This window comes from Arachis stenosperma, chromosome 6 (genome assembly GCF_014773155.1).
Source record: "Arachis stenosperma cultivar V10309 chromosome 6, arast.V10309.gnm1.PFL2, whole genome shotgun sequence".
Lineage (NCBI taxonomy): Eukaryota > Viridiplantae > Streptophyta > Magnoliopsida > Fabales > Fabaceae > Arachis > Arachis stenosperma.
In genome coordinates this window covers 1,140,349-1,279,656 of record NC_080382.1, presented here as the reverse complement: position 1 = coordinate 1,279,656, position 139,308 = coordinate 1,140,349, and the positions used below count along the sequence as shown (strand labels likewise).

At 31.8% G+C, this 139,308-nt stretch overlaps 17 protein-coding genes and 2 long non-coding RNA genes across 30 annotated transcripts in view; 10 read left to right on the top strand and 9 right to left on the bottom strand.

Annotated features, from left to right (window-relative positions):
- Positions 1–3,510, bottom strand: part of LOC130935030 (mediator of RNA polymerase II transcription subunit 7a-like) — a 5,181-nt gene extending 1,671 nt beyond the window's left edge. Inside the window, exons 1-4 of the mRNA XM_057864572.1 lie at positions 3,280–3,510; positions 1,967–2,103; positions 1,097–1,166; positions 1–75 (exon numbers count right to left, since the gene is read on the bottom strand). The exon at positions 1–75 is cut by the window's left edge and continues 92 nt beyond it. Of these exons, the coding sequence (XP_057720555.1) occupies positions 1–75; positions 1,097–1,166; positions 1,967–2,101 (280 nt within the window). The 5' untranslated portion in view covers positions 2,102–2,103; positions 3,280–3,510. The remainder of the gene's footprint in view (positions 76–1,096; positions 1,167–1,966; positions 2,104–3,279) is intronic.
- A 1,544-nt stretch (positions 3,511–5,054) lies between these two features.
- LOC130935149 (dolichyl-diphosphooligosaccharide--protein glycosyltransferase subunit 2-like) lies at positions 5,055–12,811 on the bottom strand. The gene is made up of 20 exons (XM_057864729.1): positions 12,657–12,811; positions 12,371–12,518; positions 11,856–12,045; positions 11,649–11,738; positions 11,269–11,331; positions 11,026–11,092; positions 10,804–10,868; positions 10,324–10,378; positions 9,383–9,510; positions 9,187–9,302; positions 8,962–9,031; positions 8,232–8,336; positions 8,055–8,144; positions 7,804–7,952; positions 7,432–7,543; positions 7,266–7,349; positions 6,762–6,842; positions 6,452–6,679; positions 5,667–5,789; positions 5,055–5,521 (listed from the first exon to the last, which is right to left on the bottom strand). The coding sequence occupies exons 1-20, from the start codon at positions 12,670–12,672 to the stop codon at positions 5,405–5,407; spliced, it is 2,097 nt and encodes a 698-aa protein (XP_057720712.1). The 5' UTR covers positions 12,673–12,811; the 3' UTR covers positions 5,055–5,404.
- A 1,484-nt stretch (positions 12,812–14,295) lies between these two features.
- Positions 14,296–15,989, bottom strand: LOC130936364 (H/ACA ribonucleoprotein complex subunit 3-like protein). Its single transcript, XM_057866428.1, has 3 exons — positions 15,776–15,989; positions 15,652–15,694; positions 14,296–14,539 (listed from the first exon to the last, which is right to left on the bottom strand). The coding sequence occupies exons 1-3, from the start codon at positions 15,827–15,829 to the stop codon at positions 14,442–14,444; spliced, it is 195 nt and encodes a 64-aa protein (XP_057722411.1). The 5' UTR covers positions 15,830–15,989; the 3' UTR covers positions 14,296–14,441.
- Positions 15,990–19,950: 3,961 nt separating this feature from the next.
- On the top strand, positions 19,951–24,848 carry LOC130936366 (uncharacterized). Its single transcript, XM_057866430.1, has 14 exons — positions 19,951–20,114; positions 20,208–20,519; positions 21,063–21,237; positions 21,363–21,446; positions 21,535–21,776; positions 22,087–22,300; positions 22,618–22,697; positions 23,020–23,104; positions 23,249–23,380; positions 23,473–23,586; positions 23,688–23,738; positions 23,853–23,937; positions 24,169–24,225; positions 24,349–24,848. The coding sequence occupies exons 2-14, from the start codon at positions 20,299–20,301 to the stop codon at positions 24,435–24,437; spliced, it is 1,629 nt and encodes a 542-aa protein (XP_057722413.1). The 5' UTR covers positions 19,951–20,114; positions 20,208–20,298; the 3' UTR covers positions 24,438–24,848.
- A 7,531-nt stretch (positions 24,849–32,379) lies between these two features.
- On the top strand, positions 32,380–37,776 carry LOC130936320 (casein kinase 1-like protein 9). Its single transcript, XM_057866371.1, has 14 exons — positions 32,380–33,108; positions 33,199–33,239; positions 33,836–33,905; positions 34,217–34,365; positions 34,452–34,547; positions 34,741–34,811; positions 35,266–35,327; positions 35,446–35,509; positions 35,621–35,705; positions 35,894–36,020; positions 36,143–36,219; positions 36,300–36,384; positions 36,640–36,764; positions 36,992–37,776. Exons 1-14 carry the CDS (start codon positions 33,033–33,035, stop codon positions 37,259–37,261), a joined length of 1,398 nt encoding a protein of 465 aa, XP_057722354.1. The 5' UTR covers positions 32,380–33,032; the 3' UTR covers positions 37,262–37,776.
- An 88-nt stretch (positions 37,777–37,864) lies between these two features.
- Positions 37,865–41,188, bottom strand: LOC130936321 (vacuolar protein sorting-associated protein 2 homolog 3). Its single transcript, XM_057866372.1, has 11 exons — positions 40,979–41,188; positions 40,842–40,886; positions 40,615–40,649; positions 40,474–40,524; positions 40,144–40,248; positions 39,970–40,041; positions 39,346–39,417; positions 39,156–39,236; positions 38,507–38,542; positions 38,373–38,428; positions 37,865–38,228 (listed from the first exon to the last, which is right to left on the bottom strand). The coding sequence occupies exons 1-11, from the start codon at positions 41,010–41,012 to the stop codon at positions 38,177–38,179; spliced, it is 639 nt and encodes a 212-aa protein (XP_057722355.1). The 5' UTR covers positions 41,013–41,188; the 3' UTR covers positions 37,865–38,176.
- A 3,470-nt stretch (positions 41,189–44,658) lies between these two features.
- LOC130936813 (piriformospora indica-insensitive protein 2) lies at positions 44,659–46,062 on the top strand. Its single transcript, XM_057866968.1, has one exon. It carries the CDS (start codon positions 44,659–44,661, stop codon positions 46,060–46,062), a length of 1,404 nt encoding a protein of 467 aa, XP_057722951.1.
- A 248-nt stretch (positions 46,063–46,310) lies between these two features.
- On the bottom strand, positions 46,311–49,028 carry LOC130936812 (CRIB domain-containing protein RIC10-like). The gene is made up of 4 exons (XM_057866967.1): positions 48,965–49,028; positions 48,767–48,870; positions 47,162–47,255; positions 46,311–46,771 (listed from the first exon to the last, which is right to left on the bottom strand). Exons 1-4 carry the CDS (start codon positions 49,026–49,028, stop codon positions 46,311–46,313), a joined length of 723 nt encoding a protein of 240 aa, XP_057722950.1.
- A 2,301-nt stretch (positions 49,029–51,329) lies between these two features.
- On the bottom strand, positions 51,330–55,680 carry LOC130936806 (glycolipid transfer protein 1-like). Its single transcript, XM_057866960.1, has 6 exons — positions 55,560–55,680; positions 54,605–54,660; positions 54,380–54,510; positions 51,817–51,952; positions 51,601–51,732; positions 51,330–51,362 (listed from the first exon to the last, which is right to left on the bottom strand). Exons 1-6 carry the CDS (start codon positions 55,678–55,680, stop codon positions 51,330–51,332), a joined length of 609 nt encoding a protein of 202 aa, XP_057722943.1.
- A 3,262-nt stretch (positions 55,681–58,942) lies between these two features.
- LOC130933008 (glutathione gamma-glutamylcysteinyltransferase 1-like) lies at positions 58,943–62,663 on the top strand. Of its 2 annotated transcripts, none has more exons than XM_057862494.1 (8): positions 58,943–59,078; positions 59,175–59,331; positions 59,413–59,651; positions 59,760–59,923; positions 60,063–60,114; positions 60,867–61,094; positions 61,174–61,674; positions 62,202–62,663. In XM_057862494.1, the coding sequence occupies exons 2-8, from the start codon at positions 59,208–59,210 to the stop codon at positions 62,286–62,288; spliced, it is 1,395 nt and encodes a 464-aa protein (XP_057718477.1). In that variant the 5' UTR covers positions 58,943–59,078; positions 59,175–59,207; the 3' UTR covers positions 62,289–62,663. The 2 variants fall into 2 exon arrangements, with proteins under 2 accessions (XP_057718477.1, XP_057718476.1); XM_057862493.1 differs by having other exon boundaries at positions 58,947–59,083.
- Positions 62,664–65,928: 3,265 nt separating this feature from the next.
- LOC130932659 (glutathione gamma-glutamylcysteinyltransferase 3-like) lies at positions 65,929–69,859 on the top strand. Of its 3 annotated transcripts, none has more exons than XM_057862038.1 (8): positions 65,929–66,173; positions 66,254–66,410; positions 66,556–66,794; positions 67,027–67,190; positions 67,405–67,456; positions 67,903–68,130; positions 68,241–68,753; positions 69,624–69,859. In XM_057862038.1, the coding sequence occupies exons 1-8, from the start codon at positions 66,099–66,101 to the stop codon at positions 69,687–69,689; spliced, it is 1,494 nt and encodes a 497-aa protein (XP_057718021.1). In that variant the 5' UTR covers positions 65,929–66,098; the 3' UTR covers positions 69,690–69,859. The 3 variants fall into 3 exon arrangements, with proteins under 3 accessions (XP_057718021.1, XP_057718020.1, XP_057718022.1); XM_057862037.1 differs by lacking the exon at positions 67,405–67,456 and adding an exon at positions 67,295–67,320 and having other exon boundaries at positions 67,868–68,130; XM_057862039.1 differs by lacking the exon at positions 67,405–67,456 and adding an exon at positions 67,295–67,320 and having other exon boundaries at positions 65,961–66,168; positions 67,868–68,130.
- A 7,782-nt stretch (positions 69,860–77,641) lies between these two features.
- LOC130935201 (uncharacterized) lies at positions 77,642–83,960 on the bottom strand. 2 transcript variants are annotated; one of them, XR_009067834.1, is made up of 7 exons: positions 83,374–83,960; positions 83,221–83,289; positions 80,074–82,393; positions 79,714–79,990; positions 79,082–79,210; positions 78,896–78,968; positions 77,642–77,860 (listed from the first exon to the last, which is right to left on the bottom strand). It is a non-coding gene; the product is annotated as an uncharacterized LOC130935201 (long non-coding RNA). The 2 variants fall into 2 exon arrangements; XR_009067833.1 differs by lacking the exon at positions 77,642–77,860 and having other exon boundaries at positions 77,991–78,968.
- A 5,314-nt stretch (positions 83,961–89,274) lies between these two features.
- LOC130935100 (long-chain-alcohol oxidase FAO2-like) lies at positions 89,275–92,160 on the top strand. Its single transcript, XM_057864669.1, has 3 exons — positions 89,275–89,602; positions 89,802–90,074; positions 90,255–92,160. The coding sequence occupies exons 1-3, from the start codon at positions 89,393–89,395 to the stop codon at positions 91,998–92,000; spliced, it is 2,229 nt and encodes a 742-aa protein (XP_057720652.1). The 5' UTR covers positions 89,275–89,392; the 3' UTR covers positions 92,001–92,160.
- Positions 92,161–100,628: 8,468 nt separating this feature from the next.
- Positions 100,629–105,950, top strand: LOC130936508 (protein NPGR2-like). Of its 3 annotated transcripts, XM_057866587.1 has the most exons (8): positions 100,629–100,706; positions 100,854–101,027; positions 101,126–101,159; positions 101,452–101,780; positions 102,275–102,527; positions 103,139–104,355; positions 104,743–104,896; positions 105,188–105,950. In XM_057866587.1, exons 4-8 carry the CDS (start codon positions 101,502–101,504, stop codon positions 105,496–105,498), a joined length of 2,214 nt encoding a protein of 737 aa, XP_057722570.1. In that variant the 5' UTR covers positions 100,629–100,706; positions 100,854–101,027; positions 101,126–101,159; positions 101,452–101,501; the 3' UTR covers positions 105,499–105,950. The 3 variants fall into 3 exon arrangements, with proteins under 3 accessions (XP_057722570.1, XP_057722569.1, XP_057722568.1); XM_057866586.1 differs by lacking the exon at positions 101,126–101,159 and having other exon boundaries at positions 100,630–100,706; XM_057866585.1 differs by lacking the exons at positions 100,629–100,706; positions 101,126–101,159 and having other exon boundaries at positions 100,757–101,027.
- A 147-nt stretch (positions 105,951–106,097) lies between these two features.
- LOC130936510 (rho GDP-dissociation inhibitor 1-like) lies at positions 106,098–109,403 on the top strand. 2 transcript variants are annotated; one of them, XM_057866591.1, is made up of 6 exons: positions 106,098–106,841; positions 107,249–107,312; positions 107,389–107,610; positions 107,785–107,909; positions 109,148–109,221; positions 109,317–109,403. In XM_057866591.1, the coding sequence occupies exons 1-5, from the start codon at positions 106,593–106,595 to the stop codon at positions 109,214–109,216; spliced, it is 729 nt and encodes a 242-aa protein (XP_057722574.1). In that variant the 5' UTR covers positions 106,098–106,592; the 3' UTR covers positions 109,217–109,221; positions 109,317–109,403. The 2 variants fall into 2 exon arrangements, with proteins under 2 accessions (XP_057722574.1, XP_057722573.1); XM_057866590.1 differs by having other exon boundaries at positions 106,099–106,841; positions 109,148–109,403.
- Positions 109,404–109,943: 540 nt separating this feature from the next.
- LOC130936509 (phospholipid--sterol O-acyltransferase) lies at positions 109,944–118,137 on the bottom strand. 3 transcript variants are annotated; one of them, XM_057866588.1, is made up of 16 exons: positions 117,788–118,137; positions 117,216–117,351; positions 116,951–117,095; positions 115,944–116,113; positions 115,751–115,827; positions 115,109–115,322; positions 114,846–115,020; positions 114,406–114,505; positions 113,274–113,368; positions 112,830–112,881; positions 112,603–112,674; positions 111,779–111,947; positions 110,856–110,960; positions 110,698–110,782; positions 110,315–110,404; positions 109,944–110,172 (listed from the first exon to the last, which is right to left on the bottom strand). In XM_057866588.1, the coding sequence occupies exons 1-15, from the start codon at positions 118,019–118,021 to the stop codon at positions 110,323–110,325; spliced, it is 1,911 nt and encodes a 636-aa protein (XP_057722571.1). In that variant the 5' UTR covers positions 118,022–118,137; the 3' UTR covers positions 109,944–110,172; positions 110,315–110,322. The 3 variants fall into 3 exon arrangements, 2 of the variants coding, with proteins under 2 accessions (XP_057722571.1, XP_057722572.1); XM_057866589.1 differs by having other exon boundaries at positions 109,966–110,190; XR_009068121.1 differs by lacking the exon at positions 109,944–110,172 and having other exon boundaries at positions 110,386–110,404; positions 110,856–110,950.
- LOC130936512 (uncharacterized) lies at positions 110,123–111,066 on the top strand. Its single transcript, XR_009068122.1, has 3 exons — positions 110,123–110,310; positions 110,722–110,797; positions 110,886–111,066. It is a non-coding gene; the product is annotated as an uncharacterized LOC130936512 (long non-coding RNA).
- A 5,586-nt stretch (positions 118,138–123,723) lies between the features above and the next one.
- On the top strand, positions 123,724–129,101 carry LOC130935442 (BRCA1-associated RING domain protein 1). Its single transcript, XM_057865191.1, has 13 exons — positions 123,724–123,908; positions 124,081–124,134; positions 124,233–124,303; positions 124,419–124,514; positions 124,641–124,963; positions 125,286–125,555; positions 125,713–125,813; positions 126,099–126,285; positions 126,393–126,499; positions 127,136–127,226; positions 127,424–127,589; positions 128,116–128,234; positions 128,422–129,101. The coding sequence occupies exons 1-13, from the start codon at positions 123,793–123,795 to the stop codon at positions 128,767–128,769; spliced, it is 2,049 nt and encodes a 682-aa protein (XP_057721174.1). The 5' UTR covers positions 123,724–123,792; the 3' UTR covers positions 128,770–129,101.
- A 143-nt stretch (positions 129,102–129,244) lies between these two features.
- Positions 129,245–132,877, bottom strand: LOC130935443 (protein NRT1/ PTR FAMILY 5.2-like). 3 transcript variants are annotated; one of them, XM_057865194.1, is made up of 5 exons: positions 132,515–132,877; positions 132,149–132,366; positions 131,179–131,507; positions 130,939–131,109; positions 129,247–130,251 (listed from the first exon to the last, which is right to left on the bottom strand). In XM_057865194.1, the coding sequence occupies exons 1-5, from the start codon at positions 132,651–132,653 to the stop codon at positions 129,351–129,353; spliced, it is 1,758 nt and encodes a 585-aa protein (XP_057721177.1). In that variant the 5' UTR covers positions 132,654–132,877; the 3' UTR covers positions 129,247–129,350. The 3 variants fall into 3 exon arrangements, with proteins under 3 accessions (XP_057721176.1, XP_057721177.1, XP_057721175.1); XM_057865193.1 differs by having other exon boundaries at positions 129,245–130,251; positions 130,939–131,507; positions 132,149–132,357; XM_057865192.1 differs by having other exon boundaries at positions 130,939–131,507.
- Between the last annotated feature and the right edge of the window lie 6,431 nt (positions 132,878–139,308).

Below are 139,308 nucleotides of genomic sequence, written 5' to 3'. Positions count from 1 at the left end.
CAATAAGAATATCTGCAAGCTCCAAAATGTGTAGCTGCAATTCTCCATTCAGTGATCTCAGCTCCTTCTTGAAATCTATACAAGATCATAATCTTTTAATATGATATGGAATACAAGATGATTTAAAGAATCTTATCATTGATTATGCTGGGGCAACTTATAATGGAAGAGAAAATGCAGCATGAACCGTTTCTCGTCTTAAAATTACTCACTGTACAATGTGGATGCATGTAGTAGCTTTAAAAATTTGCATGATGATTATGTTATATATGATGAAAATTCAATCAACTTAATAAATAAGATCAAAGCAGTAGACCTGGTGACATGCATACCGCTAACTAGAGGACTCATTACCCTCGTTTAACCAGGTGCATGTATAAACTGCAAAATTGTAATTGATCTTGTCTCTAATGTTAGTGGCTCAGTGATTAATTACTCTTTCTTACAGTAAATTTCCATGCAATTGATGTAAATCTGATTTCTATTTAGTAAGAGAACAACAATCATATATCCAACATCGGGCTCCCAAAGAAATTGATCAACAAGCTTAACATCTAAATTACTAAGCATGAATCAGCAAAAGCAATAATGCACAAGTCCAAAACAATACAAGCCTTCATGATTCATGAAGCAATCACAAAATTACATCATTGTTGAAGTTTCATTCTCACATTGGTCTGTAGATCGCCTTAACAAGTGTTTTGGAAACTCTCCTCCAATGAGCTAAATTTTGCAGTGGAGTTGGGCCTGCTTAATTATTGGGTTGTCTGCAGATGACTAGTTAAAAACTTTACAAAACGTAACGTCTAGTCTTGATTGTGAGGGGAGTATGTTATAGTTTCCCAGTGCCTAAATAGTATTTTGAATTGCCCTACTACCACTATAAGTTGGCTTCTTAGTAAAGTTAACCAACATTGTCTGGTTCAATAAAAGATTTATCATCATTTCCGGTATGTGCCACGTAGTTCCTTTTGTGACCAATCAAGTACTTTCCCATGCAAACACAGTCAATGTAATCAGACTAATAACAGTCGAAAGATCAGCCCCTAAGCTAAAACAAAGCAACATGAACATAGCATAGTAAAAAGTAGCCTACCGACATTAGCCCCCTTTGGATAGAGTTGGCGCACCCCTTGTTCTTCCAAGCTTGGCAAAACATCACTAGTCTACGAGGGGAGAAAAAAAAAGTATAAGGTCAATAAATGTAGGATAAGTTGTTCATATGCCAAGGAGATCAAAGCATAAAAATTTTGTGCACCAAACTCCTCCCAGCTCTCATTATATATATTATAAATAGTATATAGCATATATATGTATATATAATAATGTTGATTTCTATTTATATTTATTATCTATAAAACATAATATTATATTATTTGTTAGTTTACTTTATGTATAGATTATGGTATTAAAATTTATTTATTTAAATTTCAAAGATATTTTTATAGATACCTGACTAACGGTGGATATTTGAGGATACCCAGTTACCTACGGGTCACTACCTCCCCCCCAACACATTGACATTACCCTAAGAAAATATTTCAAAAATAAAATAAAATGAAATTCAGTATACCCATGTAATAAGAAAAGACTGCCAAACAGAAAAACAAAAATTCAGTAACAAAGTGGCTAGATATATAATATATCTCTAACTCAGACCTGTATAAGGTCAATGTAACAGCTTTCAAAGCCTACAAAAGCTCCTTGGGACTTCTTTTCATAAACAAAACAAGAAGATGAAAACTAGCAACTTATTTGAGGGTTCTTCTCATAAAGCATTTTACAGATAGAATAACTAACCTTAACAGATAGTTAAAATTTAAATATTCTAGTATAATCACCTCCCTATTAAGTACCTAGTCAAAGCCACTTACGCCTATTTTACGCTCCAATCATTACATAGCTTATTCCAACAAGGCCATATTAAGCTATCAAATCACAGGGAAAAGAGGCCAAAAGCACTTACAGTGTAGGTGCCCCCAAAACAAATGTAGGTCCCTTCTATGGGAGGAGGAGGCTCTGGAGCAGACTTAGGGTCCTCCAAGTAATCTTTGTAGAGCCTATAATATGGTGGGGGCGGCGGGTATGTTGCATTTGCCATAACTAAAATAAAATCAATCCTAAAGTATCAAACTTGCATGTCAACTTCAAATTTGCATCACATAATTCACAGAAATAAATAAACAAAATGATAATTTAAAATTTATTTGAAATTGACGAATAGAAACTGGAACTGTGCAGCCATGAAACAATTGAAAGTTGGAAACCTAGTTTGGTGTTCAGGGTGGCATTGAGGAAGACATGTAGACAATTTTCAACCCAACAATCATGAAATAAAGAGAAAAGTTAAACACCATTTTCCTGACATGTGCAGTGTGCACTTGCTTCATCAAGAGAGAGAAAATGTCACTGCTTCAAAGCAAAGCATGCAGAAAACGATTCTCAACTCTGTTAATTAACCTCCCATTATTTTCTTGCACATCTTTGGTTCACTTGGTTTTGCATTGAACCATTGTTTGTCCAGAATTATTGTATATGTCACTGATATGTAATGCTTGGCACAAAAACAATTTGGAATTTCTCGGACTCGGATAAACTGCTTATGGATTTAGTTAGTGTATCCCATCGTAAAAAGTAGTTAAATGTTTTACTTCCTCATAGCTATACTTCTATGATTCCAATTAAGTGAAAACTCAGGTGCAGTCAACTTCACGTGAAGTTGATAACTGAGAGCCGTTAAATGAAAATTTAGTCAAATCAGTCAAATCATTTAACGGCTCTCAACTATTAACTTCACGTGAAGTTAACTGCACCTGAATTTTCAGCTTCCAATTATTCCATGAATTTAGTTTATACTAGTGTCTCAATAGCATGCTACACTTAAAATTCATAGAAACATGAATATCATCGAAACATAAATTAAAATAAAACAAGAGTCACACAAAAATAATCTGAATCTCATTCTCATTTATCATTATGGGCAACGCTATTAGTTTGTGTCTCTTCACTTGACCTATTTGCCATTTGAAATCATCTTAAAGCATCTAAAGTGTCACCAAAAAAAATGTTATAGAACATGTTAAAAAAATCAACTCCAAACAACAATTAATCTATCAAAAAATCTAAAGTCTAAAGTTTCCAAAACACATATTTTAGCCGCAAGGTATATGCAACAATAAACGTTCAAAAATTTCCAGAGTTCATACATATCATCAGATTTACAGATTTATATTTTTGAATTTTATCCAACAATAAATATTTAAAATAACAGAAGCTCACCGAGACAGAGGAGACGGCGGAGACTGGCAGATGCGGCTTCGACGGAGACGGCGCCGATGGAGGCTGGGGATCTGGAGTCTGAACGACGTCGTGGAGGCGTGGAGCCGATGAAGAGGAGGCTAAAGTTCTGGCCACGAAGGAGGCGAGGCTGAGTGAGGAGTCGCAGATAGAGGAGGTGGTGAAGCCGGCGAATCGTGACTGGCGAAGCCCCCGGAGGTAGTGAGGAGACGGCAAAGGGGATGAGAAGCAGTCTGGCAGGCAGCGGACAAGACTGAAAGCGGGAGGCAGGCTAGTGGTTGGAGGGACTAAGGCTGCGTTTGTTTCTTGAAGGAGGACAAGATATTGAGACCAAAATTTTGTGTATTTATATTTTATTTGGTGATAAATTAGAATAAATTACAAAAATTTAATTTAATTTTATTTTTTATTTAAAAATTTTGAGATAAAAAAATATAATAATAAAAAATTAAAGAGAATAATAAAAAAAAAAATAAATTGTGTTTTTTATAAGTGTTTTTGTGTCTTTTTTATTAGGATTGATACAAAATATACTAATTCAGTGTCTCTGAACACATTGTCTCTAACTATGTCTCTCTTATTAAATACGATTTTATATCTCTGTCTCTGTTTTAGTGTCTTGTCTCTATAACCAAATGTAGCCTAATAGTCTAATACAGTAATACTTTGATACCTAGCAGATTAATTAGATAATATGAAGATTTATTCTATTATATAAAAATTAAATTTTTGTATTAAATGACAAAATTGATGTGGTATATTTTTTGTGAGTGTTCTTTTATTTACTTTTTAATTCGTTAAATTTAATTAAATATTTAAATATTACACAATTTATCATAATTCCTATCAATTAATTAATTTTAATTCAGATTGAGTGATTATTTTGTTAGGAAACTATTGTTATTTATAGGCAATATATATTAATTCAGTTGGGCTATACATTCATATAATTTTCCATCCAATTTTATCCAAGCTGGCCCAATATTAAAAAATCTAATCCCATTAAATAAGCGTGATTCACGAGCCCAAACCTCCGAAACGTTTATCATTCATTCGCGCCTCTATTATGAAACAACGTTCCTTCTTCAACCTCGAAATTGGAGAAATTCAAATCTCTCTCAAAATATCTCAAACCCCCATCGTGCTTTCTGCAAAAATTGCTCTTACTCCAAAATCACATCAAGCTTTCGAAAGGAAGAAGAAAAAATAAACAAAAACAAAAACAGAGACTCCACAAGATATGACAAAAACTGTCATTATTATAATTGGTTTTGTTTGGTTCGAATAATCTTGACAAAAATACCGAATCGTAATTTTAAGATAATTTTTTTTAAATAACCGAATCAAACTGCACTGCAAACACCTGATACCGTGCACTTTCAAGTTGGATTTGGACAAAGTATAGCTAGTCTGACCTAATGTGTGATATTATTATTATAGTCTGACCAAGAGAATTCCTATTCTTTAGCTTTCAGTGTTCGAGTTTACATGAACTTTGTGTAGGATGTTTGAGAATATAATAGTTAAAACTTATTAGATAACAATTTAGTCAAACACATCAAATTATCTAACAGTTTTCAACTATCAATTTCATATAAATACAATATAATTTCCACCACGAGTTTATAATCACCGGAGCAAAGACAAATTTGGGTTCATTTGCAGTCTTTTCAGGGAAAAAGATTTTTGGTCTATGAATCTGTTGCCACAAATGACCAAAACATATGTAACAAGATTGAGATAGGTTTCGGTACATCTATAGAAAGAATTATCTTAGCACAGTTATATGACGGCAACCCCTGATTAATATTTCTTCCCCCTCCTTTTTTTGAAGTATACTGTCATTGGGGTAAATGGACATAAAATTCAACATACCGCGGCAAATCACTACATTTTTCATAGAACTTGTAATTATAAACCCTATGTAGAACTATGCCTAAGATTACGAGCCGTAGAATGTTTTTAATATGCTTTTCTATTTTGATATAATTGAGCTCTCTAAAATTCACGTAAGATTATGCAACATAGTTCCTACAAAAATGATTAGTACAATCTTTACAAGTGAAAACTCATATTTTTCATTCTCTTTATAAATACACAATGTTCCTTATGCAGATTTCAGCTTGGCTGATGTGGTAGCAAGATGCGAAAGGATTCTGTGTCCCACAAACAACAGAAAAACTCCAAGAAGTGCTGTTGTTTTAAGTGTGGTGAACAAGTCCAGCTGCATAATGAACATCAAATGTCAATTCGTGGTCTCGTATAGAAAATGTTGGAATGTAATAGTCGGTGAACATTGAAATTTAACATTGTTTTGCTTGGAATAAGCTGACAGAAACTTGTTCAATAGCATTGAGGAGTGAACATACCTTCAACCAGAAAAGTACATAGAGAATCAGAACCGTGGCAATGCCAAGATGGAACAGGATGGCATATGTAGCAGGTGCTGCTGAAGAAGGAAAGTTCCTCAAGTTTACCCCCAAGCGCAATAGCTGTAAATGATACCACAATGAGTGTGATAAATGCTAACTATACAAGTAGATAGATTAATCTCTGCAGAAGCCCAATAGGCCAATATCACGCTGAATCTTTTCATTTATTATCCATCAATGATATGACTTTGGCCAATAGTGCTCTTAACAGTTGCAATAACCTTTTATTCTAAGCAGAGAAGAGACTTCCCTTCATGCTTGTTATAAACCATCTCAATTTCCCAATCGGAAGTTATATCTTTTCACTGTGGGAGTATGCTCCCAAGGTTAAAAGTAATCAAATACAAAGAGTTTTTAGTTTTTCGTGACCATAAGGGGATTTTTGTGTTCTTTTCTTTTTATAGGAGCGTAAAAAGATAACCTTCTACTGATAAAGAAAACAAGAAGGCCTTTCAGGCTTCAGTTTTTATCCCATATATTTCTTTTTTAAGTTTTTATCCTAAAAATAAATGCCCTTTATATAATTCAAATTATTGGAAACTGAAATATTAGCATTAAGGTAACAGAAGAAACAACTAACATTTCTAGTTTCTAGCTAATTTTATTGCGTTTTCCTTTTCCACCTCCCATATTTTTTTTTCAATTATCATCACCATATTAATATTGAAAGGGATAAAGATACATGTGTACCACTCTCTACTCAAGATAAACATAAGACTTACCCCAACCAAAAAGCCAATTAAGGGCAGAAGGGTCAAACTCAAGAAAATAAGAGAGAGTTGTGTTGGTGGTCGTTTTTCAGGAGTCCTGAATAAGTGGGTTATCTCTGCTTTGGGCCCATATCTCGTGTATGGATCAACAGCTAGTGGAGGAAGACGGGGTGCCTTGCTAGTAGGTGCTTCTGGAAGATCTAATTCAAGATGGCCAAGTGGCCGTAAGAAAGAGTTCTCCTGAAACAATACATATTTTTTTCTCAGATTGCCAATATAATTGGGAAAGGGGAAATTAAGCTGAGCAAACACTTCAAGATACCATGACAGCATCACCAACAGTCAGCTCAATGTCATATCTGCCAGAGAGATAGTAAAATTTCTCCACCAAGCCAAGAAAATCCTAAAAAGCCAAAATTACAAACATCAGTAGAACATTAAACATGATGTACTGTTAAACGAGAATGAAATTACTCCTGCAGCCTTCACCAAAACATAAGTGTAACAATTAAATATCTCACATCAAGAGCAGTCAGGACATCCAATTTATATTATAATTACACATAGTTTGTACTTAATAGATAAATGAGCCAGCTCGACTGGAAGAAATTGGAGGTGCATTATATAAAAACCAGCACATAACTTTTCTGCTCAATGATGCAATTGGGTTTTTATAATTTAAAGTGATGGGCACAAGAACAAATAATCGAAATTCAACATCTGTTAATATCTATCTAATATGAATTATAACAAATTCAATGAGTACTGAAGAAGAGACATCTGAAGCTAGGTAATGAAATGCAATATGTAATAAGAGATACTTAACAAGAACAATCTCGAATTTCTTGCCAGCATTTCCAACAACAAAGATGTGCTCATACTTTGTCTCATGTTTCAACTTGAGAAATGCCTGAAAAACAATAAATCCTCAATGAACAAAGCATTTAAGTAAAACTAAATAGGGTCTAACTGTCTAAGTCAACAACTCAAACCTGATGAGGCTTAAATGCATGACCACGAGGGGTTGTCAATTGGAAAGAAAAACGGAATTTTTGCAGGTGGTTAGCTGAGAGCGAAACAATGTCATTTCCAGCCAAATCTAGCCTGGATAGCAAAGTGGGAGTATAAAATGAAGCAACAAAAAGTTTATGCAAAAGAATTATAAATCAAATTTCAAAACTCAGATTAAATTCAGATGTATTAAGTTTAGACTTAACATCACAAAAAGAAAAGGAAGTTTATATTAAACACAATACAACATGACAAGCATATTAAAATTAGACATACCAACCAACCATCAGCATACTCATACATCCTAAATGTAACAGCATAAATCTTTTTAAAAATCCAAAATAGAAACCTACGTCTTCTGGGTTTCAATACTTCCAAGATCATTGTCCAGAACTGCACTTTCTGCATTGCTAACTTTAACAATGCCAGTGACATATATTGGCACATGAATTTGGCCTCCGGTAGCATAGACTTTTTCTCCATCGGCATCATGAAGCACCATCTATAAGATAGGCTCAAATTAATTTAATTGTGAGGCAGAATAGAAATACACATTGATCCAACTGAAAGGAAAACTAAACTGTAAACAAACAAACAGCATTACCTCAAAAACAAACACATAAATACCCACATCCACTTCATCTGGTAAAACGTCCAATACATGATGTCCGCTATTCTGGTCATATTTGAGGTCCTGTATCATGCAAATTTAGCAAAATCCAAAGTTTCAGACAATGCGAAGTCAAACGCAGAGAAAACAAATCATTGACTCATCACTCACCTTGTTCTGAATAACAGCCGAATCTTTAGCAACAGTGCTGAAAGCCCGGACAAGCTTAACTGTTAAAGGAGGTGCAGCTGAACCAAGCACTGTATTCACCCTAACCTGATTAAGTTCAAAGTACAATAGAAAGTTGTCATTTTTTCCAACAGTAAATGAGAAGTAGAAACACCATACAATCATGAAGTTGATAAATAATTTAACATAACCGAGTCATAAGTTGAAAATGTTGTACAGCATGCATATAAACCAACAAGCAACAAATAGGAGAAAACGGCAGAAGGAGGAGGTTCCAAGCTCCATATCAGAAAAACGGGCAATGACACAGAGGAAAGCATAGCCTAAATAATATAAGGAACTCATCGGAGATGAAACCACTGAAAAGTAGTAGTAGTAGCCTACGTATGGATTTGACACATCAACAACAGAATCGTGGCAGAAGATGGCTTACAGGATGTTCACGGCCCAAAATGCATATACACCAAAGGGTTACAGGCTATTTTCTCCTTTATACAACAACAATAACAACAACAACAACAAAGCCTTATCCCACTAGATGGGGTCGGCTATATGAATCAAACGATCCCATTGTGCCCTATCATGTATCATGTCTAAGCATTAGAAAAGAAACCCAATGAAAGCCAGAAACAAAAGTTGTTCGTGCCAATTTCAAATAGCTACTGGATACGATACTTCCCGAAAAGGGACTTTGAACAGTTCAACTTTATACCTTGAGTTGATCTTTATTAGATAATGAATAAACACTTGCAGGAAGTGACAATATCAACGGAATGGAAATCCTGCACCACAAGAAGAAAGCTAAGAAATATACATTTTTTATAGAATATTGACGAGGTCAGTGTATCAGCAAAGAACCAAAACAGAAGAAATAAGGAGAGATGTCTCTGTAAAGCTGCACTTTACAACAATATGTTGCTCTTGGAAAACAACTTGCCTGTTGCTCTCTAGAAGAGCTAATGATTCTATTTGATTGAATAAGTCCTTCGCATCTCCTGGGATTCCAATGCCCAGGAAAAATTTTGCTAAGCCCAATATTTTATCCCCTGGAAGCTGGAAGTGCAAAGCCAAAACGTTAGTAGAAAATTCTAACAGACTAAAAATTAGAGAGTAGTCCTTTACAATCCACATACATTTATTTTTCCAGAAGTTACAGCAGCAAATGCGAAAACCCCACGAACAACTGAAGAAGTTGTGGAAATAGAACCTTGATGCTCATGTCCACCAACCAGTTTCTCATCAAAATAAAAAGTTCCATCATCTGAAGTGTTAATGCATTCATCAAAAACTATTGTGGCGAAGAATGTAATAGAAAGTAGAGCCATTTAACATACAAAGTCTTTGGACAGAAGAATTATTAGGGAGGATGGGCATAACATAACAGTGTGCAAGTGGCACAAGAGTTTTCAAGCCAATTATATCATTTGAGGTCAAATGGTATTCCACAGTTCTGCAGTGCACCAAGACAAACATGAAACAATTTTATCCATTCTCTACCCTATGAGAGATATACAACTTGACTGCCACAACAAACGGGACTCGAGAATCAAGTATTCTGGAGAGGTAAATAATCTGTCTGTGTGTAAAACTCTTCATAGAAGTAGGACATTAAGTTGATCAACAGTGATCATTAATAACAAGTTCCCGTCGCATGTAACAGGTAAAAAAAAGGGTAACCTAAATGAAACCATTAAGAAAATATGTAAAGTATCAAATACAGGTTTACAGTCAATATTGTTAAGAATTAAAAGCATAAAAATCTTACCGTGTATAGGACATAAAAATTAAAGAATGAGGATAATAAATCCCAAATCCCAATGTAGTCAACATTTACGCTGAACGCGGGGGGGGGGGATGGGCAGCAGAGAACCAAAAATGAAACAAAATGTAATGAAACCAAAACGAAAATCACTGATATGGAAGATAATATAAATCTAGCATTTACAAAAGAATAAACTCTACTAAAGGGCACAATTGCTGCTACATCCAGGGTAGGGAATTCTAAAATTATAGAAGAGCATTAATTACCTCCAAAATCTAAACAAGATTAAGGGAAAAGCAAACTTATACATACCATATTTTTCAATGCTGTCAAAAAGCTTCAGTATATCATTTTTCACTAAATTGACCTGACAATATGGAGCTAATATAAGATATTGATACAGGTTCAAGGATGCCGAGGCAATATACGTTTGCAAGATAAATAATAAAAGCAAAAGCAAAACAGATAAATTCTCATAACATTACAACACTGGCGAGTTTAGTATTAGATTAAAGTACATTGCAATTTCCAAAATGGAGTACTTCAGTTGGAGTTTTCACTTTGCCCTACCACTTGAATTCATTTTTATTTGACAGTCCCTTGCTGGTGCTTTATCATTAGGTTGTAATTAAAATGAAAAAATTTCTAGAGAGAAATCTTACATAACATTATAATAACAGAAATAATTACATCTACATGAATTTCTACTCAATGTAGGAAATACTTTCAATTTAACAAGCTTTAAAGTTTGTGAAGCAAGCCAAGCAACCAATTTCAGATCAAAAACTTTACCCTAGACTGATCAATCTCAGAAGACGCTAATGTGATCACTCCAGCTAGTGCTTCTAGAGCCAATCCTGTGTAAACACGAATAGCTTACATTATCACTGACTAACAATAGGTAAACAGCAATGTTTTATGGAATTAAAATTCTAGTTACAAACCTGAAACTACTATGCATATAAAGAAACAATAAAATAAAACATATTCCAACATAAGAGCATAAGGCATTACCTGCAGCATAAGTACTAGATTCCGGTTTATCAGTATAGCGCCATTTTCCATCACTTTGGCTTAGCGCCTGCAAGTAATGCAGGATACGAAACCATTGTACATGTGACATTGCAGCAGCAACAATTGATACAACTCATGGTAAAACAAATATATTAATTCTCGGATCAAAACATCCAAAGAGACCACCATAAAGATGCAAAATCTTGCTACAAGCATATTCTACCAAAGGTTATAGAAACATACCTTGATTGAGTGGAAGGTCCCATCAGCATCGGCAAGAAGCACATCAACATCAGAAGCCTGGTCCTGTATGCAAAAAAGGGGTGACTAGCAGGAGAGAACAATAATGAAACACAATATCACATTGCAAATGAGACATGCATCCAGTATTTAGAAATAAAAGAAGAAACTTTGGGCATATTTGGATAACATTTGAAGGTTCAGAATAATTTCTGCATACATCAGCTACAGCATATATACAGGATGTACAGGAAATAAAGCCCAATTCACAAGTACAGAGAAGAAAAAATTTCCAGCAATACACCAGTATCCCAAGAGAAATGTAATAGAAACTCACGTAACATAGCTCACCAAACATAGTTAGGTTGAGTCCAGATAGTTACCTTTATAAGAAGCAAACTTCCTATTGAGTAATACAGGTCAACCAAAGTCTTTGCATCCTTGACAGTAGCTTTAAGTCTCGAAGCAATATCCTTTATAAAATAAACAAATTCTACCATCAAATTTTCAGACATGCTAGAAAACATGTGAACGGAAATTTCATTGCAAAAGCAATGATAACCAGAACTAAATCAAGACAATAATAATACCTTGAAAATGTCCCCATTAACCTTGCATTTTAATATGCCATTAACTTTTAAGGCATAGAACAAATCCTTCAGAGGGGTGGATGAGACAAGATTTTCCAACACTTTCGGACAAGTTGTTGCCCTCACATCAGGCTTCTCCCTAACCGCAAGAATCTCAAAGATTCTAAGGGCCTCATAGGATTCTTCTAAACTGATATTATCAAACCATAAGATACTAATCAGTTGCCTTGTACACAGTCATCTATAATTTCAACAAACGCATATGAGCTAATGCCTAGTATTTGTCTTATGATGTGTCAAGCATGTTCCCAGACCAAAATGTTGGATTTCAGTTTTTCAGAAACAATTACAAGAGGAATAAATATAACAAACTAAAAAATAAAATTACATTAAATTAAACAACTCCGAAACATATGGATGGAAATTAGAAATAATCCAAGGCCAAGCATATAGCAATCCAAACAGAGTGGCTTCCTAAGCTACAAAAGAAAAGGAGAAACGAGGGACTAATTGACCTTGCAAATGAACCATGCTGAGGGGCGAAGAGCTCCAAAGCAGCGGAACGGTGACGATCGGAGATAGGGCCGGGAAGCGCGACCGCATCGCAGATCGAAAATGCGAAAAGCAGAAGCAGCAACGATCGTGCTAGGTTTGAAGACATTCCTGCAGCAACAAACCAATCAATGCAACAAGAAATCTAAACAATTAAGCAAATAAAAAGGATTAACGGTTATGGTTTGCAATTTGGTGAGTTTGATGTTAGGAATCGGAGATCAAGAACGATGAGGTTAGGGATCTTACGCGGAAGCAGCAACATGAGAGCGTTGCTTAGTTACTCTTCGCAGCGATGACTTTCTTTGAGTCGGAAGAGAGTGAGAGCGCAGTGCAGCTGAGCTTGGAGCCTTGGATTTTACTAGAAAGACTTGGGTCAATGGCGTGAAATTCGATTTGACTGAAATGTCCCTTGATTTATGTTATATTGCCTATTCTCTCCCCAGTAGTACTATATATTCATACAAGTATTGCATGCTATATTGTAGGATGTAGGAGATTGATTGTTCTAATAAGAAGGTAAGAAGACCAAAACTTCAGATTGTAATAACAAGAAGTTGGATAATGTTGGTTTGTCAAATATATAGTGCTAATCTTATGAAAGTTTGATAAAATTATTTAATAAATTACTCGTTTTGATTTTATCTATAAAACTATTTTATTGATATTTTTTAGAAAAGTATTTACTGAGTATAAAATGTTATTTTTATCCTCAATGTTTAAATGTTATTTCAATTTTATTATTAATGTTTGATTTTAATTTTATCCCTTACATTTTAATATGTTTTAGTTATACTCTTTAAGTCTTAAGTGAGGTAATATATGATGTGCAATTCTACACTAACATATAATTAACACATGGCAACCATATGTTAATATATAGAGTATAATTGAATCATAGTTAAAATGTCAAAAAGTTATATTACAACAAATTAAATATTAATTTTTTTTTTTATTTTTTAAAAAATATTAGAGAAAAAATATATTCTATCTTTTATTAATTTTCAAACATACCAAATTTTAGCACGGCCTAGGCGTTGATCAACATTTTTAAACACGAGTTAAGCTCACCTGAACAAGTTTAGTTTGGTAAATAATGTGGTTGTGAAGGCAAATTTCCAAGCACTCGGGTTGGCAAATATTTACTAGAGTAGGATTTATTTTCTTAAAGACGGATTTCGTCCTGTATTGATCAACGACAGACTTTTAAATGAAATTTAAATTTACATCAAATTAATTCTTGACGAGATATCATGAAAAACAAAAGGATAAATGTTTCATTTTTAAAATTAAAAAATATATTCTAAAAAATAATATTTCTATCATTGTAATAAGAAAATTTGTTTGCTTACTACTCTAACTTATTAGAAATTGTTTTTAATATTCATAAGAATAAATTATATATATTTGTTTTATTATATAATTTCAAATTTTCAAAAATATTCCTAATATTAATAAAATAAAAATCTCTTAGAAAAAAATAGAATAATTGAAAGATATAGTAATTTTATATGGTATTCTATATTTCTTTCACACGAGAATATCAAATACCCACTTTTTAAAATAGAAATAAAAATTTCAAATTTTAACAATATCTTTTTCATGTGAATAAATTATTCATAGAAATTAAACTTTAAAACCCACAAACAAGCACGAGTAGACAATTCTTCATAACTAAAAAAATTCTTGAAACAAATACCACTAACCTTTTTTTTGCTCGGGTTGTTTTCTAGTACGTCTTTCCTTTCTGTTTTAGGATGCTATAATTTAGTGTTTTATTGGAAAATTCTACCTTTGGTTTTAAAGTCCTACCTTTTCTCTTGTCAATAATTTAATTAGTTTCAATCAATGACAATTATCTGATTTAAAAAAAAGAGCATAGCAAGAAATCAAACAGCATATTGTATTTCAAAATTCATCATTTCACTTTAACATTTCACTATAACATCAGCATATATAAGAAAACACCACTAATAAAGAGAAAATTAAATTAAAATACAATAATACAGCAAGAGCATGTTAGACAAATCACTCTCAATACTTTGGAGGTGGTTGCTGGGTTGGTAACAATCCAAAACGCTTCTTCAGAAGCACCCTCTGCCTTGAATATTTGTCATCCGGTGAAAACCGAGCTGCAATTCAAGTAAAAAACCAAATAAAGATCATCAAAATACAAATAGTGACTCATAATTAAACTTCCACACAACCAGATGTATATACTAAGTTCTAATGGTGCTACTTTTGTTCCTCCAATAACTTTTTCCAAGGATGAAAGTTAGTTTGTTAAAATACAAAACGACAGAGCAAATCAAGAACCAAGCATACAGAATGATCCAGGTAGAGTGGTAGATTCAGCAAGGGAATAAAAATATAAAATAAAGGAAATAGATCCTCTCAAACTCTGCAGTGGTATTGTAAAGTGTGATTTTCTTATGGGACACTCTAGTAGTGTACAGGTGTGAGTGGTATAGAGAGAGAATATAATTCCTTTTATAGTTATTTATTATTATTTTATTATTATTTAAAATGTGAGTCCTACTTTTATTAATCTCTCTTTCATTCTATTAAAAGAAAAATCTGTAAACTTACATCTTTACCATATAATTCACCTTTTCTTATAATACAATATCTTCTCTGTATGTTTCTTTTGGCATAATTTAAAGAGTATACAATGAACAACCATGCTAAGTGTCTACCAAAATCAACTACTAGTACAAAATACATATTAAAATATAAAATACACATTGAAAATAAATTAAATAACACTGGTAGCTGATTTTGTGTATACGTAACATTTTTGTACAACAAAATATCACACTAGACAATATCAATTGAAAGAAAAAATTAAAAGGATTCATTCCCCTAACTAAACCTCTTCATTTGTATAAAGCATACACTCGCCTTAATCTAGGGCACTCTACCTCAGCCAACAGAGATACGCAAATCAACAAGCATCGTGTGTAATATCACTTATTCAAAAGGATTCTCGGTCTAATTAGTAAGTAGTTAATTGGAGATTTTACATAAATTCGAAGGTCTAAACTAAAATAATAAACCATGAAATCATAAAATATAACTTATTCAAAATCGTAATTTCTAACTAATTGATATTTACCATAACATGAACCCTAAAACCAGAATAACCAATAACCGCAATGTAAGAGTGACAACATATATAGGAAAACTATCCACGCCACGATTTAGAAATTAAAACATGCATAAACATAATTTAAGAGGAAAATACCAGGGTGAGCAGATTGTGTAGCTAAGCCAAGCGGTGTTTCTTTCTGCATCGAGAGATGATAAATAAATAACGTAGAAGCATTACTTAAAATTGAATAAGCAGTTGAAAACATTATTTCAGTTACCTTAGTGGTGTAGACCTTGTCACCATTGTCGTTTATGTAAAACTGAAGATACATCGTGGCAGATGGCTTAGATCCCTGCCAAATTGAGGCAACAAATATTGTTTGAATAATACAGATATTGCAGAAACGTCTAGAAGCAACACGAACAGGAACGAAGAAGAAGAAGAAGACGCCACCAAGAGTGAGGAACGAAGGGTTTAAGCAAGGAGGAGTGGAGGACTAGGTGTGTCATTGGCCATGTGGGCTTTTCTCCTTCTCACCTGTGGCCCACTTCCAATACATCATAGGCCCATCATGGCTGAATTTATTTCGAGACATTACACATAATATGATAATAAGTTCAATAAAATGTGTTTTTAACTTTAAGAATATGGAAGAAAAAAGAAAAATCTCAGGAGTAAATATTTTTTTGATTATTCATCAAAAATAAAAATGCTGACATTTTTATCTATAAAATATGAAAATTGAAACTATATTCATAAAAGATCGATTTTGTACATAAAACTATCTAAATTCTAAAAAAAACTTATATATATATAGACACAAGAATGTACTATGTTAGCATGTTTGACACCAATATAAATATTATATAAATACTAATTCTGTATGATTCACAATTATATTATAATTATTGATAATTAGTATAATTAGATGATTGGCAATTAGTATAATATTTATTAAATGCTAATTTTCATATAATTATAAAGGAGATATTTTTCTAGAATAATAGAAGTAGTCATATTAGCATTAGAATACACCACGTCATTATTCTTAGTGTCAAAGTGAACGTGTTATAGAACAAACACATCATTGAGTTGTAAATGACTCGAAAATTTTTGATAAATGACACGCAAATTTTTTGTGAATGATACTGAAATTTTTGTGGATGACACAAAAAGATTTAAAAGACCATTGGTTTAAAACCGACTCATTTAACTAATAAAATATATTTAAATGTATTTTAAATTCAAAAGACACATCAAATTATTACAAAAACACAAAAAAGATTAAATTTTTTATATACTTATATGTGTCTAGTACCACACAATTAATTCAATGATAACAAAACACATTATTTAATTAGAAATAACACATGAATTTTTGGTAAATGACATAAGAAATCTCTAAAGAATCACAAGTTCAAAATTTAACTCACTCAACCAACCAAATATATTTAAATATATTTTAGAACAAAAAGATATATGAAACCGCTAAGCCTCTTATATATGAATTCAATACCACTCAACTAGTTTAATGATAAGAAAAGTACACTATTTAGTTACGGGTAAAGTATATTTTTTGTCCCTAAAGTTTGGAAAAAATTTTAAAAATACTCCTAAGTTTTCGATTTGCATCAAATATACTATTAACGGCAAAATTTTCAAAAAATTTAAGACCAATCTATTAATAATGTATAAAAATTATGGTTGATTTGCTTGTGTCGAGGGTTGTTCTTATGAAATTGTTGTTGAATTGGTTTTAATTTTTTTGAAAAATTAGCCGTCATGAGTATATTTGATGCAAATAAAAAATTTATAAAATAAAATTGAAAGAAAATAAAACTTAGGGGTATTTTTGAAACTTTTGTCAAATTTCAAAGATAAAAAATATACTTTACCCTTTAGCTACAAATGATACAGTTAAAAAATTTCAATGTCAAAATTAAAATTTTTTATGTCATAGTAAAAAAATTTTGGTGCTATTTTCTCTAATAAATTCTGTACAATTTAAAATTCTCATCGTTATCATCATCATTTTCTTTTTCTTTTTTTTTTACATTTTTATATTTCTTGCTTTATCCTCTTAACAAAAACTTATCTCACGGTTAAAAAATTTTGGTGTCAAAATTAAAAAACTTCTTGCATAATGGTTAAAAACTTTCAGTGCTATATTTTTAATAAGTTTTGCATAATTCAAAATGTATCATTCTCTTTTTTTATCATCATCATTTTCTTTTCTTTTTTTTCATTTTTTCCTTCTTGTTTTATATTCTTATTTTATTCTCTTGATAAGAATAAAAAAAATATAAAAAATATATATAATATCGTAAAATTAGTAGAAAAAGGAGAAAAAATAGCATTGAATAGGAATAACAAAAGAACGATAATATCACGATGATGACAAAAAAAAGAAAATACATGATTTATAAATTTATTGTGTGAGTTGTTTTTATCGAATTTGATAGTTAAACCCCAAAATGGTCCCTGAGATTGGCGTTTTGCACTGAAATCGTCCCTGAGATTCCAATTGCACCAATTACGTCCCTGAGATTGAAAAAAATGCACCATAGTAGTCCCTGACCCATTTTCCATTAACGACGTGATGACATGGCATGATGACGTGGACTGTAAGTGACACGTGTCACTTTATGATTTGGCCACGTGTAATGGTAGGATGATGTGGTGGCCAGTGACACGTGGCATGCTGACGTGGATAGTTGTGCCACGTGTCACAATGTTATTTGGCCACGTGTCCAGTTGTGCCACGTGTCGCAATAGTATTCGTCCACGTGTCATCCATTATGCCATCGTTGTATATGCACTAAATTAGTCCCTCACTTTGCATTAAGTAACTCATTTTAGTCCCTGAAATTGAATGTCGTGCACCAAACTAGTCCCTTCACCAATTTTTTCTCATTTTTTTTAAATTTAAAATTTTAATATCTTGGATACACTAATTTCAATTCTATTTTTTTATATATCGTTTAAATACAAGTGCTTTTATAAAAAGATTTAAGATTTTAGTTTTAATTATATAATTTTTTAATAATTTAATATTGGTAAATTTTGTAATATATAAGTATGTTATTATAAAAAAATAATTATATGATTGATTAGACACATTTTTTTCATAAAAAAACATGTGTTTTTAACAAGAAATTAATAATTAAAATAAATATTTTTTCTTATGAAATACACGTTTTCGTTATGTATAAATGAGCTAGATTGAAGGCACTTCAACCACCCTCACGACCACTTTTGATCTCTGCAGTCTAGACGAAAGAGGTCGGAGATGATAATGAGGGAAGCTTGAAATGCCTTCACGTCAACTCCAAGACGGCGGCTATTAGAGGTATCCGCAAGAAAAAAAATATTTTATAAAAGTACTGAAAGAGGTTGGAGATGGTAGTGAAGGTGCTTGAAAAGCCTTCACGTTAACTCCAAGTCGGCGAATAAGGTATTCGCAAGAGAAAAAATATTTTATAAAAACACTTTTATTTGAAGAACGTGTGAAAAAATAGAATTGAAATTAATGCATTAAAAAATATTGAGAATTTTGAATTTATAGAAAAAATGAGAAAAAATTGATGAAGGGACTAGTTTGGTGCACGACATTCAATTTCAGGGACTAAAATGAGTTACTTAATGCAAAGTGAGGGACTAATTTGGTGCATATACAACGATGGCATAATGGATGACACGTGGACGAATACTATTGCGACACGTGGCACAATTGGACACGTGGCCAAATAACATTGTGACACGTGGCACAACTATCCACGTCAGCATGCCACGTGTCACTGGCCACCACATCATCCTACCATTACACGTGGCCAAATCATAAAGTGACACGTGTCACTTACAGTCCACGTCATCATGCCATGTCATCACGTCGTTAATGGAAAATGGGTCAGGGACTACTATGGTGCATTTTTTTCAATCTCAGGGACGTAATTGGTGCAATTGGAATCTCAGGGACGATTTCAGTGCAAAACGCCAATCTCAGGGACCATTTTGGGGTTTAACTCCTTGATTAAACTTAGTTAATAAAAATATTTAGTTGATAAAAATATTTAAATGTGTAGTGAAATCGTTAATTAAATATTTAAATTCATGTTATTATATATGAGATATTTAGATTTTAGACATGATATCTCTTTTTCCTAGTGAATTTAATACGACAAAATTGATAAAGTCAAAAGAAACCACATAATGGAGGGAAAACTCATATTAGATAACACAAGGCAGAACATATAAGAAATCAAGAATGTATATGATAAATTATAAGAATTTCTCATAGTCATATGCTATACTTTTCCATTATAAATGTCCCCTTTAATTTTCAATTTAATTAATTAATTAATAAAAAAAAAGAGAGAGAAAATAAGGGGTTGGAAAACATATATAAATTCGGAGTTGTATCTCCTTCGTTCTTCCCTTCACTCCCAACTATTAATTACATGGCATTCCGAATTCTCTGCTTATTCCTACAAAAATCAAACGCATTATTTCTTCCCTCATTCATATTCATACAAATCATCTTTTTCTTTCAATCCAATTCTCTTTTGCGGTTTTTGGCTTCTCGTATGCTCTGAAACCACGATTTTGACGTAGAACATGTAAATATCCCTCATTGTTTATATACGAATTGATGATTGATACAATGTTCAATACAGAAAATCATTTGCATGATCTGTGCTCGTATTTTGTAGATTGATTGCAATTTTGGTTGAAAACGATGAATTCTTGTTGATTGCAATTGAGGCGCTGTTGGAGGTTGTGGAAAACAAATAGAAAGAAGCAATGGATTCTGCAAGAAGTTGGCTTCACAAATTTCAGCCACGAGAGAAAGGGAAGAGCGCTAGCAGAAGGAAAGAAGGTGATGGAGAAGAGGATAATAATGGTGCTCCCATGGATGAAGCAGCTCTTTCAAATGTCACAAAGCAGAAGGTTGCAGCAGCCAAACAGTATATTGAGAATCATTACAAAGAGCAAATGAAGAGCCTTCAGGAAAGGAAGGAGCGGTATATATTTATATATATATATATATATATATGCTTTTCTTTTTCAATCTTATCCATGTTTTAATTAATATCATGTGTGTTTGGATGTGGGACTCTTTGTTCTATAAGGATTGTGGAAAGTTGGAAGATTTTAATTCCTAAGAATTTTAAAACTAGTACCTCAATGACTCTAGTAGGAACCAAAGTAGTTAGAATTTAGTGAGTTCTAGCTTCTAGGTACTAATTAGCTCTTAAGCTTGAATACTCCTAAATGGTTGCTGTGACTCTTGTTGTTAACTTACTAAAGTTTTGGCATTTATTAGGCAAAGGTAGTGATATAATTAGAATCAAGTATCAATGAATTTTTGAGTTACTGTTAGGAGTTTATATTGTAATTTTCCTTTGAGGTACAATCCAATATCACCTTGGTGATAATTACTATTTCCCCTCCTTGCTTGGCTAAAGCATGTAGAAATTATTATTATATGTACATGATGTTGATTTTCATTATCCTAGTTGTATTGGAAACTTTTTTAAAATTTTATAATACTTCATTGGTGACAGTCGAACCATCTTGGAAAAGAAGTTAGCTGATGCTGATGTGTCTGAGGAGGATCAAAACAACCTACTTAAATTTCTAGAGAAAAAAGAAACTGAATATATGCGCCTTCAGAGGCATAAGATGGGAGTTGATGATTTCGAGTTATTGACCATGATTGGCAAAGGTGCATTTGGAGAGGTATCTATGAGCTTATTATAAGTAATTGACATGCTCAACTATCCCATCTTCTTCCTATTCATATTATATACATGCCCCTGCCCTCCAACAATTATGATTTCTTCTGAAGTTTGAAAATGTTGCAGGTTAGGGTATGTAGAGAAAAGACAACAGGTCATGTATATGCAATGAAAAAATTAAAGAAAGCAGAGATGCTTCGTAGAGGCCAGGTTTTCAGATATTTTCTTCTACAAAAGAATAGCTTTTATGCATTCGAAGTTGTCATTATTTTTCCATAATGTATCTCAATCTTTGTAGGTAGAACATGTTAGAGCCGAGAGAAATCTCCTTGCTGAGGTTGACAGCAATTGCATAGTCAAACTTTATTGTTCTTTTCAAGATGAGGATCATCTGTATCTTATTATGGAGTACCTACCTGGTGGGGATATGATGACTCTACTTATGAGAAAGGACATATTGACTGAAGATGAAACCCGTTTTTATATAGGAGAAACCGTTCTGGCTATTGAGTCTATACATAAACACAATTACATACATAGGTATCTACAGAACTGTCCATTTACTTGATATTAGCATAGTATACTCTGTTATGCTAAATAAAACTATTCTATATAGGCTTAGAGTTGAATGAAAAGTAGTATGAAAAAATAGATTAATTATGAAATTCATTGGTAGAGATAAGTCATTTAATGATTGCATTCCATATAGTTTTGAGTATAATCCATGAATAAAAGTTGTTTGATGTATGCAAAAAGGGGATTTGCTTACATTTGTAACCATAGTTTTTTAGTAGTTGTTTGAAACCAAAACAAACTTGATCAATATAAATTTTCAAACTTTATGTTGCAGGGATATTAAGCCTGATAACTTATTGCTCGATAGATTCGGACATGTGAGGCTGTCAGATTTTGGACTTTGTAAACCATTAGACTGTAGTACACTTGAAGAAGCAGATCTTTCTGTAGGTCAAAATCTTCAGGGATCTGCACAAAATGATGGCACAACTCCAAAACGCACACAACAAGAACAGTTGGAACACTGGCAGCAAAACAGAAGGACTCTTGTAAGTTCATTAGTATATTGTGTTTCTTTGTCATTTAGTATGACAGTGTGTACAATTGAGCAATGTTATACATCTTGCCTTTATAATGCAAGAGAAGGAGCCATGAATATTTGGTAGTAGTTGGATAAAGATTATGGGTGGTTGAAATATTAAAATTCTTTGTATCATCTTTTTCCACTTAAATCTAGCAATCAGTTTCTAGCGAACTTTTTAGTTTAGAAGTATTTTTCTGGTGCAAATTATAATTCTAACTATGGTATTTTCTTTTTCATCTGACGAAAACATGAAATACTTTTTGTGCCTTTATCCCTATACAGGCCTATTCTACTGTTGGTACACCTGATTATATTGCTCCAGAAGTCTTATTGAAAAAGGGTTATGGGATGGAATGTGATTGGTGAGTTTAATAATGTGAATTTCCATTAAAATTGGTTTTATTTTTCTTTTGCTTCATCAGTCGTAGGTGAATACTTTGTTACTTCTTTTTTTTCCCTTGTGTCTTTAATTTAAGTATTAAGAAAGTGAACCTTGGAACAATAGTAAGATTGCTACCTAGTAATCTGAAGGCTATTAATTTCACAAACTCCAAAATAACGTGCTGCCTTTCCATTAAAATACTTTGCAAGCGTAATGATTTTCGTTCATTTATAGAAAATACTTGTAAGTTAAATACTTCTAAGTTGCATATCCTGATATGATGATTGTTATCAAATTCCCAGGTGGTCACTTGGAGCCATTATGTATGAAATGTTGGTGGGATATCCACCTTTTTATTCTGATGATCCAATGTCAACATGTAGGAAGGTAATATTTATTATCAAAATTTTTACTGATTGTATATTTTCGAATATTATTTCGATTTGCTCTAATTTTTTTAAACATGGATCCATTAGTTGATTGTAAACATAGGAGTTCATAGGTTTAACCATAGTTTACTATTTTATGCAGATAGTAAACTGGAAATCTCACTTGAAATTTCCAGAAGAAGCAAGACTATCTCCAGAGGCTAAAGATCTTATTAGTAAGCTTTTGTGTAACGTCCCTCAGAGGCTAGGATCAAATGGCGCAGATGAAATAAAGGTGTTGTATGGTGTGTCCTTTTCTATATTCTGAGATTCATTATATAGAAATTTGAATATAGAGGTCACCATTTTCATGTTTTCCTTCTATAGGCTCATCCATTTTTTAATGGTGTTGTTTGGGACAAGTTGTATCAAATGGAAGCTGCATTTATTCCTGAAGTCAATGATGAGTTAGATACTCAAAATTTTGAAAAGTTTGAAGAGGTATTTGAGTCTTTTAGTTTCATGTATATTTTATGTAGCTACATATCCAAGGTCATTTCATCTATGATATATTTCCTCATTTTACTATTTGGCATTAACAGTCAGATAACCATGTTCTGAAATCAGCATCAAGATCTGGTCCATGGAGAAAGGTAACCTTATATGTTTATTTATTAATGAGAATTATCTTTATTAAGTTCTCTTCACAATCGTGATATACTGATATTGCTTATAAATGTGCAATAATTAATAATATTATGTCACAGATGCTTTCATCTAAGGACATGAATTTTGTGGGATATACATACAAGAACTTTGAAATTGTCAATGACTATCAAGTTCCTGGAATGGGTACATTTCTTTTTTCTCCTCTTATGTTCAAAATTTGATCTATCACTTTTTTCTCCTTTCATATATCATTAGATAATATTACCTATCATTGTCATGTATGCATACAACTTTGTATCCAATTGTAAAAATTCAAAGGATGTAACGAAAAAATAATCATAACAAATAAAAATGAACCCGTGAAGTAATAAATATTGTTCCTCTCAGTTAATTTTGCTTTTGGCTTTCTTATAGCTGAATTGAAGAAGAAAAGTTCCAGATCAAAGAAGCCATCCATCAAGTCACTCTTCGGTATGCTATACTTCTTTCTTTGCATTGCTTTATCTCCAAACACGTAGTTTATATTGTCCATTATACAACATATAATTTTGCTTCTTGTTTATAACACTAACTCTTTCCACTTCATCTTCATAGATGTTGATCCTGAGGGATCAGAGTTGTCTGAGGCTGTAGATGCATCTGCAACCAACCAATCAGAGGAATCCCATGACAAGAATGAATGAATATGATGATCTGCTTACCATGCCCATGTGTTAGTATTATATATCATTCTTAGCTAAATTGATTACTTGCATTGGTGGCTTGAGGAGAGGCATGGAGAAATTGTTGTCAAGTTGGTTTGGACAATTCTTGAAAAGCTTTGTTAGTCACACCACTCACCATATTGGATTATTTTAGGTTTAATTACTTTATTGGTCTCTATAGTTTTATCAAATTTTTAATTAGGTCCTATATTTTTTTACCTTTCAATTGGATCTATACACTGCTTTTAATTTTGTAATTATGTCCTTTTTATGTTAAAATTAACATAATATTTTTACCAAAATACATACATTCCAAGATATAATTACGTTTTTAATTATAAATACCTTCAATTTGCGAAGAAATATTTAGTTAACTCTAATATTTTTTTACACTAGGAATGACTTAATTACAAAATTAAAGCAGTGTAGAAACTCAATTGAAAGGAAAAAAGGTATAGGGACCTAATTAAAAATTTGGTGAAACTATAGGAACTAACAGAATAATTAAACCATTATTTTTCTCTCTATTTTGTTGTCAAATATTCATGCTACCCTTTATATAATATAAGTAGATAGAAATAACATGTGTTGTATATTTGGTGTTGTTTTTTTTTATTCATTTATTTATTTATTTTAAGTTATAGCAAAGCATTTGTTCACTTTTTAATTTAGATATGGAAGGAGGAATGGTGTAGGACAGAGTTATGGAGTGTATGGGTGTTTTACGCAGTTGTGGTGTCAAGAGCAAATCGGACCGTCCGATTTGTGTTTAAAAAATTAAAAAAAATTGCATTACACAAATCAGACCGTCCGATTTGTATTTTAAACAATTAAAAAAATTTTAATATTGAAATCGGACCATCCGATTTTTGTTTTCAAAATAAAAAAAAATTAAAAGTACAAATCGGACCATCCGATTTTTCTTCCCTCACAAATCGGACCATCCGATTTGTGTTCAAAATTTTTTTAACAAAGAAATCGCACAGTCCGATTTCTTCACTTTATAGTTCAAAAAAATTATCCCACATTCATGTCTAGCACCACCCACCTCCATACCTATGCACAACACACACAGAATCTGCATATCCAAAAAAATTAGCTGCATTTGTTGGCTTGGTGGATAACTTTGTAGATGTGGAAGTTAGCTTTATCTATAATGAAGGGCTAGTTTTGTTTTTTATTTTTGGACTGGATAATGAAAGGCTAGTTTACATTTACCAAATTTGAGCTATGTAAATTAAAATTAATGAACCAACGCAAGTTGGCACAGATAGATGAGGGTCTGTGTCCCTTAACCATCTCTTCCGGGTTTGATATGGGAGGGTCGCCCACTTTGTGTGCCTCTGCAGTACTCGAGGGATTAGTCATTGGGCTTCCGGCCTGATGGATACCCTGGTGCAAACCAAAAAAAAAAATTAAAATTAATGAATATAGATAGTTTATGATTGATGATAATTTTTTGTCTTATTTATTGTTGCATGTATACCCAACAAAAAAAACGTTGAGAACCATCGAATTTACCATCAAAAAACGAATAAAATTTGACGATAATTTAATTACTGTCGAATTTACCGTCGAAAATAAACAGACAGTATAAATCTTACCGGTAAATATTTACCATCAGAATATTTTTGGATGTTGCAATAGATTATCGGCTCGGAAAACCAATTAATTACCGGTAGATTCTTCCGACGGTATTGTTGGTGCCAAAAATGTTATTTTGCGCACTATTACTGTCCGATTATTCCTACGGTGAATCTGACTATAATGTCATTTTTTTTAATTTGAAATAAATAGTCAATTTTAACTTTAAATTTAATTTTTTTCACACAATTAGTGGTTCATTCATAAATAATGAAAAACTTTTATCTAAAATAAATAATATAATGTTCAAATAAATTAAAAGTCAAGTGCATCAATAAATACAATGAAACAATAAAATGAAAAACTAATAACTACAAATCTAGGTAGTCGTCGTCGTCGTCGGTCCCGTGGTCTTGAGTCGGCAGCGCAGAAGGCAGTAATGTCCGTATGCCACCAGCAGCGGTGCTGCCACCAGCAAGGTCGATGCCAGCAATGTGCATCTAGGCTTGGTACACCTCCATTTGAGCCTCAATACGCTGCATCTGCTCCAGCGACTCTCGCTACTCCAACCTGAGCTCATCCGTAGATGTCACGCGGTTGATGATCTTCTAATACCTCTCCTAATAATCGTTAAGCTCCTAAGCCTGTTGTTGAAGGTTGCGTTAGAGCTCCTGCATCTACAGCCTCGTTCCTCGGGCTCGACGACTGGTGGAGCCTAATGATAGCCTCAACATGGATGTGCGGAGGCTACTAGCAAAGATCGACCCCATCCTATATAAGTGATTCTTGTACGGTGCTGAGGCGGTCTCACGCCAAACCGCATCGGGATCGACAACTGCATCTCCAATCGGCGGCGTCCTCCCCACCTTGCTGAGACTGCTGAGTCGCGACCTCTAGTATCTATTTATAGGACTCATGTGTAATTAATACAAGTTATTGTGATTAGTACGCCGATAGATATACAGTTACTCTCCAATAATTTTATAGCAGAAGATAATCAAATGTATGTTTATTCACATAATGGTCTTGAGACCGCTGATCATCAAATGTCTCTTTTTTCTCCTTCAACATGTGGGTGTACTTGAATGTCTCCGCTAATGTCGCTTAGCGATCCAGTGACTTCGGTTGCACATGTTGCATTGAAACAATATGATTAGGATGCCTAGTATTGATATGCAAAATAATATAACTAAGTTATTAATAAAATTAAAGTCACTTTACATTCCAACCTGACCTTCATCTTCATGAAGGTCATTGAGCTACCAGTATATTTGGACGACCTGACCGAGGCTCTGTTAGCTTTGTTGGTGAGACATCAATGTCGGAATCCCTCATCGATCTCCCAATAAACAAACAAAGCATTCTTTATGTCCGGTCGAAGCCACTGCCTCCGATGGTCCCGTCCCTGACGAACATCATCCAACATCTGTTGGAACTGCCGACCCATTCTATTGTCGAATATCTTTCTGATGGTAACGTCATGCTCAACATCCCACCTAAAGTGCAAATGCAACAAAGAAACTTTAAAATTAGTTAAACAGTATAGAAGATATAAACTAACTAAAAAGGTTTGAACATAAAAAAAATTAATTACCACCCATTTCTGAAACCATCGCTCCCTGGTCTCAGCGGGGATCTTCGTGTAGCTGGGCTAAGGATAGTTGTACATCAGCTTGATGACATTAGTCATCTCCTAAGTACACGCGTTATTGTTTGGCGCAAACCTAATAACCCACAAACAAGAATCAACCTAAGTCCACTAGACAGGAATTAATTAGCAGGAACTTTTATCAGTAAAGTTAATCATAATCATTAAAACCTAAAAACACAAGCCAACCAACCAAATCAACCTAAATCTACTAAAAAAATATCTATTTTCAGGAACTTCCAGCAACAATCATAATTATTTAAACATGAAACACTAAATAGGCAACCAAATCAACCTAAATCCACTAGACAGGAATCAATTATCAGAAACTTTCAACAACAAAGTTAACCATAATAATTGAAACTTAAAAATAATAACTAGCATTCAAACCTAAATCCGCTAAACTAGAATAAATTTTCAGGCACTTTCAGCGATAACCATAAACAGAAAATATATGAGACTCAACTTGATACTTATATCGTGCCGCCATTTGGTCAAATCTTCAACCGTACAATGGGAGGTGACAGTGGGGCATCTGCTACTGGCTCACTGTCGTGGCTAGATTCCGGGGCCACGGCATCTGTCGCTGGAGGCGGCGTTGATGTGGATGCGGGCTGCTAAGCAGTAGTAAGTGACGTCGTCACTATAAGCAGAGGCACGTAGTTGGAGTTAGGGACCATGATGACGGATGGTCCGCTAAACTTGCAACCTGTGGCGTCACCGGGGTGGTCAGAGTAGAGGGAGAGGAGCCAGAAGTTCCAGGGCTACCGGAAGAAACCTTCCCTCTACCCGACCACGGCTACGACCATGACCAGTAGCCTGATTCATAATACCTCTACCTATTGATATGTTTGTAAATATCAAATTATCAAACAATCTCAACAATGATTTCTCAGTAAAACAATCATTAACGCAGCAATTAATACAATTAGACAATCCTAAATATTTCAACAATTCAAAACCTAATGTGTAGTGAATCTAACCTAACTTAATCAACCTAAATCCCCTAAGATTAGAAAACTAAACTAAACTATCTTTGAAATTGATTGAAAATTAAAATTGAAATTCTAATCAAACTTAAACTAAATTAAACTAAAATTAAACAAATCAAATTCCATAGGGTAAAGTATATCAAACTTGCAATATTAGGTAAGAAATCTCAAACATTCAAAATTAAAAAACGTTAGTCAATGAAAAAACAAATCAAATTCCATCAATGCAAATAGTCAAATCAAGAGGAGAACAAGCAATGATTTCAAGAGATTGACCAAACTTTTCAATAAAAAGTATCTTGAGACATATTTACAAACATTTGGTATCAAAAGTCATAAACAACATAACTTAGCATTAACAAGTAATCTATACAACATCAATTCACAAAATTCAACATTAATGACACAAAAAAGTCAGCAGTGTTGATCATAAATTCATAATTCATTAGACAACAATCTAGTTAATTCAAAAGAGCAAAATAACAAAATAATATTTAACACAATGAATGAACACAATCAAACAATTAACTAAATAAATTCAGCAACAATTTCTCCATTAATTGAATCGGCAAACTCAGAATAATTCCAGACACTTTTAGCAATAATTCAGAACCTATAAATCTAAACTAAACTATCCTAACCACCAAAATCTACTAAAACAGAAAATTGAACTAACTAAACTAATTAAACCAATCTAATGAACTAAAACTAACTACCAGGATTTGAAAAAAAAAATCCAAAAAAAGAACCTTGAATGTAGTGTGCAGAAAGCAACGAAGAAAGATGGAAGAAGGCGACGGCACCAGGTTGTTGTTGGCGCTAGAGGTGGTGATCGTGAGCCGCCGGAGCAGGGAGCTGCAAGCTGTGGGCTAAGAAAGGCGAAAGGAAAAGGAAGAAAGGACCGCGGCGGCGCTGAGAGGGAGTGGAAGAAGGAGAAGAAGGAGGCGTCGGCGGCGGCGGTTGATGGTGACAGAGAGGGGGTGGCGATGACGGTGGTCTCGGCGGCGGCAGCGGCTGGAACGCAAGAGAGAGAGGGATGGTGGTGGTGGTGGTGAAGGTTCAAATGAGGAAGAGGGGGTTTGTGATTTGAATTTACGCCACATTCTGACGATAAATTATTGTGGATCACCAAAATGTATTGTTTTACTAATAAATTGAGTTATCGTCAGATTAAAATCGATGATAAAGGACGCGCCAATTTAATTTATTTTTTCTTCAAAAATTACTGGCAAATTTATCGTCAAAAAACAGAATTCACCAATAATTAAATTTTTTTTATGAATTCGACGTGGTTATTACTAGTAAATCCAATAATAAATCTACCATTATTCTACAATAATAAATTTAATACTACTCAATATTTTTTTTGTAGTGATGCAAAGCATTTTAACACTTCTTCCCTTATTAATTTTTAATATAATCATTTAGTCATTGATGATTATTTAGAGTAGGAGATCTTAATACTTGCTTGACTATTTAATTCATGAAAAAACTTGGAAATCCTAATATATCTTCTTAATTATTTTCTTAATTTTTAAATAAAAAAGTCTTAAATTTTTTTAAAATAACGTATATAGTTAAACTTTTACTCATTTGAATATTAAAAAAAATGAAGAAAAGCTCTTAACGAATATTCTTAATTCATATATATATAGGGACAGATCTAAAGAGGCCTCGAACCTCCAATTTTTTTAAATAAAGTTAATAATTATAAAGATATAGAGTTATTATATATTATATAATTTTATTTAAAAAATAGAGTAAATAATTATTTTAGATAAATAATTAAATTATTAAACTAAAAAATAGGTAATAATTCTTAAATTGAAAAAAATATTATTTTCAATCCTTTTTCGATTAAATAAATTTCTAATTCTTTAAACATTTAATTTTTTTTCTCTTAATTTTCCACCTATCATATAAAAATATTTTAATATTTATAATAATTAAAATTTTTTTATGTATTATAGTACATAATAAAAATAAATTATTTTAAAATTTATTTATTTTTTTCATGATATTATATTAATAACATACATATTAAGTAAATTTATTAAAATAATTATATTTTATATATTTTATTCATGAATATATTTTAAATGCATATAATAAAGTTATTAGAATAACTTATTTATATTATTTTATAGTATATTTTTTTATGATATAAATAATAAAAATATAACTTATTGTCACAAAAATACTCAACAAAGTATGTTAAAAAATAGATAATTTTTATATTTATCGAATCTAAAATAAAAAAAAAAGTTATAAAAACTAAGATAAATTTTTATATAACAAACACTTATTAGTATTTTTTAATAAAAAATACTAATTATAATTATATATTAATAAATATATAATATTATATTTAATTATATAATATTTTAATTTTTGATTTTTTTATTAAATTTTTAAATCCGTCCCAATGTATATATTTGCTATTTTTATTGTCAATACAAATTTAATACGCTTTTATTCTTCGTTTTACATGTTATCACTTTAGTAATATATCTACCTTAATTAAATTTGCATAAAAATTAAGTGTTTGCTACGGTACAATAATAAATTTATACGTATCGATATAATAAAAATATGAACAAATTAAAATAAGACATGTAAACTATATTTTTCACGTCAATAATTAATTTTTCTTTTTTCAAATATAAATTATATCAATGTTTTTACTAAATCACTCTTATACTGTAATAAAAATAAAAAATAAATTTTATTTACTTTTAATGGAAAGACTTAAATATCCTTTACTTTTTTATTGGACAAAAATCATCTTAATCTTTTTAATTTAATCAAAATTTAATTAATTTTAGTTTATAATTTTATATCTGAATCAATTTAAAAATTAAAACCAAAATACATTTCATTATTCATATACACTACAAAATTGCTTTATTTCTGATGAACCATAATCTAATAATATACTTTTAAAAAATTACAAAATAATATATACTGAATAAAAAATCACTAAATTCTAAAAATAATAATATCTCATTTTTTTAATTATGTTTGTAAAAAATTGCATCAAAATTCAATTTCTAATATATTTTTTTGAGAAATACATATTTAATGTTAGATAATCTTGCAAAAAATTAACATTAAATATGTATTTCTCAAAAAATACATTAGAAATTGAATTTTGATACAATTATTTGCAAACATGATTAAAAAAATGAAATATTATTATTCTTAAAATTTGGTAATTTTTCGTTGAGTATATATTTTTTTGTAATTTTGTTGTTAACAACTAATAAAATTAAAAAAAATACAAAAAATATATACTAAGAAAAAAATTACCGAATTCTAAGAATAATAATATCTCATTTTTTTAGTTATATTTGTAAAATGTCACGTCAAAATTCAATTTTTAAAGTATTTTTGAAAATATATATTTATTGTTGGGTATTGTTGTTGTGTTTTTAAATTATTTAAAAGTATTTTTGTCGATAGTAAAATTCAAGTGCATTTTTGTCACCATTTGAATAATTTGAAAGTGTTTTTGGTGATTAACCTAAAAACTATTTTTTTATTTAATATAAAAGTTCAATTCAATTAAAAAACTTTTAAAAAAATTAATTAAAAAGTTTTGCAAAAACTAAAAGATGCCAAAAAGTAACTAATGCAGAAAAGAATTACAACCAAAACACAGCAAGTAAGTATAATACATTCTCTCTCACATGCTTTCTACTTCTCATCTTTCTCTTTCTCTCTCTCCTCTCTCTCCAAAACCTTTTTGATTTGGTGGAATTTCACCTTTTACTTTTGTTCCTACCTGATTGATCCTCATTCCTCAATCTCCTCCTGTTGCTCTTTCGTTATCATCTTTAGTTTTCTCAAAACTTTCAATTTTTAGTGTTGTTTCCGATACTCATTTCCTTAAATTTTATGAGGTCAATGCGGTCCTCTTCTTCGCTGGAAATTAGGGCTTCAATTTTTGGTTTGGGCTGATTTTTTTTTTGCTTTTTGGCGCAAAAGGAATGTAGTTGGAGAGGGTGGTGTTGTAAGGAGATTTCATCTTCATTTTTGGGGGTGATGTCGCAATTTTCCTTGTAAATTTTGCTCCTTTTGATCTTTACCCTTTTCCCGGATTCGCACCACACATTGATTTTGGGGCTGATTGGAGGCATAGAGTGGGAAATCTCTTTGGATTCGAGTGGATTAGTGAATCAAGTTTGGGACTTTAACCCCTTAATCAGGTGAATCCGTGGAACAATAAGCAGGAGTTTGGTTCTATTTGAGGTTTTGTGCAGAAAATAGGTGCTGAACTGAGCACAAATCTGAGAGTAGAAAGGTTTGTTATAGTTGGTCGGAGAGGGTGTATTGAGGGCAATTTTCACGATGGATCATGTCATTGCTGGGAAGTTCAAACTTGGGAGGAAAATTGGGAGTGGTTCTTTTGGGGAGCTTTATATAGGTATCTTTATCTTTATGTTTCCTCTTTTTGTTATTTGTTCACTGCACTTTTATTTTATTGACTAACAAGTTCCTTGTTTTTCTGTGGCAGCTGTTAATGTACAAACTGGGGAGGAGGTTGCAGTCAAGCTGGTATGTTAGGTTCTCTGTAAGGATATAATCCTTGTTATGCCCCTGGATGAGCAAAAAAATGATTAATCATTCAATTATGTTATGATATATCTGGTGATCGGTTAATGGCTGGTGTTTATGATTGCATTTGTAGTATCTCAAAGGTGTATGAAGGCTTTGATCAACTAAAATGCTTTGATTCACACTTTGGAGCTTGTTTTCTGTAGGGGTTTAGATGTAATTTTCCCATTATATAGAAGTACTTTATATCGATACTATGGGAGTTAGTTCTAGTCACGATTCATGACTTTTGAGATATTTTATTGCTAAACAGCTAAAGAACTTAACATTAAAAAAGGGGAAATTTCAGCTGTCTTCTGTTTACAATTACTTTAGGACAATAGTTGGAGCAGTACTTATTAAGGTTGCGTAGAATTGATAGGATCTCTGAGGTATGAAGTGGCATATTAAATGAAATGACACATTATAGCTTTATGCATGCATGCTTATTTTTTCTTCAATTTTTACATGCCATTTTGTTCATCGTACTTTGTGTTTTGATTCTTTATAGTAGTGTAATTCTTGGCGATAACTTTCTACCCCCCAAAATTTTCCAGGAATCTGTGAAGACAAAGCATCCACAGCTTCATTATGAATCAAAATTATATATGCTTCTTCAAGGAGGGAGTAAGTATATATATATATATATATATATATATATATATATATATATATGTCTATTTCTTTTCAGCATTCTCTGTGCTAAAAGACTTAGGTACTACCTAATAGAAAATTTTCACTTGAAAAATGGTTTCTGCTTTCTCGAGTTTGAAATTTTAAAATGATTGTTGTCCAGAATCTTCTGGTCTTAATGTAGTCAAAAGTATGAGATTGAAATCATGCATTTATATTAAAATCAAATAATTAGGACTTCAAGTTTATCAGAAAACAATCAAGATGTATTCCTTTGAGTAATCCAATTTGGTTCCTTATTGAAGCTGGGATTCCCCACCTAAAATGGTTTGGAGTTGAAGGAGACTACAACATTATGGCTATTGACCTTCTTGGACCAAGTTTGGAAGATTTATTCAATTATTGCAACAGGAAGTTTACACTGAAGACAGTGTTAATGCTTGCTGATCAATTAGTAAGTCTACATGTCAACTATTATAATCAAATAATGCACATCAAACACCGATTCTAATATTTTATTTGCTTCATATTATTTTTCAGCTTAATAGGGTTGAATATATGCATTCAAGGGGCTTCCTTCACCGTGACATAAAGCCAGACAATTTTCTAATGGGTCTGGGACGTAAAGCAAACCAGGTATGTTATCTTGTTGAAGATGCTCTCTTCCAAAAAAAAAAAAAACTTATGCTTCTCTTTCTTATATCCCTTTAATCATTTTGGAGGGTTTTGGTTGATATTTTTATTGTTGTTCATATGAATGATTGCTACTTGTTGTTTTTTGTTTGGTTGTTATTCTCACCTATGTGTCATGCTGGGTATCTCATGTCAGGTATATATCATTGACTATGGCCTTGCAAAAAAATACAGGGATCTCCAGACTCATAGGCACATACCATACAGGTAAACTTTGTCATCTTTATTCCAAGATATTAAGGTGGACTTTTTATTTTCTTAACTCATTTTGTAGGATGCAACACTTTCGGAGCAACCCAACTTCATCCTGCCTTATTGTTTGCACTACTTTTCGTTGGATTTAGGCATTTCTTTTAGATATTATTCCATTTTTAGTGGACCATCTACCCATAAATGTAATTATAGTATTATATTCATAAAGATGATGATAATAATTTCATCACTCTAAATACCATAAATACCATACATGAGAAAAATGGTTTTGACCAATCATATATAACTTGACTTTAAGATCTCAATTGCCTTGTATCCATTTTGTCATGATGATACTGAATACTTCCAAAGATGTTTGTTTCAGTTCCATCTTCGTTATAATTCTATTTCTTTGTATGGTTTACAAGTTGCATTCTTTCTTCTGAAAATCTTTGTTCTTCTTGATTAGGGAGAACAAGAACCTCACAGGTACAGCTCGATATGCTAGTGTCAACACTCATCTCGGAATTGGTGAGTAAAGTTATGGTAGTCTTTTCCTTTTTTGTTGATAACCAAAATCGAAAGGTAAATACTAAGTAATTACATGTGAATATGTTCTCCTCTTAATTGTACTTAATTTTTCTGGCAGAGCAAAGCAGAAGAGATGATCTGGAATCTCTTGGTTATGTACTCATGTACTTCTTGAGAGGAAGGTTAGTCGGATGATTCTCAAAACACATCTACTTTACCTCCTACTGGATTCAGGTATCTTTATGCTAATATATTATTTTGTTTTTTTTTTTTTTTGTTATACTACTTTTCAGTCTTCCTTGGCAAGGTCTGAAGGCTGGCACCAAAAAACAAAAATATGATAAAATCAGTGAGAAGAAGATATCAACTTCCATAGAGGTATTGTGACTAGCTGGATCTGTGAGGCCTCTGAAGAAATTTGATATTTCCTCTGGATCTTGAGTTTGATGCTTTGAATTTGGTTCAAAGTTTGCATAACTTGCAGTTATTCACTCTTCTGTTTTCTGTTCTTATCTGTTCCCAATTTTGCTGATCATTTTTTCGTTGCTAACTTTGTGCTATAACAGTCACTCTGCAAAAACTACCCCTCAGAGTTTGTATCGTATTTCCACTACTGCCGAGCACTGCGATTTGAGGATAAGCCAGACTATTCGTACTTAAAGAGGCTTTTTAGAGATTTATTTATTAGAGAAGGTATGTGACCCATCATCTCTTGCACTGACATTTTTCGGAAATTAAGTGTGCTCAATTATTGCATCTTGGTCTAAATGCATGGGCATTCTTTGATCTTTATGATTTGGATATTGTTACTGCAGGCTATCAATTCGACTATGTTTTTGACTGGACCATATTGAAATATCCACAAATTGGTGGCAGCTCTAGAGGAGGGCGGGTTAGTACTATCATATCTGTGTATTTGGATTTTGTTTCGGATGGTGACTGGTTGCATACTGAGGTTGTTTCTCATAACAGCATGGCAATGTCACTGCCACCAATGCCAATGGCAAGGCTGCGATGAATGTGGGACCATCTGTTCAAAAGCCAGAAAAGATCTCAGGTCTGCACTTTTTCAGTCAAATAAGAATGAAATTTTTTGTCCTTCTAATTCTTCATAAGTCCAATCATGTGGTCAGGATTAAGGAAGTTTGAAGTATATGGTGTGACCTTTGTCAATTGAGTATCCGAAAATTATGGTTTAAAACATTTGACTATAATTATCATTTTCATTGCTTGCATCGATGCTGGTGAAGGTACCTACTTTCTCCAAAATTTCTTTTTAGTTAATATTTGGCCGTGCAATTGCTTCTTTCAGCTGGGAAAGAGGTTCGCGAGAGATTCACTGGTGGTGTTGAAGGTTTCTCCCGGAGGAACCCTAGTCCTCGCGCTGAGCACAGTAAACATAGGACTTATGAAGACACAGGAGTACAAAAGGAGTTGGTAAGTGGTTTTTCTTCCAATATTTGGAGCCTATGAGTGTTATTCATTTGGAGATTTCTATTTAAGAGCATTATGTTAAGCAACATCTGGATGTTGATCTGAAGTTTACTGGCTCTATTTTTCTATTTTGTTAGTATATATGAGATTGATTAGAGTCTCCTGTGTTCATATTTGCTTATCTTTTCGGCACAACTGTTAGTTTATTTTTTCTTTTTGTGTGTTACCAGCATCATGATCAAGAGAAGGGACGCAGTTCCTCTCGATATGGCAGTACTTCAAGAAAAGCCATTATCTCATCAACCCGGCCAAGTTCCTCAGGTGACCATACTGACGTTCGTACTGGCCGGCTGACCTCAGTGGCTAGCCGTCCATCTACTACACAGAGAGCTCAGCCTGTGTTTGAGAACAAACAAGCAACTTTCACACGCACCGGATCTACACGAGGTACACGTGACGATCCTCTGCGAAGCTTTGAGCTTCTCACTATCAGGAAGTAACCAAGCATATGCTGTTTAGTCTTGTCAAAAAAACATTGTCCAGATTCTAACACCCGAAGTGTTAAATCGGCTTTTATGCAAAAGAGCATTCTCCAGCATTTGGGAATCATGTCCATGTATATTTTCTGAATTACCTTGAGGTTCATAAACGACACATCCTGTTATCATTTTCTGGATCAAGGTAGACTTTTTGCTGCCGCCCCAGATTGTCCTTCCAATGCTGTAACATGTTCCTAAACCTTCTCCCAAGAACTCAACAGGGGTTCTTTCCTTTTGCTCATTTTAACTATTATTAGAAAAAAATGTTAAATAGTTTATGATACACTATCATTTCTTTACAATGAGACTCAACACTGTTTCTGTTACTGTTGACACTTGCCCCCCATGTTGAGAGTATTTAATGACAAGCTATAATCTGCGTAAACTATCATGAGAAGATTGAAATGAAAATGAGAGAATGATGGCTCATACTGATTTACTTGATACTTCACTTAAGGACAAGTTATGTGTTGCTAGTACATTAATACATTAAGAAATTATTTTGGTTACTTTTTGTTGGTCAAGTAGCACTAGTCATTAGACACTTGCAGATCATGTCACATATATCTTCCAAATTCTTTATTGTTCTTTATTAAACAATGTTTAAACGAACAATTGATTATATCATTACATATAATCCCTGATAAGCTACGTGTATATGAAAAAAAATGTTAAATTTCCACAAGAATACAAGATTACCCTCAATAGCCTAAGGCATGAGTAAATTTGACAGGATCTTGCGTAACATAATACTAATTTCAAGGAGTTATGTACACACTAAATATATTATAGCTCTATATAACAGCTCAGGAAAGAATTCTAGTTCAGAACTTGGGAGTTCGGAGTATTCGAGCATCAAACAATCCAAGCAAAAAATTATGGGTTTCTAAGAGCTGCCAAACGCTTCTCAAGGTCATCAATGCCCGAGCTGCAATGACATCAAACCTCTTAGGTCAAACAAATTGGAAAAGAAAGAAACAACAAAGGAAATTGTGATTTATTCAAAAAAAAAAAAATCACATGATTCGTCCAGAATAACATGCTCTCCTTATCTGAAATTTAATTTAGATACCTGCTGACATTTTCTGTGTTCTTTGTTCGGACTCTCCCTTTGGGAGCTGCTGATAACTGTCAAAAGGTTACAAATTCAACAAAAGTTAACCAAAAACATTAGGAGTACATAGATTAATAACAGCTGATTCGTACCTGTGATGCAACATCCACTCCAATTTCGTCAAGGACCTGCAGAAACAGTTTAAATGAAGCAGTTTCTTTATGAAATTTCAAAAGCTAAATCAATCCTAAAATTATAAGTTGGTTCTTGCCCATCTAGACACGTGAATCAAAAACTGTTCCTTCTAAAATTCTTAAACAAACACACAAGGAATCACACAACAAGAAAGGCTTTTTCTAGTAGTTGATCTATAAATATTGGAAATAGTTTCAAGTCATGAGAAGGTAACATGAGAGCTAATAAGCTATGCCCTCTGCTTGATTTTTATCTTTTACTTTTTAAAAAAAGTGATGCGGGGCTATGAGGGAATCTTAAGCTTCCACTGATTAGTTCCCTAGTTATATCTCAACCAGATTAGGGATTACTTAAGTGTGCTATTGTGAGGCTGAAGTTTGTGTCCAACTCTGGATCTATGATTTTTAAGCACAGTTAATCCTTACGAATTGTGACACAAGATATATACATATACCTCCAAATAAATTGGCTTATGTGGAAACAAATTGACCACGTTAAATATAACAGAGGTCCTCATTTATTTCAGAGATCAGGAAAAAAAAAATCTCTTCAAACAGCAAGGGAAAAAGTCATAGAAATAAGCAATACAAGCTAATTGAAGGGTACCTGGTTTGTCAACTCTTCAGTCTCCTCTTCGGCTTCATCATTATCCAATGCATCATCTATGGTATCAGACATCATCTCAGTCTGCACACAAATTATATATCATTGAAGTAAAAACGGTGTGCAAACAAAAACAATGGTTCTCTGTTTTTCCCCACTTGGGAAGCAAACTAAGAGCAAAACATCATCTTACAGTCATATCCATCTGCGCTGATTGTCTCTGGAAGTCTTGTATAACTTTGGCTTGCTTGGCTGGTGCCATTTGCTGCAAAAGTATCTTATAACTTAGCACAGGGTTAAAAGATTAAAAAGACCATAGAAATTTGTTTATGGACACCGCATTCACCAGTAATGTTATTACTGTTATTGCTTGTTGCTTTTCTTATGCTGCATTTTGAAATAGCCAAATTCTTAACCATTCTTTTTGCAAAAGTTCCATTTCTTTTGTGTGTGCATGTGCAATGAGGGGAGGAAAGGAGGATCCACAATTTTCAGCCAAAAAAAATCTCATATTCATGACTATCATTAAACCTTCACTACTCATGAACCACACTGCACTCAGCCTTGTAAAAACTTGTTCTTTATTCCTTGAATAATAAATATACATCTAGCTAAGGCAAATTTATGCACACAATAACAATCTCAAAAGTTATGAGGACTTTGTCCTAAGATCATCCTTTACTCTGAGTAAAACCAAACAGAATGCTGATATCAATATCATGGACCAATCCAGAAAAGAAAAAGAAAAAGAAAAAGGAACAAATATATGTTATATAAGGATAAGAAACACTTAAAAATATAAAATTGAAGGTGCTACCTTATTCATAGCTGCCATTGCCTTACTAGCTCCTTGCATACCAGCAGCAACAGAAGAATGGGCATGCAGAGCCTGAATCAAAATCCCGACCACACCAAAGAGCATTAAACTGATAAACATCTCTACCTGCATAAACAACCATCCGAAAAAGAAACAAAGACATCAACAATCTACCTGTGTGTGAGTTGCTATGCCTCTCATCTGAGCTCGACTACCTTGAAGGTTAGCAATCTGCTGCCTAAGCCTTACTAACTGTCGAGCAAGAACTTTAGTTGCGGCCTGAATATTGCACAGGAAAAGAAGAATATATTAGCATGTTTGGCACAACAGATTATCTAGAGAGAAATAACAGTTTTTAATACTTTCAAAACTTTTGACAGAAGGCTCTTTCAATATATAAGTTGTTTCGAACCAAAAGTAAGCCAATTCGAACACATTCAGATCAACGTGACAGCTTCTCAAGTAATTATGCATAAGAAACCTATGAGAAAACGTGGATCATACCTCGTTTCCCGTCTTAGCAGTTCTCTTTATCTCAGCAAGAAGCTTCTTTTCCTAAAAACAGTAAGAAAGAAAAACATTAGAGATAATCCCAAAGTTCAGCAAGAAAATAATCAGTAATCAATGAATAATTGCTTCACATACTTCCAATTGTAATGCTCCAATTTCCCTCTCTATACCTGAAAAACATCACCAAAAATCAATCAATAAATAAATTCTAGGTAGCAGTGATATCACACCTCTCTGAATCAAATTCACACGAAATTCGAAGAGATATTTATATTTAGCATAATTGAGCAGCTTTTTTTTTCTCTATAGCATAAAAAATAGTTAGTTAATTAATTAATTAATTAATATACACACATATGTACCTCTGGTAGCAGTTGTCATTTCGCGTTTACTCTCGCGAAGAGCCTCTGCAAAAGAAGAAAAATACAATGAATGAAAGATGAAAACTGAGTGATAAGAAAAAAGAAGATGAGGAGGGTAAAATCAGGTAGCTCAGAACCTTTAGCAGTGGGTTTCTTGGAGAAGATGTTCATGGCGAAAGGGTAGGGATGTAAATTACCAAAGAAAACCGTAATGAATTCTAGTTAGGTCAAAGGAAATTGCAGAAGAGAAGGATCGAGGTAACTGCTGAGTTGATCGAACCTTAGATCGCTGTTTCTTTATATACTTTTCACGTCAACAGAAACCGCGTTGGCGCGTTTACTAGCAGAGGCTGCAGAGCTTAAACAGCCTCTTTAGTTAATTTTAATTTATAATGAATTAAAATTTTAATAATAATATATTTCAATAATTATATTTTTTAACCCTAACATATATATATATTTAGCTACATTTTAAAATTAAAAAATATTTTTTATATAACTTCGTTTAGTTTAAAGCGTTTTTTCTTATGGCCCCTTTTTTAATCGGACATGTTTTAAACTGGGAGTAGATTCTATCTAATAGAAAAAAAAAATTGTATGGTGTTAATTGTTTAATTTTATTTTTTTATTTTTTTATATTTATTTTTTATCTTATTTATAAAATTAAAACTGAACACGTTGATACGTGATAGTATTTAGATATGTCTAAGTATGTCTCAAATTTTTTTTTTATTTTTTATTAAAACACAGTTGAATACAGAAGACACACATATCAAACAAGTGTCGTACCCAAAATATATCTGACATGTGGATACAACAAATCAGAAAAATATTTGTGTTTCATAGATAAACATAATCTTTTATTAATGATATAAAAATATGATAAAAATAACAAAAAGTATTATATTTCTTTATAAGTAGTAAACTATTTTTATATCTAATAAATAATTTTACATTTAATCTAAATTTTTGTTACAATATTTAAATAACTATTTAAAAATATATAAACAAATGAGCGAAATTCAATCCGTAAAATTTTTATTTTTTAAAAAACTTGGTCATTTATAATAATTTTTTTAAAAATATTTGTAAAAATTATATTAAAATTTTATTTTTAATTCTTTCAAAAATATATATTTAATATTTAGTTTTTTTATCACATTTTTTTTTAGAGTTTATTTGTTGTTTCTATTTTTTAAAATTGTTTTTATTAACAACGTAAACTTTTAAATGCTATTTTGATAGTTTAGCTGCTTTAAAAAAAAAAAAAAAAACAAATAAGAAGGAGCTTGTAAGTTGGTACAGGATATAGAGAAAGAGAGTTAGTTTGACCAGGTTAGATGAGATGAAAATGACATTTTATATATTTATAGGATAAAGAAAAGGCAAAATCATGAACCAAAAAAAAGGTAAATTAAGTAGGTATATTTTAAAAAATATTATACACGGTAATATTATGAGTATTGTAAAAAATGTGTTTGTTTAGTAATTTAAATAGTTGTTAATTGTTTTTTCATATTTCTAACGTTAAATTATTAAATATGTTTATTCATTATATATATTTTTGGAAATAAATTTTTTACTTTTAAAATACTCCCAATATCAATAAAAGGAAAATCTCTTTAATAAAAAAAAAATAATTTATATGTTAATCCTTATACTTTTAACATGAAAATACCAAATGCCTATTTTCTGGGATGAGAATTAAAAACTTTAAATTTTGACAATAAATTTTTTTGGAATAAGTTATTTTTAAGAATTATATTTTAAAATTTCAAGCAAATGTGAAAATAATATATTTTTATGAATAATTTTTGAAAAAGTAATTAAAATCGATTGAACCAAACACATACTAACAGATACTACTCAAAGTTGATTAGTTAAACGTAATTAGAACACACATTAGTATTTTCCCTAATTAAAAAAAACTGATTAGAAATTTAGAATTTAGATTATCTGCTACCAATTAATCATAGGAAACTTATCTAAGGACAAATGTTGATCTTGGATTATAAAAAGAAACGAATTTTGGAACCATGTACTGTCCAGTGTGCAGTGTCCACAAAGCTTGAAATGGAATAACCTAAAAGCTCAAGGCAACAATGTTATATGTATCAGAATTGAATAAGTTGAACGATAATTGTTTGTAGAAACTGACACGTTAATGTACAATTCTGACCCTTGTCTCATTGGGATGGAAATCAGAGTCAATTCCCTCTTACAAAGTTACCAACCTCCTGCCCCTGCAGCACTATTTCCCCTTTCTTACTTAACAATATTACATCTTAAAATGTTAATTATTTTTCAGGTGACTTTTTTCATTTTTATTGATATGTATTTAGTTAATTAAATCTGAGGCAGCTGGTTTTGGAATCTGTTAGTGACACTTACTGTGTTCCTTTCTCTTCCCTTAAATTGCAATTGCCTTCTGGTTCTGTTACGAATATTTGAAACTGTACTAGCATGCTAATTACTATATTACCCACCTATTCTGTTCTAGTTTACTTTTTACTTTCCTTGTTGTACCTACCTAACGATTCTGTTTCGTACGTTGGTATGCTTTGATTGATGGTTTAGGAGGATGTAAAATGATAAATGAATGAATATAATCATGTTAGCATCACATAATGATGATGAGAGAATAAGGACAAAAGAGAGGAGAGAGTAGTAGGTAATAGGGAGTAGGTGGGGCTATGTATTTTCATGCGGAACCCTAATAAAAAAGCCTAAGACTGAGGAAACGGATTTATAGAGATACTGATACAGATACAGTATCTCACAGTGACACAATATTTGGAGAAAGATGTAATTAAGTTAAAAAAAAAAAGTAATGGAAAGGTTTTCTTTTCTGTTCATTTTTTTAGATATGAGAAATATATGTGTTGTTCATTGTTGTGGAAAATGTAAATGTTAGATATAGATGTGGGATAGTTTTTTTTTGAAATAAGAGATGAATTTTTTGTAAAAAAATTAAGCCTATTAATCGGATAATCTTAATGTGAAAGATAAAATTTAAATTTTGGCGAAAGTAATCGGATTCTCTGATTTGTGCACCCAAAAATCGGATGTTTTTAATTATACACTTCATAACTACGTCCTACATCATTTTTCTTCAACTAAAAAATTTTGATATGAAAGCAAAATGAGTGATATACTTTAACATGGTAATTTTTGGTATTTTTTAAAATTATGGGAATACACAAATCAGACCCTCTGATTTATGTTTAAAAAGTTGAAAAAAATTCAAAGTACAAAAATTGGAGGGTCCGATTTGTGTTAAAATATTGAAAAAACTTAGAGTACACAACTCGAATCATGTGAATTCTTTGACGATGAAATTTTCTTCACAAATCGCATGGTCCTATTTGCAGTTGATGAAATTTGAAATCTGAAACGTGGAATTCGGACCCTCAGTTTTTCTTATTCTGATATTTTTTTTTTTTACATTTTGAGGGACACAACTCACAGAGTCCGAATTCTGCTTCCTCTAATCCCACAACGAGATGAAACACCCCTCCTCCCATACGCAAGTCCAACACTTCCTTTACTTCCATATTCAAATTAAATTTCCTTTTTCTTACCACATCTAAATTAAAAAGTGTTTCTTTTCCCCTAGGCACCACCCAACCACTAGCCGTATAGTTTTGTCTACTTTTCTTTTTCTTGTGCATGCTGCTGGTTGCTCTTTTTCACCCTTGTAGCGCAACATTCTCTGCTCCTTCCCCTCCTCTCTCTTCTCAACATACTCCCTATTTATTACCCTTTCAAATCACAACAACATCACATCACATTTTTCTCTTCTTTCCAAATTCCCAAAATGCCCTTTTCTTCCCAACTCTTCTTAACATTCTTCTTCTCCATCCTTCTCCTCTCTCACCAACAACCTCCATTGAACCCACATGAACAAGAATCTCTCTACAAAGTCCTTCACTCCATCAACCCCACCATTCCATGGCGCACTCTCTTCCCTTCTCACGACTTCTGCATTTCCCCACCACACGGCATTCTCTGCGACTACGACGACTCTCAAAACGACACCGTTTCGTTTTCGCACCTCCTTCAGCTCAGCTTCGGCTACGTCTCCGATGAATCTTCAAACCCACCTTGTTCCGATAACGCCACCCTCAACTCTCTTCTCTTCACTTCATTTCCATTCCTTCAAAAACTCTTCTTTTACAACTGCTTCAACGCTTCATCACTCATCGTTTCCACTCCACAAACGCTTCCTTTCTCTTTCGCTTTCTCTTCAACTCTTCAAGAGCTCGTTTTCATCGATAACCCTTCTCTTGTTATGCCTATCGCCGATATTATTTTCCAAAACTTCACCAGCCTCAGAAGGCTTGTTCTGGTTAACAATGGCTTCCACGGTGATCTTCCAGAAACGGTTGGCTCTTTTGTTAACTTGGAAGAGGTTACTTTATCGGGTAACAACCTAAGCGGCGAGGTTCCAACAAGCTTGGGAACGCTGGAGAAGCTCAAGGTTCTTGATCTCAGCCACAACGACTTCCATGGTTGCGTACCCGAGAGTTTCGGTGATGGAAAATTCATGGAGATGGTGAAACTTGACCTGAGCCATAATGGATTTGGTTGTAGGGTCCCAGAGAGTCTTGGGCACTTGCAAAGTTTGGAGCTTTTGGACCTAAGCTTCAACAAATTCGGAAACTTTGGGGTCCCTTTGTTTTTGGGAAAGGTTCCAACTTTGAAGGAGGTGTACCTGAGTGGGAATAATCTTGGAGGGGTGATTCCGGAAATATGGGAAAATCTTGGGGGTATTAGAGGAATTGGGTTTTCTATGATGGGGCTTGTTGGGGAGATACCTGCTTCAATGGGGGTTTATCTGAAGAATCTGACATACCTAGGGCTTGATAACAACATGCTTGTGGGGCCCGTACCTGAGGAGTTTGGGCTTTTGGATTGTGCAGATGAGATCAACTTGGAGAACAACAACTTGAGTGGTAAGGTTCCAGCTTCAATTAGAGTTGTTGGGGAGAAGCTTAAGCTGAAAGGGAACACACAACTTTGTGTTGATGATAGGTTGATGAGGTGTGATAATGGTGAAAGGTGTGGCTTGTTGAGTCAAATGAAGCTATGCAACAAAGCTGATAATGATATTCTTGATGCTGCTGCTTTCCTTTTGAGTAGTGCTTGTGGGGTTTCTTCTTTTGATCCTCTTGTCTTGTTGTTTTCTCTATTGGGGTTTGTTTTTTGTTTGTATTTGTAGGAATGTGACACTTCATCATCATGGTTATACATACTGAGAATAGGCCTAACTTGTAACTTCAAAATTTCTTTTTGGACGTTAAAAATCAGAAAGCAAAAGTTGCATGGAGAAAGAAGAAGAGGAAAAGCATGCATTTACATTATTAGTAGTTGTAATTAGCACATTAATCAGTATCATTAACTTATATTACAATTTTGAAGATACACTCTATAGTAGCTAAAGACTTTGTAGTAGAAAGAATTGTTACACTAATTTGTCCAGAGGATTTTGTCAGATCCATCTTGGTCTTGGTCTTGTTCTGATTCTGATTGATCTTCTTCAAAATGTCTATGTTTCTTTCTAGCTTTGTGGCCTGATCTAGAAGAGATTTCTTTGTTCAAATTTCTTTGTGCTCTTGATGATGATCTTGACTTGGTTGAGGTAGAACCAGCGTTGGAAGAAGCATCTTTAACTTTAAGTTTAGGAACATCTGGTAATAGGTTGTTCCTAGGTGGCTGCAAATTTAAGTCACTACTACAACCTTGGATTTGTTGTTGGATAGAGTCCATGTCATTTGATGGTTGGGTGGATTCATTATTATTGCATGATGATGATTCCTTTGATTTGGATGACCTAGTTTTTGGATTCTTTGGCCTGTCTGATTTTTCCTTTGCATGAGATTCTCTCATGTTTCCCATTGATTGCCTCCTTGAACCTCTTTTTATTGAATCTGTCTCAAACCCAATTCTTTTTATATTATCATCAACATTTATGATACATATCAAGTAAAAAGTGCGTGGCAAAAAATATTACATGAAGCGAAATTAATATGTTAGTTCATATTTAATTTATGAGTCCCGCTAACATTTCATCTCATAAAACTATTCATCGATAAACTAAACTTTTCAGATTTAGAACTCTAATATCATGTCATGATACCACTCATTCTAAAGGCTTACGCTGATGAAAAAGAATAACACTAATGGTTATATCTCTAATACTACCTAAATCTTCATTATACGCATTGTACATATATTTCATTGGCTCCACGTACTTTTCCTTAATTTATTATTAAATAATAGTAAAATAAAAAAAAGCGAAGGTGAATAGTAAAAGATACCGTCGGAATATTCATCTCCTTGGCTATGAATGTCTCCATGAAGACTTAGAGGTGCTGATGCTGAAAGTCCATGAACAGATTTAAACTCGTTCATCTGAAACAAACCCAAATCAATTTAATATTAAAGATACATTTTCTAGAAAATTCAAATTACAAAAATCAGTACTATATCATACTAATACTAAGGTCCAGTTTGGGTAATCAACTTAATTAAGTTTCTTTTGATAAAATAACTTAAACAATAAATGACTATGTTAAAAATAACTTATAGATAAGTTATTTTGTGTTTGAATTTTTAACTCTAAAAGTGTTTATTTTATAGAAATGTGATGAAAAGTAGAAATATTATGAGAGAAGTCATTTTTTTTAACTTCTCTATAAACTCCTAAATAACTTCTTAGAAAGTTGTAATTTTGTTTTGAAAATTGTACCAGACATTAATACTACTACTTTTCATAAGTCAAAAGTTAAAAAAAGTTACTTCTAAAGTTTTCCAAACGGGCCCTAAATATGTTTAACACTTTTAAAAAAAAATGTGCATTTAATATCTAGAATAGATACGTGTTAAGTTTATTAATTGAAATTCATTTTATAAAAGATATATATAAAATTTATGTTCTCAATATATTTATTAAAATAAATATTTAAAATTTTTTACGAATAATAATTTTAACATGTATATATAAATTTTTTGTTTTTATTTATTTATTTATTAAATTATTAAGCATGTTATTAGTCATATGTTAGTATTAAGTCTACTTAAGATACAGCCAAATTAAGCATTAAGTAATTGAATAATCTTAAAACAAAGCTTTGTTTTATTTCCTACTAACAAACGATTTTTTTTAAAAGTTGAATTATTTAGAGTGAATTTATAAAAAATGACCTATATTATGTTTTATACGATGTTGTGTGCCTTTGTAAAATGTCAATGACATTTTGTCTTTTCATAATTCTAAAAAGAAAACATAGAGATAGACAATAAAAATACTAAATAATGTGAACAATTGATATATAGAATGTTCAATTTATTAGATTCACGGATGGTTATCCTAATATTAAGATTTAAGTGAGTAATTTAAAGATATAGTGTATTTTTATTTTATTGAACCAATTTTAGAATCTATTATTTACAATAGCCATTGTCTATCTAATAAAGTATTTTTAAATAATATTTTTTTTATAAAATATCAATAACGTTTTATTTTTTATATTTAAAAAAATAATTTTATTACAAAAAGATGAATGATATTTTATCTTTTTGATAATTAAAAAAACATTTTTATTATAAAATGATAATAATATTTTGTGCTACTATCACAACATTATAAAATATTAAAATAATTAAATATTATCGTATTTTATGTTGAAATTAATAATATGTAAATAAATTAATCCTAAAATTTGTTATGAATTGAAGTTCTATTTAAAAAATCATTGTTTACTAATAAATTATAATATAGACAAGATAAAATTTTAACTGAACGAATAAATTAACTACTCAATTAATCAAAGTGAGTCCTTTTTTTTTTTTTTTTGTGTAACTAAAGTGAGTCTTTTAAAAGCAAGGTTTGAATATGATTTACAAAGAAAATAGAGAAGTACCCAGCTAGGATTATTTTCAGCCGAAGGACCCTGCCACCCGATGTGGGCCACATGCTTCACATCTGTGGGATGACCAATCTCAATTTCTTGTTCTTTATCACTCTCTGCAAATTATATACTTTAAATTATGAAAAATTCAAAAGGCAATTAGATATAAATAATCAATTTACATGAAGGTCACATTCATAATTAACTTACCAAATATCTGAGAAATGAATCTAATCCCTCTTAGAATGCCCTTCACCTTGCAATTGTTGGACATGTTCAACAAAATCTTAAGCTTTGGAAATTAATTCTAATTTACACAAGTTGGTTGTAAATAATATGTACTTAGTGAAATGGAAGATAAGAATGCAACACTGAATGAGACCCACAAAGACACAATCATGAATTTCAAGTAATGTTTTTTTTTTTTTTTTTTGCCCTTCCTTCTCAGTACTTGCAAGTTTCAAGTTATTGTTGTCCTATGATTCTCCTGACATTTGAAGAAATAGAAGAATTGTTTAAAAAAATATTTAAGGCACTCTCTCTCTCTCTCTTTTAAACGAATAGTGTCTATTAGGATGATGAGAAAAGGGTTCAAGTCCTAGTATCTTGGACACCAAATTTTCTGTTTAAAAAGCATACCCAATTTTAGTTTCATGAAATGTAGGGTAGTGGTTTGTTTGTTGATTCTATCCTTCAATTGAAACCTGAAGCTTGCCGAAATTTTAGGTGTGAAAGTGAGAGTGACTGAATTTAGGAAGGTCCTAATAATCCTAATATGTTTTGTCTATAGAACGAAATTAATTAATTAATGGATTATTAGTGAGTGCGTATCAATGAGTTTTTAAGAAGGAAAAAAAAAAAGAACCAAAAGGTTCCACTTTTGTAAAAAATAATGAAAAATCGTATGCTAAGTTTATTATTAAGATTATTCAAGTTTTTTTTTTTTTGGAAAGATAATTCAAGAACGTTAATGGAATCATTACCATTATTGTCGATGATATATAGATACTTCCTTAAAAAAGTATTTAACAAAAAAAAATTGAACTCCTTTATTTAAAAAATAATCTTTATTAAATACTAGAAGATCATCGAATGATGTTGTTTTTAAAAAATATAGAAATCTAAATATAATTATCACCATATAACAAATATAGGAGTAAATTTTATCTAGCAATAAACACGATTTTTATAAGAATAAAGTTCTATATTCAAGTTATAATCTTAACCAAATTCAATCAAGTATTATATATTTATGTGTGCAGGTTTTTTTGATTTGGTGTGTTGTGTCTTTTTCTTTTTTTTCTTTTTCATTATCTTTCTTTTTTTGTTATCGTCATCACCAATAACATCAATATTTTGTTAACATCTTTATTGGTTCTGATTTTTTCTGGTGTCATCAATAAAATTATTATATCACTTTTCATTTCATTACATTCAATTTATCTTAAAAGTCATCCCAACTTTTGGGATTGGACTACAAATGAACGGGAATATCATTATAACAATACAATTGTGTAATAACAAATAAATAAAAAATTGTGTATTCTATAAACTCAAAAACTAGTCCTATAATTTTCGATGCATTTCTAAGTTAATTGTGTCGTAATCACTATATAAGGTGTATGTGGTCTCATTATCCTACATAATTCAAAATTTTTCTTCCTCCTCCTTATCATCTTTGTCGTTTTCTTCTTTTTCCTTTTTTTATCTTATTTTATTTTATTTTTTTAATTTTTTCTTAATTTACTCTTTTGAGAAGAATAAAACTAACAAAAAAATATTAAATAAAAAAATAAATAACTGTAATAACATGAAAAAGAAGAAAAAAAAAAAGCAAAACCAAAATGCATCAACAACATCATAATAGAAGAAGGAGGAAGCACACGAAGAATAAATATAAAGTAAAGTGAAATTTTATTTACATTAATGAAATACGTATGTACATATTACGTATAATGAAAATAGTTTTTGTTAAATTTAAGTCAATTTAATTAAATTTAATTATCAAAAATACTTAAATATATAATACCTCTCTTTCTATAAATAGACTCACCAATATAATTAATTAAAGCTATTTGTAATTAATTCATGATTTTAGGCGTTCAAATGTAGAATCATGGCAGGATAAAAGCTTGAAGGTCTATTTGTAGCATTTATATCGATAATATTGAAAGACAATAAAAATCAGTTAAAATCATTTAAATTTATCTTATTTTGTAACTAATAAATATTAAATTATTTTTTATTTTTTTAACATTATCATATATATGTCATTGTTTTGATATGTATAAATAATTAAAGAAAAATAATTAAAAATCTTAATTGAATTTTCTAATTATTCTTTTAAATTTTAAACAAAAAAATTTAAGTATTTTATTTCATTAATATTTTAAAAATAATATATATTTAACTTTGTATTCATTTAAATATTATAAGATAAAAAAATAAACTAAAATTTCAGGCTCCGGATCATTACTCATAATATATATCAAATTACACTAATAAAGATGATCATCAATCTAAATAATTTGTAGTAAAAAATTGGAATCAAGCTAGAACTGCTTCACTTTGTGCATTAAGCTTTCAAATTATCCATTCCAATACTAGCCTGCATCAAAATAAGAAGAACAACTTAAACCAATAAAAACAATATATATAAAAATATTATATGAAATAATCTAATTTATGCATGTATTAACAATTCCAAAACCAGGTTCACATTCTACTATAAAAATTCATCAGCATTATGCTAATAGGAATAAAAATAAACTTGGTCAGCTTAACACAATCTTCTGGATTATTGCAATATACAATTAGTATAGTAATTAAGTAATTAAAATTTGTACCAGAAATTTATGATTCTCCTCCAGCACTGAAGAGAAATCGGTACAAAATTTTTTCATTTCAGGTCCAAATTCCCCTCCACCACAAAGCGCTTGCATAAATTTTTCTCTATCTGGAAGAAGCTTCATTGCAACCTGCAATAGAACTATTTTCTTATTTTCTCTCTTATTTCTTTTGCCATAATGAATTAAAAAGAAGAAAGAATTATAATAACTTACATGGAAAGTTTTAATAGCTAACCAGCCATGCCATCTTTTGAGTGTCTTGTTGTATGAATCATTGCAAGCTTCTTGCATGCTCCAATTCTTATGTTCCTCTAAGTTGCTGAACATTTTTACACTGTAATCCATTCCCCTAACAAAATTGCCATGCCATTGTGTTTTAATGTTTCTTTGGATTGACATTTTTTTGGTTTGGAAAAAGTATATTTAAAAAAAAATTAAAACATTCCTCTTAAATTTTAATCATATTTAGATATATTTTTTTTTTGAAAAAATATTAAATAATATATTTACTTTTACTATTAGTGCATAACACTTTGTTTTAAAAAAATAAGAAAATAATTATTTTCTTTATAAAAATATCATTTATCATAATTAATAATTATTATAATTTATATCCTTAACTATATTTTTTATGTTTAAAATTATTATTAATTAATAAAATTAGATTAATTTGTTAGAAATTTTGTTTTATCAATTTGAATAATATAAATTTAATTTATCATGTGTAACAAAATTACTATGACTTTAAAACCTTGTTTGATAAAATTTTTCAATAACTTTTTTTTCTTCGCGCATAAATTTAATGTAATAATGAAAAAAAAAAGTTTAATTATCCTGTTGATCTCTATAGTTTTACCAAATTTTTAATTAAATTTTTATATTTTTTTCTTTTTAATTGAGTCCCTACACTGTTTTTAATTTTGTAATTACGTCCTTTTTATATTAAAAATAACATAATATTTTTATCAAAATACATGCAGCTAAAGACTTTATTAAGTTTTTAATTATAAATACCTTCAATTTGTAAAAAAATATTCACTTAATTCTAATATTTTTTACACTAAAAAAGACTTAATTACAAAATTAAAGCAGTGTAGAGACCCAATTTGTTATTGAAAGTTTGAGTGTCTTTGTTTGATATGGAGTTATTTTTTTAAAAATTGATATTAAATAAATCAGACGGATATGATTTGTTTGAAGAAGGAAAACAAACTACAAATCGAAGTACTTTTAATTTTTTATTTTTGAAAACAAAGATCAGAGAGTCAAATGTCAATGTTAATTTTTTTTTATAATTTTTAAAAGGATCTCGTCTGAGAGATAATGGACTATTTGTACAATAGACTATTTAGTTACAAAATGAACATCTTTCATACTTTTGACCTCTCGGATCTAGAACTCTAATACAATGTCATGATACCACTCATCCCAAAAACTTCAGCTGATGAAAAATAGTAACACTAATGGTCATATCTCTAATACTCCCTAAACTTTCATTGTACACATTGTACAAATATTCCATTGACTCCTTATACTTTTACTTTTTAAAAACATAAATCGATCCGTCCGTTCTGTGATTCATTAAAAAAAAAGTTAAATAACACAAATGGATAGATTCGAGTTTTAAAAATAAAAAAGATCACTATGTAACAAAACAAAAAATTGAAGACACCGATTTCTTTCATCATATAGTATTGAAAAACACATCTCATGACTCATTCTTTGTGTTACACACAGGGACGGATTCAAAGGGGGGCAAGTAGTGGCCTTGGCCCCCCCAACAAATTTTAAAAGCTCATATACTATTATAATAGATATTTTGTATAGAATAAAATTTAATAATATAGTGATAGTAAAAAGAGTTATTATTCTTATTAATGAGCTATAGTTTAAATGGCATAGTCTCTTCATACTCAATTAAGAGCTCGTAAGTTCAAGTCTCTTTATTTTTGGTAAAAAAAAAGAGTTATTATTCTTTATGTAATAGGGTTTAAATTTTTCTACATATATTTATATTATTTGTATTTTTTATTTAATTCGAATTTTTTTTACATTTTTTCTTAACACATTTATAATCATATAAAAATACTTTAATATTATTATAATAATATTATTTTTTTTAATTTTATTTAGTTTTTATTCTTTTTTAATTAATTTTTACCCTATTATTATATAAAAACACTTTAATATATTTTAAATTCACGTAACAAAATTGTTAGTGTAATTAACTTATATTATTTTATGTTATATTTCTTAATGATATAAAACATAAAAATATAACTTACTGTCACATAAATATTTAATATAGTAAATTAATTAACAAAATATTTAAAAATATATAATTTTATATTTTAATTTATTAGATATAAAACTATAAAAAATTATGAAAAAATTATAAAAACTGAGATAATTTTTTTATTTGACAAGTATTTATTAATTTTTTAAATTAAAAAATTAATTATGATTATATCTATTATTAAATATATAGCTTTATATTTGATTATATAATATTTTAATTTTCGGCCCCTCCACTCTTAAATTTCTGGATCCGTCCCTGGTTACACACTATCATGCAGCATAGAAAAAAAATAATAAATGCCTTTAACTTGGTTTTAAAGCATAACTTCAAAATTATTTTCATATTAAAATTTTTTGGCCAGAAAATAGTACTTTAACTTTTTTTTTAAGGTCAATTATGAATATGACGCAGAATTTTTTCAAGAATTGAAATAATACAAGTTTTATTTAAAAAAATTATGAGTAATAGTGCACAAACCTTGTCAACCATAGTAGGGCATTAGTGCAGCTAGATGAAGACTTGTGTGTTTTATCTTCAATTTCTTTCTCCACTACTCTGTATAGAAGTTTGTATTCACAAGGGTTGGACTCATACCTAGACTCCAATCTCTGTACATATAAGTTTGAAGACATATATATGAAGGTAATTAAACTGAAAAAATGACATAAATTAAGGTTATCAATCTAAGAGTGTCTTCCTTACCAATATGTTACCACCAACATCAGATTTTACAAATGAAAATGCTCCCCCTAACATGTCTGAAATTAATCACATAAACATCAGAGGTGTAAATCTTGATAAATCATACTCATTTCAAAATTTATCTATCATGTGTCTTAAAAACACATGTTAAGATTACAAATTAATTTTTTTTTATCGAAAATATAAAAAATTTGAGTTTTTAATATATTTATTTTATATTTATTAAATAAAAAAATTAAAATCTTTTACTAATAATAAACTCATCATATATGTCCTTGTTAGCTAAATCCCTTAATTTATATTCTTGATATATAAAAAAAATAAAAAAATTTAAATATAATGAATGTTATTCTTAAAAAACATAAAAATACAAAAATTTAAAGTTTTTTCTTTTTAAAAGTTGGGGATAAATAAGGGACGTTTAATTAATTTTCATATAAAAATACACCTAAAATACCAACTATAAAATTCGAGCCCACTTGAAAAAGAATAATGTCATATATTATGATCGAATTTGTATCATTATAAGGATATACTATTGAATATAATTTTAATTTTTATCAATTGTGAAATCATCTAATAATAATAATATTAAATTCAAAGACATATATAAAAAATAGTCTAATGCACAAGTATATTGCATCTAATATAATATAGATAATTTAATCTGATAATTATATTAAATAGACAAAAATATAAATAAAAAATTTACAATTCACAAAATACCCATCAAAATTTATAAATATCAAAGTAGAGTCAAAAGTTTAATTTTCATAGACAAAAATACACTCTAAATCTACTAATGATATGCATGACATTTTTGTCCAATAAAAATAATCTTTCTTATATATTTTGATATTTACGATTTTTTGTAAGTATTTTTGTCCAGGACAAACTCTTTTATGCATGATTTTGTCCATTTACTCCAAAAAAATAAAAAAATAAAAAAATATACCTAAAACCGGTAAGACACTTTTGCATACATTCAAGAAGGGTTTAGTGAGTATCTTTCCCTCTTTAGATTTGACTTTAGCCAACTCCTCCAAAGGCACCCGAAATACCTGTCCTTCCACCATCGTTCCTCTCCTCCTGCAATCATTCATCAATAATATCAATGTTTTTCACTTTACTAACACATTATGTGCCATTCAAAATCAAAACACATGCAAAAATAATTAGTAACTAAATAAATAAATGATTCAATTGAAAAATGCAGCATCTGATGATTTAATTCAATTGAAATCTATTCCGATCTGATCAATAACTGGATTCCTTAGATTGAACATTTTGATCATACTTGATTACCGATAAATAATGACATTAAAAAAAAAAAGAGAAATTAGGGTTCGTATAGAAGGAAGTAAGAATTAATGAATTACCTTCTGAGTTTTTTTCTAGTAATGGTGTCGCTGTCGGAATCTGAGGCAGTTAGTTCTGTTATTTCAACTAGTTCTTTAGCTTTTTCGATCCGGATTCATTAAAATTTTGGTTTTCAATAATAATAGTATATATATTTAGTAAATTGAAATAGTAAATTATTTTTAATATGTAAAATAATTTTGATAAAACAAGAATTTCCTTTTTTATCATTTTTATTATACATCTTATCAGTCAAAGATTTATTTCTACATTATTTTAGAATCTTTTATTGACCATTGATATGGTTTGGTTTTAAAAATAGCTATTATAGATTCAACTTGTAACTACACATATATTTGATTTCATTCCTTCTTGTCTCCATTCATTATATATTTTTCATTTATCATACTCTTTTAATAAGGAAAATAATTAACCATTAATTTACTATCACACATGATCTATCACCCATTATGAATTGTAATTTAGTTTGATTGTGTAATTATTTTAGAGTATAATATAATTGATGACATAAATGACTCAAACGAACATTTAATTGATATATTGATTCACAACATCAATACAAAATAAATTCTGTCTGAGAAATAAAACTTCTTTTTATATAGCTAAGCTATTTATATATATCTCTTCAACAAATAAATTAGTACAGGGATTAAGTTTTGACATTTATATACAACCTTTGCAAGTGTTATAGAATAGAATTCTTCTTAATTTGACTTCAAATTTAAGACAACTATGGATAGAAGAAGACAAGGTTAGAATATGCTTTCAAATCATTCTCTTTTTTTTTTTTTTACCAAAAATACAATCATACTCAATTGGATGGAATTGTTTGATCTTAAAGGGGACCCTCTATAATTTCGCACGTGCCTGCCTGCCATCCTCAAAGATAAGAGACTCGAACCTGCAACTTCTTAATTGAGTATGAGGAGACTATGCCATTTGAGCTATTATTCATTGGCTTTCAAATCATTGTCTTATGCTCTGTTAATGTGTTTATTTGTAGTGTTTAAGCTATATATTTTCACATGCATGCTATATGCAGCAATGCATTTTTTTTTACGAAAGATAGGGAGATTCGAACCCACGATCTCTTAAATAAGTATGTGGAGACTATACTATTTGATTATAACTCATTGGCACGCAACAATGCATTGTTGTGATGATTGTTCTATCTGTATACATGTTTTGGACATTAATTTTTAAGGTTTAATTTATCTTTTTATACGGATTATACTCTCTTTTGCAGGCATATGTTAAAGAATATTATCACTTTTAAGCAAGTTACAAACTTTACAAAGAAAATTGTGAAGGATGAACTGCATCTTCATCAATTGATTTATATATTCAATTGTTTTTATTTTTAATCCTAATAACAACCCACTAATTAAGTTAAATTAAATGAATAACGGTTTCTACAAACGACCCCTACCATCACCTCCGGCAGTTGATTTTATTTCCGATGAAAGCAAGGTTAGTGCATGCTTTTAAACCATTATTTTGTTACATTGTTAAATAATATACGCCATTTACTTAAGGTGGAAACTCATGTGTAATTGATTTCACGTGAAGTTGATAACTTAAAACTGTTAGATGAAAATTTAGTCAAATCAGTTAAATTATCTAACGGCTCTCAGATATTAAATTCACGTGAAGTCGATTGCACCTGAATTTCCACCTTTACTTAATCGCCTGTTACTTAATTTACACTTTCTGTAGTTTTTAAGCTATGTATGTTATTTGCAATCTTGCATTGTTGTTTGTTACTGTGCTATATTTTAATTTGCTTGAATCTTACATTAAAGCTGAAAATTAAAATAGATGATTTTAAAATTTTAATTGATCAACGTAACCATGAAGTGCAATGATATCGTTTACTCCATGTAGTTGGATAAGGTTTTGTTCTTGTTATCGTTGTTATTGTATTTGATCAAAGAAATCAGTTTTTTAAAGAAAAAAAAAAATGTTATTGTATTTGATCAAAGAAATCAGTTTTTTAAAGAACAAAAAAAAATATTTTGTAATAACTAAAAACTTATTCAATAATACAACCTCTGCATATTTATTTGCTAGCAAATAAGCAACATGAGTGAGGACCATACACATTATAGAAATGGTCATATTTTAATTTTGCAACGAAAAATTTGAGAGCCTATAAAATTACCCATAAAAATATAAATGAATTTTATATTTACTAAAAATTAGACTAATTTAATAAAATTATAAAAAATTAGAAATTATTTTGGGAACTAAATAATACTATGCTCCTACATATTCTTCAAAAGTTCACATTAGAATTGGATTAGAATTCGTTAGGTATAATCATTGTTTTTTTTGTGAATAAATAGAAAAGAAAAAAAAATAGAGACAAAACTAAATTAATTAGTTAGGTTCATATATAAATTTATTAGATGTTGAAGTTTACTCTATGGTTGGCTCCAATTCAAGCGAATGTTCGCAATAGAAGTATCTGCTTTAACCATACAATTGATAACACTATTTGTTTTCCCCTGAAATAAAAGAATAGAGACTATCCAATTTCAATTCATAACCTCCTATATATACTTTGCCAAATTCCATTCCGAAATATCCTTACGAAGCATTTTTTAGTTTACCAAAAAAAGAGTTTCTAAACAGTCTGTTTCACAAATAACCTCACGAAATCTACTCTCCCAAGCAAGAAGTAAACCTCTCCAAGTTACATACAATTCAGCAAAAAGAACACTTTGTCCTAAATAATTTTTTATTGTTTTAAAAAATTTCAATAATTATTCTTAATGATTGATTTTCTTTTGTTTATTTGAAAAGAACTAATTTATATAATTTAATTATTTTATAATAAAAGTTATTAAAAATTTCAGTATATCAATTTTTATTTAGTAAAAATTTCTCTGAGGAGAGAATAGTTTATTGGGAAGGGTGCCAGTACGGCAGAGGCATCAGCGATGAGCGATAATTAAAAACAAAAAAACGCGGGATATATTCTTTCAATAATTCGGTTACTGTGTTATGTGTTTGCAAATTCCAATGGCGACGGCGGGGTTGTATCGGCGGTTTCTTTCGTGCCCCCCCGCCGTGGAATTCGCTTCCTCTCCAGGCAAGGTTGCTTGTTGCTTGTTGCTTACTCTGCTTTTTTTTTTTTTTTTTTTTTACCTAATCATCATTTCAATTGAATCGAATCTGCATTCTGCAGCAACTGTTTCTTGAAGCTATTCAGAACGGAACCATGGAAGGCTTCTACAGGTTGGTCTCTTATTTCCAGACCCAATCGGAACCCGCCTACTGCGGCCTTGCAAGCTTATCCATGGTCTTAAATGCTCTTGCCATTGATCCTGGTCGCAAATGGAAAGGTTTCTTACTTCCTATTTCCCTGATTAGGGTTTAGTTGATTGAATCCCCTACCTCAATTTGCTGTGTAATCAATCATACAGGTCCTTGGAGATGGTTTGATGAATCTATGTTGGACTGTTGTGAGCCTCTTGAAAAGGTCAAAGCTAAAGGCATCTCCTTTGGGAAGCTCGTGTGCTTGGCTCATTGTGCTGGAGCAAAAGTTGAAGCCTTTCATGCTAGCCAGAGCAGCATCGATGCTTTCCGTGAATATGTCATGAATTGTTCAGCTTCTGATGAATGTCATGTCATCTCTTCGTACCACAGGGCTGCTCTCAAACAAGTATGTCTTCAAAGCTATAAAATTTGTTTAGGTAGACATTCTTGATGCTTATATGGTATTCTGGATGAAATGATGAACATGAATATTTTAATTTAACTTTCACAATAGACTGGAACTGGTCATTTTTCACCTATTGGAGGCTATCATGCTGGGAAGGACATGGCGCTTATTTTGGATGTTGCACGATTTAAGTATCCTCCTCATTGGGTTCCACTTTCGCTTCTCTGGGAAGGCATGAACTATGTTGACGAATCCACTGGACAAACTAGGGGGTAATTTTCTTGTATAAGTTTTATACTTTTTGACTTTGTATGCCTAGTTATAGTTAGTAGAAATCAATGATTAGATGTCCGTTTACTCAAGAGTGTGTTAATTCTATATGTAATTTCTGTAATTATTTATTCTTTCCAGGTTCATGCTTATATCAAGGCCACATAGGGAACCTGGCATGCTTTATACTCTGGTATTTGTCTTTCCATTATATAATGGGCCCAAACTTGGCATTTCATCATATATAAAAATGTTGGTATGGATAATAAATTGTTTGGATAATTTCTGTTACATGTGCGAGTGAAGAGATTCCTTTACTTTTTATTGAATTATACTTCAGGTTTTGTGGTATGGTGAACTTGTTTGTTGGAGCATATTGGACAGTTTGTTTATTTCAAGTTTGTGTGATCTTCTATCTAGCAGATGTTGTGAAATGAACCACAATTTTCCTTTCTTAATCAAGCATTTCCCTTAGTTTGTAATAGATATGAACTTGTTAGTTTGTCTCTTAAAACTATAGATGAAATTGTGTCCAGAAGATACCTTGTTTTCCATCATATTTCATGATTTCAGTGTCTGTTCAGGTACATTCTTTCTTTTGTGATGATATTATCTCATTCGGTTCGTATGGAATTTGCTAGTAGGTGTTTGGAAGAAAAAAAATTGAGGTTTGATTCAAAAGTCATTTTGAAATCAATGATTACAAAATCCAAGTTGGAAAGTCAGTTTGCACATTGGACCATTTGATGTATTTTTGAGAATATGTGGTGCCGTTCTTAATTTAATGGACTTCAGAATTCTGCGAGTATGAAACTTATTTACATGTGTGGGTGACTGGGTGTGTAGTAATAGTATATTTTTAGAAAGTGATGCCTGTACATTTTGTTGTTTATGTTGGTTGGTGTGGGTGGATGGATGCATTACGCACTTCTTTTGATGTTACAGAGCTGCAAACATGAGAGTTGGATTAGTATTGCAAAATTCCTAATGGATGATGTTCCTCTTCTATTAAAATCAGAGGATGTGAAAGACATTCAAATGGTTCTTTCAATAATAGTCACATCACTTCCATCTAAATTTGAGGAATTTATCAAATGGGTTGCGGAGATCAGGAGGCGAGAAGATGGTGGTCCAAGTTTAAGCCCAGAGGAGAAAGCAAGGCTTGGTGTTAAGGTTTGACATGTTTCTTACCAACTTATCGTAATTCTCTCCAAAATTTAAATCTACTGCAGTTAACTCCTTTTTCATGCAGGAAGAGGTATTGAAACAAGTGCAGGAGACAGGGCTTTTCAAACATGTGATTCGCTTTATGTCAACTTCTTGCAGCATACATTCACCCACTTCAGGTGATGGAGACACCTTACCTGACATTGCTGCAAATGTTTGTTGCCAAGGAGCAGAAATTTTAGGTGGGAAAATTAGCTCATCGGCGGAGTATTGCTGTCATGAAACATGCTTGAAATGCTGCAAAGCTGAAGATGAAAAACCAGTAACAATGGTTTGTGGGACTGTGGTAAATGGCAACAGTGAGCAAGGGGTTGATGTGCTGATTCCTTCTGCTAGAAAATCATGTTGCACTTGCTCTAGCCTAAGTGATTCCATTAGGATGCACCCAGCTAGCACAGATGTGCTAACTGTGCTTTTACTGTCCTTACCATCTACGACATGGTCTGATATCAAAGATGAGCGGCTCTTGAGGGAAATAAATAGCCTGGTTTCAGTTGAAAATCTTCCTACTTTGCTTCAAGAAGAGGTAGTTATCATAATTTATTTTTTAACAAAAATTTAACTATCTCCTTTTATCCTCAATCTCTTGTTAATCACTAATATCATCCCTTGATGCCTCTTGTTCTGTTTGTTTAATCTTGTGCTCACTGTTTTTGGTTTTCATGAATTTGTGGAGAAAATAATGAAAACATTGGAAAACAATGAAATCATATTTTCTATTTTCACTTTTTTCTTCACAAAATCCTAAACCGAAAACGTTGAAAATGAAACCAAAGAGGTGAGATTGTCTTTGTTTGTACCTCTTTTAATTCTTATATGGAAATTTGCATTTGACCTTTTTATGTAAGCAATGTAAATTCCGTACACAAATATGTTGAATCGCTAGTAGCAGCCCACATATTCGAGTCTTTCGCTGCAGGTTGTTGTACCGAGTCGTGATGCAGTAAACTTCTCAATAAAAAACAATGTCTTTCCATGCTTTGTAGCACTCTGATTTCTGCATATTCTGTTCTATTTCCATCTTCTGCTTATAATATAAAATCTGGATTTCAGGTTCTGCACTTAAGACGTCAGCTACATCTTCTGAAGAAATGTCAAGAGGATAAGGTAGATGAGGATCTCCATGCGCCTTTCTCTTAGAATCTCTCTCATTTCGGTCATCCTGGTCAACCCACGTTGAATAGTATAGAATTACTGAAATTGGTGACTATCCGCTGAAGAAATTTTGGTACATAATTGCAATTGCAGCAGGTTTTTATTTTTTAAATTGTTTTGTAGGACATGCTAGTGCTACTGAAGACGCTAGAGCATTTAGTAATTTACAACTTAGCTGTGATTTTTTTTTCGATATTTTAACTATTCATACAAATTTCAAGGAAGAGAAATCATCCGGTGATAGATTTTGTTGAATGATTATAGGAGATCCATTTTTGTATATTCTAATATTCATTGGTCGTCAAATTACATTGTTATATCAAGTAGCTATTCTATTCAGAATATGTCTACCATTTCACATTCGGTTTGTGAGATTTGATTTTCTCATCCTCATCATTGAAAGCTCGTCAAGGCACTAATTACTAACTTGGGTTTTTAACGTTTTGGAGCATATTTAATGAATGTTCTAAGAAATGAAACATTTAATGTATAATTGTATATACATGTCAATTTAACTCAAAATTGCAATGTTTAAAGTTTATTAATATTTGAAATGAGTGGTTTTGTTTGGGAAGTTTATAAGAATTTCTTTTTCCTTTGAACGAGATAGGCATGAGTTGTGCTTCCATTCAAGCTTAAAATATTGGGATATACAAACACCAATGAAGTCTGAGTAACATTCACTAAGTTTTCAAGAAATTTTTTTATTACACATCCAAGTTTTAATAAAATTCAATTTCCAAATCAATCTTTAATTTTTTTATTTTATTAGACAAATTAATTTCACATCAAAATTGATATAGAAACTAAAAAGAAATAGAAGTCCTAAAAAATTCTTATAATTATCAAATCATTAAGAGCACCTCCAATTGGCCAAAAATTGAAGCCCTCTGAGCAGGGATTTTTTTCTTCCAATAATAACTTGCTATGTGGCAAGTTATTATAAAATTAAATATTTATATAAAATTATAATTAATTAAATAATTAAATTATAATTAATTTATTAATAATTAATTATATTAAATGATTATATCTAGACTTAATTAATAATTTATATTAATTATTTATTCAAAAAATAAATAATTTAATCATGTTTAATTTATTAATAATTATAATAATTAATTATATTAAATAGTTATATCTTTATTTAAATAATAATTTATATTAATTATTTATATTAATTATTTAAATAATAATTAATATAAATAATTATATTAAATCAATATTAAATATTGTTTATATTATTATATTAAATTATAATTAATTAAATTTATTTACATAAAAAAATAAATTTAATTTTTACATCTTATAAAATAATTTAACTATGTTTTTTTAATATTAAGTAATTTTATAAATTAGTATAATTTCGAATTATATATTGTGTATTATACTATTATTTTTATATATAATTTTTTTAATATTAATATTTTTTAACAGTAAATTATTTTTGAATTTACAAATTTAAAAATATTATTGTAAAAAAATAGTAATGATATTAATTTTAATTATTTTAATTAATTAAGTGGGATCACAATAGGAACTAAAGTTAGTTTTTCTTAACGGAGAAAAGAAAGATGTTTTCAGTTTCTATTTACTGTTTATGACGCAAAAATTGGGCGAAAGCTAGTGCACTCCAGATAAAGTAGGGAGTGCAGCACTCCTTAAAAGTTAACCTACTATCAAAAGTTATCAAGTAAATTTAATTTATTTATTATTGTTATTATTTTTTTTTGTCATGGGCTGAACAAACAAACCAGCACTAACAAAAAGACTAATTCCTCTGTTACTCTGTTATTGTCGATGTGGTGTCTTTAAATATTTTCACTGTCTTCCACTATCGTTTTAGCTAGCTATAGATTTTGACGCTCTTGAACCCACCCTATTCCACTTCTACCATAAATGACCATCAAAGTCCGAAAAATTGCTGCCATAGAAAAGGAAGACGCATGTCTGTCGCCACCACTGCTGGTTAGCTAACTCCAAACGCAAAACGGATTCTGCAGAAGAACCCGGTTTCCATGAAGGCGCATGATTCTAAGATGACGACGCAGTCAAAGCACAATATGCATGGCAGTTACAACAAGTCCATTATTTTTTATTTCAAATTAACCTCAACGTGTACGTAATAGAATGAAAAATTAAAATACAATTATATTTAAACAATTATTTGTATTATTTTTTATTAATTTATTCAAAAAATAATTAAATTCTGAAGCTAATTGGTATAAATTATTACAGATATAAAACTAAGAAAAAATTTTATTTGTATAAAAATGAGCCTAATAAATAATTATTCTATTTAATATATAATTAAGAGTATTTCTTTCTTTGCCAACGAATTATAGTTCAAATGACATAATCTCTTTATATTCACCTAAGAATTGGTAAAAAAAAAATACTTCTTTCCCTTATTAACTTTTTTAAACATTAATTATTTATTTTACATATAATATAAAAATAAATGAATATAATATTTATTGAGTAGAAGCAATTACACAAAAAATTTTGTTGTCATAGTATTTGAACGAAAGAAAAGAAAATGTTATTTTAAGAAAAAATAATAATATATTTTTAATAATATTCTTAATACAAAATAATAAATTTTAAATATTTTTTTAAATAATATATATTAACTAAAATAATATAATTATCCCAAATAATATATTATAAATATAGTAAAATAACATATTTCAATAAAAAAATTGTTAATAAAAAATTATATAAATATTTTTTTTACATGAATTTTTGTTTTGCACAAAATAAAATTATTATATGTTTGTTTGCTTTTTACGTTGTATAAATATTTTTTAATTAAATTTATATAGTACTAAATCTTTTATCATTCTGTTCATGTTTAATGTTTTAATTTTGTTTCACACAAAATAAAATTATATATATATATATATATATATTATATATATAATACAAAATTTTTATCATTGTATTTATATTTAATATTATAATTTTATTTCACATAAAACAAAATTTAAAATTTTAATATTATATATATATATAACACAATTTTTTTTATCATTGTGTTTATATTTAATATTATATTTTATTTCATACAAAACAAAATTTATTTAAATTTTAATATTATATAAATAATATATATTTAATATTATTTTTTTAAGATTCTAATATATCTTTTTTTTTATTTAGTACATGAATTTTTAACTTATTTTTTATGTATTATTTATTTTAATTCTAAAATCCAATAACTTTTTTTTTTTGTACAGACATATTGTTTTTAATATTTATATACTAATTTTTTATTTTGAACTTCATCTCAATATATGAGACTTGTCAAAAAAATTTAAAATTTGTAAAAAAATAATTAACTTGATTAACAGGTTACCTTTTTAAATCCAGACCATTCAAATAAAATATAATAAATGAAGAGTTTAGATTTAACAAATTCACAAAGTGTGCAGTACTCCATATTTAGTAAGGAGCGTTTAAGGATGAGCCCAAAAATTGATATAAGTTATTTTTATGACAATGAAGGCATAAATAGAAATTGAGATGAATTACTTATTAGATGATCTCATCATCCCTTTGGTATATTAATTTGGAGATTAACGCCCAACCCACTTGAGAGCATTAAACAAAAATAAAGCGGCGAGAAGAACATAATAATTGGACAAAAGGGGGTTGAAAATGTTGGAAGATTCGAATTTGGAAGCATAAATAAAAGCAGTAAAGAGAAGTTGGACCCCGCTACTCCACTAAGCATAGCACTTGGCGTATCATCAAAATCAGAGCTTCAATTTTGTTTCGTTGAATTGAATTGTTATGGCAAGCGCAGGTCTCTATCGTAGAGCTCTCCCTTCTCCTCCTGCAATCGACTTCTCCTCTCCTCAAGGCAAGGTTAGTCTTCAACTATTTCAATCCAACTAACAAACCCCATTTCATCAAAATCTCTTTTTGATCCCAATTCAATTGAGCAGAATATCTTTGCTGAAGCTCTAGCTCATGGAACCATGGAGGGCTTCTTCAAGTTGATATCTTACTACCAAACACAATCAGAGCCTGCTTACTGCGGACTCGCCACACTTGCTGTTGTCCTTAATGCTCTCTCCATTGATCCTGGTAGAAAATGGAAAGGTCTCTTCTTTTCTTTTTCTTTTTCTTTTCCCTATTTGGTTCTCTTGTTCTATCTAATTTTAGCTTTTTAATTGTTTTTATAAATGTCTTGCATTGAATGGCATGAAAAGGATATAAGGAAGTTTGTTATTTTCAATGTGTATAGGTCCTTGGAGATGGTTTGATGACTCTATGCTGGATTGCTGTGAGCCTTTGGAAAAAGTCAAAGCAGAAGGAATCACATTTGGCAAAGTTGCGTGCTTGGCTCGGTGCAATGGGGCTAGAGTTGAAGCTTTTCGTTCAGACGAAAGTACCGTTGATGATTTTCGCAAGCGTTTGATCTCGTGCTGTTCCTCCGAGGATTGCCATGTGATTGTGTCTTATCACCGAGCAGCTTTCAATCAGGTCTTGTCTGAAGGTCATTCTTCCTGTTTTATGTTCATAAACTATGCCAATGAATTCTTTAGTTGAGTTTGGTTCTTGATCAACTTCACCAGAAAGCATGTTTCTCTATCATTAGAGTTCATAAATTATACGATTTTAGATCTTGCATAGATACAAAGATTTTTGTCTAAGGAATGTAAAGCTAAATAAGTTTATAGGAATGATGGGAATTTGTCGAATTATTGGATAACAGACTGGTACTGGCCATTTTTCACCAATCGGAGGATATCACGCCGAAAGGGATATGGTTCTCATTCTGGATGTTGCTCGTTTTAAATATCCTCCTCACTGGGTTCCCACTTCTCTTCTCTGGGATGCCATGAATACAATTGATAAATCAACTGGACATCGCAGGGGGTAAGATCTACTTTGTTAATTGTAGTGTGATAGTTAACAATGTCTCTTCTGCGGTTTTGTCAAGACAACAGCCTTCACTGTCATTTCCTTCAATTATATTGCAGTTTTCAGAATTGTTGGGATGAAAAAGGTTACGACTTATGAGCTTAGTCGTTTGAGCATGCTCAGCTAGTGTTGTTGACCTCCATCTGTATTTGAAATTTGTTTTTTTCAGGTACATGATTATTTCAAGGCTTAATAGGGCACCATCAATACTTTATACTGTGGTAATGTTTTGCTGATTGATTCTTTATGAGACCACTGGAAAGCAAATATAGAGTCTCTAAATTCATAATTCTAAAATAGATGGAAAAGTAATCTGTCTTACCGTAAATTTATCTTGTTGAAGTCATCTATAAGATAGGTTTTCTGATTCCGTTATATCAGCACAATACAAAAATCAGTCATCCACGGATTTATTAAAATTATCAACTATCATTGCAAGGTCTTAATATGATCCTTCCTGGTTGATTTGAGAGTATGCTGGATTTCATATGAATAAGCTTAATCTTTGTGTCGAATTGTTGTTCCCTTTTAGGAATTGTCAGGGCCTGAGTACTTGTATTGTTCAAATTTAGCAGAACTCATACTGATTATTTATTTTGTTTATGTTTCATTAATATTATTTGTCTTTGTAGATTACAGTCAATACTTATTATTAGACTATCCACAGAGTTGTAGACATGAGGGTTGGAGCAGTATCGCCAAATTCTTAGCCGAAGATGTTCCTCTCCTTCTAAAGTCAGATGATTTAAAAGACATGCATGATGTACTCTCTGTTGTATTTAAGTCTCCTCCTAATAAATTAAGAGGGTTCATCACATGGGTTGCTGAAGTTCGTCGGCAAGAAGATGGGAATCTCACACTGAGTGAAGAGGAGAAAGGAAGGCTAGCTATCAAGGTTTTGAGACTAAATTCCTCACACTGAATTTGAAAAAACATATTGTTTACATTTGAAAAGGAAAAACCAATAAATCAAGACTCATAATGTTTGAGTGCTTTGAATTTCAGGCAGACATATTGGAACAGATAAGGACAACTGTGCTCTTCAAACATGTGACCAGGTGGTTGGTTTCGGAAAGTTCGTGCTGCAACAATGGTTCAAAACTTGGCGACAAAGATATTTTACCAGAACTTGCCGCAAACATTTGTTGCCAAGGGGCAGATCTTTTGAATGGTTGCAGTAGGTCAGGTGGAAAATGCTGTGGACAAATAGACCTAAAGCATCTGAATGTCGATGGTGAAAATCAAGCAACGCTGGTTTCTGGAACTGTTACAACTGGTGGCAGCAACGAACAAGGAGTTGATGTTTTGGTCCCTTTGTGTAAGAGAGAACCGAATAGTTTGTGTTTATCTGATGAAGGTCAGTGCATCGGAATGCACCCTTCTACGGCAGATGTCTTAACAGTGCTTCTATTGGCGCTGCCGTTGCATACTTGGTCAGGCATTAAGGAAGAAAAGCTGCGTGAAGAAGTTAATAGCATTCTAACAACTGAAAATCTTCCTCCCTTACTTCAGGAAGAGGTAATGTCCATTTGTTTAGAGCCTTTGTTCCTGTTCCTTTTCTAACTTTTTTTTAAAGAATGGAAAATATTGATTACAATATGTACTAGACAAGAACAAAATATGATTTTGGTGATTTTATGAAAGAAAAAAAAAGTGGCTAGTTTTTTCCATCATGTAAATGGTTTATTTTAAATTAATCCTCTTGAAGATTCGGAATGCAGGAATTGTTCATAAAAACTAACAATGAAAGAGGGCCATTTACCATGCCCCTTCTTTTTATTTTAACTGAGCGTTCATGCTGATTGCTGACTCTGATTTTTGTCATCTCATGCATCTTGGTAAGCCCTGTGAACTTAGGTGAAAAGAAAATGATTAATTCCATAGTTCAACGAACAATAGTTAATTGGGGAACAAATTCCAGGGTTAGAATATAATTTAAACTCAATAAAATCTGGATGCCTAAGTTACTTAATATGAAAACATATTCCCTCCATAATTAAATGGTGCTTATAGTTATGGTGGCTTTACAACTTTAGCAGCATTTTTATAAAGTGTTGCTAAAGCAAAAGTAATGCTTTTTTTAATACTTAACAATGCTTTTTAATTTTAAAAAAAAATTATTACCAAAATATTAAAAAAATATGACTTTTTAGCAACACTTTTTAGATATTGCTAAAGTTGTTTAGACACCATAGTCACTGTAGTCATATGCACAATAGACTCCACCATATATATCATTGAAAACCTCAGCCATTGAGTTGATACTTAATATGATGTGTTCAAAACTCCCATAGTGAATTTTATGAGAAACAATTGAAGAACATTGTTAAATTCCTCAAATGATTAGTGTAAGTGGTACTACTTAATTACGAGTGACTTGTGAAACAGGTTTTGTTCCTGCGAGAGCAGCTCTGTTTTCTCATGATGGATATTGGTGCTTCTTCTGTTCCTTAAGGCATGCACTATTGATCTTGATTCATGTAAAGACTAAGGTGTCCTACATTATAATTGATTACATTTCTCTCCTTCTTTTCCCATTATTGTATCCATGGGATGTTTATTTTTTGTATCGTCAAATAACATTGCTAGTTTGAACAAATAAAAGTGGAGGATATCATAATTCATGCTATGTGCATACAAAAGTCCAGACATAAGTAACTACTCGTATAAAATATATGAGAACTGCTATATATCTAAGTCTTATTGTCATCTAAATCTATCCAAGTAGGTCCAATACCAAAAAAAATTATTCTCGTTAAAAGAGCGTGATTATACGTGCTTTCACATATGAAGCTTCTTCTTTGCCTGTGTTTTTTTATTCTTTTCCTTCTCTTCCGGATGATTTTGCATCATTATGTGTTTCCTCTTCTTGGTTTGTATTTTTTTTTCTTTTCCTTCTTCTCTTCTTGATAATTTTGCACCATTATGTTTTTTTCTTTTTTTTTTTTTGTTTGAATTTTTTTCTTGACTTTATTTCTCTCAATAGAGTGAAACAAGAAAAAGTATAACAAAATGAAATAAGAAGATGAAGAAGAAAAAAAATGAAAAAGAAGAAGAAGAAGAAGCAATAGAAGGTTAGGACAAAGAGCTTTGAATTGTACAGAACAACGAGATCAAATGTACCTTAATTTACTCATAAATGAACCGAAATTATATTTAGAATGAATCGAAAATTAAATTCAGAATTAAAACTCGTTTCAAAACAAGCACAGACCAAGTGCACCTTATTTAAATCCAGAATGAATCAAAATTACGTAATGATTGTGACAGAAACTCAATTCCAAAACAAACACACAAACAAAATTGAATCATGAATAAAAACACATCCAAATCTATTAAGTGATTGTAGAAGGTGAGGAGGAAGAGTTTTAAAACGTGCAGATCAACATGACCAAATGCACCTTAATTCACTTAGAAATAAATCGAAATTATATTCAGAATAAACCGAAAATTAAATACAAAATGTAAACTCGTTTCAAAACAAGCACAAACTAAGTGCATCTTATTTAAATCCAGAATGAACCGAAATTACTTAATGATCGCGACACACAAACTCAGTTCGAAAACAAACATAAAAACAAAATTGAATTATGAACAAAAACATATCCAAATCCAACAAGTAATTTTGCAGCATTATGTGTTTCTTTTTCTTGGTTTGATTAGATAAACAAGACAAGAAGAAGAAGAATATGATGAGGAGTTTTGAGGAGTCTTTTATTCTTGTTTTTTTTTTGTTTGATTTTTCTTTTTTTTCTCTTGGTTTTATTCTTTTGAAGAGAGTGAAACGAGAAACATTATAACAAAATGAAATAAGAAGAAGATGAAGCAAAAAATAAAAAGAAGAAGAAAAAGCAGTAGAAGGTGAGGAGGAAGAGTTTTGAATTTTGCAAAACAACGAGACTAAATGCACCTTAATTCACTTAGAAATGAACCAAAATTATATTCAGAATGAACCGAAAATTAAATTGAAAATGTAAACTCGTTTCAAAATAAGCACAGACCAAGTGCACCTTATTTAAATCTAGAATGAAGCGAAATTATATTCAGAATGAATCGATAATGATAACAATGATACGTATTAGAAGAAGACGACAATTACGATGATGATGATGATGATGATGATGATGATGGAGGAGGAGAAGAATGAAAAGGAAGGAGGAGAAAAAATTTCAATGAGAAAAGAGGAGGAAGATGATGATGAAGAGGAGGAGGAGGAGGAGGAAGTGTTGGTAACGGCAGTAACGAAAGTGAAAAATAATAAAAAAGTAGGAGAATAAGAAGACGACGTAGCATCAGAGATGATAAAGAAAAAGAAGCATCGCGAGATAAGAAGAAAACGGAAAAAAAAAAAGCACGTGACTTTAAATCACTTGGATAAACTTAGAAGTTAAAATTGCTTAAATGTAAAGAATAATATAAAATATATGTCAAAATACAAAATAAATATTACAAATAAATTAAACAACATATGTATATATAAATACATAATAGCTAATTTGGTGACTAATTTTCAGTATACAGATACCGTTTTTATATCATAATACTTTTAAGTATCAGCATAATCAATCTTTAATTTTTTATTTTTACTTTCAATTATTTTTTATTTAGTTTAATAACCAAATATAACATTAATTTTGAATTTAAATTTTATATATCAACAATATAAAAGTGTTTTACATATACATCTGATTATTATTTAAATAAATTTTTTATATCTATAAATTGTCCGCTTTTTGTTTTGGTTCTTATTGAAAAAAATAAATAAAATTTTAAAATATTTATTTTAGTCTCTATGGACAGTTTGGTATATATATTCCCAGGTCACAAATTCCAACTAAAACACAAACAACGTGGTGGATTACTGATTCACTGGATATGATGGTGATGTTGAGTTGCATCGTATCTTGCAAACCCACTCCACATAACATAACATAAATTGAACCACTCGTTGTTTGTCCCTGAATTACAACTAGTTTATGTGATGTTCCTATTTCCTAAGATAACTCATATATGTACATTTCCTTTTATTATATTCTTGTTTCGTCGGCAGCTTTTTGTTCTTTTTTGGGTGGTGAATTAATTAATTACCTGATACATAACAATATTGGATGTACATTACTATATAAAAAAAATTAGCGGTTATTTACTTGTTTTTAGCATTAATAAAAATAATCGTTAATATATTTATAGATAATTAGACATTAACAATTTATATTTTATCGCTAAAAAATTTTAGCAATAATTGTATAAATTTTTTTATAATGACCACAAAAAATATATAATTGTCATTATAGCACATAATAATAACGCTTAATATATAATTGTCGCAAAAACATAAGTTAAATAAGATATATAGCAGCTATTATATTATTGTCATTAAAAATTTAGTAATAAAAATAATTTTTATTGTAGTAATATTAGATAGTATCACATTATTGTCTATTATCTTTTTATTTAAATGAAATTTAATAGAGTAATTTTTTTGTCATTATATATGAAGTTAAGTTTAATAAAATATTTTTATTAACGTTAAACTCAATAAATTTATTTTGATTTTAGTACTGGAACAAATTTAATATTACCGTAGGAACAAGTATTTCTATACCATACATTTCCTCAAAGGTTCACGGGAGCAAGGGCCTCCTTTTATTACTAATTCTATAAGAAAAAATTAGCATTTTCATTAAAATTTAATTAATATTTAATTATTAAAAAATGTGTAATTTACTAATTTTATAATTAAATATAATTTTATATCATTAAAAATATTAATAATAACTAATTGATAATTATAAATCATAAAATATGTTAGTCTTTTAGTACTATTGATTCTATTATATTTATTGATAATTTGATATGACAATTATAATTATAAATTTACACAAAGTATGTTTTCATAGTGACATGAATTAAAATTAAAATTTTTATTATTTGTTCTATCTATATTCTATTTTCTTTCAAAGGTCGATTTCTTGATTAAGTGGTTAACTATATCCCAAGTGCAAATTGAAAAAATAAAAACAGGGAGAGAATGATTCATGACTCATCTAACCAATGCCGAAAATCTGAAGAGGAGTTAGTTATTGGTAGTTTGGTACCTCTGGTGAAGATCTTACTAAGGAACAACAAAAGATTTAGAATAAACTACTAATACCACCTTCGAATTATTAGAACGCTACAAAAATTACCTCTATTTTTGTTAACGATCAAAATATCCTCTAAATATTGAAAAACACTACAAAATCATTCAACAGAAAAAAAAAATTATTCTGTTAACGAAACTGTAAAAAAGAATATATTCCATTAACGAAATTAATTGAGATGAAATGGATTCTGATGTTATACCCTTTTTCTTTTCCTTTGTTCTCCCTCACTTTCCAAAGCAATTGCAACAATAATAAATTATGATGCATGGATATTAATACAGACATAAATACGAATACAGAATACGGTACGACACAAAATATGCGAATTTAAAATTCTTATAAGATACAGAGACACGATATATATATAAAATATAAAGTATTTTTTAAATAAATTATAATGATATTTTAATATTTTATTAATATTAAAATATAAATTAATTTTTTAATTATTTTTAATATTTTTTTAATTATATAAAATATTTAAAATATATTTTATTTTAATAATTAATAATATATACTATTTCTAAACTCATTTCAATAATACATATTAAGAATAAGACTGGACATGCTGATACGTGATGGTATTTATATGTGTACAAGCGTGTTAGGAGAAGAATTTTTTTTATCAAGACATAATTGGACATATAAAACACGCGTGTCGGACGAATATCGACGTGTGTCGTGTCTAAAATGTGTTCAACACGGGAACACAACAAATAAAAAAATGTCTGTGCTTCGTAGATAACAAACAACATCTAAGTCACTCCCTCCCCCAAATCTCTCCGGAGCAGCCGCAACAACAATAACAATAAATCTCAATCACTCTTCTAAAATTGCAACAACGACAATATCATCTTCTTCTTCCTTGCTGAAGCCGTTGCAACAACATTTTTATAAAAAAAAAATAGAAATTTGTCACCACCTTTAACAACCTCTTTTCTCTTACTCTGTCACCACCTCCACACACAAACACAATTTTCATTTTTATTCTTATTAACCCCAAAATTGAAAAAACAAAAATTGTGAATCCATTAATAACACATTTTGAAAGTCTCGAGGGAGGGAGGAAGAGAGAGAGGACGCGTCGCCGCCATCGACAAAACCGGAGAAGAGACTATATCTTCCTTTTAAATTTTCACTTGCATTGCCTATTGGTGTATTATTTGCAGAGCATTCTCTACACCAACTTCATCCTCATTAGCTTCATCCATCCATTAAAAGTAATGAACGCCCAATGTTCTTCTGCTCAGCACAAAAGGCAACTATGAAAATTCCATTCCCAATAAGGGCGATCAAATGAAGCATTAAATTCATACATATCTTTTCTCTCCGGATTTGTTGTCGTCTTCGACTTTAATGCCACTACCTGAATTTTAAAGCAAAATAAATATAATTTAAAACATAATTATAAATATTGTTTCCAAAGCAACATACACATAATCTAAAACACTCAATTTTTATCTTTATATTCTTATAAGTTGGGTTGGAAAAAGTTGGATTTTGACAAAAAAAAATTACAAAAATATCTCATTATAAAAAAAAATTAAGCCCGGCGAAAAGCTCATCCCACCCTGCCAAAGCCAGCGATTTAAACATTGTGGGTTAGGTAGACTTTTGCTCTTTGACGGTCCCAATTTTTCAATCTGACTCATTTTTTGACAGATTATGCAAGTCGACCCGACAAATTTAGATCCGTTTGCCATTCCTAACTACCCTTGGTTACCGTTTGTATTAAAAAAAATAATGTCGTAATTAGCATATTAATAACATGCAGTTAGATCACAAACTATAACTGCTAACTAGTTAATAGACGTGACATATGTCATGATGTCCAAAAAAGTCTGTGTTAATATTAAGACCAATTCTATAAATATGTAAATTTGAAATCTTTACTCTAGAATGACCTTTTTATTAAATATAAAATTTTTTTAATTATCAAATAATTATTTAATATTTATATGTATATTTTAAAAAATTTTAAAAATTATTTAGGTAGTACTTATATTTAATTATTTGAGTATAATATACGAGTATATTATCCATAACATTATATAATACGAGTAAGTTTATTTTAAAATTGATATAATGTTCTGAATAATATTTTGTTGGTTTAATTTTTATTTTTTTATTTTATCTAATTTTATTTAAATAATTTAAAATTATAAAATTATAAAATTTTTAATTTAAATTTAAATTAAGAATTTAATTCAATCCAATATAAATAAATATATTGGTATTATTATAGTTAATTATATTTATGTATTCCATTTAAAAAAAATAATGATATAAAGTTTTTAAATTAAAAAATTAATAATTTTAAATTTTAAATTTTAAATAAATTTAAAATATATGTAAAATCAATATAGATAACTGTATTTGTATTATTGTACATATTTCGGATATCTTGACCAAGATTTTTATATGATTATATCTTGGTATAAGTATGCAATTGTATCATATATAGGTGCAATAATATTTTTTGTTTTCTTTAAAATATAGCACATCTTAAATACACATGATTCGATTTGTGTACTTAATATTTTTTTTTGTTTATGTATCCAAAATGTGTAATAAGTATTTAAAATTATAACTCATCTATACATTACTCATTTTAATAAATATTATATTTTATTAATTTAAATTAAAAAAATACCACAAAGGAGAATGGAAATCATTGGAGTAAGGACTGTTTTTTTTTGCTAGGATGAATAATCCCAAATCTTCATTCGTACACGTGGCATGATTTTAGTGATTAGAGGAACCAAACATAAAAAGTTGTAAATGGCCATGTTCGGTTTGATTGACTATCAATACAACGAGCACCGTTAGCCAAAAGACAAAATACACCTTTTGAAATAGTTTTTTTTTTTTCATTATTTTTAATTTTGTAATTAATTTTATTAGATAACCAACTAAGATGCATCCAACTACAACCAACTAATAAAAAAAAAACTAGTAAAAGATAAAAAAAAAACAAAGTTGGGCCTTTTTTTATTTTCTCTTGGGCCGAAACGTGAATTTAAATTATCATAAGAAGAAAAACTAATTTGGGTTGGTCGAGTGATTAGCTCACTCGTCCGCTTAAGTAAAGTGTCAGAGGTTCGAATCCTGCTTTGTGCATGCAACAACCCATTAGCTAACGACAGACCCTTAAATGGAACTCAGATCCGCAACGGATTAGTTCTTAACTTGTCGGGTTGGAGGACATCGTGGACAAAAAAAATATATATATATAACCTAACAAAAACATCTAAAACGTAACAAAAAAAATTAAAACCTAACAAAAAAATGACATCCAAATTATTTTAAAAATCTATAACCAACAAAAAGACACATCTAAAAATATTAAAAGAATATCTAAAAATAAAAAATCCAAAACTATTAAAAATAATTCAAAACCTAAAAAAAATATCTAAAACATATAAAAACAAATCCAAAACTTAAGAAAAAAAATCTAAAATTAATTAAAAGAATTATTCAAAATTAGTTAATCACCTATATTTTTTCCATACATTAATACCCGTGAAATTTTCTTACAATTAAAAGCAAGAAAGAAAAAGATAGAGTACATAACAAAGTCGTGAATGACTTTATTTCTATAACGACATGGATAGTTAAATACGTAATGATCTTAATATTTCAACTATAAGCCTTAAATATCAGTTTTAAAAATAAAGAAAATATCATGTTTAAAAAATTCTTATCTTTTGATGGTGAAAGATATGATGATCAAACATCATGAAATCCCATTCGGCTATATACATATTTTAATGTAATATTATTAGATATAAATTATTTAACAAAATAACCAATTAGGTCTAATAGGATATAATTTCAAACATTATTATATTTTTAACTTACTATTCAAATTTTAAAAAATTTATCTTATTAATGATTATGAAATATTTTAAGATAAAGATAAATCTTTTAATATAATGAAGTTTTAACGGCTTTTCTCTTTTATAAAGGATCACTGATACTCACGTTCACGTATCATATATGTTTTCTAATTCTAATATCTCGAGAATCATACCTAAGCACCAAAGCCATTGAGAAACACCACACTTCTCATTATTAGGATCAAGAAAATCAACAACAATTTGGTGTTAACTACCCTATTATCCTTCTCCGATCATATTCAGGTAAGCCTAGAACTGAAAATATTACTTACAGTAACAAACTAGTGACAGAGATCTATTATTAACTAATAACTCATTAACTGAGTTTTTTCAGGTAGAAACTAGTTAAATCATGGTGTAACAAGTTTTTCAGGTTTCAGAATTACATGTAGTTCATGTTTATATTCTAACTAATTAATGGCGTCGGTAGAGTAAATTATAATAAAGTGACAACATTCACATGTTTCCAAGCTCAACAACTATAGCATAATCATGAATCATGATGAAAATATACCTATTTTTCTTTTTCATTCTCCTACTAAAAGTTGCCAAGCTTAGACTAATAAAATTCTGTTCAAACCTGTAGAGTTGAATGGTAACTTTATTAAAAAGTCATTCTCAATTCGATATCCATGAAGAACTGCGTTTTCTTCACTCTTTTTAAATTTCTTGGTCACTATACATAAAAAATTAGCCATATAGATAGAATATATGTTGAAATACAAAACATACATTAAAAATATGTAAAACAATACACATATATAAAAATATATAATACTTAATTTGGTATTTGATTTTTGGTATCATACAATATTTTTCTTTTTCTAATGCCAAAACCGATGTTAAACTTAGTGTACTTTAACTTGTAGAAAATTCATTACACCTTTGCCCTGTAATATGACATTTAATTTCTTTCGTCCCTCCTCTTAAGTTATTTATGGTTTGGTCTTTCGTCTCTCAAATAATGAAATAACTATAAAGGAGTCTTAAATGCCACTCAAATAATGAAATAACTATGAAGGAGTCTTAAATGCCACGGAATATAACTGGTCCAATGAATAAAGTAACTTATTATAGGAATAGAAAGTGCTCTAAGACTCTAACAAAAGCACAAGTTAAGGGAACGAAAAAAGAGAAGTTCTAAGATTAGTTATAAATTCAAATTTTTTACTATTTACATAAAAATTTAGCTAGCATATGTCATTAGAATGCATAATAGAAAGTTTGTATTAAAAAATTAGAAAAAAATATAAATAACCTTAACAAAAATCTGTTAGAAAATAAATATATATATATATATATATATATATATATATCAATATTTCTTCCAAAACCTCAACTCGGGACATATCTTAGGCCTTAGCCATAGATTGTCTGAAAATAATCAAATATCAATAAAACCAAACAACCACCATTATTTTTATTGTTATAAATTATGCGGATCACATGTTTGAAAAATTGTTTAGAACATTATTATTATGTGGTGGATGAGGAATTGAGGATGGACTTTGTAGCTTGTAACAAAATAGAGTATATAGATATATGCATGATTCTATAATTAAATATTAAAAGACACAAGACTTGTTGAAATTTATTGCAATCTTGATTGGCATACCCATAATTGAAAATGACACCAAGCGTTGTTTTGTTCCAAATTCATTCCTCAACCTCACTGTCTTGATCTTTCTCTGCCAATAAAAAGGAGTACTTTGTAACTGTTTAATCAACTCAGAAGAAGCAAAATAATAATAATAATTTGTTACTTCACAGAGAGATAATGGAAGATGGAAAGAGTTGTCACCCTCTTCTGAGAGGAGGTAACAGAAGAGAGAAAGGTTACAGCCATGGCCTATCTTCCTCTCAGATGCAAGTTATGGCTTCCTTCTGTGAGGCCCTATTGCCTTCTCTCCCATTAAACAAGGAACAAAACCTGCAACACAATCATGCACTTTCAGCTTTCTACAATATCTCTGGTTCTCAGGCACCATTTCCTGATGAGGTGAATTTTATTTTATTATTTTCTTCATAAGTTATGTATGACATGCATCATACGTGTGAATCTTGCATGTGCTGTTTTTCTTCATGATCATCACAAGCTTAGCCAATTTGATTCAATTGTTGTACTTGAATCTTCATTACTGTTTGTGTCTGAAATATCTGTCAATTTGGAAAACTTAATTGAAGTAGTAGTTTAATTTTGCACTTGAACACAAGAGAGGAATTTGTGAATTAAATACAATTTATTTTATTTGTGTTTAAGTGCATCTAGTTTGAGTACTTTCTCTTTTATTTCTTCTATATTGTACTATGCTCCACTTTATTGTTTTGATTTTTTTTTTTCAAACAAAAAGATATAATTTATTTTATTTTTATTTATGAACCAATTCAAAATGAAAATTCAGACTGCAGAGATCATGATCAAGAGGGCATTACCAGAAGCATGGTCCTTAGTTAGCTGGGTTCTGCGGATTCTTTCATTCAGGTTTGGAACACTGTTGCTTTGTGGAAAGGATTGCTTGGAATGGAAGTGGCTTTTCATCCACAAATTCTCTGAGATTCCATTGAACAAAAGAGAAGAAATTCTCAAGAAATGGTCAAGGGAGAACCATTGGACACCTCTAAGGATAGTGTTTGTGTTCATCAAACTTGTTTCCTTCTACAATTTCTTCACAAGGGTAATAATGGTTTTCTTCTTCTCTGAGATTTCAGTCTGTAGTGAATTTTTGCATGTTAGTAATAACTGGATGTAAGGGCCTTCCGATTTCATAATAAGTAAATGAAGAAAATGTATACCACATATTTGATTATTTGACTGAGAGGCATACTGAAAAGCTGCATGTCTCATAATTGTCTTGTTAATCCCTTTTCTTGCTAGCTAAGTAACTAATTATTTTTGTTCCCTTTTGTTTAACTTTGCTACTTTTCTCCAATTGCTGCAGACTGATGGAAGCGGGCATAATCCTGCATGGGAAGCAATGGGGTACAAAGTGGACACCAGACAGAAGTTAACACATAAGGAGAGGCCTCTACAGAAGGGGATAGTAGAGACTATGTATGAAAATGATTCTACTTTAATCCAGTCTCTCACTGAAAAGGGCCTTGAAGTCACTGAAGATCTAGAGCACAATTCATACAACATCAAATGTGATGTTGTCATTGTTGGCTCTGGCTGTGGTGGAGGAGTTGCGGCTGCAATTCTCGCAAACTCGGGTCTGAAAGTGGTTGTCCTAGAGAAAGGAGAGTATTTTGTTTCCGAAGATTATTCTTCCTTTGAAGGTCCGTCCACGAATGAGCTTTATGAATCAGGTGGAATCATGTCAAGTGTCGACGGGAAGATGATGATCTTGGCTGGTTCAACAGTTGGTGGAGGCTCAGCTATAAACTGGTCTGCATGCATCAGAACACCTGATCCTGTTCTGAAGGAATGGTCTGAAAAATATAAAATCCCACTTTTTGGAAGCTCTAATTATCAATCTGCAATGGATGCGGTATGCAAAAGGATTGGGGTGACACCACAATGCGCAAAAGAAAGCTTTCAAAATCAAATTCTCCGAGAAGGATGCAAGAAAGTTGACTTAAAAGTTGAGTCAGTTGCAACAAACGCTTCAGCAGATCATTATTGTGGCTCATGCTGCTATGGTTGTAGAACTGGAGATAAGAAGGGCACTGACTCTACTTGGTTGGTTGATGCTGTTGCGAACGGAGCAGTGATCCTCGCTGGATGTAAAGCCGAGAAGTTCATATTGGAAGATGGAAAGAATGGACTGAAGAAAAAGAAATGCAGAGGAGTAATTGCTGCAGCCACTTGGAGGAGTAAGGTCTCAAAGAAGCTCCGAATTGAATCCAAGGTATCTATTTCATCATGTGGCTCTCTCTCCACACCTCCTCTATTGATTTCAAGTGGCCTGCAAAATCCATACATTGGGAAGAACCTCCGACTACACCCAGTCCAATTCGCCTGGGGGTACTTCCCGGAAGACATGACAAATTTCAGTGGAACTAACTATGAGGGAGGAATCATAACTTCAATCCACAAAGAATTTGCAGAGGATTCCACCCCAAAATTCATTATAGAAGCACCTGCTCTAGGACCCGGATCATTTTCAGCATTGGTTCCTTGGGTCTCAGGGCTCGATGCAAAAGACAGGTTGGCAAAGTATGCAAGAACTGCGCACCTTTTTGCTTTGATAAGAGACCAGGGTTCAGGAGAAGTAAAGGCTGAAGGCAGAGTTTCTTACAGACTTGACCAAGTGGACAAAGAAAGCCTTAGAATTGGATTGAGGAAAGCCTTGAGGATCTTGGTTGCAGCCGGAGCTGTAGAAGTGGGCACTTACAGGAGCGATGGCCAAAGAATCAAATGCAAAGGGATCAAGGAGGAAGATTTTGAGGAGTTTCTGGACACAGTCACAGTGGCTGGTGGTCCAAGCTCAAGGAATGAACTTTGGACTCTTTTCACTACTGCACATCAGATGGCAAGTTGTAGGATGGGCGCCACCAAAGATGACGGCGCACTTGATGAAAATGGTGAGAGTTGGGAAGCAGAAGGGTTGTATGTGTGTGATGCAAGTGTGTTTCCCAATGCTGTTGGTGTCAACCCCATGATAACAATTCAGTCCACAGCATATTGTATTGCCACTAAGATTGCAGAATCACTGATGAATGAGATGTAGAACATAAACAGCTAAGTTTGTATCATTCTAATTTAACAATTTCATTGTCAATTTGTGTTTTTTCCTTTCATGTTCAAATCCAATAATTTATCCATGATTTATGTATATTGTTAGCAATCGCACAAGGAACTTTATTTGCTTGAAAACTAGTAGTATCAAATGCTTATTATGCAGTAGCTTGTAATATAATGTTACCATGTCTCATGTTTCTCACGGATTTAAGAGAATTAAACATAATACCATGTAAAACAACATGGTGGGCGGTGATGTTCAGCTAGATGTTGAGTTGCATGCAATCAAACCAAAGTATACAAAGACAGTGTAGTGGCTGATCTGTATTTGACAACAACGTTTGCAGAATGTAGTTGCTTTCTCTACTTCTATTGGTTGCATAACTTTTGAACTTAATTGGTCATATTAGAAGAAGCATGGTAGCAACATATCTGCCAATAATCAAATTGATAATATGAAACACGAAATGAATACCACCTTGCAAATACAGTCCACATAACATAAACTGAACCACTTGTTGTTTGTCCTTGTCCTTGAATTACAACCAGTTTATGTGATGCTCCTAAGATACATCATATATGTACATTTCTTTTCATTATGTTCTTGTTTTGTCGGCAGCTTTTTGTTCCTTTTTGGGTGGTGAATTAATTAATTACCTGATTTAATTTCAAACAAATTCAGCTTCTTAAAGTATATCGCCGATGAGCAATCTATCTATTTATAATATTATAGAAAGAAAAACCAAAATAATGTTATGTTAAAACTTGACACATAATATTTTATATTGTAGCCGCATCATCTTAATAACAGATTAGTAACTTCTCCATTACTCATGTTTACTCCATATTATCACACCAATAAAAAATACAGAAATACTTGGTGACTAAATGTTTTTAGTAAAAAAGTCCAACCAAGTCAGACTCTTAGACTTACTAATCTCTTAGTTACAACTTATGTGAGAAAAAGATTATGTTCTTATGAAAATTGCATAACAACCACATAAGAGAGTCTCTTGACCTTGAGAAAGCTAGAAACTATATTAGGAAACTTAACTAATTTGAATTCACAACTTTCAGCCATAAGCGAACCACATACTAAACCAATCAAACACCTAAATCATAAACATTTTCAAACTCATTCAGCCAATCTAAAATCTACCACATCAGCCAAACACAGCCATAAATAAAACCAATTCAACCAGCCAAATCAAATGCCAATTCATATCCAGTACCAATCCAGAAACAAAATTAAACCAAACCTGAAGCTGCCTGCCACTGCTCTACACAAATTAGCCATCAAATACCATTATCTCCAACCCAACTTCAACCTTCAGCCAAAACAGAAGCAGAATAAAAATAATAATAATAAATAAATAGCATTTATTTATATATTTATATAACAAAAAAAATACCTCCGCCTCTCAAACGGTGGCTCCTGCGGCAGCAACAACTCCACCACCACCGTCGAGCCTCTCTTTACCACCATCATCATCGTGCTTGTTCTACCTCAGCCATCACTCACCGCTGCCATTCTTCTTCCGCGCAGATGCTTCCATCACCATCGAGCTCTCTCTCTCCTCTTCCTTCTTTCTTCCGGCTAACGCCTTCTCGACATTAGCGGCGCCGCTCGCCGTTGAAGATCTAACACCACTGGTCGCGGTCTTCTCTCTCTTCAGCGAACCCTCTCTCTGTCTCGATATTCATTTAACTCATAGTGGAATCTCTCCTTGGCTACTCTTTCAATTGCTTGATCTCGATATTCATTTAACTCATTGAAGAGAAAAAATATTTTGAAGATCATCCTACAACTGAGAAAAAATATTTTAAAATTCTATTAAATTAGACTTAAAAAATCAAATAGGTTTAAAATCCTTCATTCTATTTTGGCATCGCTGTTTATCAATTTTGCTGGATTAAACAATTTTAACCGCTTTATGATATAGATTGCACAATTGTAATTGATAAATAAAAAAAGAGAATACATAAAAAAGATGTAACAAATAATTTATATTAAAAAAATGATAATTAATAAACATCATGTCCTAGAATGTGGACATATTTTGCTGATTGTTCAACTATTTCTTTTTCTTTTAGTAGTGTAGAATATGCTAATATTTTATTTATGATTATGGTCTAAAAGGTGGTTATTGACTCTACTATAAATACACTAATATCTTCAGGTATATTTCGAACTCAATCTACTAAAAATTTGTTTAAACCTTTGCTAATTTAAGTATCAGAATCCCTTACAGGTACTAGCCCCATCTATTCACGAGGAACTCGGACGGCGGCACCTTGTCATTAAAATCGTCAGACGTTACCCCAAAAAGAGTCTGAACCTCACGTTTAGACCCAAATCCACCCAGTTTCAAGTAACCCTTGGAACATTAGTGCCGTTATCGGGGATCTGGAAGTCTACACTCAATCATAGCAGACGATCATCCTAAAGATGGACACATGTCATTCGAATCTGAGCCAGAACATCACAACGATGATCGTGCAATAGTATACCCCCCACGACAAGATAGAGCGAACAGCTCTAATGGAGAGGGGACTTTGCAAAACCCTCAACTCAGAAGAATAAACTCAGAGATACATCCACCAAAGGACGCAGTGAACAGACATTCAACAGAACTCATAGACTCATGCACGGACACCATGGCTGATTAGAATAACTCGAGTAGGAGATAGAGCATCAAATAGAAGCTGAACGAGACCTGAGAAGGGAAGTATGACAATAAAGAGAACTAAAAGAAAAGTTTCTGAAATTAGAAGCCAACCTTCGAGGTCGGAACAATCATACAGATCGGGAAAATATCCCCTTTGGAGGAGAAGATCCCTTTATCGAAGAAATCATGCAGGTTAGGGTTCCTAGAAACTTTAAAAGCCCTGGCATGGACCTCTATAATGGAATGACCGACCCAGACATCATCTAAGTAACTTTAAAAGTCAAATGTACTTGGATGACGCATCAGATGCAACTCGTTACAAAGTGTTTTCGATGTTAACCAAAGCGGCAATGAAGTGGTTTGATAGTCTATCACCCAAGTCTGTGACTGCTTTGATGATCTTGCAAAAAGGTTTCTCACTCGATTCTCAATCCAGAAAGACAAAGTCAAGCACGTTCCAAGCCTTCTGGGAGTCAAACAGGAGGTCGAAGAAACTCTCCGAACTTATATGGAAAGATTCAACAAAGCCTACTCAGAGATCCAAACTCTGCCTCCAGAAACCGTGATAATGGAGCTAGTTAATGGCCTTAAAGAAGGATCATTCTCTCAATCCATATCAAAGCGACACTTTATGAGGTACAAAAGTGAGCAGAAAAGTACATCAATATAGAAGAGAGTGCCCAATTGAGAGAACATGCTCCAAGATAGAATCTTTCTTACTAAACTCAGGATAAAGAGAAAGAAGCAAAGAAAATGGATGAGTATAGCTTAGACAAGCGTCGAAGGTATCATAACTATACCCCCTTGCAAGTATCCTTTGTTGACATCCACAGAGAGATCTGCCATACCAAAAAACTTCCATCTCCTCGCCCATCAAAAACAAGAAAGGTGAAAGTTGAATAGAATACTACGAATATCACAAAATATATAGACATTCTACTAATTATTTCTATGACTCAAAATATGTGATAGAAAAATGGCCAGAGAAGGTCGGTTAGAAAGGTACTTGACAGAAAGATCGGACGAGCAGGGAAAAAGAAAAAGAGAGAAAGAAGATAGGGGTCGACAAAATTGGCCACCATGAACTCTTTATAGACATATCCACATGATAGTTGGAGGATTCGTAGGAGGCAGAAGTCTTCTCACAAAAAGCATTTAAAAGAAGTCTATTAAGTCGGGGAGGAGGTCAAAGCCTTTGACTTGCCCAGTATTTCCTTCACAAAAGAAGATGCGTTAAGGATAACACCAAGGCATGATGATTCTATCATGATCACAATGATACTTGCCAATACAAGTCTCCACAAGACTTTGGTGGGCCAAGGAAGCTCGGTTGACATATTGTTTAAACCTGCCTTCGACAAGTTAGGGTTGGAAGAAAAGGAGCTCAGGGCATACCTCGACACTCTTTTTGGGTTGGGAGACACACCCATCCGACATCTTGGCTTCATTCTATTACACATCACTTTTGGTAAAGGTTAGAAATTCAGAACGTTGAGTATAGTCTACATTGTGGTTGACATAGCATTAGCCTTCAATGCCTGATAGGTCAAACAATATTAAATTGACTTGCTATGGGGTCTCCACCCCTCATTTTTGTATGAAATTTTCGACCTCAGAGGGAATAGGCACCGTGAGAGGAGATCAGAAATTGACAAGAAAATGTTACAATAAAAGCCTGAACCTACGCAAAAGTACAAAAGAAAAAGAAGTTAACACCATCAAGTTCGGCGGTGTCCAAACATGAAAAGACCTGAGGCCACAACCTGATTGAAAAACTGAAGAAGTTCAGCTTGGAGATCAAGCTGGAAAAACAACAAGCGTAGGAACAAACTTGGACAAAAAATTGAAAGCAGATCTTGTTAAACTCCTACAAAAAAATTCCGACTTCTTCACTTGGAAGGCCTCCAATATAACTGAAATATACCCCGACCTCATGAATCATAAGTTGGCCGTCTACCTAGGTTTACGACCTGCCTAACAAAATGGCGAAAGCTCAATCCCGAAAGAGCTCAAGTTGTTGAAGAGCAGGTCCAAACTTTGTTGGAGGCCGGGTTTATAAAGGAAGTAAAATACCCTTTGTGATTGGCCAATGTTGTACTTGTGAAAAATCAGAACGGGAAATGAAAAATGTGTGTCGATTATACCGACCTCAACAAAGTTTGTCCTAAAGATTCATATCCTCTTTTCAGCATTGATGCTCTAGTGGATTCAGCTTCAGGCTATAAATATTGGTCCTTTATGAACGCATATTCGGGATACAACCAAATCTCAATATACAAGCTGGACTAAGAAAAAACCTCTTTCATCACTTCGAGAGCAAATTATTGTTATATGGTTATGCCTTTAGAATTAAAAAATACCGAAGCCACATATCAACAACTAATAAACAAGGCATTTTTATCCCACCTTTCTCTATATTTTAAAGTTTCCACTTAACTAATTTTGAGTACTATATTTAAGCAACCAACTTTTTTTTTCTTACAATCCATTCAAAATTTTAAACACCACCTTCCTTTTTTTTATTTTTATTATTTAATTTTCAAAATTTTTTAAAAAATGTATATTTATAAATATTCATATTTTATTTTTATTGTAAACAAATTAATTATGAGTATATCTTATTTACATGGTAAATGAGATATATAAAATAGGTCAATTTTTTTCATGTATCAATATGTATTTAAAAATGTGTGGTTTATCTCGTTTATAGTATAAATAAGATATACTTTCAATTAACTCGTTTATACTGTGAATAAGACAAGTGATACGATATAAAAAATATAAATTATTGTCTAAATGATCTATATTAATAAATAAAATATTTAAAATGTTTATTTAAAAAAAATCCCTCCTATAAAATGACATTTAATTTCGAGTAAAGTATCGTTTTTATCCCCAACGTTTGGGGTAAATTCTATTTGTGTCCCTAACGTTTAAATCGTCCTATTTGTATCCCTAACGTTTGTAAAAGTGATTCAATGTTATCCTGCCGTTAATTACACATCATGAACGCTTTAGTTTGAGTTTTAAAAATCTCTTCTTGAAATTAGAATACAAATGTCTAGGATAGAATCGATGATCCACTCAAAAAAATAGCTCATCAAAAGTTGAAACTAATTCATAAAACATTTACATAATTCACTTTTCTAGAGACATAATTGAATCTAAACACAAATAGTATGTATAATATTAAAATCGAACACATCAAAGTAAGAACTAATTGAGAATGAATACTTTCAGGTGAGAATAATTAAAAAATATAATCTGATTTGTTAGTATAATTGATAGTAAGATAACATTGAATCACTTTTATAAACGTTGGGAATATAAATAGAACGATTTAAACGTTAGGAACACAAATAAAACTTACCCCAAACGTTGGAACAAAAACGATACTTTACTCTTTAATTTCCTTGGTCCCTCCTCTTAAGTTGTTTATGGTTTGGTCTACATCTTCTATACTCTTTAGAATAACCATCCGAGTACAAGGGATAATAAACATCTTCTCGAAAAATTAATTTAATTTTTGGGTTCACCAAGGATCGAACTCTTGACCTTTCGGATCTAATGCTTTAATACCATGTCATGATACCACTCATCCCAAAAGCTTCAACTGATGGAAAAATGTAACACTAATGATTATATCTCTAATACTCCATAAACCTCCATTGTACACATTGTATAAATATTTCATTGGCTCCTCATACTTTTCCTTAACTTTAAGGAGTCTTAAATGCCTAGGGATAGAACTGGTTCAGTGAATAACGCTTCTTACAAGTAACTTATTATAGGAATTGGCAAGTGCTCTAAGCCTCTAACAAAAGCACATGTTAAGGAAAAATTCCAAGATTAATTATAAATTTATTATTTTTCTTACCATTCATATTAGAATTTAGCTAATATGTCTTAAAATTTGTAATAGAAAATTTGTATTAAAAAATTAAAAAAAAAAAATTAATTTAAAATTAATTTAATTTAATTTTATAAATTTATTATGTTAACATTCAATTATAACTCTCATATATGTGTTATGTGTTATTTAATGTGTTACATTAACAAACAAAAGAATTATAATGTAACCAATTTATAATTTTTAAAAAATAAATTTGATTGAAAAAAAATTCCCAAAGCTAATTTAAAAAACAAGCAATCTACAAATTTGACCATTTCCTAAAAAATCTGTTAGAAAACCCGTTTATATTAATTAATATTGATATCAATATCTTATTTCTTCCAAAACCTCAACTCACAAACGCATCTTAGACCTTAGCCATAGAGTATCTGAAAATATGAACAAGAAACCATGACTACGAAGAGTGCTAGAGAGACAGTAATTTTTGTGATTTATAACTATTAAATAGTCATCAATGATGATTTTAATAGTGTAAAATTGGTGTGAAATTTTATTTAATGACTTATTTTTTTTTACTGATTATATGCTGGTCAGAATTTGATGAAGTTGCTGACCCCTAAATTTTTTCAAGATTATAAATTATGCGGATCACATGTTTGAGAAATTGTATGAAACATTATTATGTGGTGGATGAGGATGGACTTTGGACCTTGCATCAACATAGAATACATAGATATTAATTATATGCATGATTCAATTTCTATATTTAAATATTAAAAAAAGACAATACGTGTAGAAATTTATTGCAATCCTGATTGGCGTACTCCATAATTGAACGACTGTCTTGTTCCATAATCACTGACAATAAAAAGCAGTACTTTGTAACTGTTTAAGTCAGAGAGAGAGATAATGGAAGATGGAAAGAATTGTCACCCTCTTCTGAGAGGAGGTAACAGAAGAGAGAAAGGTTACAGCCATGGCCTATCTTCCTCTCAGATGCAAGTTATGGCTTCCTTCTGTGAGGCCCTATTGCCTTCTCTCCCATTAAACAAGGAACAAAATCATGCACTTTCAGCTTTCTACAGTGTTTCTGGTTCTCAGGCTCCATTTCCTGATGAGGTGAATTTTGTTTTATTCATGTGAATCTTGCATGTGCTGTTTTTCTTCATGATCATCATAAGCTTAGCCAATTTGATTCAATTATTGTACTTGAATCTTGAGTGTTAGTGTGTTACAATTGAACAGCAGAGAGGAATTTGTGAATTGAATACAATTTGTTTTTTGTTTATTTCTGAACCAATTCAAATTGGAAATTCAGACTGCAGAGATCATGTTCAAGAGGGTAATGCCCCAAGCATGGTCCTTGGTTAGCTGGGTTCTGTGGATTCTTTCATTCAGGTTTGGGACACTGTTGCTTTGTGGAAAGGATTGCTTGGAATGGAAGTGGCCTTTCATCCACAAATTCTCTGAGATTCCATTGAACAAGAGAGAAGAAATTCTCAGGAAATGGTCAAGGGAGAACCATTGGAGACCTCTGAGGATAGTGTTTGTGCTCATCAAACTTGTCTCCTTCTACAATTTCTTCACAAGGGTAATTATTTGAACTGTATACCACATATTTGATTATTTGACTAAGAGAAATACCATGTCACATAATTGTCTTGTTAATCCCTTTTCTTGCTAACTAAGTAACTAACTAGTTGTTGTTTGTAACTACTAAGGTTTTTGTTCCCTTTTGTCTAAGTTTGCTACTTTTCTCCAATTGCTGTAGACTGATGGAAGTGGGCATAATCCAGCATGGGAAGCAATGGGGTACAAAGTGGACACCAGACAGAAGTTAACACACAAGGAGAGGCCTCTACAGAAGGGGATAGTAGAGACTATGTATGAAAATGATTCTACTTTAATCCAGTCTCTCACCGAAAAGGGCCTTGAAGTCACTGAAGATCCAGAGCACAATTCATACAATATCAAATGTGATGTTGTCATTGTTGGCTCCGGCTGTGGTGGAGGAGTTGCAGCTGCAATTCTCGCAAACTCGGGTCTGAAAGTGGTTGTCCTAGAGAAGGGAGAGTATTTTGTTTCCGAAGATTATTCTTCCCTTGAAGGTCCATCCATGAATGAGCTTTATGAATCAGGTGGAATCATGTCAAGTGTCGATGGGAAGATGATGATCTTGGCTGGTTCAACAGTTGGTGGAGGCTCGGCTATAAACTGGTCTGCATGCATCAGAACACCTGATCCTGTTCTGAAGGAATGGTCTGAAAAATATAAAATCCCACTTTTTGGAAGCTCTAATTATCAATCTGCAATGGATGTGGTATGCAAAAGGATTGGTGTGACACCACAATGTGCAAAAGAAAGCTTTCAAAATCAAATTTTCAGAGAAGGATGCAAGAAAGTTGGCTTAGAAGTTGAGTCAGTTGCAATAAACGCTTCAGCAGATCACTATTGTGGCTCATGCTGTTATGGTTGTAGAACTGGAGATAAGAAGGGCACTCAGTCTACTTGGTTAGTTGATGCTGTGGCGAATGGTGCAGTGATCGTCGCCGGATGTAAAGCCGAGAAGTTCATATTGGAAGATGGAAAGAATGGACTGAAGAAAAAGAAATGCAGAGGAGTAATTGCTGCAGCCACTTGGAGGAGTAAGGTCACAAAGAAACTCCGAATCGAATCTAAGGTATCTATTTCATCGTGTGGCTCTCTCTCCACACCTCCTCTATTGATTTCAAGTGGCCTGCAAAATCCATACATTGGGAAGAACCTCCGTCTGCACCCAGTCCAGTTAGCTTGGGGCTACTTCCCGGAAGACATGACAAACTTCAGTGGTACTAACTATGAGGGAGGAATCATAACTGCAATCCACAAAGAATTTGCAGAGGATTCCACCCCAAAATTCATTATAGAAGCACCTGCTCTAGGACCTGGATCATTTTCAACATTGGTTCCTTGGGTCTCAGGGCTCGATGCGAAAGACAGGTTGGCGAAGTATGCAAGAACTGCTAACCTTTTTGCATTGGTAAGAGACAAGGGGTCAGGAGAAGTAAAGGCTGAAGGCAGAGTTTCTTACAGACTTGACCAAGTGGACAAGGAAAGCCTTAGAATTGGATTGAGGAAGGCCTTGAGGATCTTGGTTGCGGCCGGAGCTGTAGAAGTCGGCACTTACAGGAGTGATGGCCAAAGAATCAAATGCAAAGGGATCAAGGAGGAAGATTTTGAGGAGTTTCTGGACACAGTCACAGTGCCCGGTGGTCCCAGCTCAAGGAATGAACTTTGGACTATTTTCACTACTGCACATCAGATGGCAAGTTGTAGGATGGGCGCCACCGAAGATGACGGCGCCCTCGATGAAAATGGCGAGAGTTGGGAAGCAGAAGGGTTGTATGTGTGTGATGCAAGTGTGTTTCCCAATGCTGTTGGTGTCAACCCCATGATAACAATTCAGTCCACAGCATATTGTATTGCCACTAAGATTGCAGAATCACTGATGAAAGAGATGAAGATCATGGACAGCTAAGTTTGTACCATTCTAGTTTAAGAGTTTCATATTTAATTTATCTTTTTCCTTCCATGTTCAAATCCAATAATTTATCCATGATTTATGTATATTGTTAGCAATGACATAATGAACTTTATTTGCTTGAAGACTAATAGTATCAAAGAACATAATGTTACCATGTCTGATGTTCATATACCATGTAAAAACAAAACAAGAAGCGAAATAGCAATTATGTGCATTAATCAAAATGAACTAAAACGTGAGAAAGAAGCAAATTCGTTACCGAAAGTTTTCTTAACCTTTAGCTTCTTTGGTAAGAATTTCTCTTGATTCAATTCCTTGGTTATCAATCTGAATTCAGCAGATGAAAAGAACAATTTCTGTAACTAAATTGACTTGTAAAAATTTGAAGACAAGCGATTCTATTATAAGATACCACATATATTCACCAAAATAGCCTTTCAATCTGTCGTGAGAAGACTATTTTTAATGTTTCAACCACCTATTTACATTGAGTAGGTCTTTGATGATGGATTTGTGATATTTTACCATTTCAAAAGCGTCTAACTACTTTAATTAATTGTGTATAATAAAATATAAATTTTAGCTTATTTGCACTTTTTGCGGAATAATAAAAGATGTCCTGCCATTTTTCGGTGACAGTAACCAAAAGCTAAAGCCAAAGTTGTAGCATATGTTTATTTAGATTTTTAAGGCAAAGGATCCTGTAGTAACGTTTAGACTATTAAATGATTTTAATAATAAAATATATTTTTTAAATTTTTTAATAATTATTAAATAATTTTTATTTAATTTTAATTATAAATTTTATATTTTATTTTATAAATTATTATTTTATTATTTATCTATCATATTTAATTACAAAAATAATAAAATAATAAAATAAATTTTTTATTAATCATGACCTCTATAAATATTTTGGAAGTACACATTAATGAGTTTTTTTATCTATTGATCTGTTATATCCGTAAAAGCTAGAAAAATAGTATTTATTGGTAATTCAATCCGTTGTATCCATAAAAGTTAGGAAAATAATATTTGTTGGTAATTCAATCCATTAGAAGTATAACAAATCGATTAAATTTTGACAATATGAGTTTTTTCAAACTTCAACCGATTGGAAGTGTAACATAATCGATTAAATTTCGCACAGTAATATGGATTTTTTCAAAATTCAATTGATTGGAAGTGTTATATAATTCAATTGACTTGGGCTATCCATGATTTTTTTTTATCAATCGATTGGTAGTGTAACACATATTGAATTTTGCACAGCAATATAGATTAAAAATGTTACACAATCGATTGAATTGCATAAAATTTAGATAAAATAATTCCAAAAACGTAAAAATGAAAAAAAAGATAATGTTGCTAATGTTGTTGAGAAATGTCACAAGAAAAAAAAAGAGTGATAATTGTTCTGATGAGATTGTTAATGAAAAAAACGAAGATTTTCCTCACAACAACTAATAGCATAAAAAAAATAAGAATTAAACATGAAAAACATAAAAACAATTCTATTGATGTTGTATAATATGAATGGAACGAGGAGAACCTCTAAGAGTTTTGATCATATCGCCAAAAAAAGAATTACTATGGTATAACGCAGTTCAATCAGTTGTGTAACACTTTCAATTCATATAACAAAAATTCAGTGTTAAAAATTGGGCCAATTTATATCTTAACCTTATACACCTTTTATAAAAGATGTATAAGAGTTTTGATCATTTCGCCAAAAAAAAAAGACTATGATATAGCACAATTCATTCGATTGTGTAATACTTTTAATTCATATAACAAAAATCTATAGTGTTTGATAAGTAAGGAAGGTTATCCGTGGAGATTGGGTCTTTTGGTATATTTGAATTTGAATCCTAATGTTAAGTTAGAATATAAACAATATAATTTATTTTTTATTCAAAATATATATAATTAAATGCCCACATTAATTAGTGTAAAAATTTTTTTAAATAAAATACTTTACTCCTTTCAAATTATTTTTCTGTTATTTTAAAGATAAAATAATTTACTTTATAATAATATTTTAAATTTAATTATTTTATAATAAAATTTATTAAAAATAATAAAACTTAATTAAAAATGATGAAAATACTACTAATCTATACAACGAAACTAATTCTTAAAAGTTTTTAAAATAATAAAATTTTATTAAAAATCAAATTATTGCATACAATATTTATATTGACTGCTTATATATTCAACATAACAAATCGAACTTTTATTTGCCTCTGACAACCGAGGAGCTTTTTAGGGCATCTATCTATCTGCCACCATTATAGACTTACACTTTGATTTGTTTAGGTATGTGTCTTCTTTTGCTGCCAACATGGTGTGTTTAATTAGGTCCTTCATTATTTTAGTCTAAGACTAGCTATAATGCATGGACACTGATATAAATATGGAATACGATACGACATAAAATATGTCGACATACAAATTTTAAAATCTTATAAGATATAGAAACACGCATATATATAAAATAAAATATATAGTATTTTATAGATAAATTGTAATGATATTTTGATATTTTATTAATACTAAAATATAAATTAATTTTTAATTATTTTTAATATCTTAATTTAATTATATCAAGTATTTAAAATATTTTTTGTTTTAATAAATAATAATATATACTATATTTAAATTTATTTTAAGAATATATGTTAAGAATAAGTTTGGATACACTGATACGTGATGGTATTTAGGTGTGTCTAAATATATTTAGAAAAAATTTTTTATTTTTTATTAAGACATAATTGGATACAATAGACACGAATGTCGAATAAGTGTCGATATCGTATCTAAAATGTATCCGACATGTGACATAATAATTTAGCGAAGTGTTCATACTTCGTAGGAGACTAATTTCTATGCCATGCTTGCTTCAAGGGTTCAAGATTAGTAGATTACAATATATATCCGTACGAGGTCATCATGGAGAACATACAAGAAAATAATAATTTAACCCAGTCTAGTCTTTATTAGAATTTGACCCAAAACAAATTTCTTTTTTTTCAAAAAAATGATGGTATATAATATAATGTAGCAGTGTACAAGTAGTTCATCATATATACTAAACAATTATAATGGATCGGAGTTGGAAGATAGACTACATAAAATATAGCAGAATCTTAGGTATGATAAATTGAACCTATGTTCTTATTCAAATATAGTAATGTTTTGTTAGGTTTCTTAGAAGAGACCGAAAACTTTCTACGGCATTTTGATTAAGAAACTTCATTCAACTTCTATATATTTTATAAATATGTATCATTATTTTATTTTTATTTTTGATTTTATAAATATATAAAAAATAATTATACATAAATTTTAATTGTTTATATTTATTATCTATCTATTATATAAAGGAGACGTGATATATAGGACTATAGGAGTTTGATACATAAATTATAAATTGAATTCATTTATTTTTGATGGTTTCAAATACGACGGTGATAATATACATATAGTACGTACTAGGATTCGAGTTGTAACGCACAATAACCTAATTTACTAAATCAAATTGAACCACACTTTGTATGTCTGAAGCTCGCATGATGCTTCTTATTATTATTGCAACATAAACTGATGAGGTTTATATCTTCTTTATTAGTTTCTCCAATTCTACGAGTCTTCTTTTCTCGAATCTGATACCTTTGAAAACCTAAACCTAAATGCATGTTTAATTTGTGTGCTTAGCTTTTCCTCTCTAGGCCTCCATAAACTTGGCCACAAGTGATATAGATCTTATATCATATATTACGTAATAATGCTACATGATTAATAAATAATATTAATTTTGACTAGTAGTTAGCCAACAATAATTTATATTTATATTTATAAAAAATTTATAAAAAAATATATAATTTATTTGTATTAATATTTACTAAAATTTATACACATGAATTAATATTATTTGTATCTATATTTTTTAAAATTTACACATATAAATTAATAAAATTTATTTATTAAAAATAATTTAATATTTGTGTTGATCAAGTGATAACCAAAAATAGTAAAAGTTGATGTCCAAAAAAAATTTCATTATTATATATATCTATAGATCTAACAAGTGTTTAGTTTTTATTAAAAAAATGTAAATATAAATAATAGTTTTATACGTATTTAATTGCGTCACAACAACAACAAAGTCTTGTTCCACTAGGTAGAATCAGTTATATGAATCAAACGATGTCGTTGAATTCTGTTATCTATCATGTTTATAGAGAGACTGTTTATATATAAATCTCATTTGACCACCTCATAGATGGATCTTCTTAAATCTTCTTCTGCCTTTCATCCCTTATTTATTTTCTATCTCATCCACTTTCTTAGGTGTCCTGTCAATTTTCTTTTTACATGCCCAAACCGTATTTAATTGTGTCACAAAGACGAAAAAAATAATGTATATTTAATAACATGTAATAATTAGCTATTCATATATATAAATAAAAAATTCATGTATAAGTATAACAATGGTAACGACATTAATCTTATATATTAATTCCTGCACAGCTACTAGAATCTTCTGTGCAGCCACATTTGGCTCCCACAAATTAAAGATGACAATTGTTGAAACCATTGTTTATTTCATTTTTATTTTTATTTTATTTTTCCTTTTCAACTTTGACACCTCGACCAAACACTATAAAACCAGGTTTATGCAAGTTCCACTTAACCCATAACATAATCTTATCAACTAGTGTTTAATTTGTTTAGAATCATGGGAAATGGAACCTCATCAACATCATCAAAGTCCAAGGTTCAGCAAGGCCAGCAAGTAATAAAGGGTGTTCATTATTATGCTAACAACAAACCAAGAAGAGAACAACAACAACAACATTATGGTCTTGATGGTGGTGTTGTGGAGCTTCTAGAAACTGATGAAGCTTTCAACGAATACATCCGAAGAGCTAAGCAAAACATGATGAGAACCGTGTCGTACGTTGGTAACGACGAAGATCATAGTAACTACCCTGCACCTGTGGTTAATAATAATGTGGAGAACGAGAATGAAGAATTTTCGGAGTTTATTCGGCTTACTAAGAAGAAGTTGAGAGGGAATGATGCTTCCTTTCAAAGAGGCTGATCAATGAAGAAGATTATATATTATTCTTTGATATATGTTGTTGGGTGGAAATTTAGGTGCACGCACATAAAGTTGATAATTGAGAGTCGTTAGATGATTATTTAACTGATTTGACTAAAATTTCATCTAATAATTTTCAATTATCGAGTTTACCTAAAGTCGACCGCATATGAATCTTTGCCATCTTGTTGACTTGTCGGAGTGCAAAAATAACGAGTTCCTATTAGGGCATGCAATCAAGTAGATATATAGTTATATACTTACATTTATTCATTTATTTATTTATTTGTTATTATTTGAATTGTTGAAGCAAGATATATATGTACTGCTCAGTTTTTTATCTGGCTTTTGGTTGGTTATTTATTTTGGATGATTTCATATTGGCTTTAATGCTTTCATTTATATATACTAGCTATAGTAGCCACCCCTTTGATTATTCATCAATACCCCTTTTATTTCTTTCTTTTATTTCATTTATATATATAATTCATTTTTTAATGATAATTAAATGTGAAACTAATCAAATAAATATGGTGTACTCTAATTAAGGATTTAGGTTCAAATTTTATGCTATTAACACTCCTTATAAATTATATAATAAAAGATGATACTTTTTTGAAAAAATAATACTGGTGAAATTAAAATTCAATGAGTTATATGCTAAATTTTTCCTATGTACCCATATTTTCATCAGTTATATGTTAGGTAGATGATTTTGTAAACTATACTACTCAGACAGATGCTTTTGTAATTAAATTAGCAGACCGGATTACTTAAACAATCTCATTAAAGAGTAAGAGATGTTAGAAAAATGTTTTTTATAATTATATTATTTGTGTTTAATTTTTTTTTTGAAATAACCAAGTGTTTAATTATATATTAGTTTTATTTACTGTTAATCTTTCCTTATCCTCGTTTTTAACAGAAATCTTTCGTTATATGTTCATTTCTATGTTATTGATGACTTTTGATTTTATGATCCTTTTTATACTTTTTTTTTTGGACAAATTTACGAAAGTATTTTATCTCTGAAAAAAATAAAATATAAAAAAATTTTGGTGCATAATTTTTTTATTTCTAAAACAAACTTTAACATATATAATTTATAAAAAGTTATTAATTTTAAAACTTAATTGTGATATATTGTTGAACACATTTAAATTATTTTATTTATCAACTAAAATCATGGTTACCACTATACAAGATCAAATATTCTTTTCTAAAAACAAAAAATGGTATTTAAATAAAGAAGTAAATACTAAATTGGCATATGAAAAATTTTAGCACTGATAAAATAGTCTATAATTTTTGTCTTTGGCAAAATAGTCCCTGAAAGATTTTAAAATTTGACAAACGTGTTGTTCCAAACTCATTGGAACACATCTCCGGCAAACACAATACTAACGTAGCTACCGTATTTTAGTGACCTGGCAAAACCGCCAACTCTAATTCCACATTGCCCCCTCCCCAATGTAGCTTCCACTCCTACCCCCCTTTCTTTCTGGCCTAATTCCAAAACAAGTTATAATCAAAACAAGTTAATAGTTAAAATACTACCAACTAAAACAATAACTAAAAATCAACAAATAGAGAGAGAGATCGAACTTTATAACTCAACGGAAGTGGTTGAACAGCGGCAAAGCAAAAGCTTAACAGAGGCTGGGCCATGCGATGAAACCGAGACTGAGCAGAAGCTAGAAAACGAGAGTTGGAGCGCAGTAGAACAGAGGCTAAACAACGGCAGAAGCACGACGTAATGGCAGCAAAAGCACGACAAAACAAAGGAAAAACTCGCCAAAACAGGTGGAACCACAGCGAACAACAGCAGAACAGAAGTGTTGCGATGATGTTAGAGCAGTGCAGACGGAGGTGGTAGTTGGATAGGTTGAAGAATGAAGACACGGTCAGAGAGTTGAGGGAATTAGAAAGTGAAAGCTGCGTTGGGAAGGGAGAGGGGGGAGTGCATTGGAGAGAGAAAGGAGGAGAGTGCGTTAGAAAAGGAGGAATTAGGATGGGAGGTTTGTCAATTCACCAAAACACGGTAGCCACATCAGCATCGTGCTCGTCGAAGAGATAGTCCGACAAGTTCGGGAGCACGCTTGTTAAATTTTAAAATCTTTCAAAGACCATTTTGTCAATAACAAAAGTCATGTATCATTTTATCAACAACAAAATCTTTAATTTTAGATACTAATTTAGTAATAAAATTAAAAATCCAAAATTTTAAAATGAAAAAATTACATATTTCAATTGGCACCTCTTCCATTCACATTATACCTTTTATTTATTTATTTATTTATTTATATATATATATATATTATATGGTGATATTATAATAATAGTTTTTTAATTAAGTTCAACTAAATGGATACAAGCTAAGTAAAAAAATGCGTAAATGTGTTACCACTTCTTTTGTTTGTGCTTCTTCAGCATAGAATTTTTGTTGGAGAGTATATAGAAACTTATTAATATAGTATAATAATTTTTACACATAACAAAAATTTTTGTATATAACATAAATTTATTAATATAGCTTACAAATTTTTGTATATAGTACAAAAATTATGCATATCACATAACTTTTTGTTACAAATGTATTTTATTAGTCATGTAAGTCAATATTCCGAGTACGTGATTATTTAAAAATTTTTGTACTATACACTAAAATTTATGTGTTGTGTACTAAATTTTTTGTATTCTAACTAATTTTTTAAACATATATAAAAAAAGAGGAAGATGATGACGATGTTGATGATAATGAAAAAAATGTGGAGAAAAAAAAAAAGAAAAAAAAATAAACAAGAGAAGAAGAAGATGTTGACGAGAAAGACGACAATGTTAAAAAAAACAAAAGAAAAAGAAGAAGACAACAATGACATTGTTAAAAAAGAAGTACAAAAAAGACAAACAGGTTTAGTTTAAAAATTATTTAATCGTCTAATTTTATTAATATTTTAATTATAAAAACAAATAAAAATATTATTTGTATATTAAAATTATTCATTAAAATTAATTATTAATATATTTATATATATAAATATATATTATTCAATTTATTGTTAATATATATTTATATTTTAATAAATATTTTATATAAATAACTGTTATTAATGGATGATTTAATATACATCTAGAACGTTTGAAAACAAATAAGCAATTATTAAACAATGCTTACATCAATCGTCTTCTTCAATCAAATCAAGTGATCCTCACCGCCAAGTTTATCTATAATTCCTTAATTTTTGCAGATTATATAAGAATCATATCATATCCCTATATATATCACCAAAAAAATATCATATCCCTATATATCGTCTTAATTAATTATATAGAGTAGCAGTTGAAATAATTGCAACAGATGATCCTTCGCCTAACCTTTTTTTATTGATAACAACATTGACCGTAGCAACTAGCAACTAGCAACGCAAGTGAATCATAACTTAGTTTAACTGCCAACTACCTTTGGTTAGTGAGAAAGCAGTAGTTGGTAAATGTGTTTACAGAGCACTTAATTGCCAGCTCATCACACCATGAAAAAAACGCACACCGCCACGTGGCAAGCACTTAACCTCCCCGCCTTTTTCACCATTCAGGTAGGAAAAGAAAAAAAAAAAAACAACTTTCTTCTTCATGCGATTCCGTTCCCCTTTCTCTGAAACTGTGATTCTTGTAACACACGCATTCTGTTCCCACTAACTTGTTTCTTTCTTTCTTTTTTTTCTTTATTTCCCCACTTAAAGTTAAAGGTTTAAAATAAAAGAAAGAGAGATGAAATAGAAGATTATAAAAAGAGTGAAGTGCTTCATTCAAAGGTGCCTTTGATGGATGCATTGCTGGAATTTCAGCAATGGCCGTTACTGTTCATCTCCCTTCTGATTTTTCCCTCTACTTTTCTTTTTCTCAAATACCAAAAGGTTACTTCTTACTTTCCTCTAATCATCGCTCTCTTTTATTCTTTCTTTTTTTTTTTTTCAGTTTCAAATTTTCTTTTTCTTCTTTTGTGTTTCCGAAGTGGAGAGCTCAATTCAATTCACCACCGAAGTCATGTACGAGATTCCTATTTGATTGTTTAGCGAATTTATTATTTTTGCATCGGTTTCGGTTTCAGTTTCGTGACGTTACTTATTTTTCCGTTGAATTCGTTTGATTCTTATCACTTTTCAATTTCGGATGGTGTGATTTTGATATGATTTCCCTGAACATATAGCTGAGATTTCCGGTTTTTTTTTTTTGGAAAACTAATTTAGTTTAGATGTTTAATTGAATAGGAAATGGAAACAGTTTTTTGTTGTTTTCGGTGATGATTTTGTGATTTCGTTTGAATTTGATATGTGACAGTGGTTCAACGGTTGTGGCTTGTGGGAAGTTATTGGGTGAGTTGAGAAAGCATGGGAAATGGAAATAGGCAGGGGAGGAGGAAGAAGAGGAGGAGTTTGAAGAACATGATGCAGTGCCTGTGCTCAGGGGAGCAGTTGAGACGAGAAGGAGGCATGGATGAGATGGCAGTTCCTTCGTCATCGGATTCTCTTGCCACTAAGGACTATTATTCGGCCACGACCGGCAGCGGCCGTTCTGGACAGGATGGACAACTTCAAAGGAGGCTGGATGCAGGAAATATCGAAGAAGCTGAATCGTCGTTGCGTGAGGCCGGCTGCTTGAATTATGAGGTTGGATGCTGCACTGAATGATTAATTAGACTTTATGATATGACTTGCTCTGTGTTATTTACTCTAGAGGGATTGCATAATCATGTGTATTTGCTTGCGTGTATCCAAGTGTTCATCATCTCATGCTTACTTTATTTTCTTCACAGGTATTTTCTATAGTAATGGTTCATCATTGGATGCAATAGCAGATACTGACTGATGTAGTTAGTGGTACTTAGTGGGAAAATGTTGTGTCATTGATGTATTCATATTTACACAAACTAATCTTTCAGTGTATTGCATTCATTTGAGGAAGAGGGAACTTAGCATGTGTCAATTAATTGTATAACACAAGCATTCATCTTACATCATTTTACTGTCAAGGAGTTAGTTTCACTCAGATCATGACTGAGGCTGATGGACATCTTTATATGATAATCTATTTATTGGACTTAAACATAAGTTTCTTGTAAGTTTGTGATCTGCTTAATGAATAATGTGCTGAAAATTTGCAGGAAGCTAGAGCTCTGTTAGGAAGATATGAATATCAGAAAGGGAATATAGAAGCTGCTTTACATGTTTTTGAGGGAATAAATATAGACTCTGTGACTCCAGAGATAAAAATTTCTCTTGCCAAAATAAAAGAGAACCATAGGAGACATTCCAAGAATTATGTTCCGCCGCCAATGTCTGTACATACTGTTGGCACACTGTTTGAAGCAGTTTTCCTTAAAGCACAATGTTTGCAGGCTCTGGGAAGGTTTAAAGGTGCCCACCCTTACTTGATTGACAGATTAGCTCATTGCTTTTTAACTTAAAGGACCTGTTTGCTTAGTTTCTTTTTGATATGCACATTGATGTCGTTTATTTGTTTTCTGTCTTATTTTCCAGTATTACTTCTGTTGCATACTTTGGTTTAAGTATGTAACTGCTACATTTGTTATGAAACTTATTTTGCATGCTTTTTCATTGTCAGGCACCTGGATTGCAGAGTGTTTGTTCGGAACATGTACAAGCTTTCTAGATTCTATTAAGATATTTGTTTACCCTATGCACCCCGTCACTTGAGTTGATTAAAGTGTTAAATCATCCACGTTGTTTACTTGAATATACTGCTTGTTTGAGCCTGCTGTTAAATTTCCCTTTGCTAAAATTGCGTTTTCAAAAAATACTTTCTTAAAGAACACAAATTACCCACTACTGCTGCTAGCACTTTTATACTTTTTCTCAAAATCTCAAACTCCATGTAGACAATCATCTCTTACTAGTCTGATAGATATTATCTCTCAAATATTCTAAAAGAAATTTCTCTTTAGAATGTTTGAGCTGTATGAGAATCCAAAATATTCTCTGATGTATACTTCCTAAAATTCTTGCAGAAGCTGCCCAATCTTGCAAAGTTATTCTGGACATAGTTGACTCTTTGTTGCCTGAAGGCTCGTGTAAAAACTTTGGTGCTGAATGTAAATTGCAGGACACTGTAACTAAGGCAGTTGAGCTACTTCCAGAATTATGGAAACTTGCTGATTGTCCACGTGAAGTTATCATGGCTTACCGACAGGCTCTCCTACGTCGGTGGAACCTTTCCTCCGAGACCATAGCAAAGATTCAGAAAGAATTTGCTGCTTTTCTTCTTTATAGCGGAGCGGAAGTAATCCCCCCAGATCTCCGTTCACAAAAGGAAAACTCATTTGTGCCCAGAAACAACATAGAAGAGGCTATACTAATTTTAATTATTTTGCTAAGAAAAGTCTCTTTGAATGAAATTGAGTGGGATCCTTCAATTTTGGACCACCTTTCATTTGCTCTGTCGGTTTCAGGGGATTTGACAGCTTTAGCCAATCAATGGGAAGAATTGCTTCCTGGGACTATTAATCGAGGAGAAAGATATTATGCTCTTGCTCTTTGTTATTATGGTGCTGGTCAAGACCTGGTAGCATTGAATCTTCTTAAAAAATTATTAAGTAGCAACGAAGATCCAAAACATGTTCCAGCTTTGTTGATGGCTTCTAACATTTGTTGCAAGAACCCCAATCTTGCAGAAGATGGGGTCAACTATGCTCGCCGAATGCTAGAGAACTTGAATGGCAGATGTGACCAGTTGGAAAGTCGTGCAAATTGCTTACTTGGTATTTCACTTTCAGCACACTCAAAAATAGCTGTTTCTGATTCCGAGCGGATTCGGAGACAGTCCGAGGCACTTCAGTTTCTGGAAACTGCAAGGAGAATGACTAGAATGAGAGACCCATTTATATTGTACTATCTTAGTTTAGAATATGCAGATCAAAGGGAGTTGGATTCTGCACTTCATTATGCTGAGTGCTTTCTGGAACTGGAAGCTAGGGCTAGTATTAAAGGGTGGTTGTTGTTAGCCCGGATATTATCAGCACAAAAACAGTTTTTGGATGCTGAATCTGTTGTTAATGCTGCTTTGGATCAGACTGCAAAATGGGATCAAGGAGAACTGTTGCGAACAAAAGCTAAACTGCAAATTGCACAGGGCCAGTTAAGGAGTGCCTTTGAGACATATGTTCAGCTTCTTTCTATTCTTCATATTCAACAGAAAACTTTTGGTCAATGGAAGAAGCTGTGTAAGGTTGGTCGGTTGAAATGCTTGTTGGTTTACTATCTTGAGTCGTAAGCTTTTGTTCTTTTGATTACTAGAGATTTATAGGTGCTCTTAGAGCAAGAAGGGGGCGGTGTTTTGATCTATTGATATCTAACATTTCAGCTCTTTTGGGTCATCGTTGTCTTTTGACTTTAACTTGATTTACAATTGTCGAAGTGTCGATCATTTAATGGAAACGTGCACCACTCTTCTTGCTGTAGAAGCACCAAAGTATATTGTTCTGTGCTTATTGTGATCAAAACTGGCTGGATATGGTCTCCCATAAACCTGTAAAATTTATTTTTACAGAGATGCATTTTGGAAGTAACATTGTTTCTAGCTGCTTAACCTTATTATCCTTACTCTTTGGAGCAGGATTCTAGAGATCATGCTTGGAACTTGGAAGTGGAATTATGGCATGATCTTGCTTATGTCTATATATCTCTGTCATGTTGGCATGATGCAGAGATGTGTCTTTCTAGATCTAAAGCCATAAAACCATACACTGCATCAAGGTTGCATGCACTGGGTAAGTAAAATAAAATCCTTGAAAATGTGTTACCTGAGCATAACCTTTTTTGAAATAACTTGTGGTTATCATCTGATGCATGGTTTTATATTTTTATAGCTATCTAATGCATTGGATGTTTAATGATGCGTGTATCTTACCGAAGAAAAGCATGCCACAGAAAATAGTTAAATAACTCTTAACAGTCTAACATGTTCCAAATTCAATTTTATGATGATATGATACCCTAACCTAACCTCACAATTGAAACATCTTGTGGAAAACTTGTAATGATTGACATGATATTCACAGGTACAATGCACGAGGCAAAGGGCCTTTACAAGGAGGCTCTAAAAGCATTTCGAGATGCTTTGGATATCGATCCGGGACATGTCCCTAGCTTGATATCCTCTGCTGTGGTTCTTAGACAGTTCAATGGTCAGTCAAATGCTGCCATCAGAAGCTTTCTGATGGACGCACTACGGCATGACCGGATGAACGCTTCTGCATGGTACAATCTTGGCATTCTTCACAAGGCCGAGAATAAAATATCAGAAGCTGCAGAATGTTTTGAGGCAGCAAACTCCCTAGAAGAATCAGCACCAGTTGAACCATTCAGATGACAGGGTCTCCAAGCACTTCTTAACGTCATTTCGTGCGTCATGCATCATGCGTGGTTTATATTTTTAATAATAATTTGAGGTGATTCGTTCATTTACCCTATCACCTTTGAATTTTAGTGTAACCTTCACTCTAACATCCAAATTATTTATTTGTTATCATTTGATTAGTCCTTGTCCTGTCCATAGCTCATGAATTTGTGTTCAAATATTAAATAAAACTTGTTTGTAAATAGACCTTAATAGAGTCATTGACATAAAGCATGAAAAGTATTGCCCCTTTTCACTCCTTCCCTCGCAGTCACGTATTTCTCTTCTGCATTCGTCTGTCTCCAGCACTCAAAGTCTGAAACTGAGAAGTAAAAGAAGAAAACAACTACTTTTGTCACATTTCATTTTTCTAAATACATCTTTATGCAAGATTAGTCACCATTGCCTAAGTTTTTTCAACCATGGGTATAGAGAATAAATCAGTAACTGGTTTAAAATACATATTAAAATAAAAAATCCACATTGAAAATGAATTAAACATATATTTATACACAAATAACATATATTAGTTTGTATATAGCATTTGAAGTTTTTTATACACCATTGGTTTGTCCCATTCTTTCTTGTTCTTTATTCGTCATTTTTTATAATATTATTTTGAAATAAAAATGTTGTTTCCTGTATGTTCTACAACAAACACCGTACGACAATACCTATACCAAAAATGGAGACACTAGATTGGTTGGTTATTGGTAAAAGGGAATTAAAATATGATGAGAATATTTGTGACAGAATAGCGACACAATTGAGAGAAGCACATGGCGACAGAGTGGGGACAAATTGTGAATGAAAAACGGTGAAAGTCAAAAGACACAGATTGATACGTGTCTGTCATGTCAGTCAACACTGCCAGTTGCAGTCACAAAACTCTGACTCTTCTTTTTCTTTTCAGTATTTACACACACAATAACTTTGTCTCTCTTTGATTATTGTGCCAACAATAAAAAAAAGTAATAATCCATTGGAAGATAACACTTAACACAACACATTATTACAATACAAGAGTCAAGAGCTTCTCTTTGTGGTGGTGGTGTTGAAGAGAGAGAATGGAGAGTGGGAATAGGAAGAGAGCAGAGGATGAAGAAGCAGGGCCATCATCATTGATCTCTACTGCTTTTAGGGTTGGTGAAAGCCACCAACAACAACTGAATCAAAAGCCAATAAGGGAAGTGGAAGAAGAACAAGCAGAGCAAGAAGAAGATGATGATGAACAAAGCTTTGGTGGTGATCACAAAAATTGTGGCTTTGTACCTGGTCCTTTACTTTCTCTCAAGGAGCAGATCGAACGGGATAAGGTTTTTACTTCCCATCATTTTTTGAAGCTCTTTGTTTATTCTGCACTTGTTTCTGTGGGATTGAGGGAAGGTTAAAACTTTAGTTCTTTGTAACTGAATTTCATTGACTACAAGTCTACACTGGATTTTCAGTTGTCACTAGTTACTTCTATATTAACTTACATAGTCTTTTTTAAAAAAAATTATTTTGTTTGATGTCTATTCTGTGTTTGGTAAGAAGATAGTGAAAATAACAAAGCGTATTGAACATAATGTGGCATTGGGTCATTATTTTCATTTCAGGCAGCTGTGGCTTAATTATTCACAATGCATCATAAAGAAGATATGATGCATTTTTGCATGCAGGTGGATTCTCATAGGTTGATTATTAGAATCACATTCATTGGTCTGTTATTTGTGGTATGCAGGAGGACGAAAGCCTAAGAAGGTGGAAGGAGAAGCTGTTGGGTTGTTTGGAAAGCGATTTAGATGGTTTGTTTTGTCATCCTTGTTTATGCTTCACTTAACCTTTTGCTCAGTTCTGCTTAAGTTGTTTCCTTTTTATTAGGCCAATTGGATCCTGAAGTGAAATTTCATTCCATTGGAATTCTCTCTGAGGATTTTGGTGAAATTGTTATCCCCTTATCTGTGGACGAAAATCGTAACGGCCGAAATCTATTCACTCTCAAGGAGGGATCTTGCTATCAGCTTAAGCTAAAATTTAGTGTTCTACACAACATTGTGTCTGGCTTGACATACTCCAACACTGTGTGGAAAGGAGGGCTTCAAGGTATTCAATTGAAATTTTTGCTTTTGTTAGATAGTTTTGAATTTGTAAGGCTTTTAAAAAAATCAGAAAAATTAAAAGTCTTATGTTTATGATTATGAAATTGGTCAATTAGATTGACATTTTTTTTCTTGGTGTGTGTTACTCACATGTTGATTATGCTCTTGTGCTTTTCAGTTGATCAAAGCAAGGGAATGTTAGGGACTTTTGCTCCTCAAAAAGAACCATATGTCTATGCCTTGAAGGAGGACACCACTCCATCAGGTGCACTTGCAAGGGGTGTTTACTCTGCCAAACTTAAGGTATGAAGAAACAAAAATGACTGCTTTTTGCTCATAATTAAGTTTATGCCAAGGCTTCAATTAATATATGGAAAGAACATGTAGTGTTATTCATCATCTTTTTTTAAGATGTTTTTATCAAAGTATAGTTGATGCTATATCATGAAGATTCAACAAAGTTTTATGTATCCGGACTTGTGATATATGATATTGATCCATGTAGTTGACCCCATCTAATGGGATAAGACTTTATTATAGTTTGTTTTTTTATAGTTGATGCTATTATTCAAATGTTTGTTATCTTAAGCTTGTTTTAATGTTGTCATGCTCAGAGCAATAAGCATATTCTGGAATTTGGAACTTCAATTTGATGTGCATGCTTTTTTCCGTTATGTTTATCTTAATCGGAATTATGTTAAGACCAGCCAAGAAAATAGTTTAGCATTGATATTAGGTTGGCGTTGGTTTGTAGGAGAATTGAAAAGTAGAAAATTTGGAATAAAAACCCTTTCTCTCCACTAAATCCCCAAAGTGGTTATTGAGATTCACACCATGCATCGATTTGGTCCCTGAAGTTCCAATTACACTATTATCGTCCCCAAGATTGATCTCTAGGCGCCATAGTGGTCCCTCGACCTCTTTGCGATACTCAGCAAACAGGTGAAACGACATTGTTTGCTTTTGGCACCCAATAAAAGCAGATGGAACGTCGTTTTGATATATGTTGGCATTTAAAACAGTTTTCGCATATATGAAAACGATGTCGCATCTGCTTTCATTGGGCGCCAAAGGCAAACGAGATCATTCCACCAGTATCTAGCGTGGCATTGGTGCTGAGTCACTGTAAGAAAGGGGTCGAGGGACCACTATGGTACTCAGAGATCAATCTCGGAAACGATAATAGTGCAAATGGAACCTCAAGAACCAAACTGGTGCATGGTGTGAGTCTCAAGAACCACATTAGGGATTTAGTCCCTTTTTCTCTTGTACATTACACATGCTTAGTACAATTAGAACACAAGGAGGTGAAAAATAACGTGTTTATAGTTAATAATATTTAGTTTTCATTCATTTATTTTACAACCAACATAGTTCAATCTGCCAGAGGCTATTGCAAAATTGAAATTTCAAGCTAGTCTATATGAAGATGTGAAGACCTTCCATTGTTGAAACTATTTTTAGACAATATCTACACTTTGTACAATTGACTCAAGTTGATGTCTAAATAAAGTTGTTTCTCTTTTGTTGGTGTCTTACAGTTTGAAGATGACGACAAAAGGTGTCACATGGAGCTCAAATATTTGTTCGAGATAAAAAGGAGAAGCTAGCCCTGGTTTTATTTTAATGACACGTTTTGTTATGCATATTTGTATCTTCAGCTCCAAATCCTTAGTTATATTTTTCTTTTCTTTGTTGATGATGCTACAGGTTTATATTTGCTTGCTAATAGTCAAAAGAGGGATGAACTCCATTGTGATGGCATATCTTTAACAACTAGAAAATAATTATAATGGATCTTTGTGTGATAAGATAATGATTAGCATCTTGGTGGTAAGATCAATCTTACAATCAACCACTTTTAAGTTGTGAAGCAGTGGCTTCTCGATGAGTCGTTTGTTTTATAACTTATAAGGAATCACACGGTTTAACATCCAAGGATCTTGTTCACAAATTAAACTAACATCAAACTAAACAATTTAAGTCATGGTTAACAATCCTCAAATTATATATCTTGCACATAACCTAAGTTTCATATGTTAATGATGTCAAACTGTATGACCAGTTTTAATGTACAGATCCACCAAAATTATGACCTGATATTTCTCAGTAAGCAAAATGGGAAATGCTCACTCAAGTAACCAGCAGTAAAAAATTGCTCCTAACTTTAATCATTAACAGAATAAATCGTGTATCTTAACAAATACAAGACCATGACCTAAATATTGTTTTGTTACGCATTTGAAGGTACACATATTAGATGGTAGATGCCGCCATTAACATGCCACTGAAGAGGTTCCCGCAGCTACATATACTAGACTACAACATTACAAATCTCTGTAATCTGAGCCAAAATATACTGTGAAAATGGTGAATGTGGATGAAAGATGAGCTGAGGAATGGGTCAAAAGTTCCACACACGGGAAAAAAGAATTTGCTGGCATTCAGTGGCGCTACAAGCCGCAGGAAAACACGGCCAAAAATCAGTTATGGAGGATCTGTTCTAATATTCATGTGTAGCATGTCGTGCGGCGGATGACTTGCCTGGGGTTAGCCCCACCAGTACCTAAGGTAACAACAGAATCTTTTAACAGACAAAGAAAGACAAAAATCATGGGGATGTGGTGGTGTTCAGTCTAGTTCAAAATCATGTAGCAGTGTACATTCAAGCCATAGAAAAGAGAATATTCATGAGGAATACAAGGTACCTTCTTATTTACAAATAATTCAACAACTGGTTAGTTGAAGTAGATTTCAACCTACAGCTTTGTCCCAGGTGAACATCACCAAAGACATACCTGCATTATTATACATCTGACAGGTTAAAAGAATAAATCAAAAGCAAGTTAACAAAATTTTAGTGGGGGAATTCCATTAAATGAAGCTTATAAAAAATATTCCCAATTAACAACTATTGTATTTTATGATCTAATTCAGCTTAGCTAACCATTAATCAATCTGCAAGAAATAATTAGTCTTATTATTTGGTGAATTCTCCAAAATTGGAAATATGTTTTGCCAACATTTCCACTCATAATCTTCCTGAAAGGTAAATCAAACCTTAAATGGAAGGCAAAAAGTTAAAAATGACCTATATTCACAATATTCTGCCCAGGCACAGCGAGCTTTGCCGTAATCCCAGTAACAGTCATCATCCCTCAAGGGTCCTCGCTTAGCTGTAATGGCACAAAGTAAGCAGAGATTCTTGTCTGAACCTTCTAAAATTGTTTACGGAAGTACATGAAATACCTTTTGTGACAAATTTTGATTTTGCATCAGGATGGACATCATGCCACATCTCAAGCCATAACTCTCGCATTAGCACCGGTGATCTCACAATGTTCCTGTGATTTGCTACACAAAGATTTTGTCAGTTTACTTTTATGTATCCCTGTCATAAACTACCTTTGTAAAGGACATGCAAACAATGGCCTGGCAGTTCAAATCTCTCTATTCCATACCTATTCATTTCTGAGTTTTTTGAAATAACCAAAGCATATGAAGTTTTTGGAACTACAATTGATGTCTTTGTCACATTAGCTAAAACTTATTTGTTTTTTTCCTTTCAGCTGTGTTCGGAAGGGAGACTGAAACTGAGAGACAGAAACTGGGAGATAAGACTAAGACTGAAACTAAATTAAGTCTCTGTATTATGTTTGGTGTAAAATGTACCGACTGAGTTATGTCTCAGTATTATGTTTAGTTTAAGATAAATATGAAGATTGAAGGGTAGATTTGGAATTTGAAAAGTTAAATGAGGATATTTTTGAGAAAAAAATGTTATAAAGTTTCAGTCTTCGTCCTAAAAAATTTCAGTCCCCTGTGTCCCCACTTTCTGGAGGTACTTAAAGGACTAAAATTGTGTCCCGAGACTAAAATTTTAGTTCTAGTCTCTGGTCACCAAACACAGTACTGAATCCCAATCCCCTAGTCTCAGTTCCAGTCTCTAAAAAGAAATGCTACCTTCTATCACAGCAAGATGGACTTTGCCTAGACTAAGAATGGACCAATAACTCTTGCTCATCCATAAAAACTAGTAGTCAATGATGAACGGCAGCTTTTATGGAACTGATGAAAAAAGTAACGAATGCAGGTAAATAACTGTGCCATTTTTGTAAGCCTAAAAAAAAAGCATCAGTTAGTCCATGACAACTCAGAGGGCAGACTCTTACCTTTATCAAGTTCCCAAACTGCTGTCCTCTTTCCTGGAAGACTCTCAGAATCTTCATAATATGTTATGTACTTAACCTTTGGTGATCTTGTCATGTTTGCAACAACATCTTCATCATGGTGATGTTCTACATTCAACTCAATTTGTACATCTGTACCATCATGCTCAGACTGAAAATAAGAACAGATAGATAAAATGATCGTCATTCAATACAATGTTAACATGTAATCAAATGACAGTTAAAATATGACAGGTAAATACATCTTAACAAGAAATGATAAAGTTGAGAAGATAAAGCTTTCTAAAAATCAAAATGAATTCATTTAGTAGCTGCCACTTTTAGATGTTGGTTTCAGGAAATTGATAAATCGGAAACTAACTGAACAAGATAATTTAGAACAGAGACAACAAAACAGATAACTATGTCAAATTGCCATATCAGAGTGAAGAAATAAGCAAATATGGTTCTAAAGCTTCTGGATCCTATAACTTTTACACATACAGTTAAAAAGACACAAGAAACCACATCAATTCTGAATAGACATAATGTAATGTCAATTGCTGCTTGTTTTCCAAAATTATGTAACTCATTTACATCAAACACATCTTCTGGGCTTATTATCCATGATCACACTCCCAGTAAACTAAACAAACAGGTGCATGCCACACTATTGTAACACTGTAGTCCCAGCAAATTAACAATTAATAACACATCTTTGCTACTATATGCAACTTAACCACACAGCATAATTCTGAATGAAAACCCTATAATCAAAGTTAATTCCAGATGAAAAGGGCAACCAACTGCTTTTTAGACTGGCATACCTGAGGCGCTCTTGTTATGTTCACCTTTGGTCCAAGCCAGCTCTTGCACCATGCAAGGGAGTTGTATGGTACCTGTAACGGGTTGAATATATTGTAATCTAATTGTTGTATGTAGGTGCTGTCCTCGCAAATCCATTAACAGCACAAGCAGTAAACTAGAACAGTCAACATGTTATGCCTTCCTTCATAATCACAACCACATAAAAGGAAACTTAATCTAAGCTAACCGTCTCATCTCCACTTGTGGCTCCAGGATTCCCTTCAATCAGATTCCCTGACCTGACAGTTGAGACAAGTTTTTAATATGTTCAAATAGGATACCAGAACAGCATACAAAGGACAAACTGTAATAGTAACATCTGTTTGACCACCATATATGTGTTGCTTTACCACAAAAATATCAAAATGAAAGATAAAACCACAAATTTGATTTAACAAACCATCCCCCTACCCCCTCCCTCCCAAAATAAAGGATGACCACCAAAAGTTAACAAAGTGCAGTCAATCTCTTGTAGAAGTTGACGATGACAAATTTGCATATTCATGACCCTGAGACTGTTAGTCAATCTCTTAAAAAATTAGGGAGGAGACAAGGAGATAAGGAAGGGAGGGAACAATAGAATTTTCGTTCTACTAAAAAAAACTTTCAAACCAACAAAAAGAAGGGTTACCTTGAGTATAGAGAACCTTCAAACTCATAAATGATATCCGTAATTATCCAGTTATCAGGGTAAGGCTTGCCACTAGGTGCAAAGTAGTAACCAACCTGTTTTCAATAATTGAAGTAAAATTTATCATTTGCAATGGCACTATCAACGATCAACAGAATCTACAAAGATTTACTGTATTTATAAATCAAGATCCAGGGATACAGGTAAATCATTAAATGTTGGCAAATCAGGAAAAAAATTTAATATACTAGATTATGACATTATTTACATAGCTCAATAAAATATACAAATATTTTAGCTGTAATGACTGTATGCTCATTTTGAAAATGTTATCGGCACATTATTAAGTTACCAGTAAATCAGTCTCAATACCAATGGAAATTACCGAAAATGATCTTAAAGGAAGCAAGGACCAGAATATATAACCTTACATGCTGAACTCAGTCTCTCTAGAATGTTAAACACTATTGAATTGACTAACACAAAGGAGTAGCCATTTAATATTCTTTAAGAATATAAAATATTTGACTATCTTTTCATTTTAGGCATGAGAGCAGAATTATCTTTTCATTTCCCAGTCATGCAAAATGCTTCTTTATTGTATATTCTTATATGTGGCCTCTGCTTAACACAATTAATCATACTAGAGGAAAGCGATAAGCTTATGGATTGGTAATAATTAATAAACATGACAGAATGTGAACAATGATGAAATTGGCATTCATCAATTCATATAGTACTTGTAAGTTGTGACTCCACAGATGTGTGAGAATAATGTGAGATATACCATAGAACTAAAGGATTAAGGCAATCTACAGCTGTCAAAACTGAATAAAACTTACTGTTTACATATGCAGTTCAACCAATTCAGCCCAAAAATGTTTTTAAAAAAATTGATGTCAGATATGTCAAAGGCAAACTATAAATGAACTTGGCAGAGTTCACAACCCAACAACATGATGGGGACACAAAAGATTTAAAAAAGCCCAGTGCAAAAGTTTTCAAGATTTTAGACCTACGAAACAACTTAACCAAACTAATAGTCACTCACTTCAATGGAACTCCTTAGCATATTTTCAATTATTTAGATATTATACACCAGAGTGTGCTCAGTTGTAGAAGTAAATTGTACCTTAGTCTTTGAATCAGTGCCATAAATGCAGAAGACATTTTTTATTGGTGGCCGGTCCCAAGGTGTCAGAGGATTAAGAACAGGATCATTGATATATGATCTGAAACATCGAAGTGTTCAAACATTAGCCAGTTTGATGGTAGAGCTATAATATAGTGGCATATTTCTCTTCCTTAGAAGTAAAGTATTCTAAAAATATACTTTGTTATTATTATTCTTTGTTGTCGAATCTTTTTGCTGTTTATAGTAATCTTTATATAAATAAACCAGATGTAACTATCTTGGTAAATGGATGGCCATTCTTTGCACTACCTTGTATCTAAAATTTTGTAAATATAAAAAGAAATTGAAGCTTCAGATGCCTTAATCTTTTGGCATCTTTGTAAAACAGTCAATTATTTGATGCAAAATATATTCTTCTGATTAGAGATATCACATACTTTTCTAACTGGTACAACAGCCTCTTGCTGTCTGGATCGTAATCTTCAATTGCCTTGAAAAAGGTTCCATCTGACATTTCGCGAGCTGAAAAAGATAATTGTGTAGGTATTCCGCATTCCATGCTAGACAAATTAGACTGAGGTATTTCTGTGATTGAAGGGTATGCATCAAATCCTGTGAGCAGTAGAAAACACGGTTGAGGACCACAACCCCCATAACAAGACTCCCCACAATTACATACAAAATAATCATCAGATTTTACCACGAGTTGAAGGAATTTCAATGTTGATTAAATTTGTTGGCCATCCAGAGAAGTTTGACTGAAATTCCTTATCTTCACAGTGATAGGTGTGGTTACCTACATGCCTTGCCCCAGAAAAATGCTTCCAATAATTACTATTTGATCTACAGTACTTGGAAAAGGGCATCATCCACAATGACGAAGAAAAGGAGTTGAACATCAATCGAGCTGTTCCCTGATACCTTAAAAAAATTATGATAAGCATGAATTAAGACAAGAATATAACTGCATAAGAAATAGCAGCACAGAATATATGTCCAAAACATCCATCAGTTAACATGTCTATCTGCTGGGACTGGTAGTTAATTATCAACTATATTTTAAATATGACAGCAGTGTGTAAGAACTAGCATCAGCTAAAGATTAAAAATATTAAATAACACTGGATGTATTAATGGAAACTGAGATTCCAATGAGAGCATCAGAGAGTTATGTAGTAGAATAACTGTGTCATGTCAGATAAATATATGAGATCCTGATCAGGTAGAACTAAAAACCTAAGAAAGGGGTTATGGAAACCTATAAGGTTAAACAGTTCATGCCTATATTAAGTAATAAACATATAAAAAATGAAAAGAGAAACTATAAAAATTAAAAGCAAACCTCTGAAATAGGAAGACCAAATGTGAATCCTGAAAGTGTTGCTTCAACAGTTTCAGTTGCACCAAGAAGGGGAGCTCCTGATACCCCAATCAAAGATAAAAAATGGGTATATAAAGTTATTGTTATTATCAGCTATTAGAGTCTACATCAGCTTTTTTATGGATTATAACAAATTAACATAAGCCAACCATACCAACAGCAAAATAGGCATGAATATGTTGATCTAGCCATTGGATATAGTGCTTTGGTGCAATTTCTAGTTTTAACCACTCCAAGAAATAACGAAAGACATGATTACCCAATGAATGGGCAAAAACCAATGAGGGGCCACCACGAAGTTTATATGCAGTTTCAAATGTCAATCTGCAAAGAGAATTACAAAATGTAAATACAACAAGTCAATTTCATGTAATCATCTGCCTTTTGAAGAGAGGGGATGGGGAGCGGAGGATTCTAACTCAGCTCTGGAATAGTAGAATAACATTCTACTAATCAGTATTAGCATACATATCATTCTAGCGCTCTCTTCAAGTGAGTATATTTGTCATTCTGCTAGCCTTATACTACACAAGATTCTAGTTTTCAATACAGATTGTGTAACCAAATAATTGTGCCAGTCATGCACTAGAAATAAAAGAGGTTGAGTCCTAGAATTTGAACAGACGTGGACTAAGGAATGAGGATAAAAACACTTGCCCGGAAAGGGGAAGGAAATTGTAGAGAACCAGCAGTGAGCAGTGAGCAGTGAGCAGTGAGCAGTGAGCAGTGAGCAGTGTCGCTCTGCTTTTATTTTTAAAAAAATTCTTTGCGATTTCACCACAAGAATTCTGTTACTTAAAGATTATAAGGGCTATAATAAAATTTTACAATCATAACTTCTATCTTCCAGAGTTCCAGTTTCTTCCATTGTTAATCATTTGAAAACTTGGAAAGAACCCATTGTCTCTAGAACTTCTAAACATCAATCAGACTGACGGAAGACAGAACGTATATCATATTTGCCTATGATGTTTGAATAGATGCAAACATAGAACTACATCATATATGCGATTAGTATGTACACATTAAGAAAACCTCTAAACATTGGAAACCAGATGCCCCTTTACCAGCAGTACAAATCAGCAGCACTGGCTCCTAAAATTTTTTGCCAAAACTGTAGCAAGCAAGACATGTAATTGAGATTCAGAGATGTAGGCATACTTGAGCTTATGAAAGTAAAGGTCTCGCTCTTCAAGCATTGATGGTGACAATCTCCAATCATAAGGAACAGCCATTATTGCATTAGCTTCTATTCCAAACTCAATACACCACTTGATCCACTCTTTCCACACCGAAGAAAGAGGTCCTACCAAGAAAAAATAAAAAAGGAGTTCATGATCAAACTACAGAACACAAAATCCACAGCAAACAAGTTATTAAATCATGACTCGCCCTACATAGAGGGAGACAAACAAGAAAAACCCACCTGTAATATAACCTGGATCAAGTTCTGTAATGCCGGAAAGACCACTATCAGGGCGGGACTTGCAATCAGGGTGATCAGTCTGATTGTATGGATCAAGCAACATGCACTTAAGCCAGCAATTGACAGCAGAAAGAAGCTATAAAACAAATGAATTGATCAAAATCTGCTCATATATATACACTAGTCTAAGTGTCTATGCAAGTTTATTAAATTAGCTTATTTTAATTTTAAGAGAGAAAATCTTTGAAGATTAAATTCAAAAGCATTCCGAGGCAGCTTAAGCAATAAACCTACTACTAACATGCTCTTACTAATTAAACTATCAAGCGATACTCGCTCATTATCTGAATCTGCATATATATAAATAAATGACTCCTTCGAAACAAATGAAACACGTATATAAACGGAAATGGAATGCTGAAATTGTTCGAATTACGTTCATATTATTCTTTCATGCACGTCCTGCTCAACCTTACAAGAAAAATCAACCATCGATGAAATTAAACACACACAATATACGTTAAGTATCGTTATTATTAAAATGCAACGTAAACGAGAGAGAGAGAGAGTACTTTGGTGGTGTCGAGCCAGACCAAATCGAGAGGGTTGAAATCGAGGGGAGAGAAAGGGCAGTCGAGGATGGACCACGCACGAAGCTGAGTGGACGCGAAGCCTGGGATTATAATGCCCGATAGCTTCTTGTAGTCAAGCTCCCCTTCGCCGGAGCCGCCTCCCGCCACAGCTACGGCGGCGATGATGAGGCCGATGAGGAGATGCGTCGGCACGAGTGGCGGTTTCTTGGCCATTATGATTATTTCTTGTTTGGCGCAGAGAGAGAGAGAGAACGAGACCACGAGAAATCGAAGGAGTGAGTGTGAGTCTGAACTGAGATCATCGGTTAAAGTGTTAGAAGAGTTGGCAGTCGGATTTCATTATCATTGAAAATTCAATATTCATTATTCAATTGTCATGTTTAGATTTTTGTTATTTTAATGCTTTGTTCTTGGTTTTTGACCATCCACAGATAGAACCATTATTAGTCATCATTGCAGTATTAATTTATTTATATATTTATACTAATACCTAGCCTATGTAAGAGGAGTTTAGCAGATATTATTCGGTGTTACGTTACGTCTACAAATTTTTTTATAATCAAATCTAATTAAATTAGTATAAAATTCAGCGAAAAAAAATATGTGCATATATTATTATTGGTGAATTTTATGATAAAGATATAAATTTATAGATTTTTTTATGTGATAAAAAAAAAATTAAAAATATTAGGACTTATATTTTAAATATTAATAAAATAATTATAAAAAAAATTTATATTTTTTTTATACAATCTCAGTCTATATAATAGAGTGTTCCGTTATTATTTTTTGTTTTTTTGTATTTTTTACTGTACACAAATTTTTTGTTGAAAAATACAAAAACTTATTGATATAATATATAAATTTTTAAAGTATAATACAAAATTTTGCATATAATACAAATTTTTAAAGCATAATATAAAATTTTGCACATAATACAAACTTATCGATATAACACACAAATTTTTATATATAGTACACATTTTTTTGCATATAGCACATAAATTTTTGCATATAGCACCAATTTTTGTTGTAAATGTATTTTGTTAATTTGGTGAGTTAATATTCTGTGTATCTTCTAAAAATTTCTATGTTACACTTCAAAAATTCTATTTTATGCAACAATATTTTTGTGTTGTTTTTTGATATATTTTGCGTATGGGAGTTACTCAAATAAAGACGTTAAAAATGTCTTTTTTTAAAGATATTTTTTAGTAATTAAAATTCAATACACATAATTGATTAAATCATGTTATTTTTATCAAAATTAGATCAGACAAATTAATTTTAGCCAAAAAATCGATGAACTACACCTTGAACTAGTCTAAATTAATATTTTTTTTATAAAAATGACTAAAATATAATTATTATTGTTATTATTATATAAATTTTGAGAACAGAAAATCCTAATTCTTCTCTTATCTCTATACCATCATAGAATTAGGATTTAGGGTTCTTAAAATTAAAAGAAAAAAAATATATATATATATATAAGAATATTTCAGTCGTTTTCTATAATAAAATTATTGTAGTCATTTCTATAAAAGAGAATATTAATTTAGTCAATTCAAAATTTGGTTTACCGATTTTTTGGCTAAATCAATTTGTCTTATCTAATTTTGACGAAAATAACATGATTTAATCGATTAATTATATGTATGAAATTTTAATTACTAAAAATCATCTTTAAAAAATGATGTTTTAAGCGTCTTTATACGAGTGGCTCCCTTTGCGTATTTCATTGGTTCGGTGTCAATATTTTAAACATATAATCTTTAAAAATTTTGTATTGTATACTAAAATTTGTGTGTTGTGCATTATAATTTATGTGTTGTGCATCAATATTTTTGTATTGAATATTTATAAGAAAATAAAAAGATAAAGACGATAATAATAATAATAAAATAAGATGTGAGGATAAAAAAAGAAGAAGAAATTAAACAACAACAGTATTATCAAAAAGAAGAAAAAAAAACAATAGTACCAATGACAGCGACTGGTAATAGCGACGATGACGATGGTGACGACAGTAATGACGACAAAGACGTTGAAAACATAATAATAATGACACGCGAATAAATTTTTATTTTTAAACAACTTAATTAAACTTGATTACTTACTATATTTAAACACCTAATATTTGGGAGGGAGCGAGATCGATGATGGAGAGAGGAAGGAAGAGCTCGAGGGTGATGGGAGGGATGGGTTCGTGTTTAGCCGTTGTGTGGAGCTAAGGTTGCTGGGTTGGGCAATTGGCTAGGGCATCCCAGCAAAACGATGGCGTCTTGCGTGCAACGCACAGTGAGACAAATGAGAGAGATCGAGGAGTAGAGAGAGAGAGAGAGAGGAGATAGGAAGAGGAAAGAAGAAGATGAAGAAGACGAGACACCCTCAAAGGCGTGAACGAGAGGGTTTCTGAAGCAGATGAAGAACAATTTTGATTTTTTGTTTTTTTAATAGGTTTAACACAGATGAAGAACAATTATGATTTTTTGTTTTTTGAATATATTTTTGTTTTGTTGTTTCAATTATTTGAAGCTATAAAATTAGGATTAGTTGAATTCTAAAATTTGATTAATTTAAAAGGGTATTTTTGTGCAATCAAATAAAGGAATGATGTTTAAGGCTTTTTATAAAATTAAATAAATAAATATTTTTTATTTTTATTTAATTAAAATGATATTTTAGTAAAAGTGGTGATATATTATATATTTTAAAAAAATTAAATGCTGATGTAAAAAATAAATTCCACATATCTTATTGTTATTTATCCATATTTTAAACGTATCGGTACATATGAATTTATCATCGTATCGTAATAAACACCTTTTTTTTATTATATATCACCCGTCGACATTAATGCAGGAAGTCACTAACTTAGAATAAGTTGTTTTTTAATATTTTATTTTTTATTATCTAATAAATTATTTGATTAATTTAATTAAATTTATTACCAAAATACTTTAATTATATAATATTATCGATATAATAATAATCAACAAATAATATATATGAAAAAATTAATTATTCGCATAAAATATATAATAGGATTTTTTATTTATATAAATAAATTAAATATATTAATTACTAATTTTTGTAATTTGTAGTATTTTTAGGAAAATGCGTAATATATCGCATTTCGTTTATAGTGTAAATAAATTGAACTAACGCGTATTTTGTTTATACTGTAAACAAAATACGCGTAACTTTAATTCGTTTACCGTATAAACGAAATATGTGGAACAATGATTGTTTACTTGTAAATAAAATACGATAAGACAAACTTGTAGCAACTATAAAAGATGTGCAACCCATTGTATTTTTGACAAGTTCACCTCCTCGGCCTAAACCTTGTCCAAATCATTCATATATACTAGTAGTGTATATTTGGTTGTGTGTATCCCGATTGCCTAATGAGAAATAGGGATAACGGGGTCGTATTTGAGTATGAGAATCCAGTGCTGCTGCGCACACAGCGAGTTGCCTCTCAGTCATGTTACTTTAAATTTAATATATAAAAATTTAATATATTCTTGCATATATAATATGTTATTTAATGAAAAAATAATTACATTTATTAAATAGGACATAACATAACTAAATGTGTTCGTGTAATTAGTTTAAATTTCGGTGACATAAATTTTATTGGTAAAAAATTTTTGATTTTAACATACATAATACCATGCAATAAAGTAGCGTACAATAATCGAATTTCTAACTCAAAGTTCCTCTAACATCCTACAAACACATTCGACCTACTTATAATTACATATTGCTATAACTAAAATCTATTTAGGCACTACTTCTACAATCAACTACGCATAGGACTAACATGAGTACTATAAAAATAAATAACAAAATAAACAGCAACAACAACCTCAAAATCCTCTGCCCCGACAATGTCATGTGGCGTTTAGCTGGTTAATGTCCGCATCGTCCGCCATAATGTTCAACTGAGCCGCCGATTTGGTCAAACAAGGATAAAATTGATAAAAAAAAAAGTAAAGAGTAAATTTTGACTTTTAAAATTGTGAACGAAACCCCTTAAATAGGCGTCACTGAGCCTATTTCGTTTACAGTATAAACGAGTTGAACTTACGCGTGTTTCGTTTACACTGTAAACGAAATAAGGACGTTGCAAAACACATGTGCACACGTCATAGGACCACCTATTTTCAACCTTATTTTATTTACTGTGTAAACGAAATATGCGTTAGTTCAATTCGTTTATACTGTAAACAAAATATGATAGGTTACGCATTTTTGTAAAAGCGTTACAAATTACAGAAATTAATAATTAATATATTTAATTTATTTACTATGCACTCTAATGAGCTGTTAATTATGCTAGTTTATGTTAATATCTCTGTTTCTAATATGATAACATTTGTAATTATTATTTATTAATAAATTTAACTCTAAGAAAAATTAATAACTATTCTAAAATTGATTTATTTTAAACAAAAGTTTTGAAAAGTATTATTTATAGCTGCAAATTATCTCAAAATTAACAAGACAAGAATAATAATATCATACTTTTCAATAATAATTATTCCAATTTTATATGAATCTAAAACACTTATTCCTTCCTTCTCAAATAGATAATATATTGAAATTAAAAATCAACATTGTTCTCCCACTAAATTGTGCGTTGTAGCAATGATTTAGAACAAGTTTTTCATCATATGCATATTGGAACTAGTTGAGGCTAGCACTAAATCCTATATTTTTCGGGTTTTAGTTTTATGTTGGTTTAATGACTATTCTTAGTAAAATAGTAAATCATGGTCTTTCCACATAATTTACAAAATTTTAAAAACTTAAACTAATTCATTAAATAAATTCACGATTTACTCATGGCCTACACTTAAATTTAAATTATGTTTCAAATATAAATACTGATTTTCGTTATTATTTATGGTCAAATATAAATCATGGATAAAACTCATGATTTATATAATAAATTTAAAGACAAACGTACAATAAACTTTTTTTTGGATATCAGATAATTTTATATTTTAAATTATTTATATAAATAAATTATTCTTTTAAATTGGTTCTAAATTTCTGATAAAAATAAGTGGACCTGACATTACACATTTTTTAAGAAATCTTCCTCTCGAAAAAATACAAAGTTATATGCTGATTTTTGTAATGGATTTTTTATTTTAATAAATAAATTAATTATAATAATTATTAAAATAAATAATTTAAAAAATATTTATTGAAAGAAATATCTTTTTTTTATCCATGCGCTAATAAAAGCTTAAACTAATTTTGGGATTTATCAAAGATCGAATTATTGACCTTTTAGATCTAAAACTTTAATATCATGTCATGATGTCACTCATCCCAAAAATTTCAACTGATGGAAAAAGGTAATACTAATAATTATATTTCTAATACTTCTTAAACCTTCATTATACACATTATACAAATATTCTATTGACTCCTTATACTTTTCTAAAGTATAAACATGTCACTGACCTATTTAATATGTAATAAAAAATTAATAGAAAGATTAACTTCGATTATATTTGTATTTTTTAAAACACTAAATTAAATGCTAAATATTTAAAAATCATTTTGAGCATTAAGTATTTAAGTTTAATTTGCCCGTTTTAGTGGAACATCGAAAAATTGATTGCAATGCTTCCCGCGAAGAAGAGCAAGCAAGTGACAACTAAAAAAGAAGGGAGGGAGTAATAAATTTTGATCTCGTAAGCAGCGGGAATCTATATAGTCATCGAAACTCGAAACTAAACCAAAAGGCAAAACCCAAAACGGCATCGTTGCAAGGCGCCAATGTATTCATAGCCCGCGCTCTAATCTAACGTGATATCTGAGCCGTCCACGTATACATCGACGGCGTCATGTCTGACACGACCCCTGCCTCATAAAATCTAAAATGAAATCTGAATTCTCAAGTCTTTCCCTTCTCTCTCTTTCACGCACAAAAAACTCAAACAGAACAAACCGCCAGAATGGATGCTTCTAGAACTTCAAGCAGCATCGGCAACAAGAGTAACAGCACCAAGCTGCTTAATCCATGGATGCTCCATTTCCAGAAGCTCGCTCTTGAACTCAAGTGCCCTCTCTGGTTAGACTTTTTTTATATTTTATTACGTGATTGCCCCCCTTTTTTTGCTTTAGTTGTTTCTCTCTGTGTAATCGATTCGAATCGAACGAATATTTTAAATTTTGAATTATTATTCACGAATTAATTTGAACTTTTCCTTCTTCTTCTGGTGTTTGTGGCACCATGCATGCAGTTTGAGCTTGTTCAAGAGGCCGGTTTTGCTACCCTGCAACCACTTATTCTGCAAGTATGTTTCTTCCTTTTATTTTATTTTTTGAATTATTTTGTTGTTCTGTTCTTACAGTTTGATCGAAATGTTATTTATTCATTTATTTTCTTTTGCAGTTCGTGTTTGGCGGATTTCACAACATCTGGTTCTGAATGTGTTGTCTGCAATGCGAAGTATGCTCAATCAGGTAAACTACACTTCTCTGTTTTGTTGAGGCTGTGAATTTAATTATCTATGGGTAACTATAAATAACGTGTTTCCGAAATTAATTTTGTTTTATGTGCATTAATTGTGTGTGGCAGATATAAGGCATGTGCCTTTTGTGGAAAACGTGGTAGGGATTTATAGGAGCTTGGAGGCAACCTTTTCTGCTAGTTTGTTTACGCACCATTCTTCTGGTGAGTCAATTTTCCTATGCTTTTGGAAATCCTATTTCAATTGAGAGGAAAAGTAAAATGGCACTACAGTAGTAGTTACTTGCATATCACTAGTTTGATTTAATTTCTTTAAATTGGTGAATGAAGATGTGAGGGTTTTGGAGCCATGTCAAGGGTTACAAAATTCAGTTCACAGGAGCAAGGATACTGATAATGTTGGGGATGGCAAGAATCAGAAACGGAAGATGAGTGGTATTGCGGTGCATGATAAGGGCGAGGAGATTGAGATGTATTCTGGGGGGCAGGTTGAGAATCCAAGGCGGTCTTCCCAGATGAAAATTGAGGGTCGTGAAGACTCTGGGGTTGTTGAAATGGATGTGAATCAAGGGACGCAATCAGCACCAGCTAGTCCACCATTTTGTGACACAAAGGGCTCAGAGAATGACTGCAGTGACCAAGATAGTGAGCATGTAAGAGAAAACAAATCCGTGTTAATGCTCTTCCATTTAATGTTTTTAACACTTGGTGTCATTTTCATGAATTAATATTCATTGCGGAATTAATTTAAGTAATCTTTAATAAGATTAACTGTCATTAGTAAGAGACCTCATTATGATGCAAATTTATTAAATGATGAAATTAGTTGAGAGGAGGGAACTTCCCTCGTTTTTTTTTTTTTTTTTTTTTTTTTTTTTTGTGAAAGGAAAAATAAAGAGAAGGGGGGGGGGGGGCGTAAACATTGTTCTGTCCTTTACTTTATTAAAGTTTAAAGTGCCTTCCTCTGCATTTTAGCTTTTGCCTTCTGGGAGATTGGAAAATTCCTCATCGAAGAGAGCAAGTACAGGAAATGGAAATTTGAAGGAAAGAATGACACAACTGAGGTCTGAAAGTTCAGCCTCTGAAACGGAGGGTCTTACAAGAGAGCTCAAGAGGCAGAAAAATCTTACCCATGGTAATGATCAGCTCAGAACTGAAAAGGACCCTGGTGCCGTGATGCTTGCTAATGTAGATGACTCTTATACAAGTACATGTTCATTTTGCCAGTCCTCAAAAATCTCAGAGGTAATATTTGATTTACACTGTAATTGTTTTACATCACATCATTATTGGCCCCACCATTCTCCTTTCCCTTGAAAACTGTTATGCTCTTTCTATACGTGCTATTGGACAATTCATTGAAATTTGAAACTAATTTCCTGTTTTTGATGATTTATTTTAGGCTACTGGACCAATGCTGCATTGTGCAAATGGGAATTTGGTTATTGGTGATGCAGCAAAGCAACCAAATGTCATCCATGTACACAAAGTTTGCAGTGATTGGTATGATAACTTAAGAATGTGTTATGTGATTACTATAGCTTTATGGCATATATATTGTCTAACTGGACTTGTAGATCAGCTTAACAAAATATATTAATTCTGACTGATTATGGATTGGTTCAAATATTTTGTTTTCTTGTTTTATTTTTTCTTTCTTGTATGCATTTTTTAGCATTTTGATTAATGTATATTTTGTATTAGCTTTATGTTTTGATTAATGTATATTTTGTATTAGCTTTATGTTAGTATTTAGATAATAAACATATATAAACATTGGGAATCCAGGGCACCACAAGTTTACTTTGTTGGTGAAACTCTTAAGAATTTGAAGACAGAACTTTCAAGGGCAGCAAAGCTTAAATGCAGCAAATGTGGCCTAAAGGGAGCTGCACTTGGATGCTATGTCAAATCCTGCAGAAGAACTTATCATGCTCCTTGTGCAATGGATGTCTCAAATTGCCGTTGGGATTATGTACTTCTCTCCCTTGTTTAATACTGAAGGTTATCTTTTGCCATTTGTTTGAAAAATTTTATTTAGCTCCTGTTTATTTAACATTGCCTGTATATTCTCTGGTACAGGAGGGTTATCTTATGCTTTGTCCTGGGCATTCTCATGTGAAATTTCCTAGTGAGAAATCCAAGTCTAGGAAACAAACAACTGATAAGCATCCCACTTCATCTCACCTGTATGTTTTTTGGAGCTATTATCTGTGTTCTATTATTGAAATTAATTATGAGTACTGAGCGTTAAACCTTTTTACCCCTCTCCCTTGGTATTTAGTATCACAACATTTTTAAAATGGCATACAGACTTTTTTTTTATCATATATATAAATTTAGTTGGTCTCATGTCAATTTCTCTTAGAATTTGATGATGTCAATTGTCAGCATATTACTGTGTAAATTTATTACACAATATCTATTATTCTGATAATGAATTCTTTATGTTTCATTTTTTTATTGAAAAATATTTTGCAAAATTCATATAGTGCACTTATGCCATTTGTAATCTGTGATTGTGTAGCATATTCCAATTCATAATTGAGCATTCCAAGGTTCAGTTCACATCCATGTTTTGTTTGCCAAAAAGTCTTCCTCTTCCTATATTAGAAAGTTTATTGCGTTTATTAGGGGGAGTTTAGGCTGCCTTTGTTATTCCTTTGCATGTGGCCTTTCTCCATCCCTACATAATGCAGGATGCTTTGCACCGGGCTGCCCTTTGAGTGTTGCTGTTGTTCTTGTCCTGTTTTATTTATTTATTTGTTTAACTTTTTTGGGTGGGGGGATAACATTCAGAACTTAAGTTTTTCTTCTAAATACAGGCCATCTCAATGTTCAAGCGCTCTGGGATGTTCAAAGGATGAAGATAAAAAATTGCTTTTTTGTGGATCTGCTTTATCAACCGAGGAAAAGGTTAGAACTCAACATCAAAAGTACACAATGAATGTTGAGTCTTTTGATAAGTCTTTTTTAAAATGTTTGTTTTCTGTTAAACATTCTACACTCGATGAAGAGTACAAGGCATTAGTCTCTTCTCTGTCCATCATGTGATTAGCCAATGAGTATTTCCCAATATATTTTTTTTAATCTTTCCTCTGTTGATGGTGCAGATACTTCTGATAAATTTTGCAAGCAAGATTGGTGCTAAAGTTACCAAGATTTGGACTTCAGAAGTCACCCATGTGATTGCAGCTACTGATGAAAATGGAGCATGCTCTAGGACACTAAAAGTTCTTATGGCAATTCTAAATGGAAAATGGGTTCTCAAAATGGATTGTAAGTTATTGTGGTTCTATGTGGTCTTACGTTGATTACTTGATTTTATCCTCATATTTTATTTCTGATTATCAACATCATTAGTAATGACTTCATTATTTGGTTCTTACTTTGCAATGATATGTTCATTTGATGGTTGGTGGTTGGAAGGAAGATTAGAATTTGTGGGATAGTGAGATCAAATTCAGTAATTCATGTAAAATATCTATTTTGATTGTGGTCATAATAATTCTTGAAATATCATAAAATGGGACATGGGACATTGATCTTTCTACTCATGGAAATTCATAAAATACCACTAGTTATTATGAAACCTAATTATTTATTAAGATATAAACTGCCTTTATTATTGATTTCATCTTTTATGCTTGTATATACATCTTATACTCATTAGCCTAGTTATTATGCCTTCTAAGTTGTCTATGAATAGTTGGCCTTGCTGTGGTTTTCTTTTGTGCTGGTTATGCACACTATTTATTTCTGCTTATTCATATGTCATGCTTATGCTATCTATCTCGTATTTTAGGGGTAAAAGCAAGCATGGAAGAGATGAATCCTCTTGGAGAAGAACCATACGAGATCACACTTGACAACCAAGGGTGTCACGGTGGCCCAAAAGCTGGCAGACTCAGGGCAATGGTCAATGTAAATACTGTTTCATTGTATCATATGTTCATGCAAAGCCATAGCTTGTCTTTTGTCATATAACTTGAAATGCTGCAACTTGACATCTTTGATTGCCTTTTCCTTTTTGAGCTCACTCATCTAATTATTCAGCAAATCTCTTGCTATTATGAATTCTAGTATTCTAATATTTTAATTATGATTGCAGGAGCCAAAGCTATTTACTGGCTTAAAGTTTTATTTGTCCGGAGATTATGTGACAACATATAAGAAAGATATTGAAGAATTAATTGAAGTGGGAGGAGGTGCTGTTTTGAGAAGCAAAGAAGAATTGGAAGCAAAAAAGCTTGAATTCGAAGGGGTTCCTTCGAAGTTCCTTGTTGTTTACAACCTTGATCCTCCACAGGGATGCAAGTTAGGAGAGGAAGTTTCGATTATTTGGCAAAGAATGAATGATGCAGAGGAACTAGCATCTAGTACTGGTTCTGAAGTCATTGGTCACACGTGGATTCTGGAGTCAATTGCAGCATGTAAACTTCAGCCTTTTGTTATCTAAAATGCAGTGGGAAGTTCATATTTTCTTGTATAGATTATGAGCATTGTTACTCAAAGTATGCTTGTCTATTGCTGCTATCAGACATACTGCTTTGTAACTGCAACACGAAAGCCATCTTTTGATAGGGTGTTAAGTCTGCAACAGAATTTAATTGATCAGTAGTGTATAGGGTTTCAATTGAATTTATATCTTGCTCTGGCATTTTAGGTATGTTGTTTCATGTAACATCAACTAGCTAGTAATAGTATGGAGTAACTATATCAATTAGTTAGGAATTGACTTTGATTTTGTATGAATTCCTGTTTAATATTTCGGAAATCTTGTTAACTTCATGAATTAGTTGACTGTATCCTCAACTACTTATAGAATATCTACTTCCCAATCAGTTTTAGCTTGTGGATGGTTTTTCATGTATCTGGTAAGCAGCTGCATTGAGCCTTTTGATGTCACCATGCAGATGAAGACATAGCTATTGGTGGAAGTTTATCAGCAATGATGTCTTAACCCTTGGTAGAAAAACTTCAATTTCCCCTTGTTATTGATCCAAAGATTGAAGTAGTACACTGGTTTTTGGCTTTTTGCTAATTGTGATCTTGATGTGGGGTGTTTTGGCTAATTCTATTATTACTATAGCCTTGAGATGAAGCAGTGTTCATCTCCAAGCCTGTTTTCTTTTGTGCTACATCATCATTATATACAAAGAACTTGGCAACAACTAGAAAGCAAAGCAAGTTGATAAAACTCAGCCCTGCCATGAATGCATAATAATAATCCAAATGTGAAACGTTCAGGTTATTCAATACCCAACCCTTGTGACCATTTCTCTTGGTGAGATTAGCAACCGTTGTTAGAAGGAAAGTAGCAAGAAAGCTTCCAATTCCCAAGCTGGTTGTGAAGTATGATGTTCCCATACTCTTCATGCCTTCAGGTGCTTGATCATAGAAGAACTCCAGCTTTGCAACTTCAACAAAGTTATCAGCAATCCCTGTCAGCGCAAACTGAGGAAGCAAGATGAAAATAGTGAGAGGAAGTTGGTCATGCTGGCGCAAGAGGTTATGTTCTCTTGCGACGCTGAGTCTCTTCCTCTCAACAAAACTCGCAGTGATCAACACAATGATGTGAATCACGAGGCCAATTCCGAGTCTCTGAAGAAGTGTAATCCCTCTGGGATTCTTGGTATATCGCCGGATCACGGGAACAAATACACGATCATAGATAACAATGCTAATGAGCATGAAGATGGTTATGAATGATGTGAGACAAGCTGGGGGGATATCAAAATCTGGTCCCATACTCCTGTTTAGGGTGTTGCCTTGTTTTATGAAGAGTGTGGTTGCTTGAATTAGCATGGTGCTTGGTAGAAGAGTTGTGATCAAAATAGGGACCATTTTGGTCATTTGCTTTGTCTCCTCAACTTGTGTCACTGTACAAAGCATCCACGGTGAAGTTTGGTCTGTCCTCGTTGCCGCCTTGTCTAGAAAACTGCATCCATATATAAAGGGGAGAATACTTCAAATGAGTCATGCCAAATTTTGGGCCACCTTTGTCTTTTGTGTTTTCTTTTTCTCTTTATTCATGAAAACGGTACTAAGATTGTGGAACTTAGCTGGAGAAATTCATAAGAACAATCAATTTTTAAAATAAATAACTGATCACAAAGTTTCACCTAGACAAAATCATAAAAACCCTTTTTAAAATAATTTTTAGGTTTAATTATTATCTTTGATTCTTATAATTTTATCAAATTTGTAATTAGGTGTTTATATTTTTTTTTCTTTCAATTTGATCCTTATACTATTTTTAATTTTGTAATTAGATCTTTACTCAATATAAAAAATATTAGAGCTAACAGAAAATTTTTTCACAAATTGAAGGTGCACACAATTAACTGATTAAGAACCTAATTAAATCTTTGACCACAAATTTTTTGCGAGGAATATTTTGTTAACTCTTTCGTTTTTGACACGAAAAGGACCTAATCACAAAATTAAAAGTATAAAGATCTAATTACAAATTTGGTCAAACTATAAAGAACGACAATAAAATAACTAAACCTTATTTAAATTATAACACTAACATTGTATGTAAAGTTGCTTTTACCTTTGATGCCTTGATTCTAATGTATTCTCCTAAGAATTTATTTTTTAGAAAAGTTTATCCAAACATAACCTGAATGAAGGGCTATGATCAATCCTGGTTCTCCCATTACTGACATACTCCTCAATGCTTAGTTCATGCAACTCTTTTGGATCTCCAGGAATATGCACCTTCCACTTCCTGAATGCTGCAACATAGACCTGAAGAATCCTAGTTATAGGGCTCCCAGAGGGTAACTTGTGCCTATAAAAGGGAGTTCCAAATAAAAAAACCAATATTGAAACTGCAAGCCCAATAGTTGGAAGCCCATACCCAATGGTCCAACTGACTTTCTCTTGAATGTAGACCAAGAAAGTGTTGGAGAAAAGGGTACCAAAGAAGATGCTAAACATCCACCAATTGAAGAAAGAGAGCTTGTGGTGCCTCTCTTTGGGCTCAAACTCATCGAATTGGTCTGCGCCCATTGTTGAGATGTTGGGCTTTGTGCCACCTGTGCCAACTGCAATAGTGTACAGAGCCAAGAAGAATATTCCCAGTTGCAATTTGGTGGCGCGTGGGCAATTGGCGTCGTCTACGCCCACTGGACATGGCGGTGGCCTCAGTGCCCGCACTGACACTGCTAGAGTTATCAAAACCATGCCCTGTCAAATGCCCAACATGACATGATGAAATAATTTTAAAGTGAAAAAATTAATAAAATAAAATAATATTTAATTATTTTAAAATTAAAGTAGTCGAGTTTATTTGTTTTACTTTATATATTTCTCTTAGCAAAAATCGAATTCATTCATAGTTAAATAAAGTGTAAGATGAAATTAACTGATCCTTCTCGCTTCTATAATAGTAAAGAAAAAAGAGTGAAAATATTTTGCTTAGCTTGTAGCTAATTTTACTTTGTTGTATAAACATTCACTTTTTTATTTTTAATATTGGATTAACAATGATATTTTTTTAAATTGTGATCTATTGTATTGTAGTATTTTTTTAAAATGTAGGATGATTTAATGTACGGAGTACAAATCGGACCATCTGATTGTTAAAAGGTATAGAAATCAGACCGTCCGAATTTTAGGTACACAAATCGGACCGTCCAATTTCTGTATTCGAATCGTCCGATTTGTGCACTTCAAACTTTTAAAATTTTTTAAACACAAATCAAACCCTCTGATTTGTGTACCTCTATAGTTTTAAAAAACACCAAAAATTACCATGTTAAGGTATATCACTCATTCTACTTCTATATGGAAAATTTTTAGCCTATAACATTTAGTATTTGATATACCAGAAGATAGATTGCTGATGCAATAAGAAAGGTCCAATATCGTCCAAGGTAGGCATCAGCTATGTAAGCCCCTGCCAGTGGCGTCATCCACACAGAACCCACCCAGTTACTAACGTTGTTTGAAGAATTCACAATGCCTTCATGCAACTTCTCTGTCAGATATTGTACTAGGTTTGATGCTATTCCATAGTATGCCATCCTCTCAAACACTTCATACCCTATCATCATCAGAAATTAAATGTTTCTTCTTTTACACCCAACACCTAAATTTTTACTATCATTTATTTTTCCAACCAACAAGAAAGAGAAAAGAGAAAGAAAAATAAATTATTTATTTAAAAATTAGGGCTTCATTTGATTTATTACCTACTATGAAGGAGCAAGCTTTCCATTTCCCAGTCTTTGATCTTAAAACGGGTCTACCTTTGAGATCCACTGTGCCATCTTGAGTATAATCCTCTTCCAATCTAGCAGGAGCTTTCTCTTCTGCCGTAGCAGCAGCCATGATATGATCGATGATGTTGAGAGAAGAACAATACAATACTATAGCATTTATAGACAGAGTAGGGTTTGAATATTTTATGTGTAATTTATTTTAGACTTATCTCTTGAGAGACGAATAATATTTATAAGCTTAGGTTTTGTGAAGTAAAGTTGGAGTCAAAGATTGCTCGTTTGCATGAGCTACCTAACATAACAAGAATAACCATGAAGTGCCGAATAAAAGGAATCAGCTATAGCTAGGTGCATTTTATTATTGATTGTTTCGTAATACTAGTCACTTTTATTCTCATGAATGTTTCGTTGCTTGTGTTGATTACTACACTACCTTTTAATTATCGACCAATGTCACCAATCTATACTAGAAATTGTTGGACTTCGAAGTTGACGTGACATCGACGTGCCACTAAATGTTATTAGCTACTACGCAAGCACTAAAGTCATAATTTGAGTTCGTTGAGGTTATTGTTTTCAAAACCGAACCGAACTGAATGAACCGATCAGGTAGAGGAAGCTTGATGAACCAAGCGGGATGCGACACCACTGCCACGTGCAACACGTAACTTTAATTTGTCGAATATTAATTAAAAATATTAAAAGACTATCAGAATTTATTATTTTTAATTATCGTTTAATTATTATTGGTATACAAAATAGATTTTTTTCGACAAAATGATGGTTAGACTGTCAATGATTTTGACTATAAAAGTGGTATTTTAACTAAAAAAATAGAAACGACTAAGCTAAAGTCAAAGAAAGATATTGCAAAGAGCGTCAAAGTCGAAAGGTATGTAGTTATTACCTTTCCTTGAGCAACAATGCTTGTTACTCGACCTACAAATTGAGTAGAGGACATGAGTACGAAATTTGAGGAGCAAACTAAAAAAATGTGATACTTAAAGACAAAGAAAGGTATAGATATCAAAACTTAGGGGTCAAGATTTTTCATGGTTATGACTAAGAAAAAGAAGGAAGTAAGATTGTGGACAACATGCTCCATAGTAATAATAAGTCTATCTCCATGGTTTATAAATCCTAGAAACTCAAAAGAGTTCTGGAACTTCTTAAAAAATACTAGATCATCACTCATAAGCCTCCGTCAAAATTTTTAGTCTTCACGATGCAACGAAAGAATATAGAGCATCAATACATGTGAGTGTTAAAAGTTCACTTTTATTTACTTTTCTTTTATTTTCTTTTTCCGTTTCTTTTCATTTGTTTGTTTTCTTTTCATTATTTGCTTTACGCATTTTATTTGTTCCTTCTGTTCTTTAAGCATTTTTGCTTTCTTTCAAATTGCAAGTTTAAAGTTTCATTTGCCACATAGGAATTTTTTATTATTTTTTATTGTTCAAGCATCTCATACATTTAGACACAAATGTTAAATAATTTCTGGGTCGAGCCCACTCTTTTTTAGAGGAGTCATATGTGCTCCCCAATACTTAAGATCTTGATACAAGCTCAATTCAACACCCTATCGAGATATTCTGTCAAGGTTCCCAAAAATTGAGAAGTCGATCATTCATAGATTTGGCATTCCCTAAACGTTAACTACAAATCAAGGGACCATACTTACTGGTCGACAAATAAAGCGATTTGCTGAGTCACGAGACATTAAAATAGTACATTCAACTCCCTACTATGCATAAGCTAATGGTCAAGTCGAGATCATTAATAAAATTTCGATTATTTTGATAAAATAGCATATAGGGAGGGAGTCTTGAAATTGGCACACTACACTAAATAAGGTGTTATGGGCTTATAGGTGTTCTTCAAGGGAATCAGTTAAATCGACACCTTATGAGTTAATGTATGGCCATAAAAATGTATTGCCACTTGAAATAAATTTGCAAAACAAAAGGGTGGCAAGGTAGAATGATTTGCCAGTCGAAAAATATTGGTTGAGTATGATTGATGAATTAAATGATTTGGACCAAGTTCGACTTATGGTGCTAGATAGAGTGATAAAACAAAAAGAGATGATATCTAAGTCATACAATCGAAAAGTGAAAGGTAAAACATTTACAGTTGGTAACTTAGTATTGAAATTAGTACTTTCGACTGATGAGCAAGTCAAAGGCAAATGGTCTATTTTATGGGAAGGACCCTTTGAAATAGAAAATTTTTTCGATGGCAATGCGTATGGGATAAGAGATACAAATAGCAGTCGAACCATGCATGTAAATGGTAAGTATCTCAAAAAAAAAAACCATTGTCACTAAAACAAAGTAAGTTGAGAATACTAAACAAAATAAGTACAAAAGAGAGCTACAGTAAGCTCCTAAACATGAGCTTCAGATCCTCTTGACATTGGTCTAGGCTTGAAGATTCTTGCGCTGCTTCTTGGATATTAGTGGTTCGAGTGACTGTTTCGACTAAAGCACTTCGACTTGAAAGTTTGGAAGCATGAGCCTTTTCAATCCTTTTCAGTCAAAGAGAAAGAACAACATTGGTGGATGCGACTTTATTTTTTCCTTATTTTAGATCAGTCAATTCTTTCTCTAATGCTACAATCTTCGACTCCATTTGTCATTCCTTTGTCCAACCCTCCGACAAAATCTCAGTGACCTGAGACTTAACCGTGTCATATTTTTTCAACTGAGCATCACAATCGACTAAAATCTCAAGTGACTTATTCAGTTCTTGGTCAGCAAAAAAATTTATGGAAAGATAGGAGGAGATGTCCTCAATAAATGAGCTAAGAGCTGGATACGTGTCCGAGAAAATACGTTGATTGAGAAAAGCAAGCACATCAATAAGTCACTCCTTTAAGACAGTATTGTTATTGATATCCTCAATGGAATGGTTCAAGCGATCAAGAACAATGTTGATTTTGTTGACCACTTGAGGATTTGGACTCGTGGGCACAGGGAAAGTAACTTTTTGGGATAAGTACGATTTTGATTCCTAAGGGATAGGCTAAAAATTTTTTTGTCCCCAAATTTTTTTTACATACAAAATCGTTGTTAAGGTTTAACTTAGTTTTATAATCGTCCTTTTTACCAAAAATTTTAATTTTTATTACCAAATTACCCCTAACAAAAAAATAGAAATAAAAAAAAGAAAAACAGAACGAATGAGAGGAAAGAAGGGGGGATCGCGAGGGGGGGAGGGGGAGGGAAGAAGAAGGAGGAAAGGAAGAAGAGGGGAAAGGGGAAGGGGAGACGGCGCTGGCGAAACTTGGAGCCGTCGCCGTCATCGAGAATCTAAATCAGAGGGGGAGAGAGCTCCCGAGAGAGAGAGGAGACATGAGCCTTGCCACGAGCCTTGCTGCTGTCGGAGAGCTCATGAAGAGAGAGAAAACGCACGGCTAGAGAGAGGAAGAAGGGTGTCTCATTGTCGTCGCAGCCGTTAGTGCTTCTGGTCCTCGCCGCTGGTGCTTCTAAGGTTCTGTTTCTCATTCGTTCTGCTTCTGCTTCTAATTTCTTCTGCTTCTGATTTGATCTTTTGCTTCTGATTCTAATTTTATTGTTCATGTGCTTCTGATCCTGATTTCATTGTTCTTGTGCTTCTGATTCAGAATTTGTTTCTTTGATCTTATTGTTGTTGCACTTTTGATTTCATTGTTCTTCTATTTCTTTGTGTTTTTTTTCTTTTGATTTTTTTGTGTTCTGATTTTTTTTATCTTCTGGTACTTTACCAATAGAGAAAACAAGCTACAATGCACAGTACCACATTTCTATGAACTTTGTATATTTGAGAAAATAAAATATGAAGGTTATAGAAGGTTTAGAAAAGGGGGTTGAATCTATGTCTTTCTTTTTGCTTTAATAAACAAATCCTTTGTTACTCAACTTAAACTTGATTTCTGTTTGAACTATGAAGTGAAAAATTTAAGAGACAATTTTATTTTATCTCATAAATATAAAAAAACAGAACAGAGAGAGAAAGAAATAAGTTGACACAGTCATGTGTCCTGGTTCAGTTGCCTTATACAATGTAACCTACATCCAGTCTCCACTACAACAGTGGTAAAATTTTCACTATAGTCAAAGTATTAAATACACCAATTTTCTAGAATTCACATAATCCTATATGGACTCCCAAGTTTCTTCTTAAACTTGACTTGGTTATGCTAATACCTAAACTCTTTACACTAAGTGCTTACCCAACTAGCAAGGAGTACCTCATAGGTACTTGACACAAGACAGAAAATTACAACTAAAGAAAATCAGAATCCACTATTGGCTTTTCTTTCAAGTGTTTCACTCAACCTTTTTCACTCTTAGGCTTTTTCTCAATATAGTTCTCTCAGCCTTTTACCTCTTTAACACAATACAAAAAGATATACATTGAAAATAAAATACAAAACTGTAAAACATGAAGGAGATTGATGCATAACAGCTTAAACACTATGAACTGAACCCAACAATAGAACTCAAGACTTCATTCTTCATCTTGGCGGAGTGCTCCCTTTAGTGTAGGTGCAATGCTTCCAAGACTTCAAACTCAGTAATGAGATTTCACACACAGCTCTCTATTCGGGTTCTCTCTCCTTGCCTTTCAACCAGAAACCTTTTTTCTTTTTGTACCTTGTACTGGGTCACAGTTAGAGTTTCTCCCAAGTCAACTTCTTGAATTTTGAATTTTGATAAACCATCCCTTCTTTTTCTTCAATCAACCCCTAAATTAGGGATATCAAATTTGATTTTCTTATTTGACTGTGGTCAACAGAGTAGCAGAGATGATTTTTCTCAGTGATAATCCCAAATTCAAACCCTTGAAAATGTGCTTTGGCTCCAAGTAACATTGTAAGCCATTGATTTTCAGCAGAAGTAATCAGACACTACTTTCTTCATTAATCCAAAAATGGTGTCGCAGAAAGTTGGAGAAGGAGTGAAGAAAATAATTTGCATGAAAATGAAAATAAATCACCTTTATCCTCTGACTTAACTTAGCTTGCTTTGATTAGGGCGATTAGACATTTGCTTTTGTGATTTACCTTTCTGTTTCTTTCTTCTCTGGTGAATAAACCAAGAGGAAGCTTTCTCTCTTTCTTCATGAGTCTGACCGAATAGTACCTTGTGGATGTTGGTTTTGGATGGCTTCAACTTGAATGAGTACCTTAGGCTTGGATTGGCTTCTTTCCATTCAGCCCGAGTGATTTCTTTGCCACATTCCATTTGGGCTTCGTTTGTGGATTTGGCACACTTTAGCAGCTTCTGTTTCTTTGTTCCATTTGTTTGGGCTGCTGCAAATTTTATTTCTTTGGTCTGCAATACTTAACAAAAGCTGATCAAATAAATAATTGGGTATTTAACCCAATAAATTAATATTTGTCATCATCCTTAAACTAATTTTATTCTTTATCTCAACAATCTTCCCCTTGATGACAAACATAGTATTAAGAAATATGATCAAAGGGATTGAATTAGATAAAGTTAAAGTACTTCCCTTTAGATGATGTCACTTGATTTTGACTTACTCCCCCTTTCTTTTTCAAAGGTTGCTCTCCCTGAATTTGTACCATTCATTTGTTTCCTGTTCACATATTTACAAAGAGAAAACAACTAGGTACAACATACAAATGATTATCAAGGGATAGAGCATACATCAAGAATTTCAAACCATTGTCTAAACCAAAGTAACACCTTAAACCGGGTATGTGAAAAAAATTTACTTTCCAGGAATAGAGTATGTAAAAACATACAAAACAGAGCATGTCATCATCACAAAAAATAGAGCATAAGATAGATCATAAAATAGATCATGTACTACTACTCCCCCTTTTGTCATCAAGGGAGAAAATAGGAGTGATTTCAAACCTGCAATAATGTGTTAAGGCAAAGTCCAGATAACTATATAACCACGAGCAAGGTAAAGCAGTAGTTGATTGTTTACAGTCATCCAAAACAAGATAAAGTTCAAACCAAACTACATTTGTTCCATGAGACAATTATAAAAAAAAAAACAGAAAAGAACAAAGGAAGAGACATCCTTAAGCATTAAAACCATCCCCCTCAAAATCAGCAGGTTCTTTAGGGTCAGAGGCTACATTATCATCCTCAAAGGTATTTTCAATGAACTTCATGAGAACTACCACCCTATCTCTGGACTTTCTGAGGTAGTTTTCATGCTTAGCAGCCAGTTTTCTCTGCTCTTTGCTTAAGGTAATCAGATGGTTGGATTAAGAGACAAATTTCTTCACCACATCCTTCACCACACCATATAGAAGCAATTTATGTCCAATGGAAGCTGAAGTCCCCGAAGAAGATGGAGGATTAGAGTCCTCTGGCTCATAGTCAATATCATCATCATCATCAAGGACCACCTTTTCAGTTCGAGTTGGTCCCTTTTTTTGCTGTTTCATTGAACCACCTCCTTTTAGATATGAGTGTCTATTTTCATATGTCTCATTTGACAGGTCAACACTAAAATGTTCAAAAATATAGGTTAAAAACATGCCATAAAGAAGAGCTTTATCTTTCTCACTTCTTATGCAATCAAACATATGCCTTACCATTAAGTATGCAAAAGAAATTTCAGATTTAGTGAGAATAGTATACAAGACCATAGAAATCATGGTTCGTGGTAGATAAAAAAATGGTGAGGATTGTAGTTAGAGTGAGAGGTCATGAATTGTGATTTGTGTTCAAAAGGGTCAATGGAAGGCTCCTTAACCGATTTGAGAGGGAGATGAGGGTTACCTCTTTGAGAAC

Excerpts from the sequence above, each read along its gene's own strand:
- LOC130935149 (XM_057864729.1), bottom strand. Across the intron at positions 11,739-11,855 it reads TTAATGGGGACATTTTCAAG|GATATTGCTTCGAGACTTAA; the intron begins GTATTATTATTG and ends TATTTTATAAAG. Across the intron at positions 6,680-6,761 it reads CTGTTGGTGATGCTGTCATG|GAGAACTCTTTCTTACGGCC; the intron begins GTATCTTGAAGT and ends GTATTGTTTCAG.
- LOC130936364 (XM_057866428.1), bottom strand. The coding sequence starts at position 15,829 with ATGTATCTTCAGTTTTACATAAACGACAATGGTGACAAGGTCTACACC. Across the intron at positions 15,695-15,775 it reads ACAAGGTCTACACCACTAAG|AAAGAAACACCGCTTGGCTT; the intron begins GTAACTGAAATA and ends CTCTCGATGCAG. Across the intron at positions 14,540-15,651 it reads TACACAATCTGCTCACCCTG|CTCGGTTTTCACCGGATGAC; the intron begins GTATTTTCCTCT and ends CTTGAATTGCAG.
- LOC130936366 (XM_057866430.1), top strand. The coding sequence starts at position 20,299 with ATGGATTCTGCAAGAAGTTGGCTTCACAAATTTCAGCCACGAGAGAAA. Across the intron at positions 21,238-21,362 it reads GCAAAGGTGCATTTGGAGAG|GTTAGGGTATGTAGAGAAAA; the intron begins GTATCTATGAGC and ends AAAATGTTGCAG. Across the intron at positions 23,938-24,168 it reads CTATCAAGTTCCTGGAATGG|CTGAATTGAAGAAGAAAAGT; the intron begins GTACATTTCTTT and ends GCTTTCTTATAG.
- LOC130936320 (XM_057866371.1), top strand. The coding sequence starts at position 33,033 with ATGGATCATGTCATTGCTGGGAAGTTCAAACTTGGGAGGAAAATTGGG. Across the intron at positions 36,021-36,142 it reads AGATTTATTTATTAGAGAAG|GCTATCAATTCGACTATGTT; the intron begins GTATGTGACCCA and ends TTGTTACTGCAG. Across the intron at positions 36,385-36,639 it reads AAAGCCAGAAAAGATCTCAG|CTGGGAAAGAGGTTCGCGAG; the intron begins GTCTGCACTTTT and ends TGCTTCTTTCAG.
- LOC130936321 (XM_057866372.1), bottom strand. The coding sequence starts at position 41,012 with ATGAACATCTTCTCCAAGAAACCCACTGCTAAAG. Across the intron at positions 39,418-39,969 it reads CAATGGCAGCTATGAATAAG|CAAATGGCACCAGCCAAGCA; the intron begins GTAGCACCTTCA and ends ATACTTTTGCAG. Across the intron at positions 38,429-38,506 it reads GAGTGGATGTTGCATCACAG|TTATCAGCAGCTCCCAAAGG; the intron begins GTACGAATCAGC and ends ACCTTTTGACAG.
- LOC130936813 (XM_057866968.1), top strand. The coding sequence starts at position 44,659 with ATGCCCTTTTCTTCCCAACTCTTCTTAACATTCTTCTTCTCCATCCTT.
- LOC130936812 (XM_057866967.1), bottom strand. The coding sequence starts at position 49,028 with ATGTCCAACAATTGCAAGGTGAAGGGCATTCTAAGAGGGATTAGATTC. Across the intron at positions 48,871-48,964 it reads ATTCATTTCTCAGATATTTG|AGAGTGATAAAGAACAAGAA; the intron begins GTAAGTTAATTA and ends TATAATTTGCAG. Across the intron at positions 46,772-47,161 it reads AGGAGATGAATATTCCGACG|ATTCAATAAAAAGAGGTTCA; the intron begins GTATCTTTTACT and ends GGTTTGAGACAG.
- LOC130936806 (XM_057866960.1), bottom strand. The coding sequence starts at position 55,680 with ATGGTGGAAGGACAGGTATTTCGGGTGCCTTTGGAGGAGTTGGCTAAA. Across the intron at positions 54,661-55,559 it reads AAGTGTCTTACCGGTTTTAG|ACATGTTAGGGGGAGCATTT; the intron begins GTATATTTTTTT and ends GATTAATTTCAG. Across the intron at positions 54,511-54,604 it reads ATGTTGGTGGTAACATATTG|AGATTGGAGTCTAGGTATGA; the intron begins GTAAGGAAGACA and ends TTATATGTACAG.
- LOC130933008 (XM_057862493.1), top strand. The coding sequence starts at position 58,991 with ATGTGTTTGCAAATTCCAATGGCGACGGCGGGGTTGTATCGGCGGTTT. Across the intron at positions 59,652-59,759 it reads ACAGGGCTGCTCTCAAACAA|ACTGGAACTGGTCATTTTTC; the intron begins GTATGTCTTCAA and ends CTTTCACAATAG. Across the intron at positions 61,675-62,201 it reads CTACTTTGCTTCAAGAAGAG|GTTCTGCACTTAAGACGTCA; the intron begins GTAGTTATCATA and ends TCTGGATTTCAG.
- LOC130932659 (XM_057862037.1), top strand. The coding sequence starts at position 66,099 with ATGGCAAGCGCAGGTCTCTATCGTAGAGCTCTCCCTTCTCCTCCTGCA. Across the intron at positions 66,795-67,026 it reads ACCGAGCAGCTTTCAATCAG|ACTGGTACTGGCCATTTTTC; the intron begins GTCTTGTCTGAA and ends ATTGGATAACAG. Across the intron at positions 68,131-68,240 it reads AAGGAAGGCTAGCTATCAAG|GCAGACATATTGGAACAGAT; the intron begins GTTTTGAGACTA and ends TTTGAATTTCAG.
- LOC130935100 (XM_057864669.1), top strand. The coding sequence starts at position 89,393 with ATGGAAGATGGAAAGAATTGTCACCCTCTTCTGAGAGGAGGTAACAGA. Across the intron at positions 89,603-89,801 it reads AGGCTCCATTTCCTGATGAG|ACTGCAGAGATCATGTTCAA; the intron begins GTGAATTTTGTT and ends TTGGAAATTCAG. Across the intron at positions 90,075-90,254 it reads TCTACAATTTCTTCACAAGG|ACTGATGGAAGTGGGCATAA; the intron begins GTAATTATTTGA and ends CAATTGCTGTAG.
- LOC130936508 (XM_057866587.1), top strand. The coding sequence starts at position 101,502 with ATGGGAAATGGAAATAGGCAGGGGAGGAGGAAGAAGAGGAGGAGTTTG. Across the intron at positions 102,528-103,138 it reads GGCTCTGGGAAGGTTTAAAG|AAGCTGCCCAATCTTGCAAA; the intron begins GTGCCCACCCTT and ends AAATTCTTGCAG. Across the intron at positions 104,356-104,742 it reads AATGGAAGAAGCTGTGTAAG|GATTCTAGAGATCATGCTTG; the intron begins GTTGGTCGGTTG and ends TCTTTGGAGCAG.
- LOC130936510 (XM_057866591.1), top strand. The coding sequence starts at position 106,593 with ATGGAGAGTGGGAATAGGAAGAGAGCAGAGGATGAAGAAGCAGGGCCA. Across the intron at positions 106,842-107,248 it reads AGCAGATCGAACGGGATAAG|GAGGACGAAAGCCTAAGAAG; the intron begins GTTTTTACTTCC and ends TGTGGTATGCAG. Across the intron at positions 107,910-109,147 it reads TTTACTCTGCCAAACTTAAG|TTTGAAGATGACGACAAAAG; the intron begins GTATGAAGAAAC and ends GGTGTCTTACAG.
- LOC130936509 (XM_057866588.1), bottom strand. The coding sequence starts at position 118,021 with ATGGCCAAGAAACCGCCACTCGTGCCGACGCATCTCCTCATCGGCCTC. Across the intron at positions 115,021-115,108 it reads TGAAATTCCTTCAACTCGTG|GATTTGATGCATACCCTTCA; the intron begins GTAAAATCTGAT and ends TACTGCTCACAG. Across the intron at positions 111,948-112,602 it reads ACATAACAAGAGCGCCTCAG|TCTGAGCATGATGGTACAGA; the intron begins GTATGCCAGTCT and ends TCTTATTTTCAG.
- LOC130935442 (XM_057865191.1), top strand. The coding sequence starts at position 123,793 with ATGGATGCTTCTAGAACTTCAAGCAGCATCGGCAACAAGAGTAACAGC. Across the intron at positions 124,135-124,232 it reads TGCAACCACTTATTCTGCAA|TTCGTGTTTGGCGGATTTCA; the intron begins GTATGTTTCTTC and ends TTTCTTTTGCAG. Across the intron at positions 125,814-126,098 it reads CACAAAGTTTGCAGTGATTG|GGCACCACAAGTTTACTTTG; the intron begins GTATGATAACTT and ends TTGGGAATCCAG.
- LOC130935443 (XM_057865192.1), bottom strand. The coding sequence starts at position 132,653 with ATGGCTGCTGCTACGGCAGAAGAGAAAGCTCCTGCTAGATTGGAAGAG. Across the intron at positions 132,367-132,514 it reads AGCTTGCTCCTTCATAGTAG|GGTATGAAGTGTTTGAGAGG; the intron begins GTAATAAATCAA and ends TGATGATGATAG. Across the intron at positions 131,508-132,148 it reads CATCAGCAATCTATCTTCTG|GGCATGGTTTTGATAACTCT; the intron begins GTATATCAAATA and ends GGCATTTGACAG.